Here is a 144,179-nt window from a genome sequence, read left to right on the forward strand (position 1 = left end):
AGCAAATAATCAGGCTATAGTGCCATAATGCGTCAGAGAGAAAATACATCATGAATAGGTCAAATTCAGTCTATGAGGTATTGAGGTATAGTAACATTTGAATTATGATCTCTAGCTTATTTAAATTAACCAATCATATGGTGTAAATTACATCATGATGATGTCATGATGAAATTATTACAATATGAATATACAGCACGGTGCAGGGTATGTATCACCCCTCTGATGCGTTGACAGCTGAAAATAGTTCACATCAAATGCACTGTTTAAAACAGTTTTCTACAGAGGTTGAGGATTCTTATCAAGTGTTTTTTTTATTTTATTATTATTATAAATAGTAGTAGTAGTGATAATAATTAATGTAGCAATATATCTATGACCTGGTTAAAAATACCTTCATAAGTTAACAATGGGAGTCACAGGCAGGGTAGGAAAAGTTGTAAAGTATTTAGAGACTGACTTACACACTGTTGGTATTTCCTCGGGGTTAATTGTCAATAAAAATATAGATTCTTACCAACCACCGAAGTGTCATGGAGGACGTGGGCATGAGAAGCTGTGGGAGCCTGTTCATTTTGATTACTCAGATTTTTCCAGCGTGGACTGAGGGGCTGGAAGGGGAACAGTTAAACCTAGTGGCCTAAATCTGGGGTGTCAATTAGGTGCCTTTGTGTGTGAGCAGCAGGGGTGTTGAAGCGAGTTGCTGGAGCTGAAGGAAACTCTGAACAATGATACACATTCATAACCTCACACACACACACACACACACACACACACACAGGTCCTGTGTTGTGTAGGGGCCTATGTTTTGTATCACACCTCCTTTTGTTTTCCCTGAACAGCTCGCTGGGGTGATGCCCCAGTGTCTCCTGTGTGCTCCACTGCCCTGGCTGAAATGGGCTCCCCGCTCCCCTCTGTCTCCTCCTCTGTCCCTCAACAACACTGCTCTGGGCTCTGCCCTCGCCTCCCCCTGACCGGTCCTGACCTGGAATTAGGGCCAGGCCGAGCTTCCATGGCTAGTCCAGCAAAAAAGCAGATCCCTGTGTGTGTGTGTGTGTGTGTGTTTGCATGTATGTGTGTGTGCGCACAACGTCCCTGAAAGACAGTCGGAGATTATCCCATTCTGTGTGTCCAGTCACCAGTGCAGTATTGACCACAGCGGGCCACCCAGGGAGCATCCAGCCAGCCGTGAGATGGCCTGATATACATGCTTACTCGCCATGCTAGATTCCCCCACTCTCACCGGGGAGAGGGCCAAACCCTGCAGGCTGGACGCTTTCTAAAGAGAGTTTGTACGCGGAGTGACCAGCTCCACACACACACCCACACACACACACACACACACACACACACATTTCAGTATACCCTCTGTACAGTGAAAGACTTTGCCATCAGGTCGTTTTCTGTGTCCTGTGAGGCGAGGCGGAGGTCATTGGGAAGGTGGAAAACCTCTTTAATGGTGGGAATGATACCATAACACCTATAGATAGAGTTACGGATCATGTCACATGCAGTCTGTATACAGTGTACGACTCTGACAGGAGGGCCTGCTCGCTGCTCATGGGGAAGACGAGCGTAAAAAAATGTAGCTTGTGTTAAAAAATAAAATTGCTTTTCCCTTTTTTGGCCTTTTACTCACCTATTTTTATTCTTCATAGTCTTATAAAATCCCTTCAATTACTCTTAAATTTATTTCAGGGAATTATAGACATTCATCTTGCACTTTTCTCTGTGTTGTAAGGGCCAAGACTGTAACACATTAATATCAGAATTTTTATAAATCTGTAAATTGAAACTTTCAACCTTTTCTTTTTTAATTAATAAAAGTCATTCTAACCCCTCCACTGCACTGATGTGTGACAGCTCATTGAGTTGTAAAAACAGCCTCTCACTGAGCTGCACAAAGCCTCGGGGGGGTCGGCTAATTGTCTTTTAATTGCTCACTTGTTTGTTTGTCGATGGAGAGTCTCTAACATCCTGTCTGTTAACAACACAAAGGCCTTCAACAGCAGGACCGAGCTGCCCACAGCTCATTAGACATGAAGACAACCGGGAGGATTTATGAGTTTTAGCAAAAAGAATTAACATCATGTTATTTATTCTTTCTATTTTAATTCTAGGGTGTTGAGATGTAATATTTTTTCCTCGTGTGCGTAAGATAAAAAAAAAAAAATCACCTTTCAGGACTTGCTGTTGTTTTTGTTATGACAAGCTAAATGTGTTGGAATAAACAGGCTGAATAGAATAAAACAACAGCCAAAACATTCTAAATTATAGCCTTTTTTTGTTTAAACCAATCCAAATAATTTATATAATTTTGCTGTCATAAACGTTGGCCTTTTGTTGTTCATTTACTTTACACTCACATCCTCTGATTGGTTCAATTTGCTCATGAGGGATATAACATAAACAGGAAGATGCACGAATCAAGACAGTTTTAATTTATTCTACAGCCGGAGAAGAAGAACTAAAGGAGCGGAGCACGTTATTATATCGTTCAATAATAACAGGGCAATTATGATACTGGTTCAGATGAGTAAAAACTATAGCGCTCAAATTATTAGCCATGATAATAAAGCCTATATTTTTTCTTCCTGACATCAGAAACTATGCTTTCATTATTGTTTTTAATTGAACAGTGGTTGTTATTACATCTTGTGACATATTAACATTAAAAATGAGAATCTGAGGGGTTTTATTTATTTACTATAATGTGTTCGGAGATACTGTAAATTCCAAATCGGCTTCATTAAATAATGTCTTAATTGTCCTTCGTGCGACAGAGTATTTCAGTATATTTATGATGTCATTCAGTGCTGATGTGTCCTTTATTTTTTATGAAGACAATTTCCGCGACAACATGGAATTGCTGTGTATCTATAAAACACCAATAAACACAATACAATCCGGTGTTTATTGTACTCATTTATTTAAAACGTGACGAAACAACAGAGATGTTCACAACGACTGGAGCCTGAGGATTTACACACAACATGACACAATGTGTGTGTTCCTCCCTGAATCAGCACGTACACGATCACGGGTGTAGGGTGTAAAATAATGAAGCCGAGCAGGAGCGTGTGTTTTTACATTGCAGACGGTACATGTATTTATGCAGCACGTGTGTGTAGTAGAAATGTGCTTCGGCCCAGTGATGTGCCCGTACAGCATAAATCATCACAAAATGAAACTTCCGATTTTTTATTTCATACCCTAACGACTGCTCTCATGCGGAATGAAACGTTGATTTTGGAATCGTGTGTGATGTTAGAGTGAAAAAGATTTAATATGAACTTAATGAGTCAAATTCATGTGGAGCTTAAAATTCTTTTTTGAACTCTTTGGTGAATTAAAAATGTAAGAATAACAGAGATAAATCCACCATTGTTGTTTTCTTTGTATATATATATATATATGCATGCATGTGTGTGTGTGTGTGTGTGTGTGTGTGTGCATGCAGGCCTCGTCTCCCCAGCTCCCCCTGAACTTGGTCGCCCTCCAGACACCTCACAAAAAGTGTAGGCTCAGCCCATAGTGCATACAGAGGAGCAAGTTGAGGATGGGGGGCGTGGGGGGGGGGTCTGCCAAAAAAAAAAGGGTTATAGTGGTGGAGTCAGGACACCGATAGGGGACGGGTGGGGGCCCAAGGGGTGGTGGGGCCAGGCTGCATTGAAATGTCCGAGAACTTGGAGCCTATAGTTTGTCATGCTAACTGCTGTGATGCCATTGAGTGTGGACACAGGGAGCAGAAGGTTCACAGGACCCCGGCCATTCTCATGCAAAACATACATGTTTATAAATGGGGTAGGGTCCCCCCCCTTTTCTCAATGCATGCTAAGTGTTCAGAAATGTGAAGTTGCGTGGAGAAAAAATTGAATAAAATCTTTAAAAAATACATGAAACACCTTCACATTGACTGACTGATATCAAAAATGAATACATAACAATGTTGTCTTTTATTTGTGAGATGAATATCAAAGTTATATCCTAAACATGAAGCAAAATGAACTAACACCTGGTCATAGATCTGAAAAAAGACAATGCATGCATTTCAGAGAGAAGCAGAGCGGCCCGGGGAAAAGGAAAATTAAGGCAGATGCATATTAATCATAAGGTCATTGTTGCTAAGTGTGAGAAAGGAACGCACAGTAACTCCCATTAACACTCATCTTTAGCTTCCTATGACCTTCACACGCAGTGGCATGAAAATGACCTGAATGGAAAATAATTTTGTTCTGCATGTTCCGGCAAACACAACAATTCTCTTTAAGTTTCCATTTTGGCAGCAGCTGGACCTGCTGCTGCTGTGGTCCTCACTGCTCAGCCCTCGTCCGTGTCACCTGCTCTGCAGATTCAAGCAGGAGTCCCTCAGGGTCAAATCTGCCCAAATGCCAAGTGGCCAGCTGCAGCACGAGAACGTGCACCTTTACATTTACTCTCTATAAATGCAAACACTCCATGCAAATTAATGTGTTACCCCCCCCCCCACACACACACACACACTCGTCCACCTCCAGTGAGGAGAGGTAGCACATACTGCATATATGTGTGTGTGTGTTCAGATTTATGTGCTCAGATTTATGCGTATACTATACTTTCACAACCAGGCGTTCAAGGAGTCTCCATTTGTGTGTGTGTGCATGTGTGTGTGTGTGCATGTGTGTGTTTGTGCCCCCTCATCTGCACTTGGAGCAGCCATTTGGAGCCTGCATTTGATTGAGTGAAGGCCGACGCAGCCTGAACACTCCCTCTAATGGAAGAGCGGAGCCCAGCAGCTCAGTAATGCACTGACCCCCAGAGCTTTTACAACGCTGCCAGCCGATAAGTGGCAATATGCTGGATCTTATAAAATTAACAAGACTCAGCTACGGGGGAGAGAGAGGGCTGGTGACAGGAGAGGATGACGTCCCTATAGCACCTGTAAATATCCCGCATGCGTCTGATATTACTGCAGCTCTTCAGTGGGTTTTATAGTCACGGCACCGTAGGTTTGATATTTTCTCACTCATTTCTGGGCTTTTTTAAAGGGTGGTTTACGGGGGAAACCTTTACAGGCCCGTTTCTGTTGGATAAAATGTCTCTCAAGGCGTTTTTTTAACGCTGCTGGATTTACGAGGGGCCAGGTGCTGCAGGAGCCGACTCTGATGCAGGCCTCTGGACCAGATTCTGGGTTTCAGCATGGAACCACAAAAGGGTGTGAACGTGTGTGTGTGTGTGTGTGTGTGTGTGTGTGTGTGTGTGTGTGTGTGTAAGTGTACCATATGTTCCCTCCTGCGCCTCCTGTACTATGACATCTACCATAAAGCTCAAAGTTAAACAGCCCCTATGCCTGGTTATGCACCATCTGTTGTGTTTTGGGGAGAGATGGCCTTGACCAACCAGAGCAGAGTGTTTTTTTCCTTTTACGCAATCTGAAATACACGCAAAGCGATATTACAGCCGCAGCCACTGTCTCAATGCATCTGGACCTGATTTAGCACTGAACAGGGCTTTATTCCTGTGTGTCTCCCAGTTTAACCTCCTCACCTTTCTCACACACGGATCAGGCGAGGTTTGTGCATGTGAAGGGCGTAATTGTGTGCATTTTTCGGCCATATACTATACGTCTGTATGTGTGTGTGAGCAGCTATTGTCTGCCCGCGCTCCAGCAGGGGCTTCAAAGTGAATTATTCATGCGAGATTTGAATACATGCAAATGGTTCACCACCCCTCCCCTGGCACAGATCCAGGTTACCTATGGCAACGCCGCCTTCAAGAAGCATCTTTCCATCCCTCCTCCTCCTCCTCCTGCTTCTTCTTCTCTCAGGCACCCGCCCTCCAACCATGTTATCCACCCATGTGGTATTGTTGCAATTGTTGCAATACCAGGCTGCGTGGCTGCACACTGTAGGGTGGCAGGATATCCCATAATTCACAGTCAAGGTCATTTGTAGGCAGGGAGGATGAGAGACGCAGGGATGGACAGATGGACGGAGGGAAGGTTCCCTCCATCCAGCCACTCGGATGTGAAGTTCAGGAGACGGCGTGGTGAGGGAGAAGAAGAGCTTTCAGGTGGTGAATGATATTTAACCAGTGCAACACACTGGGCACATACTACTCCCAGTTTGTCACAGCTCATGCACACGATCCAATGCAGCAGAACAGGATGAGGACAGAAAGAAATAACTGGCAGAACGCAGAATACCATATACTCTTATATATTGAATTTATCTTTTTTACCATACTCTTCTTATTTTAATAGATATGAAACAGAAATGATTGATTAGTTAAAAAATATAAGATATATTATCGATCTGTGTCAGTCACATTTAGGTCACATTTATTTTATGGAATTATAAACCATGCAATCTAAATCCTGTATGTACTGTATATATGTTGTGCGTGATGGAAACATTTCAATAAATGAAAAATATGTATTCTGGTTTTTTTTCATGTTTATCTACAATACAAAGGTAACTAAATTTATATATGTTTTTTTGTTGCATGCAAGAGTTTAAAAAGAGTTCAAATAAATGACAAGAAATTATAGACAATACTTAAAAGAGGGGTATGATTTGATTCTTAAAACATGTATATACAATTATTGTACTTTACTTTTAACTGCACTTCCGTCATAATTTTGTTATCGTAATACCTGTGTATAAAATATCATAAAAAAACAATACATCAATTGTAATATACTATCTATTAGTGAGTAATTTGTCTTGGTGGCATTTTGTAGTTTTCTGTTTCACATCATTTTGTTCAGCATTAAAGATAGATTAGTTAAAAAACAGTATCAGCACTATTGAAAAATGTGCAGTTCTTCGTTTACACAGGACGCTTGAATGAAAATGCAGGAGTGGAATGAGAGTAAGTGTCTCAGTGAGCAGAGGGCAGGTCAAGTTCAGGCCACGAGGTGATCAGAGCCTAACTAACCTCCATTACGGGCCAACACACAGGGAGAACCACAGCCACTCAATGCTGCCATCTCCTGCCGAAGAAAGGAAAGGCGGTGTCGCACCCATGTAGGTCAGAAGTTATCAATCGAATGGGTAGTGGTTGGACTTTTACCCAAACAGATATGATATATTAGAGATATTGTTCATTGATGGTTTTTTTTTTTTTTTTTAAATAAAGCATTATTTAGTTTCAACCTGAAAAGATGCAAAGCACTGATTCACTTTATGTTTGTGATATTGTTTTGTATGTTAACTGTTATTTTTCAGCTGAATTTGTAAAAGGAGCACATTTGAAGGCTGCAGTTCGTTGTGCGTCTCGTAGAAACCTACTGTAACTATACAACCTGGAATTTAGTATTTCACATTTAAGACCACTGTCACTAACGATGGGAACACTTTTGCTTATCCCACTGCTCCCCCAAGTGGACAAAAGGGCTCGCTGCTCAGTGTTGTGGATGGACACTTTATTGCACGGTCATTTAAGCTTGAGACAACTGTAAACATCTGTAGAAGTACTACGAGTACATTAGTAGTGATAGTATGATTAACCTTTACATAACATGAGATTCACGACTGTGTTATGTGCTTTGGTATATTTAGTTGCTTTAAGTAAATGGTGCCTAATAACAATCCAGTTAAAGCAATGATAGACCATGCACAACAGTGTGAGAACAGCACAAAAAGGAAATATTTATATTATTTATATAAATCAATTTCTGTGATATATAGATTTATTTTTCATATTTGATTAATCTCTTATAGACTTTATAATACTTTACCACACTCAGTGCTGGGTGGACAGTGGAACTGTGCAGCCCTGCTGACATGATCTCCCTACGACAATCATTTGTTCCATAAATCAATTCCACATAGGCACAATCATACAATTTTAACTTAAAAACAACAAAAAAAAACATTGTATAGTCACCCTTTTGTTACCAGGCACAGATCATAAACGCTGCATGGTCGGGTTATTGGAAAGGAAAAAGAATAATAAAATAATCAATGTTATAAAAAAAAGAACTGATTAAAAACAGTGTTCTCTCAGTTGATAGATTAGGCTGAAAGAACCATTCAGTTCTTATAAAGTGCGAGCGTAACTTATCAATGCGACACAAACAGTCCTCCTCATTTAGCCATCAAAAACAAAACAGCCGTTATCCACCCGTCAATCACTTTAGTAACCTCCATCGTACCACAATTCATAACAAGGTTGTGATTATGTGAATGAATATATGAAGACCGTCCTCACTCAGCTGACGTGTGCGTTTATCAAAGCTTGAGATGCCGTGTTTCGGTGCGCACTAGATCTCCTAACCCACACCCCACAACCCCCCCCCCCCCCCCCTGTGTGAAGCGGACAGGAGTGTGCAGCAGGACGGCCCTGCACTGGCTGCAGACACTTATTATTGCCACGTGACAGACTTGACAACCTCCGTCATACCAGTCTCGTCTGTGCTTGGTGCTTCCCCTCAGTCACTGTCAACTAATTCAGTGGGTGAAGTAGTCCGTCTGATGCAATTTGAGCAGAAGGCCGTGTGTGATGTCAAATGTGGTGAAGCTGATCCCCACGGCTATGGGCCCTTTAAGCCAGTTCATGCTCAGGCCTTTGTATAGTCCTCGTATAACTCCCTCCTGTGTTACGATCGCACGCATGGTCCCCAGAATTGTGCCGTAGGATGAGCCGGTAACGCCGGCTGTCTGCATGCGCCTGCGCACCACGTCCAGAGGGTACGAGGCCGACTGTCCAATCAGGCCTGCGCAGGCACCAAAGGCCAAGCGCTCATATGAGTACGGTTGGGATCGCTTAGTTCTTTCTACAAAGAAGGAAAAACACAAAGGAAGAATGAGCTAAACCCACTGAGCTACTGTAAATATTTAAAATTCAACTTCATGAACACAACGCAGAAAAAAAAATACTCCTGTTCGTTACCTGTGTGGAGCTTCTTGAGTGTCTCATATGTAAAGAATGTGATGCCTGCGTATGGGATGACGCCCAGAATAGTGGGGGTGAAACCTCTGTAAAGGGTCTTCACACCCTCCTCTTGGGAAATGCGCACAAAAACGTGCATGATGTTGCAGTACCTGTTGGAAAAAAGAGAAAAAACATTATTTAACAACTGTTTAATATGAATTTCATTTGTGTGTGACATCATTTGGTAAATGAATAACTAAGATCCAAATCTGAACATTAAATGCATCATATCAAAGAAAACTGCGACTTGTAAAAAACACATCATGTAGAATTTGCAGGAACCACAAAACAAACGTAAACACCAAACTGCACTGCAGATTCTATAGTTCAGGCTAACTCGAGTACAATCACAGCTAACTTTTGCTAAAGCTAATTTACCTACGTTTTCCCGTCTGCTTTCCTGTAATTGAAAAATGTATTTAGTTGCACAACATTTTAGTAACTGAGTTTGTTGGACCCACTAAATTAGCCTGTAGCTAAATATGTATGAGAGTACAGAATCTACGATGGGGAGAGATTCAGCATGGTGTTGTGAGACATTCAGAAACTACTTCAATGGACTCCATTCTGTTTCAACGCAAACGACAATAGGACTAGTGTGTGTTGTGGTACCAGGAGATATTAGCTTACATTTCTTTGGCTGTGACGGCCATCCTGGCTCGCACCATGTCCAGAGGGTAGGTGAGCATGGCCGCAGTCGTGCCGGCCAGAGAGCCAGCCAGGAAACGTGGGAAAGGAGGCAGAGCCCTGAAACAAACAACACAACACAACTAATTAACATGAACTATTAACTATTTCATTAAATGTGTAATTAACTCACGTAACATAGCAGTTTAAAATACATGACTGAGCTATTAAACGCTTTCACTTAAATCTGATTGGGCATTTTTGCAGTGTACCAAATGCTAGCATGCTCATGATTATAATGACTGCAGATATAATATTGACCATTTTTTTCTCTTTGTTAGCTAGGCATGTTAGCCTGCTAGCATTCTGATGATGACAATGATATGCCATGTTCACCATAATAGCTTAGCATGTTAGCATGCTTGCCTTCTAATGATGACAATGATAGCAGTTATAATATTCACCACTTCACCGTATGAGCTAAGCGTGTTAGCATGCTAGAATTTTCTGATTAGCACCAAGTACAAAACATGCTGTGGCCAATGAGAATGTCGTTAGTTTTACAGGTTTTTGGTCACAAACTATAATATCAATTTTTGGAGCAAATGATATTTCAACCTGATGATGATGCTGCTGAAAAAACGAATTATCCTCCAGGGACCATGAATATCTTTAAGTTAATATCAATGCATTCCTTATTTTCAGATTATTTTATTCAACTGACAGACCTATACTGACATCTATAGCGCCACACCACCAGCAGGGCTAAAAAAAACAACTCTCCATGATGTTTTCATAAATACAAATAAATAACTGGATTAAGTCATTACTGCTGAGACGCATTTTCTCTACTCACTTTCCCTGGTAGCCGTAGTAGTTTCCCAGCTTTTTTTTGTACTGATCATGGGAGCAGAACTGGATGGCAGCGTAGGGCATGACCCGAACCATGGTGGCAGAGTTTCCCCTCCACAGACTGAGGAGCCCATCCTTCATGTATGAACAGTAAATGAGCCTGAAGGCCTCCTGGATACACAGTGAAAAAAAAAAATATATATATATATACACACACACACACACACACAGTATGTTGTTAGGAGCAGTAGATGCTGTAAAATTCTAATAATCATAACATAAAGTGTAGACCCACATATGAAGTTTGTTTGTCTGGGAAATAATACTACAGATATACTGTTCCTCCTTGGGTTGAAACCTAAAATGATTTACTTTACTTAACATTAACAATTATTTATCAATTCAATATACTTACAAATCAATTGTTTGGCACCAAATGTCAAAAATAATGACAAAATGTGTTAAATGTGTTGACAATAGCTAATTACCAGTGTATTTATATTGTTTACTGTATGTTTTTCTTGCTTTGTTGGTCAAAATATTGGGGATCTAAGGATATATAAGGAAAGTAAGTAAATACACAAATGTGTGAAGCAGTAATAATCAACTGTTTGATATTCATATTTGCTAAATGAAATCCAATCAATTGTTTATCTTTCATTGATAAATTATTTTATAATGAATACATTCTACCATTACAGCTTCATAATCAGTGAGTGATTTTCCGATAGACAGACAACTGAACTCACCTTAGCAGAGAATCTGTTTGAGGACACTGTGAAACAACAAGGAACAGAGTGACTCTCGTGGTTGAACAACATCCACCTACACACACTGTCCCATGTAGGCTAAACATCTACTAAGAGGATTAACAATTAGTTAAGAGCAGTTACAACAGTCAGAGAATTTTCTGGTACAAACAGGGAAAAACTGTGTTAGCATTTACTGTTCGAAGTATGACACAACAGCCTATAAATAGGTCACTGACACGTAGCCTATTTATTAATACACTATATATTTAGAAAGCTGTTCTTGCCTTGGAAAATGATCTTAGTCCGATCCAGCGGTGCAATGACGGTTTTGGCCACCGCTCCAGCGAACGCACCACACAGCAGTAGGTCCAGAGCTGTGAATCTGGGCCTCAGGTCCTGTTTGAACACACAGACACAATTTACAACACACAGGACAACTTGACCTGACCTTCCAGTGGTTACCTTATTAAAGTGTGGACAAAGACCAGTGTCTATCCTGTGTCTTATCACTCAGCAAAATTAACAACAGAACAGCAAAATCTGCATGTAGATTAACAGAAGAGTGACTCAACTGTTTGTGATGAAACCACAAGAGATAACACAACTGATGTAGAAACGTGTGTGTGTGTTTGTGTGTTTGTGCAGGTTTACACAGTCACATTATGGGGACTTGACTTGCTCATGGGGACGAAAAGCAAGTCTCCAAAATGTTAATCATTACATTTCAAGGTGAAGGCATATTTAAGGTTATAGGTTAAGGCAAGTAGTCACTATGGTTTATGTTATAATAAGTCTTCAGGAAATCCATATAAGTCAATGTAATGTGCTCAGAAGTCATGGAGACACGACTGTGTGTGTGTGTGTGTGTGTGTGTGTGTGTGTGTGTGTGTGTGTGTGTGTGTGTGCGCACACGTGAGCCTTCGTGCGGCTGGATGGGGAAGTTGAACCCGATAAACAATACCACTGACTGATAAGAGAAGCATCTGACAAACATCTGACACAAACATGTGTCACAAATTAAAACAGAGGAGGGAGGTGGACACGGTTTTGGATTTCATTCATTCGCATCCATAACCAGTTCAATGCGTCATAACTATTACAGCTCTGCATATAACCTGTTAATCTACCTACGTACAGTATCTGTCTAAGGTCACCTGTAGCTGTAACTTCATTGTAAAATCTGCTCTTATTCAGTCCCCAGCTCATATCTTGTATATTTATTAATACATTTATTCCCAAATAGAATTTTTTTCATCGACAGTGCAGAACTCAGCATTCAGGTTTTTAACCACAACAAACAGGCTGGAACACATCACCCTGGTTTCAGCCCCTTCACTCTGGCTTCCAGTATGTTTCAGAAAAGATTTAAGGCTCTTTTAAAACACTGACAAGTCACTTCATGGTCTGACTCCTCAGTATATTGTGGATCTTTTACCACTATATCACCTAAGTTACACCCTCTGGCAGGGGCCTTTTAACTTTTTTCCAGATTGTCAGCTGAAGACTGAGGGGAACAGAGCTTTTGTAATAAGAGCCTGAGGCCCCGGAACACCCTGCCCGAGGAAATACAGCAGGCGGAGTCAGTGGCTTCCTTTGAATCAGGTTATTCTGGCTAGTTCTTGTTTTATCATTTTTATGGGTGGTCATGCGTTTAAAAAGTTTAGTGTTGTTCTTTTATGACTATGTTTTTATTTGTTTAGTTTATTTTACTTCAGTTTTTTCTTTATTTGTGAAGCACTTTGTATCTTTATTTTGAGAAGTGTTGTATAAAAATGTATTGTTAATATTATTTATCGTAAAATAAGCTTCATTCATGAAAACTAGAATATCATCTGTAAGGATGCGTTTCATTCATTCATTCATTGCCACCATGCTACCTGCTGCGTCGCTTTGTAAACTAAGTGCATTCTGAGATTAGCAGGCACCTCCCTGCTATTTAAAGCTATGCACCGGGAGAGGCCTGTCCTTCAGAAGTATGTATAGTACCAGGACGGCTTTACTGCATGACACAACAACAGCCACATGGCCCTGAGCCAAGCTTGGGAGTCGCAGCAAGGAGTGTAAGGTGTGTAAGATTAAGGTGAAAGGTCTGATGACAGAAATTTTATATAAAACCATCCTTGTGACGTTTTCACGAGCGTGATTCATCTAAATTATACAAATTGTTTGTTTTATTTACAAACTAAACACCCTTTGAGTTTTTTTTATGAAAACTGAAGACTGCCACAGGTTCTCTCTCATGTTTGCAAGGGGAGGATGAGGTGAGGGCTGTTCAGCTAAACTCTACACACTCCCACTTTAACGGATAAGGAACAATATCGGAGAGGGTGACATTTAAAATGAATTGCTCTTTAAAGTATTACACAAAAGAATGATAATTGGCTGCAGGCCTGCTTTCCAGCTCTTTGGCCCATGACTATAATTTCCCCCAATTTCCCACTTGGGCTTGAATTAATAAGACCCTTACAATGCAGCCCATGCCCGGACTGCTCTTACATGAACAGATGCCACATGAGCTCCAGCAGCATAACGTGTGAGTGGGTCGTTGTGGTGTAGGAGCAGCACCCACCTTGGCCTGGCTGGAAGGGGGCAGAGCCAGCACCGTGGTCTGGGGCACGGGCAGGCGGCTCTGGTGCTCGTGCACACCGTGGGCCATGTGTGCGGCTCACAGCTTCTCAGACACCCAGCCACTCATTCAGGGCGACACGCTGCAGGTGAGAGAACATGAGGAGGGCTGTTAAAAAACACTGTGACAGCCCCCTGCCACGCACGGCCACGCACTGCCCGCGCATCCTCATCACAGTGCGTGGCTGCGCGCACCCAGCAGCCTGACTTGTAAACACGGTATTACATTTCAGGAAAACAACAACAACAACACATCCATTAAACAAAGAGACGGACACGTTGTTTGTAATAATAAATCAATCCCACTTGATCAAACTGTCGATGCCCTGAATGGGCGCAGTTAAATAACTTGGTGACCACACCTCACATAAATAAACTACACAGAATGAAGAGACAGGCCCGTGCATGGTTAGTGCAGTTAAATCCAGTGGTGCACTGGTTCTTTGTGTTACCTTGGGTCGTGTGGAAAAAGGCTGTCGTGTTGACAGAGCTCGGTTGTGTTGTGTTGTCACCAGTCTGCTGCTGCTGCTGCTGTTGTGTCCTGCGGATCCTTGCACACATTTCTTGTCTGCACTCGCTGTCGTCAACTTGCCCCAGGCTCCGATGTGTCGTCTTGTTGTGTGTTTCTGAGGAGACAGGTGTGGAGCCGCAGATCGCTGGGTTGTGTATTTATAGACGAAGGCCTCCAAGAAAACTCTGCAGCTCGTCGCCTCTCTCTCTCTCTCTCTCTCTCTCGCTCTCTCTCTGCGCACAGCGCTGTTTGTGCTGCTCAAGGTCTTGAAGGAATTAGGGCAGCGTACTCTGTGTTTTGGACTACAACTCCCACAGGCTAATCCCGTCGACGGCGTGAGATCTCGCGAGTTTATCCGGAACATTGGGTTGCCAGGTTGGCGTTATCATCAGCATACCAACTTTCCATTCTGTGAACATTTGTTGCAGAACTTTTGGACTCTTACAGAAGTTTCCCCACACAAAAATAAATAAATAAATAAACTAAATTATTTCTATTATTTCTATCCCCCCCCAAAAAACCTGACCTACAGTTCTCCTACAACTCAGCACATATTAGGTTATTGTATATTTTCCACAAAATATTATAAAGTGAGAGTATATAACACTAAATATGAATCACTCAAAGCAAAACTGTCTAATTACAAAATAGTGCTGGTCATTGAGAGAATATGTTCAAGAGTCCAGGACTTGGAATTTAGTGCAACCTTCCATTCCTTTGTTAACATTTCTTACAGAACTTTTAGACTCAGAGCAGGTTCCCAGTTAAATCACGGTTAATTTATTGTTTTTATTAACTAGAATGGCACTAAGTAGAGTGTACGGGCTCAAAATGCCCTTATGAAACCATATTTAAATCCACTAAATATATTTTATTTGGATCTTCACACAAACAGTTCCCTAAACATGTCTGATTTGTTTTCATCAAGATTTATGAATTTATCCTCTAACAAATCAATATAAAAATAAAAAATGCATTGTTGAAGACAGTGAAATACAATTCCTGGATCCTCACCAAAAATTGAATGGGTTCTTCCTCTCGTCATGCCTCAACCCTTCATTCAATTTCATGGAAATCTGTTGAGCTCTTAAACATTCCCCAGCACATTTTAGGTAATTGTATATTTGCCATTAATTATTATAAAGTGAGAGTATATTTGACAAAATATAAATCACTCATAGTACTGCTGTCTCTATGTTCATATGTACTTGACTTAAAAAATAAGTACGATAATAACTGAACACACTTCTAACAGGAGAATGATTCTTCTTTTGTGCTCAGTAAGTATGGAAGAAAATAAACCATTTATCTGACATATTTTCAGAGATGATCCCTGTCAATTAATTAACACAAATACAAAAATCTTTATTTAATGAATAACGACAGTCATAAGATTCATCAAAAACATCAGATAGTAGTGATTTAAAATCTCTAAGAGGAACACAAGACTGTAGTTTGAGGGAAGTTTGTAAATCATAGTAAGTGAATCCAGTTCTGACCAGATACTGGTGCGAACGATGTCTAAAGTTAAGCAGTTACTGGGTCTTGTGCTGTGTGTACTGGTTTTAAATGAGAGAGCTGAGGTCATTTGTAATTAGTGATTAGTTTGTTTACAAAAAGAAAACAATCCAACATAAGGTACGGACTTGGGTCTCTCGACGCTTTGACTGGGGTGGGTATGTACCGGAGCGAACCTGGCAACCCGGGGATCTGGCTATACCGCTGAAAAACTTGTTGTTGTCGGGTAAAATGGCGTCAAACGTCGAGGCCCCGGAGCGCTGGTACCTCGCCCTGCTCGGCTTCGCGGAGCATTTCCGAACCTCCAGTCCGCCCAAAATCCGGCTCTGCGTGCACTGTCTACAGGCCGTGTTCCAGTTCAAGCCGCCGCAGAGGATCGAGGCCCGGACACATCTGCAGCTGGGCTCGGTGCTCTACCACCACACGAAGAACAGCGAGCTGGCCCGCAGCCACCTGGAGAAAGCGGTGAGGGGCGCTCGCCGTAGGAAAGAGCGGGGATGCGGCGGAGGAGCGGCCGGCTGTAGGCCGCAGGCAGCGAGAGCAACTTGCGGCCGAAGCCGTTAAACAGCTCGGTCGCATTTGTAGAAAACATGAAAACCCCCCACACGTTTAGAGCCTTTTTTCATTCGGCCTGCTGAAATGTGGAGTGCTCGTCCAGCCTCGGCCCCTCTCGGTCCCTCTCTGGACTGTTGCTCCTGTGTTGGGATTCCCACTGCTCCATTGATGACATGTCTTCTCTTGTGTTCCGCAGTGGTTCATCTCGCAGCAGGTCCCGCAGTTTGAAGATGTTAAGTTTGAAGCAGCCAGTATTCTGTCAGAGCTCTTCTGCCAACAGGTAACTCGCATTCAGGGGGGGGAATTCATTCAGAGGGGGGGGGCATGTTAGCTTAGCTTCGCACATTCACCACCTCCTCGCATCAAGTGACACTTCAGGATCAGGAGAATTTGTTCCTAACTTCCTGGTGCGACGAGCAGAGAAGAGATGGAAGTCTTGTTCCACGACCACAGTGAACTAAATGATCGGTGCTATCGCGATGTTGTTTCAAATGTGATCAAAGTGTCCCAACAAGCACTGAAACACACCAAAGTAACCACCAACTTTTCTGTTTAAGAAATATATCCATACTAAATGTTAAATAGCACCATATTACACTTTGTCATAAGTGCAACATAATCAGTGACACCAATATTCTATCTCATTTAGAATAATACCTTTTATTTTGATGATGGTGTTTACATGAGTTGCTCATAGAACATTCCATTCATGTTCCTGTTCACATGATCCAGAGCATAGTCAGATTGTGACAAAGTTTGTACACAACTTTTAAACCCCATCCTGAAAACCTGAATACTTCAATGCATGACGCTACCTAGCGCTATTTTGGCTGCTGTCGTTCAAATCCTGCAGAAAGCTACAGCTCTTTTTTTTAATTATCTTTCCATCTTGTTTACACCCAGGAGATGTGTGGTCACGCAGTTGGTAATTGTTGTGTGTCAATGTCTCAAAATGCAGTGCAAACTCCAATAGGATGCTATAATGTGATTTAAGACGTGTACATGTTTACATAATGTCACGAAGGTCGGAATACTCCACATGTCTTCACTTGATTATTGCTTTTCTCAAGCATATGCTGTTTACATGGCAGTGTTTTTAAAAATTAAACCTTAAATAAGTCACTCAAATGTGCATATTATTACACAACCATTATGAACAAGGTACGTGCATGTATAAGAACAATACGACTACATGTAAACTAATCTGATGACAAATAAAGTAACAACTCTAAACAAGCACAGCCCCAGGAGAGACGGTTCTTAACTTGTTAAATGCAGATGTCGACCCCAAATGTCTGAGAGTGAGGACAAAATATCAGTGTCCATTAAACACAGAGTTTGGAAACAGTGGATGCTTGCAGTAGCCAGGAATTTTAACACCGTTTACTATGGAACCAGTAACCATTTCCTTCTTAAAGCAATGTGGGATAGACATTGGTATTTATTATTGACCCTTGTTATCAATTTTCAGAATTTGGTGGACTCTGCGAAGCCCCTACTGCGCAAGGCCATCCAGATTTCCCAGCAGACGCCATACTGGCACTGCAGATTGTTGTTCCAGTTGGCGGTATGTATGAGACCTCGATGTTCCCACTCAGCTCCTTTTCACATGCAGGTCACACAGTTGAAATGTGAGCAGGGTCACAACAGCTTTAATTAAAACGTGATATCTAATCTCACTCCAGTTTGCTGACACATGCACTTTGTGATTTTTTTGTTATATTCTGTATTTTAGGGTTTTGACTTTGTGTCCAAAATAGCAAACGTTGAGCTTCAGGTGATGACAGCAGTGTTTTGTATTGTCTCTTCCAGCAACTTCATACACTGGAGAAAGACCTGGTGTCAGCGTGCGACCTCCTGGGTGTTGGAGCGGAGTACGCCCGAGTGGTGGGCTCAGAATATACCAGGTAAAGGTCAAAGCTTTTTGTGGTTATTACAGCACACCTAAATAAATCAAACAACTCACACACTGCAGGGCTCCAATGTTCACTTATTTATAGCAGCAGTTTGGTGTTGGGATTTCAGTGCAATAAATAAGTGAAAATTGGAGTCTCACATTGTGCGAGCTGGTGATTTTTTTCCCCTTCATTTGCTTGTTTGGTACCTGTACCTACCCTTTTTAGGCTCAGATATGTGTGTACATCGCAGGTTTATTGTGTATGATGCCTCCAATTTCATCAAACCTAGTTATTAATCTGAGGCACACAAAAATAATTCATACCTTTGCTGATCCATTTAGCCTCAGTTTCTATGGTCATGTAGAATATTTGCTGTTTTAAATGTTATTGCAAATCAGATAACGGGGAAGTAGACTATGAAACTCGTGGAAAGCAAGTTTCGTTCACAGAAGAGTCCCAGAATACATGAAGCATCATATGCCTTTTTATTAAATTACATATTGTAAGTCAACACGCTGATTAGCTACACAGCAAATTCAAATTGACCTTTATGGTAAAAATAATTACATTTTCTCCACCAATTTCTTTTATCAGGGTTTCAGACAAATCACCTTCACACATCACAAAGTTCCCATTGTATAGAAAATAATCAGTTCTTTCTACCAACCATGTTAAATAATAAAGTGAATGTTAGAAGGTATGAGGGAGAAACACTGACTTGATGTTTGTTCTTTTTCAGGGCATTGTTTCTTCTCAGTAAAGGAATGGTGAGTCCTCTGTTATTTTATATGTGCCGTTACTACATAGCAGCATTAAAGCTCCGATGTGTTCCAACACAGGATTATTATATTTACTTAAGTTTTTTATGTGAATGTTTATGTGAAACACCAACATTTAACAATAATAGTGTCGTCATATAAATAATAAACAACACTCTTCTTCTTTTTTTAGTTGCTGCTAATGGAGAGGAAGCTCGGCGAAGTGCATCCTCTGCTCACACTGTGCGGAACTATTGTAGAAAACTGGCAGGGAAACCCGATCCAGAAGGAGTCCCTCAGGGTCTTCTTCCTGGTCCTACAGGTCACACACTACCTGGATGCTGGACAGGTAGGAAGCCTAGTTTGGAAGGTTCTGGGTTTTTCAAAGAAAAAAGCAGGTAAAAACAATTTTGTTTATCGTGTCCTCGTCTCTCCAGGTGAAGAGTGTGAAGCCGTGTCTGAAGCAGCTGCAGCAGTGTATCCAGACCATCTCTACACTCCACGACGATGAGATTCTTCCAAGCAACCCAGCCGACCTCTTCCACTGGCTGCCCAAGGAGCACATGTGTGTCCTCGTCTATTTGGTAATGCCACAACATCACTACACCAGAAATCATCAACTGCCAAAATAAGCATCAAAGCTGGTGTGACTGAGATTTTTCTCCAACTTAACACGTGTTAGCACTGTTATTTGTAATTAATATACAACTTATAATTAAGTGTTAATATATGAAACAGTTTTTCTTTATTCTCATGGGCAGCTTCACACCTGTGTATTAATTCAATTCAATGCCTATATTGTCATTGCACACTGTACAAAACACAGAAGTAGACACATGCCAATCCAATAAATATATTTAGAAAAACACAAGCAATAAATACATAAAATGTAAGGTATTGAAACAGATGGAAGGAGTATATGAACTCTTTAGTTATTTTGCACATAGTACCAGTGCACATTATAATATTGCACAGTTGGATATTACATTTAGTTAAGTTCTCTAGTGGCACTTGGATAAAAGCTTGCAAAGTGCCAGTTGTGTCGTGTGGCTTGAAGTTTTTTTTTATCAGGAATTGTTTTTTCATGGTTTAACACTTACTCCCTCTTGACATTTTACAGGTGACAGTCATGCACTCCATGCAAGCAGGTTATCTGGAGAAAGCCCAGAAGTACACAGACAAGGCTCTCATGCAACTAGAGAAACTAAAAAGTGAGTTTTATGTCATGTGTTCTTCACAACAAAATGTCATCTTGAATAACTAAATATTAACAAACTGTGCTTCTTTTGTCTTTGTGTGCGATTCAGTGTTGGACTGCAGCCCCATCCTCTCTACCTTTCAAGTCATTCTACTGGAACACATCATCATGTGTCGACTCGTCACGGGCCACAAGGCCACTGCGTTACAAGAGGTATATTGTTTCTTTTTCTATGGACACTTATCGGGTTTAGCTGCGTCTCATTTGCTGCAACGTGCCAAACATACAGTCCAGGAAAAGGCCAGCTGCGTCAGGAGCTCGATTTTATAGCATCTCACGAAAACAATTTGCATGCTTGAACCATCATGTGAAAGTGAACACTGGCTCTTGTGTCCGTCCAGATCTCACAGGTGTGTCAGCTGTGCCAACAGTCCCCCAGGCTATTCACCAACCACGCTGCTCAGCTCCACACGCTCCTAGTGAGTATTTTCAAACCTTAAACCCTCTTGGACATGTGCTTTTGTATTTGCAACTTTAAGTGCTTGCCAGAAATTGAAAACCGTGATATCGACTAAAATCAAATATAATTCAGAAAAGTGGTTACCGCTCTCTTTTACAGTGTTTCAGTGAGAATCAAAGCAATTGGTTTTATGACAAACTTTTTTAATTCTAAATACTCGCACCTTAAACCAACTGATATTTCAAAGGAAAAATTTTTTGGTCGACAAACAAATGATAAAAAACGAAAGCTAGCATGTCAGCAAAAGTAAGAATTAGACAAAACGTATGATGTAACCTGAAGTAACTGTTATCGGCCACTCAAAGAAACCAAACCATAACTAGAACTAAATATATTGAAATGCGTCTTTTAAATACTTGAAACACAGAACCCAACGTTTCTATTTGTCAGTCTAAAAGGTGTGTTTCTTCCTGCTCCTCTCATATCCCAGGGTCTGTACTGTATCTCAGTGAACTGTATGGATAATGCTGAGGCACAGTTCACTACAGCTTTGCGGGTGAGTACGTGGTGACTTTGCTGCATCCGAGACACTGTTACTCATATTTTTCTCCTCTCATTTATACTCCTCTTCTTATTGTCGCTGCTGTCGCTGATTTCTCCTTTTTGTCTCAAACACGTCGGTTTTTGTTTTTGTTTCAGCTCACCACACACCAGGAACTGTGGACATACATTGTAACTAATTTGGCCAGTGTCTACATAAGGGAAGGAAACAGACACCAGGAGGTCAGTTGACTAACAATGGGTTTGTGTCACTACTTAAACAGTGTAATGTTCAGTGAAGTAGTTCACTTCTGCAGGAAGTGCTCTGCTCAGACAAATAACAAAGGAACACATGATTAACATTAGGAAAATCTTTATTTTATTTCTTTGTACAGTCAGTGTTTCAATTACACAGTTTGTCCACCAGAGAGCACTTCTGTCAATTTTTCAATAAAATGTCTCTTACCCAACCAAGCTTTGATAACTAAATTCCAGTGACCCTTATCTCAGGTTTAAGAACACACACGGGTTATCCAGGTGACCTTGGTTATGCCTTCACTTTAAGTTTGAAATTAAAGGCAACATGATGAGTGGAGACAACCTTGTAAACTTAGCGACTAAAATCTGTTTTAACATTTTTCCATTGCATTTGATCTCCAGCTGTACAGCCTCCTAGAGAGAATAAATCCAGACCACAACTTCCCAGTAAGGTAAGATGCACAGGAGTTCTACAGAGTGTATCAATAGCACAAGATATTAGATTAAAACTATGCTTTTTGTTCAAACTTGTTCATGATATTAACTTGTCTTTGTTTTGTGATTCAGCTCCCACTGCCTCCGCGCTGCAGCCTTCTACATCAGGGGACTCCTGTCCTTCTTTCAAGGACGCTACAACGAGGCCAAGTATGACAGCATTCAAGTGGACTACAGTGAGCAAACTCACAGGTCCACCATGCACTGACGCTCATGTGTGTTTGTGTTGCAGACGTTTCCTGAGGGAAACCCTGAAGATGTCTAACGCTGAGGATCTGAACAGACTGACCGCCTGCTCTCTGGTTCTGCTCGGCCACATCTTCTACGTTCTGGGAAACCACAGGGTAAGACGACATGTACCACAAATGGGTCTAATGTCTGATTTTCACCTTACACTGTTTAGGCAATGAATTGGGTGTTTTACAAGCGGTTATAACAACCATGTCACCAGAGCAGAAGATTTTTTTTCCTTTTAGTCTTTACTTGATTGGGGACAAGGAAAGACAACATTTTCTACTCCATCAATCTGTTCTTGTTTACTCTCTTGACATGCCATGTACAGCTGGGGCCTTATTTATACATCTGTTTCTACATTCTGCCCCAAAATAGCAGCATTTAATTATTCTCTTTTGTAAAAACAGCCCATATGATCACTTTTGATAATATATCACTGTGAATTTGAACAGATCTGCATTTACATCGGCCGCATATCCCAGTAATTAGCTCCAACAATTAATTTACATTTGTTGGGGAAAACAGAAATGACTTAATTTAAACAAAAACAATAAATGGAAGTTGATTGGCAGCATGTCACAGCAGAGTTTTTGCAATAAACAACATAATAATGCGTACACATCCCCACCCACCCTCTCTCCTGTCCCAGCAGCAGAGGTACAAAACGAACCACCACAATAACGACACAAAGCAAAAATAACACGCAGAGAGAGACTAACAATGATCTTTAACACAAGGATCTTTGGTACGATCAGTTCAAATGGAATTTAATGTCGTCCGGCAAAAGCTGGAATAATTAAAGATGATCTGAGGCAGGTTCTTATGACATTGAGCCATAATGCAACAAGAGCACTGAGATGGGACAATAAAAGCACCAACAACAAGAAAGCTGAGACTAATAAATACCAAACAAACAAACAGAAAAATAAAATAATGGCGATAGAGAATTACACGTGTACGTGCATGTGTATGGGGAACATGATCTGTTATCCTTTCATCTGGGGTAAGTGTAGGCTAAGCCACAGCTTTTCAGTTTCTCATTGAGCTTTTAGGGTAAACTTATCTCTAACTTGATAGTGTCACACATCTGTGATCCATCTGCTATGGTTAGAGAAAATAAGTATAAGGTTTCAAAGTAGAAGAGAGGTAAATGATATGAATCTATTAAGTAACAGTGTGTTAGTGTTGGTCCTGGGGGGGAACACAGAAAAGAGCCGTAAGAGGATCAACACTTTTTAATTCTTACACTGTTTATAAAATGAGCACCTTCACCTGTGTGTTTGTCTTTTTGCGTCTTTAACAAGTTGTTGTGTCCCTCTAAAGGAAAGCAACAACATGGTTGTACCTGCCATGCAGCTGGCCAGCAAGATCCCTGACATGTCTGTCCAACTGTGGTCGTCAGCTTTGTTGAAAGGTACGTAATCGCCTCACGAACATTTTTAAATAAAAGCACAGGCTTTGCAGACCTTTGTAAGACTGTAAGAATACTTAACCAACACAAAATCTCTGTCCTCGAGATACAAGCTGTGGTCGAGGATAAATCTTGTTTGCGTGTTGTGCTTGCAGACTTGAACAAGGCTCTCGGGAACACTATCGATGCCCATGAAGCAGCTCAGATGCACCAGAACTTCTCCCAGCAGCTGCTGCAGGACCACATCGCTGCCTGCAGCCTCCCAGAGCATAACCTCATCAGTGTATGTCAAGGAGAATATATTCTTTTGATTTATTAAATACCATTTGTCTCAATTATCTGTATTAAGCTCTTTTCATACATGAAGTCCAGAAAATGTCACGCAATGGGGGTCCAGAGTTTGCCTGTCATATATGAGGAACGCAGCAGGCGAGTTCAGACTCGCTAAAAAAAACACAGACATCTCCAGACCGTTCAGGCGAGTGGTGACGCAGAAGGCAGGACGTGATTCATAAATTCTGCCCAGGAAATCGCTTGTGTGTTTACAGCACATCGACACATTTTTTTTTTTTTTTTAAATAGTTTTGCATCCATTGCATGTAAGAAACGTCATCAACGCGCCCACTACCTTGCGGTGAATCCTCTGGACAACCGCCTGCTGTTTTCTCACACGGGCTCACTCGGACATTATCCAGAGTTTTTCCTAGTGGCCGGGCAGGAGATACTCTGGAGAATGTCCACACCAACTGACTCGGACATTCCTGTTCTCACACACAGCCCCTCTGATTCATTTCAAGAGATTATCTGGAGTTCAGTTCATGTCTGAAAGCAGCTATATACTACCCTGTGATTGGTCTGTTTTCAGTGTCCGTACTGCAGTGCTGTAATCACAGTATTTCTCTCTGTTTTCCAGTGGACTGATGGCCCCCCTCCTGTCCAGATCCAAGCCCAGAACGGCCCCACCACCAGCCTTGCGAGCCTGCTATGAGGAGCCCTCTGTCTCTCATGTCACAGTAGCTGGTACACGATCACAAGCAACAGACTGATTCATAACAACCTGCTGTCAGACCATTGTAGCTGAGCTTTGAGAGGATTGGAACAGGTGACAAAAGTTTAAGCCTTCACTTTATTAGCCTCGCAAGATTGCTTCCTGATTGTCTGCCATTCCATTTCTAAAACTTTGTTCAACAATTACAGCCACTGTTAAATGTATTCCATCGTCTCTGATGGCTGACAGGACATAGGGGCAGGGTTGGACTCCTGATTAGAGCAGTGGAGGACACGCAGCGACTTGTAAAAGGGCTTCTTCACGTCTCTGACAGGTTTCTCTTCCATTGCTTGGAAAAAGAGGCAGTAGATGGGCGGGGCAGTAAAGAAATGTAGAAGAAATTAATTTATTCATGTTGATATTTTTATAATGTTGGTAAATATTTTACATCTTGCCTTTTTTTTTTTTGTATGAATGCAGTTTTTTTCTGGGTTTTTTTCATGCATGGAAGTTACTGATGTGGACCCTTTGTACAATATTTTCTGACCTGGGTTGCGTATAATAAATTCTTGGTAGATAATTTTTGTACAAAATCCATATTAGAAAAAAAATAGAGACCTCTTGTAATATATTTTCACAGATTAATCAGTTGGTGAGTTGGCAGTGTACATTGTTTGGGGACAGCGCACAGTTCATTGTGTGCAGTTCATGTTTGGACCAGAAGATGCCTCTGTTGAGTCTGTTAATGAGCAACGTTTCATTACTTCTGGATTTTATATCATTTGGTTGCAATGAGGGCTCCCTCATACCTTTTTTTTTTTTTTTTTTTTAACAACAAAAAAAACACATTCAACCTATGTATTTTTCGAGTTCCATAATATATGAATCCCCATTGATGTAATTTTTACAAATCACATTTAGACTTTTGGAGCTTACAATAATCTTCAGATATTCAAAAATTGAAATTATTTTATTTTGTTATATTTTAATTTGTCTGGATAGATCTACTAACTTGTTTCTTTACAGTATGTTTGTATAGACTCACCACTTGTTGAACCTTTATTGTACAGTGACTTTTTATAAAGTCAATTTAGTAAAGTGTGTATGTATTTTTAGCTATCCTATGTAGAAATCTCAACGCTTGGTATTTAAGGCACTCTGTAAGGACACAGTTTAAACTTGAGTACTAGCCATATTCTATCCAATGCCTACGTTTTTAATGCTTATGTTGTTTTCAATAATTTTCCAATAAAATATGATTGAAAATTTGTAATGTACTGATTTCCCTTTCATTTGTAGACAGGATAGTGAGTGTATTGAATGCGGTGTGTTTTTATTTTCGGCCGTATGCATTAGAGTAATGCTCAGTTAATTATGGTGATTTTACCTATATAAACATATACTTATATTACTGTCTAACTACAGTATATTCGGAAATCCTGCAGCAGGTTCTGTTCCGACCGGCCCTTTGCTGTTCGTCTTCCCCGCTCTCCCCTTTTCACAATTAAAAAGGTTGCTAACTACTGTGGTGTCTAAGGAAATAGTAACCATTAGGTTGAATTTCCAAAGGCATCCACACTTTAAGTCTATTTGGTCTAATCCTTTTTCATGACTCTTGTGTAATAAATCTCAAGAAGAAAATGTTTAATGTTTGAAGGCTATAAATATTTCTAACTAGAATATACCAATGTTTTTTAGTGGTTAATTAGAAATAACTTGTTCTTCCCAAAAGCAATTTCTAAAGGGCACAAATATGTCAAAATAAGCATAAAATATTAACAGCAGTGTTGTATTTTGGGTGATGTACTGTTTGACTCACTCTGATCTCATATTGTAAAACTTGTGTTCCATGTCTAACAGGTTTTAGATGTGACTCAAGAGCTGGATACTCGGTAAAGATGCTTAATTCTGTTTCAGGTGGAATGGAGAGGAATAAGACTTTGGTTCTGTAAAAAAAAACAACTGGCCCATTTTGTCAAGAGCCCCTCTTCTCCTCACTTTCCTCTTTTTTTCTTGTCATATTGGAACGGATGACGAGTGGTGCTCCATTCTCACTGGGAAAGCATTCACCTGCACCTGAAGGGCATTAAACAAGCTATTTAAGGAACAGTAAACTAAGCCGTTCTCCACACTCAGCCTTTTATGTATCCTCTGGGGTCAACGCTAGACAAATACAAAGCACGTCTGGGACTAGTGATCCAGTATGGAGCTAGTAGCAGAGACTTTTACTACACTTTCCTTTATGTACTTGTTGAATACGTTAGAGCAGAAAATTTAGGAGGGGGCTGCTGCTTCCATTCCTCCTTTACCACATGTTTCGGACCCTGCAGAGCAACATGAACTGAGAACATTTCCTCCATGTTAAAGTGAAGGATGCCTGAGTCATCTGCATTGTTATCTCCCTGGCTTGAACCCCTACAAGGTTGACTGACTCCTGGAGGTTCAGAGTTTAGAGTTATGACCAATCAAACATTGCAACTCTCCACAAGTGCCTCGCTGAAATAAAACACAGGATGGCAAACAACTTTCTATAACTAAACCTCTCCAAATCCAATGTAATTGTCTTTGGTCCCACCTCCAGCACATGGATGATGTCACAGCAATCCTTGGTGAACTAGCACAATTTACTAAGTCCTCAGCTAGAAATCTGGGTGTGGTCTTTGACCAAAACCTGAGCTTCGAACCCCACATTAAGAAGGTTGTCCAATTGCTTTTATCCTTTAAGAAACATAGCCACGGTTAAATCTTTTATCTCATATACAGACCTGGAAAAAATTATTCACATGCCCTTTTTTCTTCTCGACTCAACTACTGTAACTCCCGTTGTAGTTGTCTTACTCAGAAATCAATCCACCCTCTGCAGTTAGTCCAGAATGCTGCTGCTCGGCTTTTAACACAATACAAAATTGTTCCCATATCAAACCTGTTTTAGCATCCTTGCACTGGCTACATGTTTATTTTGGGGTTGATTTTTAAATTCTTTTAATTACCAATGAAGCCAGACATGGGCCTGTCCCTCCTTATATTTCAGACCTTTTATCTCCATATGAGCCAGGCGTAGCTAGCCATTCCTAAATCTAGGCTGAAAACCAAAGGAGATGAGCCTTTGCCGTGAGGGCCCCTACACTTTGGAACAATCTGCCAGAAGAGATAAGACTAGCAGAATCGGTTACTTTTTTTTATCTCCCTTCTGAAGACACATCTCTATAAAAATAACTTGTATCGCAAGATGTCTTTGACTTTTATCCTCGGTATCTTTGTTTTTATCATTTTTACTCTGAATCCTATATTGTTTGTTGTGAAGCACTTTGTTACTGAAAAGTGCTATACAATTAACGTTGTTATTATTATTATTATTATTATTATTATTATTATTATTATTATTATCTGGACATCTCTACAATTAGACAGGCAATATAAAGGTTTTCAGGCAGGATAACCAAAGGAACAGCAACACAAGATCATGAGTTGTGACCAGGCATTGTTTACCAAGTCATGTAGTCCAGTTATGTCACATGACGTGTTTGTGCAGGACTAAGTATTTCCTGAGGACAACAATGATCCTCAGAAATGGACAAAGGCTCTCAGGAAGGTGGCAGCCAGGGTTTAGTTTGTCATGGAGCTTATGGTGCATTGGAATCATAAACAAAAAAGTTAGGAACACCTGCTCCTACCAATTTTGCCAACAATCTGCTGTGGTGTCAGGGAGACTGTGGGAATGGCATTGGGTCAGATCCACTGTATTGTCTATGCTGCCAGTGATTCAGGAAAATACCCATATATGGAGCCGTCACTTGTTCTGATGTATGGTCTGAGGCCTGGTCCAAAACTACTCTTGTGTGTCAATGGATGCGGTGGAAGAGAAGGACAATTATGAAAGTAGCTGACTGTGCTGCACATGTACATGTGCACAAAGACCAATGCACATAAAGAAGCTTCAAGATACACAACATACTATATGTGATGCTCACGTGACACAGGCTGTGACACACTGCTGTGGTGAATAAAACATGCTAAATGTAAGTTTTGTCATTAAAACAGCCAATGAGGACCATATGGACAGCAAAGAAGACAATGTAGGGACCAATACAGCTGAAATATAAAGTAAAACATCTCAAATGAAAGGGTCAAGTGGATACACGACCTTTAATGTTTGATGTATGTAAAGACTGATGGAAGTGCATGATGATGATGATGCTTTTGATTATTCAGACTCAAGATAAAATATAACACAACACATATTGAAATACATACAAAAGCTGAGGTGATACATGAATAGGGGGAACCGTGACGTTTCTGTGACAAACAACCACATCATTATCCAATGCAGAATAGTCAGACTCATGTAAACAGACTGTCATGCAATGTACGTGTATGATTGACAATTTGAATTTGATTCGTGCAGGAGTCCAGCTGTTCTGCCCTTGTTTTGACTCCCTGTGTTCCCTGAAGTACTTCCGTCCAGTGGTTCCAAACGCATCATTTTATCTCTATGTCATCAGTCCGAAAGTTAACATTTCCGAGGTGTGTCTGAACGCAGCATGACGCCGCCTGTGGTGGCTCATTATCTGGCAGCCGGAGTGGCAGCGGACAGACGAGAGGGGATCCCCGGGATTTTTACGCCGAAGCCAGCGAAACACCGACCTCAAACACCCGAAAACCGCGGGGGGAAACTCTGCTTAGCTCCTCCTAGACTCCGTAAGTCCGCGTGTTCCACCACCGGTCCAACTAGTCCAATGTTTCGATTTCCAATTAAATTGTGACGACGAATGAAGTTTCTCTCTCGGCGTTAGCTCGGCTAACGTAAGTTGAGCTAGCTAGCATAGCCTCATCTGAGCTAACGTGCAAGGTAACAGTTTGCGTGTCGCGGAGCAGCACACACACACCTTCCGAACACACAGGAACCCAGAAAGTCCAGCAATAATACAACTAACTTCGCCGACAAACTTTGCGCAGGGATGCTCGCGCTACAATGTGAAATGTAAGTTGTTTTTGTTTACTTGTAGTGAGGCAACACGAATCCAAAAGAAAACATTTCTGTGCGCAATTAACGCTCGATTATTTGTGAATCCACTCTGCGGCTGTCTGTCTGGGCAGGGTGTCCAGGGAGGTAGCGTTAGCAGGCTAACTTAGCTCGCTAGCTAGCTCCCAGCCACTAGCGGCTCGGTGAGGCGGTGACGGGGTCGGTTTCATTGTCTGCGGTGTATCGCTATTTGCACGACCACCGTCACCCAGGCTAAATATCACAGTCCGCATCTTTATTTAACGCAGCACGTTCTCCGCTGTCTGGCGACTTTAAATGAATCCGTGAAACCCCCGAGAGCCGCACATTTGACTGTGAGCTCGCGTTGGTTAGCCGCTGGTTGTGTAGCCGGACAGATGGGCAGGTTGTTGTTGGCAAGCCAAGTTAACGCTAGCATCAGATAGCCTGTTGTTGTTGATGGGTTAGTTGGACGTAGGTAGCTGTTATTTTTAAGGCATCGTGGGGTCACTCACGTTGATCGACACCATAAACAGTATTGCCACCGGTTATTGCTGAGCTGCCTGCTCGTTTTAGCCGCGGATGGGTATGATTACGGCTTTATGAGCCACTGATCTCACAACTTTGTCAGATTAGCTCAACCGTGAAAAGCCTGTTTTATGGAGGCGTAATGGTGGACGGTTGCGCCTCCGTCGGAGTGTCTGTCTGTCCGTCCACCACGGATTAGCAGCCATCACCCACGTCACACCACAGACAACCAAATGCCTACTTTGTGTTTGTTCCAGATTATCAGTGTTTCCTAACCGAGATCACTTCATCATGTATGTAATGATCTGTCACGTCTGAATGTATTCTCTGTAACCAATATACCGATCAACCCTATACAACTGTGTTATTAGTCAGATGTTGTGGGATACATTATTTATATTTTGTTGCTCTGCGATCAGGGATTTGTGAGCAATCACCTCGATCTACAGCAAATCTATAAACCATGGTTCATGTTGCCTGAGCGGACACTTCAATTCAGTATTGTATTCACTTGGCTTTGAGGTGTTTGTAATCTGAACAGCAGTGTTTATATCTTTGCCTCTGCTGAACAAGTGCCCCCTTTCAGAGTGAATAGACAGTTGGCACCCTTGGCTAGTGATGGGGACACATGTCGCTTTGCATTTTATGATGGGCCCTCGGATTTGCCTGAGGAGGGGTGGCCCTTACCGAAAAAAAAGAAGCCCTCCTGAAAGTGATGTGAGTGGACAGGCATGATTCGAGATCCACTCTGGAACAGGACTCAAGCTTTTTTAAGATAAAACAGTGTTCTTCATCACCCATTGATTTTTTTTTTTTTTTATAATTTTTTTTTTTTATAACTTTACTCATAAATGAGGCTCAAAGGTATCATGCTTGCTGAGGTAGTTGTTCAGTTTCTTACGGTTGTATTAATGTTTATAGTTTCACGTCCAATCTTATGGAATTTAATCTTGCTGCAAGAGTTTTTCAGTGTTGAGTTTCAACATATTGTGTTAACCTTACTGCTGAGTTGGCGTCATGAAAGTAAAGGGTCAGAGTTTGAAAGTCGCTCTGCACACTTAAAGGTGGTAAGACTAGTTGTATCTGCTGTTGTTCCTTATTATGATAGACGTAATGGGTGTGAGTGATATTAAAATGGAGATCACACCTGTTTCACACAACCATGACCAAACACAGTGAATTTTGATTTGTCTAATTCTCAGGGAAATGTGACATCCCCCGAATTCTGCCTGTGCGTCCTACCCGTTTTAATGGTTAACAACAACAAGTATCCATAGCACTGGTGATAACTCTTATCAAGGTATTATGGTATAGCTCTTATTGTTGCCATCCATCCACATCTCAGTGTATTCCCTTCCACTACAAGATTTAGGTCCAACACTTGAGCATTTTAGCACATTACCTAAACCAAATGAATGGGGGAAAATGCTGAGAGGTCTGTACTTCTCTGGAAAGAGGGTACCATAATGCTGACGCTGAGTTCAATCCTTTTGTTTTTATTTGCTCCTGGGTGCAAATACTGAAGGTGGTGGTTCAAAAATAGCAACTTTAAAAGAGCAAATTACTCATGATATGACTAAAGGTTGAGTGGAGAGATGCAGCTTCTGAGAGTGCTATGGCATGAGACTCCAGGAATGTGATATCTCACTCTGTTGGGTTTGTTGGAACTGAAGAAACGGTTCCCTTATGGTGGTACACTGCTTTTGCAGAGTGGATCTTGTCTCGTAAACTATCTTTGATAGGTACTGACAGCTACATGCAGTCTCAACAGCAGCTAAGTTTAATTAGTGACAACTGATATGATGAACCACCAACAAAGTTTCTTAATTTAACTAATGACAGTGAAGCTCAGAACCAGATAAACATGAGAGGCTGCAGCTGAATGTTTTCTGCACTCTTTGTGTAATGATTTTCGGGGTTGAGCTAAGCGAATTTGTTTATCTTTCCGTGTTCAGTGTCTGAACTCAGGCTCTGACCACTGTAGCCAACTTTCAAACTAGTTTTCTCAGACTCAAAATGCTGCACTGTAGAGTATAAACAGTATGAACGCCTCTAATATGTCGTTCTTCTTAGTTCTAGATACTATAGAAAGTCTGTTTAGACACATAATGTCAGTGGTCCTGCAGCTTTTGAAAGAAGGTTGTCTGGTTGCTCTTGAGTTTAATTGTGGAAAATGTTTACTGTCAGAGAAAGGTGAGAAAGGTTGTGTGTGAACATAGCACTTACTGCGTTGTGTTTTTAAAATGTTGTAATGATAAACGTCCATAATGATAAAATTGTTAAATGTATATTTTCACAATAGTGACTAAATCTCCCATGAACTTTGAAAATGCTGCTTATTGGTTGAGGCAGTTATCATAACAGTATCTGTGACCTCACTGTGGTGCATAGTTCATCACAGCAGCCTGGTGGAGTCTGAGCTCAGTCATTATGAAAAGGTTAACAGGAAGTGCTTCTGAAACAGTCTCACCAAAGTATGGATAGAGATGTTGTTCTCTTTTACGATGATTTTCTTCGGAGTAGGCCTCAGTAGTGTTGACTGTAGGAGTCTTGGACTTATTTACACCATGTCAGTCACTTCTTTATCGTATTGGATGCAAAAGTTATGCATGCTTCTTTAAGTGGAAATTTACATCTTATTCAGTAGGAGTTTTTGACTTTGACATTGCTTTATCTCATATTAAGTTAAGTACCTTACACCAGATGTCATTGTTAAATCACTAACTTTTCCTGAAGGTTTGAAAGTGACTCAATGCTTTGACAAACTTGATCAAAGTGTGTTTTTACAGATTTACATAGGTTTTATGTCCCTTAAGAACTGTCTGTCTTTGTTATTTGTTGTCTTGCATACCAGAGAACAGGAGTAGTCCTACTGGCCACGGGGACCCACCCAAAGGCCTTAGGCAATTCTTGGAGCAGGAGGAGCCCTCCAATGTTTGACTGACGGAACTATTTCTTGTTTACCCCGTTAGACTTCATATTGACTCAAGCATGTGTGTGAACAGTGTGAACTCCCTGTCTCAGACAGTTACGGGTACATATGTGCAGTTATGAGTTGACTATTAGATTTATTGACACTAACCTCTTTTCTTTATTTTAGTTCAACTTAAAAGAAAACACTGAGTTGGGACATTTTTACAGCCTCACTCCACAATACACTTTGACCTTGACAGCACATTTTTTTCATTGCTTGTTATTTGTCTGGCCAATTTCCAATTATATGCTGCCTTTCGGTTTTAATTTGACGTGTATTATTGCAAAAACTTCTGGCATTCCTTCAATAAATTTACCCCTGTTGACCAAGTGGGCCATTTGACTTACAATGAACTGGCTCTTACTTACATAGTAAGAAGTAGTGTTTGTTAATGAGAGTTTATACCATAGAGACACTATTATATAGGTAGAGAAATTCATAAAGGTGAAGAAATGCAAAAATATCACATTAGTTCTTGCTGATCAAGTGTTTTCTTAACATTGATTACTATAGTAAATATAGACTTTGTCCTGTTTGATATTGATTTGTATTAAAAAAACGCATAATGTTTGACTGTGCAACTAAGAAATTGATAGATTGGAAGAAAAAGAAGATGACAAACTAAGCTGAAATGCAAACTGAGCTAATTTCACTATGGTTATTTTATTAAAGTAAAAAATACATGAGACAAAATGATGAGTCAGCAGGTACAAAGAAATGACACCTGGGCCATTTGTCACAGGTTTCCCTATCTGGAAATATTTATAAACACTCAAATGCATGAAAGCTATGCAGTATTGAAATGGAGTGTCAATTTCTGGTGTTTTCTTCATTGTGTAGTTGTATGGCACAGAAACATTACTTTAAAATGTCAAATTAATTAAGTATATACAGTAATACACATTCATCAGGCTACCCCAAGCTATTAATGCAGGTTAAGCATCTGCCTTCTTGCCTCTGTTTTACTGGGCATTTCTGGAACTAAGCATCTTTGAATATAAGGAGGAAGGGGAACTGGTCACATTCAGACCTGCTGCCATGCAAATCCTCACATTTTCCAATGTATAATCAGCTCAGCCCTTTAATGGTTATAAACATACTGCTGACATGTATATTTTAAAAGCCAATTGTGCGTCTGTTTTGTTCCTCTAGCATATTTACTCAACAGTGACAACCTGCATGACCGGAATTGCCTGAAATGGCATCCCATGCAATGTAAACAATAATACCACTTTAACACCATATGAGATACACATTTCTACTGTTTTTATCAGTCTGCCCCCAACAATTGCTTCCACTGTGTGGTCAGTGCGGACATGGCAACTCTCAAACATGCAGACCAGCAACTTGGATGCATGCAGTATCAAGGCATATATCCAAAAGGGGAAACACTCACCAGGCCGACTCCCTGCCACATGGCCATTTTGTACAGGTTCTATCTTTATGTATTTCCTAAGTGCACAGTCATGTTTGGCCTAACAAAACAAGGGTTACCCAAACTTCGGAAGTTTGAGCCCACTGTTCACTTACCCTATATATGGTCCATACAGTAGTTGGCAGAATATTTTCTTGAAATCAAAGCTGTGGGTGTGGGGCTGGGAGAAGACAGAATGAAGACACAGGTTAAATGTATAGTGTAATGCTAGATTAACAACGGTAGAAAATAGTTAAACACATTGGTTAAGTGTCTTGCACGACGTCACACAACTGATGATACCACTGATTATCATTCCTGAAGCTCTCTGTCATTCCCACTGCCTCAGTCATATCTGTTGGATCAGTCCATAATCAAATTTTAACATCACATAATAAGTCCAAAAACAATCTTAGTTCTCACATTTTAGGCACTGTATCATTGTTTTATACTTGCAAAAAATGCATTGCACACATAATTATGTGGTTTAATTACAAATATGGGGATTTAAGTGATACAGTGACCCAATCTATGTTTAGAATATCACATACCCCTCTGTAGAGTTGCACAAGTTGTTTCCTCATTGATGGAGAATTGCAGTTTAAATAAATTCTCAGACCACTCTTGCAACATCAACTGTATGAGGAGGTCAACAGTACAAAATACGTTGTAGCAGTCTGTTCCACCTCAATTTGATGCAGCCATAAATATTTGGATTTTTTACTTTCTATCATGACAGTTGGTCACCATTGTTACTGACAGATTTAATGTAAATGACTGCTGCTCTTCACGTAAGAGTAAATGATTAAAATCCATTCTTTCAGGAGCTTTGTGTTTGATACATAAAAAATACGACTGACTTTGACTGAGGATTGTTTAAAATGACACATTTGGTTTGCAAACTTGTGCATGTGAGATGGAAAATTATAACAATATGAATGTGATACAGTCTGAGGTTAAGCTTAAAAGTGCTGCTGTATTTAATGGCTTTTGATCAAAAGTATAACTAAATCTGCATGTGACCACTGTCATAGAGAAATCCACATTTTCACAGCATCCCAGCATCCTCCAGAGTTTCCCATAGAATAAGATCTATGACGATGAATTGATTCATGGGGAAAACATCACACAGTACGATGTCATGCACAGCGAGGTTTTCTTTTTCAAAGTGGAAACAAAAGATGTTATGCCTAAGTCAGTCTGACTGCAGATGATGATAAAAACTTTATGGATGTACATAAACACGAGACCGGGAGCAAGTTGGGCCATAGCACAACAGCTGCACATTTCCCTAAAATGAAGCAATTTCAAAAAAGATTTTATTTCACAATGTTGTTATGCGAAGTGTTCAAATGTTTAGATCATTATGGCAGTGGTGATATAATTTGGACTATGACAGGCTGCTACCGTCGAGGCAATTAATGGGAAATGCTGTTCTCAGCCATTATCTACCTTTTCACCTGCAAACGGTGCAGAGGCTGTAGAGAGAAGAATAAGTTAACAAGACTAAAATTCTGAACAAACATTTGGCTACACAACCTTTAAATATTTTAGGCATAATTATGGAACCCTCAAAAGTATTAAGGTTCAGCCTCTAGCCATGACATCACTGTTGGGTGTGGGAACAAATGCAACAGAAACAACTTACAGCCACACCCGGAGGTGATGTTAGGTGTGTTCATTTAAAAAAAGACTTCTCTTTTGCCAGACATTCAGTTGTGAACCCTTTTTTTTTTAACAGCGCTTTAGTTTCTTTAAAGAATGTGGGTGTCCTCCAATAGATTTACGCCAGTGCTCACATTCCGACAGGTCCAATGTTCAGGTCACGTCAGTCTGAGAACGTGCAAAATTTGGACAATGATCATCTGTTTGCACAATCATCATGAAAACTGACTTCACTTTGTGCTTGTGTACATGTACATTTTATTGATAGCAACACAGGCAGTAGTTCTTCCTTATATATAATGCTTGTGGCACTCATTGGATTGTAGATTCAAAACATCAGAACTCACTTCTTGTGTATCAGATAAGTTGTGTGTGTGATTTTACTTTAATCTCCATTGGTTGCCTAAACAAGCCTAACAAGTTGCAGTACATCATCCCACCTAACCAACCATCCATTGAATCTAATATAAGGAAATTTAACTATTGTGAGTCAATAACAATGAGGAGAATGTTGTAGGGATGTTTTCGTTTGTGAAGGTAAAATCAGATAATTAGGTTAACGTATCAATACGCAAGTAGTTAGTTTGTATGTTTTAAGTATTGTCTGAATGTGAGCACTTTTATTTGGTGGGCTAACGTGGATTAAGCGCTACTGAAGATCTTGTGAAACACTGACTTGACTCAGACTCAAAAGCTGACCTACTTTACCCAGTTCTGTGTTTTAACATTGTGTACTGATGGTGTGCTTAGCTCATAGATGTGTTGTCTGGAATACAGTTTTTTTTTCACCCGTTAAGCTCTGTTTTCCCCTTTTGCTCTGGTCACTTCCTGCTGCCATCCATTTCTGAGAAAAGTAATCTGATAGCAGTCTGCGTGTGTCCTGGCCCTTGGCTCTTTATGTGTGTATGGGCTTCTGGTTTTACAGGATTATGGAGTAACCATTTGGAAGCAATTTGGAGAAATTGGAGATTTTCCCTGTCTTGGATTGTTGAAAACATTTATCTTTCCCTTTTTATTATAGCTTGTAATGTATCCAGTGATTTTGTAATTAGAGGCTCAAGAGAGCTGAGGTGTTATAGAGCTACGTAACTGAGACGATCCCTCTGTCAGTCATTAAGTTATGTTCTTATAAGGTTATAAATCAATTACTCAAAATGCTACTGAAGGCTTTTATGCATTACACGTGCACGCTTGCCAGAATCGAGATGGATGTTGGCTGCAAGAAGGATTTTCTTTATTTGTTAGTTCTTTATGTAATAAGGATACATTCAAGTACATCAGTGTATCTGTGTTTTAAAAAACAAACCATTGTTGTATGTCTGTTAATGTGGCTATATGTTAATGCATTGTGTGATCATGCGCAAAAGTCAGGTTTGCACTGCCTGGACTTACTGCTGTTGTGGTTGTCACGTTGCTTAGGGAGAATCCAGGTGGAGACATGCGCACACACACAGATACACTGTGTGGCTCTGGCTCACTCACACACACACACACACACACACACACACACACACACACACTGACACACATGCAGACGCAGTCTGGCAGATTCAGGGTTAAAGGCTTCCATTTTGTTAGGTAACACCCTAATGGTCTGATCTGTCAGTGGCGTTAAAATGGCAGGGGCTTAACCCTTGGTGTTCGGGACCCAACCAGTAGGGGCACACACACACACACTTCTGGGCTGTCCAAGCCTACAACAGAACAACTGAGGAAGGGAGAGGTGGAGGAAAGGACGTAGAGTGAGCAATTGAGAGAAGACAAGGAAGAGTATTTTTCACATGGGTACAGTTAGATTATGGCTCAGCTAACCACATGCGCTCTGCACCCTTCTCCCTCCCCCAACCATGGCACCACCTCAGCTGGTCCCTGCCCCCACTCCTAGCCTGGTGAGCACATATTAGCCTTGGTATTCAGGTTTTTTCTATTTAGATTATGTTCTGAAGGAAAATGACTCTACTCTTTGATTGGCTGAAATGGGTTTCCTTATTGAAAAAGACATGACATGACATGTATGTAGCTTCGGGACTAACCTTTTATTGTCTTACTTACGCTGTAAGTAATCACCCTGAATTCAAGATGATCACCTCCTGGTCATATCTGCCAGTGAGATAATCTGCAGTTTTATTGATTCATTCGATATTATAAGCCCCATAGCCACACAAGAGAGAGTTGCCATTCTGTTTTCTTTTATTGGGCAGTTATAATCCATACTTGTATTGCTTTTATTGAACGGTGTAATTCTTTATTCTCCTTATATTGAACCTCAAGGACACAGTTGAAAAACTTCAGTAAAAAAAAAAAGGCTGTTAATGTGTTGGCTGGCTGCGTCCAGTCCCAGTGGGAAGATCATTACTGTGCTGGAGATGAGAGGCTAGCACGCTACCTTAGGGGGTGAGCATTTGCCATTGATCAGCTCTCTATGAACCAATGGACACAATAGGAGAATTATTGAGAATAAAACCCGTAGTATCAGTCCAGGTCACAAAATGTATTTTTTCTTTCAGACAACTCCCTCGTATCCTTCTGCTCTATACACAGGGATGCTTGATTTACTTAATGATGTTGTTGTACATAGTCTTCTAAGATGAATGTAAATTTTATTTAATGTTTTGGATTTGACCAAGCCTTTGTAGTAAATCAAAGAGGTTGCTTCATCTCTTTTCATACACGTGTGTTCTTAGGTTAATTTCAATGGGCGGTGGCGATGTGTCGTTTCACTTGCGGCTCTCAACTACCTCATCCTTTGTTATTTCTCTATCTTAATCTCCTGAGAGGAACAGACACAGATCACTAATCGCTGGCTGCGGCCCTCTCCTCTCTTTCACATCCTCTGGTTGTTTTCATGTCGAAGGGATGCACAGTATCACAAGTTTGACGTTACACTGACATACAATATGCTTTATAATGTAGATAATTATGCAAAAACTGAACAGAAAAAAATTCTTGTTACGGCTGTTGCAGATTCTGCTAAATTCATGTTTTGGTATGAACCACATCTATGGACTTGGTTTTTAGTGTCGTGAGTAAAATGTCTCTCTGTATTTTGTAAAAGTCCACAGCAAACAGTGGGTTGTTCCTCATATTTGTAATGGTAAAAATGTATTAATTAATTTGTAGTCAAGAAAACGTATTATGTGTAAATGTGTGAACACAATATGTCGTTATCAGTATTGGCTGCAAAAATGAGTGTTAGTGGGTCTCTACTGTCAAGCTCAGGTACAGTAATACATTGTTTATTGGATTATATTACATTCATATGGTTGTGAGCTTTTATGACATTAATGTGCTCATCAGCTGCATGCATCATGATATATTTTGCCAGCAATCACAATGGACATCTTGAAGATAAAATTGTGTGTCGACATAACCGGTCTGCCCTCTCAGTCTAATGTTGTATTGCAAACTTGCAATGACACTAATGGTATTCTGTTTTATTCTATTTAATAAAGAGAGGGGCACAGCAATGACTCCTAACCTGATAACAAAAGCTGCTTTCAGACATGCACTGAACTCCACAGATCCTCTGTCTTTTCCCCGGAGGAGGTGCATGTGTCAACGCAAATGTCCGAGTGAGAGGCTCAGCAGTTTCTGCTGACTTTATCCACCTGGTCTCCTAGTATAAAGTCTGTAGAAATTCAGGAGAATCTGATGTGTGAACACGACAGGGGATCCCCTGCTGGATTCACCACGAGTGCTAATACGCGATAGATGCAAATATGGAAAGAAAGAAAACAAATATATCCCGGTGTAGCCATACACATAGACAACACCCACGAAGATGTCAAGAAAGTTTGTGGTGATAAGAACTGACAACGGTGTCTGTGTTGTCAAGAAAATCACAGGATCTCCGCAATGGAGTTAATACGGTACTTCCTGACTCTGCCTGCTGCAGCCGGCTGCTCCACCACTCGCCTGAATAATGTGATTTGTTGCGAACGCGTCTGTGCAGAGAATCTCCCGCTGCATTGTTCATGTGTGAAAGGCAAACGGTTGGTAAACTCCGTAGCCATTTCTCCGGACTTTGCACGCAGATCACGTCTGAAAGCAGCTAAAGTGGTGTTGTTAACAATGGGGGGCATTTGGTGTGTGTGTGGTGCCAGACAGTCACCTGTGCTGTTAACGAATGCCTAAAGACGAGTTCACACTACACGACTTCAAAGTCGGCAGGTCACGGCACAGTTCACACTAAATGATCTTGTGATTGGGAGTCGTTGTGAGTTGTGCAGTTGTGAGTTCAAACTACACGAGACTGGCGACGTAGGGTCACACACTACATGATCTTTCACCAGGAGAAACCCTGACTAGTATTTCTCTTGCTCTTCTGTGTCCTCTTGCTCACAGAATGACACATCACACTGGAGGAGAGAGAAATACTTAAGTGGACAGCACAGTTGTAAAGTATAGAGATCGTTTCTGTCCAGTCCCCTCCAAGCCTGAGAGAAAACTAGCCAAACATTCTGTTTCTTCAGTCCCAGCCAGACACGAGCATGATGCAGTTAATGTAAGCGGCACCGATTTTGTGTTGCCCTGTCTCTCACACAGATGGTTATTGCTTGATTTCCCCAAATCACTACAGATATGTGTAATGTAAAAACTCAGGGGGAATCTTACCACTACGTGTATCTTCAACACCATCACCCCATTCTGTGCTCTGGTTGGCTGGAGTTGTTGCAGATTTCCAGCAGGCTGCAACTCGTAGTTACTGATCTGGGAGCAGATAATTTTAAAACCTGATTTCAAGATAAGTCATAATTTTATAGGTTCCTGTAATCGGAGCCTATCCTTCATAGTGAGAGGGCTTTGTGTGTAGTAGAAGTCAAACGGCTGTAATGTGAGCAGGCATGGCAGGGTTGATGGATACTTGAGTGGTGTACTTATCAAGGGTCGCGGACAATGGGCAAAGCTGATCCTTGAACTGAAGGCCACTCTAAGACGCAGAGACCCAGGCTGAGCAATATGGGGTACCACTTCCCTGTAGGCATCTCTTGCTGCACTTGATGTCCAACTTGTTTTCGAGATACTAGTGTCAGTTTCACTTGGTTTTACACATTGGATGGTGCTGGGAGCACATTGAAACTGCCAGGAAGGCCACTGACACTGATTTATTCAGGATCTTTTGGCAGTTGATTGTCTGGCCATGAAATACAAATTCCTGAGGTCCTCATTCTAATCAAATTAGTTTTTAGTAAAGGATGATGGATAACGCATCCTAGTTTTCAAAACCAGAGATCCAGATATCTGATATGACTTAAATTTGACTGACTCAACTAAGACAGAGAGATTAGCTTTTTCCTCATGAATTTTCCTTGACGCTTTTAGGTTTGTTTTTCTTGCTTGTTCCCATGCCTCCTCCTCTCATCACCAATCCTCTCAACAACAGTATCTGAGTGCAATACTATCTCAGCTTCTGGTCGCTTGAAGTATTAATGCTAAGTTTCTTCTGCCCTGTAACCTTCTCAGGTCTCGCACTTAATAGCATAGACTCCTTTGTTTGATGGTTAGGTACAGATAAACTCTCATATAATGAAGGTGCCCTCTTGTGTGAGTGGTGTGGCTTCACTAATGGTGATGACGTTTCAAGAAGAAAACTAGCAACCACAGCCGTCCTAGTGACGTGCACATCTGACACTGCGCTGTCTCAAAGGGATTAGTCATTTTATTCATGACACGGTTCACCACCACGCTGTTGCAGTTAAGCAATATGCAGCCACTTTTTTGTACAGTTTCACAGGGTAAAGTATGGTTTCTCAAGCACTGTGTGTGGTATATGGGCATGCATGCAGTCACCCACGCACAGACTGTCATTTCTGGCAGATAGATAGCCTTTGTTTCCAGGGATGGTACAGCAGGGCACATCTGGCCTTGTGTACCAGAGCAGGGTGAATCTTTTCCTCCACTAACACAGAATTCAGTGTTTTTAGCTGTGTTGTTGTAGTTGTTTAGGGTGTGGTTGGTTGAGTTATTGCAAGCATCTCAGCTTAACATCTTGTAAAATGTCAAGGATGCTTGTGTCTTATCCACATTTTACACATAATTGTAAAAAGTGTCAAACTAAAGGTGGGCTCTGGATGACAGACTCGTTATGTTTGTCAGTGACTTGAGAACCACAGAAGTCAACATGTCATTGATATGTCTGCCCCCCTGTTGCCTGGTAGACATGTTTTGGAATGTTCTGTGGCCGTCACTGTCCTTCTCTCCCTCCCTTCTGCCACTCTGTCTCTCCAGGGGTTAAACCTCTACCTTTACTTACTGAATCTTGGGATAGGGTAATGTGGAGCTGTCATTATGTCATGTTGGACTACAATGACTTTGAGTCAGCTTTCTGAATTCAGAAATGTGTGTGTGTGTGTGTGTGTGTGTGTGTGTGTGTAATCATGCACTCTTTATAAGACAGGCTGTTGCAATCTTTAAAAACACACGTGTTCATATTTGTGCAAATTCTTTTTGTGAGACTCATATTTCATAAAATGTCCAGTCAAGACTTATTTTCTGCTCTAAAATGAGTGCACGCCTTCATTCGGCTGGATCTTGCACAGTGCAAATTTTCTGCTGTGTAAAGGTTTTTCCCAGAAAGTTAAGTGGGTCTCTCCACCCTGTGCTGTTACTATACTGAGTGAGATTTGGGTCAGCATCTGGGGCTCTGGCATTAGGACGGGAGACGTCCATAAACCTCTGAGTTGTCCCTTTTTTGTACATCTGGAAATATCAGCTAAATCGAACTAGAGCTGCAACGATAAGTTGAAAGAAAATGAATCAGCAACTATTTTGATTATCAGTCATTTCATCGGTTTTTCTAACACAAATATGAGATGGGTTTTAGCGCTTTCCTTTGTCATAGGTGACAATAAATTCAATGTCTTTTTGTTTTGGACTGTTGAGCAGACAAAACAAGCACTTTGTATTGCTGTGTAGTGATGGACATTTTCACAATTGTATCAATTAATGCTTCAATACAAAAGTTAACTGTTTATAATATTTATTATCAATCAAACAGGTTGGGGTTCTGCATTTTTGTTCTGTAGACCATCACTACTAAATTTCTCATGTAAATACAAGTGCAGGATTTGAATGCACAATCTTTCCTAGTCCCTGGTTTAATATATCAGCAGTACGTGGAACCAAATGTGATTAAAAGTTCCTAAAAATTTGAAAGAAAAAATGTAGATAATGGGTATTTTTTTTAAGTATCAAATTCCGTCTTAACCTGTGTAATATTGTAAATTCATATTAGATGTGGCTTAGAAATCAGTCACTCTGTCCACCTCCGTATTATTCAGGAGAGAGGTAGTGCCGGGTGCACCGGGTGCAGCCGACAGAGACCCAAAGTGACATATTAACTCTGCTGCTGAGATCACGTGATCCTGACAGTGTTTTCAGTTCTTATCAGCACAAACTCTCTTGACATCTTTGTGGGTGTCTTCTACATGTATGACTTGGCTATTTCACAAGGAGATATTTGTTTTATTTTATTTCTTTTCATTTTGGTGTCCTTCAGCCCCCCAACTTGCTACGGTGAATCCACTGCTGGGTTCACACATTGAATTGTCCTGAATTTCTATGGACTTTATACTAGGAGGACAGGTGGAGAAAGGAGGCTGAAACTGCGGAGCCTCTCACTCGTTCACACCACCGGAGTGCATGTCTGAAAGCAACTTAAGACAAGGGCAGCTTCTCAACTCAGTTATCACTGCAGGGCTTACACCTGCTGTTGTCAACTTCTATCATCTCAATTTTGAATTGCATTGGGACTGTCGCAAGCTTTTGTATTCTCTGCTCCACCATGTTAACTTCAGACACCTGATCGTACCTCAGCCAACGCAACTTAACGAAATGGTTTATTTCACACCGGTGGTCAAGGACTTCTACTCTCTCATTGGACGTCATTTCCACATCATATTTCAGGACATCCTCTGTTAGTTAGGTACTGGTAATGGAAAATATGTTTCTTAATTAACATGATTTGGCCACTTTATGTTAAAAATGAACTACATGTGCTGCCCTCCAGAAATTTTGCAACATTAATTATGTAGTTGTTATGGTTACCTCATAGGCAATAGAGAGGCAGGTTTGCAAGTGAATAAGTTGCTCAAAGGAACCTGCACAGTAGTGTAAAGCAGAGATGTGGGCTACAGTATGATGAAACAGATAAAAAATATATTTCAGTTTGAACATTTCTTTGTGTATGCTCACAGATGTAGAACATCTACCGTTGATAATAATTCTATGTTGCCCTGGAGACCTTTTGCACCTATGTGATATGTCTTGTAACTGTATGTAGGCAGTTTGTAACTGTTTGTCCTCTGTCTCCCCAGGGTGAGAGCAGCCATGTCAGAGGAGGCAGTGCGTCTAACACGCAGCCAGAAGCGGGCTCTGGAGAAGGACAGTGCAACCCCTACTGGGCCCCTCGGGGACATGGACGGCAAAAGAGTGAAGCTGGATGGGGAAGACTCAGCTGGATCTCCCCCGGACCTGGTGGGATCTGGAGCCGAAGGTGTCAAGCTAAAGAGTGATCAGGCTGCAAAGGTAGCAACCAGTATCCTGAAGGCTGGAGAAGTGAAGGCCACCATCAAGGTGGAGGTGCAGACCAGAGACGAGCCCGTCGACATGAGTACATCCAAAAGGTTAGAGAAGGAAAAGCTTAGAGTTTGGTTTGGCTACTGAATGTTTTTGTGTGTTGAACTCCTGAAGTAATATGAACGGTGCTTCATGAACAGGGGCTGAGAGGTTCATCATAAGGAATATATTGTTCAGTTTACATGATACTGTCAAACCTATTAGTCTATGAGAAACATTGAAAGGAATACTATAAACATTTAGCCTTAAACCGTCTATTCCTGTACACTGGAAAGGCTCCAGAGTGCGACCAAAAATCGGTGAAATGCTGACATTTTCAGCCAACTTTGCCCACATTAAACCATTTAATATTTCCAGCTGAACAAAATGCACTATAAGTTGTTTACAAACATGTTTGTGTCTGTGAGGGAAGAAGATGTAGAGGTTTACTTCTGGAATGGTTGTGCCTCATTGATGTTGAATAATCATCTGAGTTTAAGGGACGTGATGTGTGATCTAGTGTGTGAGTTTGTTTGAGAACTTGTTGAGGATTGTTTTATGTACTGCAGGCCTTGGATTTAGTAAACGCTTGCACAGTTTGCGGTTATGCACAGAGATCTGTCTATTGGAGTTTCTGGTTTCTCACAAACTTTGCACCAGCAAATGGCCTGACAGGAAGTCGCTTGTGTGGTTTTCAGCAGCCTGCCCCCATTTTAAAAAGTTTGAGGCTCCTGAGGCCTGGGCTCCATTTTCTCCCACAGCAGCACCTGAACTCTGCCTCTCACTTCACACAAAATGAAGGCTATGTGTCACAAACTGGTTCCAACTGGCCGTTGCCATGGTTTCCACATTGGAAGGAGCTGTTGGAGGAAGGAGGGGCCAGGAGGGGTTGTGGGTGTGTCACATGACCACACAGAGAAATGCCTGATGTCATGTGACGTGTTTGGTAGAGCGATAAACACACACAGTGATGTGATGGCAGTTAAAGTGGAGACGAGAGGTGATTCAGCTGAAGCTGGAGTGTGTTGGCTCTGCCTTCGGTTCGGTATATAAGAAGTTCACTGAAGTTTCACCTTTGGCCCCTGTTTAACCCTCAGCATGTGTTGGTGTGCTTACTCACTGCAAGGTGACAACCTTATTGATAAGACTGGGTCTGTGTCGGCCAACTTTGTATAAATATACAAAGAACCTGAAATTCAAGCAACATTTCCCACCTGACATGGCAGTAAATTAACAGAACTGAGCAGACGGAACGTCTTCAATGGGAGCATGTATAAAATAAGTGGTATTCACTTTTATCCTTTAATAGTTTTCACATGCTGTGTGGTAGGGCTAGTTGAGGGAATGATGACACTAACTATCACAATATAATTGTATTAAAAAGCTATATCAATATGCCTGTGCAACCACAGACAGGAACAACACACAGAATTGTTTAGAATGTTCTGCCTCAGAACACTCAAAACTTAAAGACTCAAATTCAATATTTAAACTTGAAAGAAATAAAGATCAGAAATTGATTGTGATAATAACCGATATGAATATTTTTGGCCACAACGCCCAGCCCTGCTATGTACATATTTTTTAGTAAACATTGAAACCGATCTTTGCCAGGTCTATTTATAGTCCATGTATTTCCTTAGTTTTAAGAGCCTTAAATAGCTTAAAGTGGCCCCTTCCTGGGTTGCATTTTTAACAGTCACCCACTGCACCTAAAAACATCTGATTCAGTAAGTCCCATTGTGGGGTCAGTGTGAAGCCATGATCGGGGGAAGCCAAGGCATGCAGAAACACTGGACCTTACATAACCAAGCTGGTGTGTGTTGCGATGCTTGTGTAAGCTGTTCTCAATAGACTAGTAGCAACCACCACAAGGTAGTCTGTCATGCCATCAGAGGCCAAGTCAAAGCACGGGGTCCCCATTGCACTTTTGTGAGAGATACTGAAGCTTTCAATTCCCCTCGAATGCTCGTGGTGTCTGGCGTGGTTTATGATATATATGGTGAATGTAAACAGTGCTGTGGAGGAAGACTGCCTGAGTGTTCTCAGAATAGCAGTGTTCTGAAAGTATCAGGATGTAAAAACATTTTTTTTTTTTTATTTGGATGGAAATGTACCAGAATCATCTTACATTCCAGGATGCAGCAGTATAATGTGTATACGTGGTTTAATTCATTTCTTGATAGCTGGACAAAGTTATGTTATGACACACTGTTTGTTGTGGTTCGTGTTGAGAACGTTTAGGCTGCTGAAAATCTTATCTTATAAATGCAAGTATAAATGACATGGTTATTGTTACATAGATGACCTTGTTGAACTGAGCGAGCAGTGTCTGTTCGACAGCTGTTGTGTGAAAGTCGATAGCAGGGAAACGTGTCTGAAGACCGGAGCGTGCAAGAGGAAGAGTGAAAAGAACTGAGTCAGTGAGTTGGAGTATAAGAGATGAACAAGTAAGGATGGGGGTGGGGTGTGTGAAGTAGTTACTGAGTGAGTGACTGAGTGAGAGAGAGTGTACACAATAGGTTGGCTCCTGGCCATGTATTCCCCTCCCCCCTCACTGTCACCCGCTCGAGTGTCTCCAGCGGACCTCCGCTTCTCTCAGCTTGTGACTCTGGTGTCGGCAGCTGGGAGGGAGGAGAGAGCCGAGGCCCAGGCTGTGCCGATCCGGCTAGGCCTCAGGCCTCGCCACAGAGGTAGGGGAGGGGTGAGGCCCTGTCTGTGTGGTACACTGGGCCTGATCTCGAAGATGTGAAGCCGCTCACACGGCAAGGCCCGAACAATTATATAACTTCCCTGGATGTGTGCATGCATAACCCCAGGTTATGATACAAACCCCTTATATATCACGACCACTGCCTTACATCAGCCTCTACCAGTTCTTGCTATCTCTTCGGCTTCTATTTTCAAATGCATCAACTCTCAAGACCGGACAGGATTCCTGCTGTGATAGAGGCAGATTTTATTTTCCGACATTGTCCCCACGCTGCAAATTTGCCACCAACCCCGACTTCTTATCTCCACCCCTTTCCAGGTTGATTCATATTTAGCACACGGCTAGTGGTCTTTGTTCTCACTAGTCCTCAGAAAAAGCAGCGGCTCGTTTTTTCAAAGGCCCTAAACCATTTCCTACTGTAAAAAAAAAAAAAAAGACAATGCAGTTAAAATGAAATTTGTTTGCATGTTGTTTGTGGCTGATTCTGCTGTGTGTTTTTTGGGAGCGAGCAGGAGATCTGTCGATGTTACCTTTCTCTAGAGATAATGGCTTGTTGTGATCTCCCTCAGTCGCCATTACACCCTTATTGATCTCTTGGTTCTTGTCTTGTGTCCCAAATGTGCTCTAGGACACAAGATAAAATCGTTATTGTATATCGCCATCTATTGGACGCTAGACACAACTACAGTTGGTTGCAGCTGATAGTGAACACAGTGTTCTAGACTGAAATGTAATAGAATCTTCATTCTTTCAATCAATCAAATTTTATTTGTATTGCCTATATGCACAAATCACAATTTGTCTCATAGGGCTTATCAAGGTGCAACATCCTCTGCCTTTAACCCTCAACATTCTTTGCTGAAATATAATTTATCATTCATCCACAAATAATCAATATTATCTTCTGTCATCTCCCCTCAGTGACATAAAGAAAGAGCGGCAGCCACCATCACCAGATGATGTGATTGTGTTATCGGACAACGAGCCATCCAGTCCTCTCATGAACGGACACTGCTTCACAAAGACTGACACAGATAAACTGATGGTGGGGAAACAGAATTTAATCTTCGTACAAAACTCTTGTTTTGTCCACCGGCTTCAACATCTTTATCACTTCATTATCAAAAGAAGGGAGCATCTATTCCCACACAAACATTTGTTGATGGTTTCAATAGTAAACTTGAAAGCATATTTTTGTATTAGTTGTATTATTACTACTTATACTGACATTTTTTTTTATTGATTCTTTTAAATATACTGACTTAATCTGTTATAAACCACCTTAGTCATCCTTGTTATCCCTGTCTGAGAAATAGTTACTTAAAACCTGAAAATAACTACAATAAACTTCCCCTGTTTGTCCCCTAAGAATTTTATTTCTGTTATGGTCTATGTAGAAGAGTTCTCCAGAAGAGAGGGAGCGCATCATCAAAACGCTGAAGGAAGAACTGAGACTCCAAGAGGCCAAACTAGTGCTGCTTAAGAAACTACGACAGAGCCAGATCCAGAAGGAGAGCAATGTGCAGAAGGTAAAGAATGTGTTGTGTTGTTTTTCTTCTTTCTTTTATTGTATCTCGCTAGAGTCAATAGATTGTACCCTGATGCATTTGTTAGGTTTTTTTTTAGGTTATATTAAACCACACACCTCTTATTCTCCATCAAACATTTCAGCTTATTTGTATCTTTAAACACAAACAGCTTTAAACACAAACTCTATACCCTGTTACTTCTAGGCGACTGGCTCAGTAGCCACTCCTCCTCCTTTGGTTAGAGGAAGCATCACATCAAGCAAAGGACCCCTCCAGGTAGTTATAACACTTAGAGCCCCCTGCCACCACTAGTGTTTTAGAGACGTATGTTGTGAATTCACATGGCCTTGTGGTACATTATACAGCGGAGAGGAGCTGACTGTTTATAAATTCATTTAAATTCAGCTTTAAAGAATGTTTTAAAAAAGTACAATTTTTGTTATTTTCTTCTTGTATTATCAGATGATAGGTCGCAGCTCAGGCACGGTGATCCCTCCTCCATTAGTGAGGGGTGGGCAACATGTCCCGTCCAAACACAACTCTCAGATTGTCATGCCACCTCTGGTCAGAGGAGCCCAGGTTAGTGTGTAACACCATATTCTCACCTTTTTGAAACAAACCTTATTAAGTTCTGTCAGTTGTTCACGTTCCTTTCAGCTGTTGGGTCTCATGTCTAATGACTTCTTCTGTTTGTCTGCTGTTATCAGCCTATTGCAGTTACTCCTCAACAGATAGCCAGTCTACGTCAGCATCAGCATCAGCACAGCGGCTCAGGCCCCCCTCCACTCTTGCTGGCACCGAGGGCTTCTGTGCCCAATGTCCAGGTCCAGGGCCAGAGGATCATTCAGCAGGGACTCATACGGGTGGCTAATGTGGCCAACAGTAATATCATGGTCAACATCCCTCAGGTTAGGACACTATAATAATTATTATATGTAAAGCTATTATAGAAATGCTGGACCCTTTTTTCATTGCTAGACTACACTGCAATGCTGTCTTTCTTTTGGTCAGCCATAAGAAGAACATCCCAGTGTGTCATTCCTGACTTTGACTTTATTGTTTGTATCCAGGCCTCTCCAACCAGCCTCAAGGGCTCTTCGATGTCACCTAACTCGAACATCAATGACTCACCAGCCAGCCGACAGGCGGCTGCCAAGCTCGCTCTGCGTAAACAGTTGGAGAAGACTCTACTGGAGATTCCTCCACCCAAACCTCCTGCCCCAGAGTTCAACTTCCTGCCTTCGGCAGCGAATAATGAGTTCATCTACTTATTGGGGTTAGAAGAGGTGGTGCAAAAACTTCTGGAGATGCACGGCAGGGGTGAGTAGATCGTCACACTCTGGCTACTTTGGGGATGTTGTAGTGCAGGGGTGGGTGTATTTGTATTTGAGTGTCATAGTGTACATAAAGTCTAAAAAAAAGCTCTTTCTTACACAGGCAATCTGGGCCCTGCTGCTGCTATGGCCAGCTCCATTCCCAAAGAGCCATACACCTGTGCCCAGTGTAAGACAGACTTTACCTCCCGCTGGAGAAAAGAGAAGGCTGGGACCATCCTGTGTGACCAATGCATGTCATCTAATCAGAAGAAGGCCTTAAAGGCTGAGCACACCACTCGTCTGAAGGCAGCCTTTGTTAAAGCACTCCAACAGGAGCAGGAGATTGAACAGCGCATCCTGCAGCAGGCAGCCTCTTCTTCTTCCTCCTCTCACTCTAAAAACACCTCATCCTCCTCTTCTATGTCCAAGAGTGAGGTGCTGATTTCCCAGCAGTACAAGCAGGTCAGGGCTGCCATGCAGCACAGACCAGTGTCTGCCCACCACTCCACCATTAAGCAGGTTAGCATGGACTTTCACTCTCATGGACCAACACTGTGGTTTGTTATTTTTTTCCACATTCAATCACAGTGCTTCTCTTTGTCTCTCTGTACAGAGTCAGCTGTCACACAGCATCCAGTCTGCGGTGAGGTCTCGTGGTGTGGTCCACTCATTCACCTCCTCTCAGCTGCACAACTCGGTGTCAGCAGCGCTGGGAAGCAGGCCAGGTAAGCATGCTGCAGCACGTCTGCTGCAGCAGGGGGCAAAGGTCAGCGCCGGCAGCAGCAGCAGCAGTCACCAGGCCAACGTGGCTGCCTGGAGGAAGCAGAACATTGGCAACGCAGGTATATACACGATGAGAGGAGGTTAGACCGGTTGGATCTCATTTTCTGCTCCTCTTTGGGGTAATCACTCTTCTGAGGTGGATGTCTTTCTGATGCTCTTACTCCTCCTTCTTTCTTTCCATGTTCCCAGGATAAGCCTTTTTGTTTAGTATTCCTTTAGAGTTTTTGACTTGTTTGTGTACTAAGTAATTCAATCCTAAAAAATGCAGTTTTACTGGTAGGGGGTATAATGCTTTTCCTTTTTCACTCATCTCACATTATGCCGTTTTTTCCTTTCTCTCTGCCTTCTTCTTACCTGGGTCAAAATATTATGATCAGTTACATCATCCAGAGTTTTTACTGGGGTCCTGGCAGAGGAACATCCACAGCAACTGATTCAGACATTTGCGTTCTCCCATACAGCCCTTCCTTATAGTTTCAGGAGAAAATCTGGAGTTCAGTGCATGTCTGAAAGCAGCTGGTAATATCTTGCTGTCACTAATATCCTGTACATTAACAACTGATGTGTTTGTTTCCTTACAGGTGTGTCCATGGCCTATGTGAACCCCAGCTTGTCTGCTCATAAGACCACCTCTGCTGTGGAGCGCCAGCGAGAGTACCTGCTGGACATGATTCCCTCCCGTTCTATCTCCCAAGCAGCCAACACATGGAAATAATGCAATCTTACTCTTTTTCTGACATAACTATTATCTTTTTAATATCAATAACAGCCATTCTCATTATCATTCTAATCCTTTCTATGGACTTCTATGCCTCTGGCCAAATGGTGCAGCGGATAAACAGCCTCTTTTTTGTGGGATGGAGGTGTTTCCTCAATCTCCTCAGATCTTTCTGCCACCATCTTTCATACCTGAGTCCTGCTTCCCAAATTGGAGTTGTGCTGCAACAGCTCAGGATTCTGGGATACAAGGAGATTGTCAAACAGAATTTTGGATACCTTCCTGAGGGCTGGATGAAACACTGGCGTGTACAATTTTCCAAACTTCTCGGGTGATGTCGCCTCTCCCTCCTTGTATATCGGTTGACCCTCATGGTTGTACCAAGTGGAAGTTGCCACACAATCCCTGAGCTGCCCTGCCTCTGGATTAGGCAGGGAAAGAATAACAATCCCTCTCATACTCAATAAAATATCCGCCTTAGGTCCTGCCCCTCCAGTCTGAGCCCGTCAGACTCAGGCCCATGTGGTGGTCAAACTGAACTTCACCGAAGACCTCATCACAGGGATTGTGGTTGAGCTTCAAGGATCATTCACAGAATAACTGCTTCAGCTTTGCAAAAATGAATAAAACAAAAAAGGACTGTAAAAAATAATCTATCTGCACACAGACTGCCTCTTCTCTCTAACCTACGCCATGTATAGTAGAGAAGTTGATGCGTGTTGGATTATTTTGTATGGCTGAATATTAGGATTTTGTCTTTTTCTTCTGTGAGTCATATACTGTGTTTGGAATATTGAATATTGTGCTCCCTGATACTTTGGAAAGTGGCCTATTGTCGAGGTCTGAATTTACAGGCTAATGTTACTGTAGAGGTGGTTTTACATCTGCTGGGTTCCATGTTGTGGCCTACTTTTAAATACTTTGTTTTTTCTAAGACGAGGAAGAATAATGTTTAAGGTTTCACTGACTCATGTAAAAACGGGGAGCATATGTTAGGAGGACTATTCTTCTTGAATATTGTTAAACAGAAAAAAAAAAACCTTCCAAAGAACTAGTGGAGCCCAAATGGAATCCCTTCTGCTAGAAGGTCTCTAGTTTATCTGAACCCTCTCTAGATATAAACATGAAATCATGCTAAACTGAGGGGGTGTAAGGAATGTCGTATTTTTGACATTGTTTTTGCTTTTAGTCATAGGTTGTGGTGCATTATTTTTTTCTTCTATAGACAAACTGTCTCTGGGTTTATTTATAGGGTCATGTTAGTAAAGATATATGCCCTAAGTTTGAATGGATCTCCACATAAAACCATTTGTTTTCTGTGTCCATTGGCTCCCACTCGCCCTACGATTGGTTCAGGAGGAGCTGGACAGCTTTCAGAATGTAGTATGCAAAAACCCCTATAGCAACACATGACATGAACGTCTCTTTAGTCTTTAACATTAAGGTGTGTATGATTTATGTCCGGTCCTAAGGTTGAATTGAGCTAACTATGCCTTTCACATGAGCTATAGTGCGTTTTTATCAGGTTGCAGCAGCACAGGATAAGCTAGTGATGTACAACATGTCCCCACAGCGCTCATGGAGTTCAGTTCTTTCACAATCATGTGCTGTCATCATTAATTGCATTGAGCCGGGGTCAGGGTGGTCCAGTTTCCTTAATCCATGGCGCTGTGTTCATGTGTCCCCTATTGCAAAGTGTCACTAAATTAAAAATAGTAAAGTAAAATATTGATATATTTAATTTAAGCAGTGAAAAAAGGGTCAAATATAAATCTGGATGTTTGGTAAGCGCTATGTTAAAAAAAAAAAACAGCTGACCACCCTTCAATACCCTGTAGCTGTCTTTTATCCTCTTCACATTGACAGAGTGCTCATTATTATCATCACTGTGTAATTACAGAGCTGGAGTCCTGCTGCCCTGTTGATTTCCTTACTGATCCATTTTGTGACAGTCTAATGTGACATTGTAAGAGTATGTGTCATTAGGCAAATGAGCATCAGTGGAAGTTTATCATCACTGCACACATGGGTTTCATTTAGGACGGTGCAACTCACAATAAACATGCGTCGCTGATGGAAACTAGCAAACAAAGATGAAATTGCTTCAAAAAAAAACCGTAGCATTTGAAATCTTCCAGGTCGTCTGTACATTCCTGACAGGCAGAAGGTAGCAGCCAGCGTCCTCCGGATGCAAGACAAGCAAAATGGTATGAGCCCGTCATTTTGTGCCCTGCTAAGTGTAACCCTGTGCTGTCCTGACTACTGCCTGCTGCTGCTGCTGCTGCTGCTGCTGCTTGACGACAATATCACCATTCCGTATGTTTGGGTCGAGATACTGCTAAAAGGCAGTGCAGCCCAAATGGAAATGAAAACAATGTATGAGAATGTGTTTTTTTAAATTTTTTTTTCCTGCTCTATCAAATAATAATAAAACTAATTTTAACCCCTCTTTCGGGACTGTTTTGCCTGATTATTGTGTTGTAACATTTCATTGGTATCTGACACGTTATAAGAGAATCCCTTTGTCCTGCAATGTGTGTGTTCACTGTGTTAAAGCAGAAAGAATAAGAAGCATCAATACAAAAGAAGTAACTAGAATGACACTAAGTGAGCGCAGGAAATTGCAGATGCCGATATATTTTGAGTCTTTACCTCTTAATATCATTTTCATTATAACAACCAGTCTGACGGAGCTTTAATAAGATGGCTACACGGCTGCTCCTGCGCTCAAAATTTAATGGAATTTAAATACTTTATAGTTTTTTTTGCCATGTAATTTCTGAAGCACTTTGTAACCTTGTTTGGATAAGTGCTATACAAATAAAGTTGTTAAACTTTTGAAGATTAACTAAATCTGCATATCTCTTAATCAGCATCACCTGAACTACTCGCCTCATTAAACATTTAGTGCCGGCTGAGAACAGACCATTTGTATGAAAACATCTGTTTAAAATCTGGATTATTCTTCTGATATGTATTACACATATTACACAGTCATAGAGACCTGTCTCTGAAATATGCCGGATTTTTCTCATCAAAATCCACAAATTATTCCCTGAGAAATTTAAGAAAATGCTGAAAAACCGCTCTGTATCGCAGGGTGACGAGACATATTCCAGGACCTTCCCCTTTGAACGGATCTGCACCAACATTTAATGGGTTCTTCCCAGACCCATGTCCCATCGTTTCCCCAACTTTAGTGGGAATCCTTTCAGTAGTTTTCTGTTGCTTACCACCCAACAACAAAACAAACCAAAAACCATGCAAGAACAGCTAATAGGAGCAATTTAAAAACAAGGGATACATTAAAATAGCAGTTGTATCTACAATGCAATCAGGATTGCACATTGAAAGATATTCACAGTAACTTGCAACAACCAGTAGTGTGGTTTTACTGTGTGATGACAATAAAACATCAGTGTTATTCAGTAGGAGGAGATGAGTTCTGCTTACCTTTTATTGTTTGATGTGATAAGAATCATGTTCCTTTCTGCAGGTTACATTACTTACTTCTCCAATATTTAGTCTTTTATTCTCCTGGATCGAGACCTGAGCTCTTCAGTCGATCCAAACCCTCAGAGCCTCTGTAGATTCTGTACAAAACTCATAGGTTGTTTTCAAGTCGGTCTTAAATCAACACTCACACAACACACAGCTCTTACAGTGAGTTCCGTCCCATATCTCTGCCATTTACTCTCAGGGATTCTCTCAATTCTTTGAATTTATAATTCTTCCAAATTTTTATAATTCTTGGTTTTGTATTGGAGTCAACATCTTCGTCAGGCCGCTGTTCTAAAACCAATTTCCCTGATTGTCTCATTTTGTTAATGGCTTTTTTACAGCCTCTCGGCAATGACTGCCTGTAAACTGTAATAGCAGTCTCTAATTCCTAGGTGGCAGAGTGTACCAACAGTACATTGCACCTGTGTTTTTCTGCTGTTGTCCTCGCAGGAATTCCATCTTCCCACCAGGTTAAGTTGTGTAACCTGGTAGAAAGACAATAACTGACCCTCCAACGTGCGATACAAAACTACGTCTGTTGGTGGAGCTGTAACGAGTTGTCATGGTTCCTTTCTTTTTCATTTTCTATTTATGTAACAGTGTCTTGTGATCCTGTTGAAGCTGCGTAGTGTGCATGAGGCAATAATTCAAACCAATCCAGTCGAATCACGGTGATCCTGTTTCCTTTGTGTGGACCCTTTCACATCATCCATCATTTGTGCTGCAGCTTTAAAGGGTTGCTGGGCACCCACTCAGGTGCTATGGTGTTGTTATCATGTCAAGGTAATGGGCTTCACATATACCTCCCACCACCGTATGAGGTGATGGTGATTTCACCGAGGAGTCAAGTGTTTCCTCACTCTGATGCCTGCTCTACTTTCTACATCAAGGGATCCTTCTAACACCGAGGAATGTGTGTGTTTGTGTGAATTGGAGGGAAGGGAGGTGGGTGGTATAGGGTGGGTGGGTGGGTGGGGGGTTGCACCCTGGATGACTGAACGGCTGAGATTCGCGGCAGCCTGAGCCAATCGGCCGGCGTGCACGGTGCCTCCTGATTCTTAATTGGCTGTCTTTCCCCGGCGAGCTCAGCTGATCCAGAGATCCAGCTGGTTTTATCAGAGAAAGAGCTGGGGCCACAGGGGAGAAGAGAGGTAGAGAGGCAGAGAGACAGAGAGGCAGAGAGACAGAGAGACAGAGAGGCAGAGAGGCAGTGACACAGAGGCAAGATTCAGTGTGGAGCAGCCAGTAATTATCTTCCTGTGTCTGGACCAATCAAAAGCCACAGCCCATTTACATTCTCAGTGTATTCCCAGGAAAAGAAAAAGGAGAGGCAGAGGCAGAGAGGAGAGCAACGGAAGTGTTTTCTCTGAAGCGACACAGCTCTTCCCTTCTCACATTTGCTCAGACGGTGCTGGCTTGAACACACATGGACAAGATGAACCACAGCTCAGCCGAGGCAGAGGCTGAGACCATAGAACCGCTGCGTTACCTCAGGTAGGCACCTGCCCACGTCTGCTGCATCTCTCCCATCCTCTCACCGCTCATCTGCTCCACTGCTCCTCACTCCAACTCCATGCTGTTTGTGTCCCACGCAGTTTGAGCATATTGCTTCCAAATCAATGCACTTGTGCGGAAAGAGTGAAAATAGTGGCGGGCAGAATTAGAGAGGAGGGACATCCAGGTCGAGTTGTGCAGCACCCGACAGAACTCTTAATTTGAGCAGACTGCTGGAGTCAGAGCAAACTTTAAATGGTGATGTCAGAGGGAATAACGAGAGACTTCACTAATACGTGTGGTGATAATGAAGATGATTGTAATGATGCCTGCAGAAATATGTCGGTCCACACCAGGAACATCTCATCTGCTTTGCCGGTCTTGGATTTTCTTAATTATTCCCCTTCCACTCCACTGAAGCCTCAAATTGCATTACACTTATGAGCTGTTATTGAGTTAGGAGCTCGTGTTCAATTTAGCAATATCAGGCCACATATGACCGGCCAAGAGATTCAGTGTCTCTGTGGAGGAATAATTAGTTTTGTTATGCAACTGAAGGTTATTGTGTTTGTGCCCCCCGGGCTGCGTCTGTAGGGCCAGGTTTACCTTCACAGTCAAATCTTTGAATATGAGAGAGAAAAAGAGGGATGTATTTATAATGTGACTGTGTGCTGCTGTACATTCAATGTACCCAAACACAGGGAAATTGTTTTATTTTATTCCTTTGACACACAAACTGCACATCCACAAACTAACTGAACAGTCGTCACTGTCAAACTTTTGACAAAATACAGCTCAAGTAACAATGTGTTCTACAGACATTCAAGAAAGATGCACAAAAAAGGTTTTTGGTCATTTTTGTATGGATAATAATAACAAACTTTATTAACAGTAACAGATTTACATATTCAAAATGAGAAAGTGTAGCCAAACAATAGGAAGAAAGTAAATAGGGAAACAATAGGACAGCGTTAAAGCACAAATACAAAATAATAATAACTAAACAGTAGCTAATTTCTTTTTTCAGTTTTTACCACAGTCGGAATTTGCTGATGCATTTGCTGCATCACCCCTGATGTTATGACAAAACAACCTTTGACGTTAATGAAAAAGTAATATGTATAACCAAACAAATATAATTTATATAATTTATATATAAATATATCGCTCAAAACTAAATGTAAATAAATAGCCTCAAGTGATGTCAATGGTTGCAGTGACCGGTTTAAAGACTAAAAGTTTGAAAAATTAAAAAAGAATAATCTGCAGGTGATGAAGGTGTGAGTTAACGTGACCTCAGTGGATCGCTCTGCGTCTTAAAGCTTAAAGCTTAAAGCCAAATTATCCGCCAGTAGCATCACTCACTCCAATCTGTGAACACATTGTCAGTAACGTTTATATATAGGTACCAGGTTTTGACAAGGAGAGAGGGGAATATAAACACAGAATATGTATAAATGAATCTGTAACCATGGTGACATTTGTGGCTGTCTCCCAGATAGGTAATGGTGTGATAGCCTATGAAACGGCACAGGACAGCGGTGCATACCAAACCCAGTTAATAGTGTTATTCTGCAGTGTGGTGACAGGATTAGAGTGTGAAGGCCTGGATGCTTTGTGGCCTTGGTGTTTTTGACTCTGCCGACTCTGCTGGTAATTGGGTGTGTTGTCAATCAGGAGGAAAGAACTCAACTCCAAATAGGAGGATAGTTATCTTCCCGTTCGGTTGATCACTATATAGAAAATCACTGTGTGAGCACCAGGTTTATTTTACAGTGTGTGTGTGTGTGTGTGTGTGTGTGTGTGTGTGTGTGTGTGTGTGTGTGTGTGTGTGTGTGTGTGTGTGTGTGTGTATGTGTGTGTGTGTGTGCACGCTGCCTAAAGCAACTTCATACAGAAAACACAGAACCTCCACAGTGTGTGACGTAGCTCTTCACACTCACTGATTTTACTGCTCTCAGCTCCTGACATCTGTCTATTTCACTTGTACCGTGTTATTGCCATGTCAGTCAATGTGTGTACCTATGTGTTAAATCTATAATCAATAATCTCAATCAATCAGTAATCACACCCTTTGTGTTGCCTGCATTTACATCCCCCTCCATGTGTGTCAGCATCAGGATCTATGCATGCAAACGGGTGAACTTGTATATCCTTCACACATGCAATTAATCCTGTTTTAAATTATTACTAAATGTTGTATAGATACAGTAGCCTGTACAATCTGCTGTCATAGCAACCTGTTGAGGCAAACACTTGGTGAGGAGTTTAAGAACAAAGGGGAAAAAGGATGTAATTAGTGTCTGGGACTTGAAGCTCTATCACTTCTGTAAAACAGAGGACAACATGAGCCCTGATAGAGCTTTATATTGATCTGTTATAATTGTATAGACAATGTAAGTAATGTCTTCGCCACAAGCGACGGAAACCTGTCAATCTAATGCACGAAAATGTCAATATGTGACGATCCTGCTGTTTTAAAGTGGCTTTTAAAGATTCAAATTTCACCACTCATCTTCCACACCGCTGTGGAGTTACAGATTAAACACGCACATGCCTGATATCACTCAGACAAAGAGAAAATAAATTGAATTCACTCCTGGAATGAAAATGAATTTCCCCACACTGCATATACTCTTTTACACCCCAGGTTAAAATGCAGGTGAGACGAGGCACCACTTGTTCTGAGCTGGTGAGGACTTGGCCTTGGCCTTGGAACAGTCTTTGCCTGTGCACTGTCTGAAAGTTAGGATGAGTAAAATGCAGAGGGGAAACTGTATGAATTATTCAGGTAAATAAAGTGCCTCTACCTCTGTTTCCAAAAGGGTAACCCCCCCCCCCCCCCCCCCCCCCTGTCTACATCTCACCACTGCAAGTTGTTTGGTTGTATCTGTGTTTTCTTCCTCCTTCTGTCGAATAACAGAAAAATATTGCCGTCCTAACAGCGGGGGAACACCTGAAAACGTCTGACTACAAAAGCCTGAATGTTTTCCGAGCCACTCTGGGTGTAGAAACTCAGAGGCATCTTTTTCTTTCGGAGTGACTCAACAAATGGTTTCACATCTGCCGGCACAATACGCCGCATTTGTTCAAACCTAAGCATAAACTGGGTGGTGTGATGCTCTTTTCCCTCTCCTCTGCTCTCTGCTCTGACAGTGACGAATGTTCTGGCTCTGTGGTCCACATTTCCCCCTTTAGCCCACCACACCTGAGGTCTGAGATATGTTCCTCTGACTCGATCTGATTTGCCTTCACGTCTCTCCCCTAGACATTGCATATTGGCATTATTGTTATTTCTTTGGCTTGCATCCCTCGTCTCAGATCCCCGCCACCCATTCCCATGTTGGCAGCTCCATTTGCTTGTGTGACAGCTCAGCCATTTATGGGCCTAAATGTAATGACTGGGATGGATGCAGAGAGGGAGAACAGAGGCGAGCGGTGCTTTGCTGCCAGTGCACTGTGTGTCCATAATTTCCCTCCTCCATGTAAATCAGATTAGCTGTTAAGAATTCTCCATTACAGTGTTTGAGAGTGGAGCACGAGGAGGAGAGGGAGGTTGAAAGGGAGGCAGGACGACGACTGATGCCTGCTTCCATGGGAATTATAGCGTCTACAATTTGTCTGCCATTTCTAACCTTTGCCTCGTAAGCAGCACTGTGAGAAGGTAAAGTGTGCGATAACGTGATCAAAGATGTAACCAGACAGCTTAAGTGCATTCACACAAAATGATTAAATTACTGCGAGAACCTAACTTAAGGTATGGGGGTTAGATTATAACATTTTATATGGTTTACAGCCTCAGTCGTTCTCTGGTAATAAGAGCTAAGAGTCTTCAGTGAGGCTGAGGCTCATTCACTAACCCCTACTTAATACTGGGACCTTTATGTGGACCAGTATATTTCAATCAGGAGAGACTTGATTCTCAATTTAACGATGTTTATTTGGACAAACGCACAGAAGTAATGTGAATGTTTACAGTCTTTGGCATTTCAGACCCCTGTGAGATGTCATCAGGATTAGAAGGGGGTGGAGCAAAGCATCGAACAGGAATACCCCCCCCGGGGTCTAGACACTGGTGGTGGTCCATCAGTCAATCGATTGTTTTGGATGGCCCATATTCGTGAGAATTGTCCTATTGCACTTCGCCAATTGTGACATGCTCTGCCCTTAACCCTCAACAAGAGTAAGGAAAAACTACAAAAACCTTTTTGACAGGAAAAAACGTAGAAACCTCAGGAAGAGCCGCATGCGAGGGATCCCTCTTCCAGGACGGACAGAAGTACAATGGATGCCACGAGTAATAGGTATATTGTCAAGCAGTCTTGATGATTTTTTAGTCCGCGATCAGCTGCCACCATGATCGGGTGCCGCCGTAATCCACGATCCATTGTCATGATCCACTGATACTATTGGGATCCATCATCAAGGTCCATGATCGCTGCCGACACAATACGATCAGTTGAGGTCGGGATCCAGTAGAGGTGATGAATGTTCTGCTGGAGACTGGAGGAGATCGGGGTGGAGGAGGGGTTATGCGCGTCACTGAAAGACGGCTGACTGCGGAAGAGAGGAGAAGGGATTTTTAAAGTTTGACAGGTGCTGAATGATTGGCTGAAAGAGACCGCGGCCGACCTGATTAGACATTTAGGAACGCCCACAATCAGCTGATTAATATGCAGGTTAGGTCTTCATTACTGAACTTACGCTAGCTTCATAATGAGCTCATCGGCAAAAGAAGAAAACTGTTTGATACACTTCTCATTTTCTCTGCGCCTGTGAAACGAAATGTAATGTAATGCATGTCATTTGTTGAAGCCATGTTCAATTTTAGACACAACCCTATAGAGATTCACACACACACACACCAAGACATACAGATGTTGTTTCTCTATTTGCAAACTTCCATACTTACACTTGCTACTTGCTATTTTTAGTGCATACGCGCATTCACAGTGACAAGAATGATGATATGGTATATATAAAAAAATATAAGAACGATAATATGCAGTGCACCCAAATACATGGTGCACTCTAAACAGTGAAACATAAAACTACGGACTGGCTTCGTAGAGGAAGAGGAGGGACCACCAGATATTCTTAAATGTGTGAAGATGGCAGTTGAGGTAGGATGACACAGAGTCAAGTAAGCAACTATAACAAAATTCAACAATCCATGTGGAGGCTCTTGAATTTCCAGCTTCCTGGAGGCTCTGAAGGAAAAGTGGATCACCAAATTAGAGGAGTCTTCCCCAGGGAGTCGTGAATGACATATTTCTGTCAAATCGGGGGAATTGACTCACCGACAACGTTCCCACAGTGTGGCTTCAAAGAGCCTGTATACGTTCTTTAATGTGGAAGCTATGCAGCAGGTTTGCAGCAGCAGATGATTGGATGCTTCTACTGCTCACTTCAGCCCTTTAACCTGTTATACTGCACAACATCTATTGCATTCTTCAGCACACACACACACACACATAAAAAAGACATAAACTCCCCAGCTCTGCAGCGCATTCCTGTTTGCTGACACTCTTAAATGTGTCGTGGTGTGACTGGGCCGTTGTTTTCCTTCAGATCCCAGTCTCTTTCCAAAGGTATGAAAGTCCTCAAAACGCTCAGCGCGGAAAGGGGCTTTCATTTGTCTCAGTGAGACAGAGCACGGCGTTATTATTAGGAACACACCATTATTCCATTTGGCAGGCCCAAACTGTGCTTTAATTAACTCCTGCGGATCAAACTCATGTTATTTAAATGTGATCTTTTCATATTCTAATAATGTTTCCAGAGATACTTTCTGGCTCTCCTTGCTCTGTTAAATTTGTTTTGCTCTTCATGGTATTTGTTCATAAAATATCGGCAAGGAACTTAGTGAGGAAAACAAGGAACAATGCCAAAGCCTTTTTTCCTCGAAGCAGCCTTCTGGAAGTTGAACGTTCAGTGAGACATATTAAATCGGATTCACTAAATCGTAGCATGTGTAAATGTGTGAGCTTCTGTGCATGTGTGGGACGAGCGTGTGTGTGTTTGTTTACATCCTGAGATGATAAAATGTGTGCGACCGAATGTGCGTAGACCGGACGCATTGTCATTGTGTGAGGGCTTTTGTTGAAGTATTTTGTTTACCGCGCTGCGCTTGGACGGCTGACAGGAAACAGAGACCAAAGGAAAGAAGACAGAGAGAGGGATTATAGGAGGGTGTGTGTGTGTGTGTGTGTGTGTGTGTGTGTGTGTGTGTGTGTGTGTGTGTGTGTGTGTGTGTGTGTGTGTGTGTGTGTGTGTGTGTGTGTGTGTGTGTGTAGATGAGGGTGGTGGTTGCTAGTAGAGGTTTTTTTTTTTAATTATGTTGTGAATTGCAGCCCTGTCGCATTTGTGCTTCTCTTTCCATTACAATAATAAAGAGGAGATTTGAAGAAGAACACTTGAGGTGGCTCCACGGCGATTGCTTTAAACCTTAGCAGTGTAAAACACAGGCTCCTCCAGAATAAGAGAGAGTGTGTGTGTGTGTGTGTGTGTGTGTGTGTGTGTGTGTGTGTGTGTGTGTGTGTGTGTGTGTGTGTGTGTGTGTGTGTGTGTGTGTGTGTGTGTGTACAGCTGATCATACGAAATCAGCTGTACACAGTAATATGTATATATTAATGATAATGATGTCACACCTCTGAGTTAAATTAGTTTCCCTACGAGCTCTGGCCTTGTTTTGAATTATTGATTGAAACTGTGGCATGATTTGAGGAATTGATTCCGTTGATTGGCTACTGGCTTCGTTCCCAAACCGTGGCTGTGCACTGTGCACGTGCACGGGCATTTGCGTCGCAGTGGCTTTAGCAGTGACAGGATTGATTCATCACGTCCCGTCTGGAGCACAGTGACAGAAAATTCAACGGTGATGGCGGCTTTAAAATTCATTTATTCTAAGAATTAAGTGACAGGCAGGCCTTCAATCTTTCAAATGGACCATGAGCAGACTTTGTATTAAGAGATATCCAGGAATTTAGTCTCCATCAAACCAATCCATCGCCACATTCTTTCAGAATGCCTTTCATTTTTCCATTCCCCAATAACCCTTCCAGTATATCTCGCTGGCAACATGATGAACTGATATTGTGAGCAGGCGCAGGTTTTATAACCACCGCTGTTCTATAGTTTTTTGGTAACCTTGCTTGTTTGTCTGTAATATAGTGGAGCGTAAAGAAGTAACAAAGTAAGAAACATGTTGCACAACTTGTAGAAAGTTAATGAATCACTGTCCGGGAAACAGTGAAATAAAACCTTTCCCATTTCTTCTTCACCTCTTAGTTTGGACAAATTGTGAGGAAAACATTTACATGGAACAAGCCAATGTTCTTCCAAAATATGACATCTCAATTATGAATATTTATGTGACATTAATTAGCCGTTAATTGTGTTTTAAAATCCTCAACACACAAAGCACATTAAAGCAGGTTCATCGTTTTTTGAAATGAATTAAAATAGTTAAACGGACAGATAGTCTGCTCTATTAGATACCGGTCCATTTTAATATTTGTGCAGTTTATTGTTATCAACAGCCTGCTATTAGCAGGAAGTGCTCATTAGCTCCTCAGTGGAAGCACAGCTTAAAAAATGTCACTCCAAACTTTTTACAGTGAATGGTTTAGTGTTAGTCAAACCCCTGTTCTTTTTCAACACATTGTTCCAAATGGTAAAAGTAAACACAATAACATACGATAAAGAGAAACACTTGGCTATAGTCTCATAAGTCAATCTCCTCCTACGTTCTTCACTTTTTTCTCATGTCTGAAAACAGCTTGGACTTCATGTAAGTATGTGCGTGGATGTTTCAGAAGTTGAAATCGCCCCTGGGGGCTCCTCCCACTCCATCGTGACGACATCTCGAGAGCAAGGTGGAAAGGGGAGACTCTTGAACACTGTCCACTTCTAATCTCAGTATTTCCAGTGGTGTCAGATTTTCGTTCTTCACATGGATTCTTCAGTGACACAAATATTTCCACTGTAGTATGACACAGTAGACATCATTTTTCTCACATGATGGACATTGCGTCTCCTTTTTACACCAAAAACTCTCCGCCTTTAATTCCCTCCCTTTAAACTGACAGGGGTCAGGGCTGTTCCGAGGATTGTGAATAAAAGGAGAAATGTTCTCATGGCGACAGAATGGAAGCGATGCCGACGAGCATCTGGCCGTATGTGGCCCCTGCTGGAAAAATCCATTTGGAGAGAGGGAGAGGAAGATGCTGAGAGACCAAAATAGAGAGTTGAGAGGAGGAAGAAAAAACTGTCAGTGGGTGAGGACCAGTAACCTGATAATAAGATCCGGGGGGGGTGTCTTAGCACTAGTTCACTCTTCTGTCAGCCGTCGCCACTTGTCCCTTTTGCAGCAGCTGCCATAGAAACCAACCTCTGCCATAACCCAGCGAGAGATGCTGCCTGTGCGACTGAGACGCACACAGGTGATGGGGACGCAGGTTGAATCTGGGTTCGCTGCATAGGTTTTCATCACAATATTTTTTTGTGTGAGAGAGTGTGTTAGTGATAAAATTGCTTCAGTCCCAGTAGAACATGATTGAAAATGAAATTGAATTGGTAGAAAGAGAGGGAGAGACACAATAAACAGCAAGGATTGGACTCTTAATATAAATTCTAATGCGCCTTTTTCCCCCTGTGTCTTTGTGTCTCCGCTTGTATACGTCCTTCCTGTGTGTGTGTGTGTGTGTGTGTGTGTGTGTGTGTGTGTGTGTGGGTGTGTGTGTGTCAGTTGTGTCGCTGTGTGCTTGCAGGCAGCAATGCTCTCCCACTTTTCAGTAATTGGGTTCACGTGTCTTGCTCTGTTGAGTCCTGATTGTGGTTCTGTTTTGTTTCTCCTCGGAGGAACACCGTCGCAGAATTCTGATTATGCAAATGCCTCATCTTTTCTTTCATATAGCTGCGTTGTTGTTGTTTACCATGTCCAGCCTGCTTTCTGGTGGATTATATAAAGGTAATTAAAGATGCCCTTTTGAAACTCAACAAAATACTGGGAGAACAATGATGTGCAAAATGAATTAGCTTCATGCACGTTTTATGTATTGATTATATAACGTGCTCACAGGAAACCATTATTTTTTTTATTTGCAAAGGCTGATTATGACTAAGGACAGAAGAACACCCCATAATTACACGCTGCAATTATTTAGGCCTTTAATGACAAAAAGATTTGTTGAGACATTTGGGGTTTATCCTTGCCTAGCAACGCCTCTCAGCCCAGGTCTGTTTTTTTTCAGTCCTATTTCTGGCACCTGTAATGAGACATCCAGTCGAAATGCTGGGCAATTCTTTTCTCCTGGATGCAATGATGGATAGCTGCTGAGGCTAGACTCCCCGGTGGCCTGCGAGCCAGCGGGTTAATGGTGATGCTGGGAGAGGCATGTGGTGAGAAAGACAGCAACCTGGAGAGCCAGACAGATGAATCAACAGACAATCAACTAAATGTTTACGTGGAGAGAGCAGATCAAGACCCCGGGGAGAAGAGGAATATGGGCAGGAGAGAAATTGAGAGAAGCAGAGACACTGAAAGACTGACAGGAGTTCGGCTTTTATTTTTATATAACTCTACTGCTCTATGAGGTCAAATCAATTTATGTTTACTTTGTGTTCCTCCGACAACAGAAAATTTGATTTCTATGCTCCCACTATTTGATAATTATTAATGATAACAAGTTTCTGCAGTTTTTCTGGATTCATGTCGGCTCCACTGTCATTAGTAAATGTTTGCCATAATTATAAGACACAGAGTGGGTGGCACTAAAATTGGCAACACGCTTCTCAGGAAGCTTTTCATGCAACACAACCAAGACATAATTATTGTCGGGCTTTAGAAAACGACTGAGGAGGAAGAGAACATGACAAAAAAAAGGAAAACATTCATCTATGAGCAGGAAGTAAAGACATAAGGTTTCACTTCACACCAGGTTGCCTGAGTACTGCCTGTATATGGTTGTCATACCGAGCATCCGGTAATTCAACGTGAAGTTTGGAGGATTGAGCTTGTACTCATAGAACCTGGGTTACAATGTGTAACCTTCTCCCCAGGTCTAATCACAAGTGCTTGTTAAATAGAAGAATAGTTTTCCTCCCACATCTTTCTGAAATTGAAGGACGGTCTGTGGACAAGATTTTGGGGCTGGAAGCTTTCTGGTTTCCTCTTTCTAGTTTGAGCAGGATTTGGCTGCCCGCAGGAAAACAGCCCTTGTGGAGAGCAAAAGAGGCGAAACACATTGACTGAAATTCATTGATCTGCATACATATGCAAATAGCAGTTAATGGAGATTAGCCAAAATGACGTCTGGACCTGAAACCTTTACAAAAAGTATCACTGTTTGTGTTAAGTAAGGATAAACATGTTCGTCCTTCCTGTGCATTGATGTTGGTTAGTCCACAAGGCAATGAAAACTCCTGCAAGGACGACACTGGGGCTTACACGATGTGTGTGCACTCATCAACTGCTGTGGTTTGCATTCCCCAGCAGAGGAGGTTGTGTGGGTTGTAGCACGGACCACGCTGAGAGCTTTACAGCTTCTAGTGGCTTCAATAGAGCAAAAACAGTGGAGCCACACTGCTGTTGACCCAGCACAACACCAGGCTGTGACTCTTGGTAGGATGCAGCACTCTTGGGAAATGGCCAAACTGTTCAAATCAATTGGACCACCCACAGTACCACAAGCAGGCCCTGCGTCAATCTCTCAAACACACTGTGAGGATGGATGGGTATATTAGGTAATGGGTCAAACTCTCAATGACCAGCCATCACATACTTCTACTACTATTACTGTGCTACTCACATCCACCAGCAGGGAGGTGGAGGCTGTCGGATAATTCAGTGAGACCATGCACTAACCCTATCCCTAACCCTAACCCTAACCCTAACCCTAACATAAACCTTAATCACACCCTAATTCAAGTCTTAACCCTCAAGCACCCCTTTGAAAAAGTGAAGAAGAGCAAATATGTCTTCACTTTCCCAAAATGTCCTCATCACAGGACTATGCTCAAAAATGGTCCTGACACACACGCACATACACACACACACACACACACACACACACACACACACACACACACACACACACACACACACACGATAACATATTAATGCAAAGATCTCCACCCGCTCTCACACTGATTTACCAGCCTGCGGACATAGTCTTTACTGTGACAAATTCAAACTGTGTTTGCACCTGAATCAACACTCATTGCAACACACACAGTAGATGGAATGTGGCACGCATTGAGGCACACCTGAGAGAGAGAGAGAGAGAGAGAGAGAGAGAGAGAGAGAGAGAGAGAGAGAGAGAGAGAGAGAGAGAGAGAGAGATGAGGCCTGAGGCCTGCTTTTGTTTGTTTGCTTATGTTTAGAATCATGACTTTAATAGTGAAGCTGTTGATAGTGAAATGTATCATTCAGCAAATTGCATCAAGCAAAATTATTTGTTGGATAATTATTAAAAGTGTGCTTTGTCAGATTCTTGATGTTTGTTGAGGAACTAAATCTAACTTTATACTCAACATAATGAAAATGCTATTAAATTGTAGCCCCTATTAACATGGCTGTTTATAAATAGCAGCCAGTCAGCTACATGTCTCCTACTGAGTGAAATTACTTCCAGTTTTGGAAGGAGCAATATTTATTTTCACATTTTTTTGTAAAACGTTTTTCCTGAATATTAATGTGCTTCTGTTATTAGATGAGCCAAGCACTGTTTTTCCTGATCCAATTCTTTGACATTGTTGTGTGTGTAGTGGTAGTTTAGTCATAATGTGGCAACATATTTTGTGACCATTTCACCTTTTTGTTTTAGTCAACGCCAGCCTTCTCTAAAGTGCAACCTGTTTCATTTTGGGGGTTGAGTTGGGCAATTTGCCCCCCATCATTAGTGTGGCCTATATTTAGGCCTCTTTTACTGCGATCTAGTTGAATAGAGACAATTCTTTTATATCATGCATTGTAAATAAAATCTTTATATTTTGGTAGAACACGCTCTGGTTCCAGTTTATTCGGGCTTTAGCTCATTGAGTATCACCTGGTAGATAGAAGAATGCAAGGGTTTAGATTTGTTTTTTATCTTTGGTGGAGGTATTTTTTGTCAGATGTCTAAAATAATCTGTGAACTTGTTTTCCATCTCTTTCCTTGAGAAATATATATATATATATATATATATGCACCAAACTGAAACTTGACTTCAGTTGACTGTGTTTGCTGAAATGTCTAAACTGACTAAAACTGGGCTTTTATCACAGTTCTCCGCTCTGATGAACCATCTGCTGTGAGCCACTTTGACTTCTCACTGGAGATTCTTTTGATCTGTCCTTCTCTCATTTGTGCAACACAACTCCAGAGGATAGAACCCGAGAGACGGCGGCTCACCTGTCTGTATTGCTCAGGATTTTCAGAATAAAATGTTGCCTTAACAAACAGATCAGTAGGAGGAGCTGATGTTAATTCACTTAATAATGTTCATGTCTTAATAACCCAGATGCAGAAAGAACTCTACTCTTGATCCACTCATTAAAAATTGAGGGATTCATTAATTAGTAAATACTTCTCATGCAGCTAAATTCTAACTGGAGAGATGTTTGTATTGATTTAATTCTTTTGCTGAGCTCAGCTACACGTCTCTACTTCACAAAGGATCTGATGTCTTCATTTACTTTAGAAGCATTTTATCCTAAATTAACCAAGCTCACACTCGCCCACTTGAATTTATGCCTAATATAAACTGATATTGATTTTGTCCAAAAGTTTAAATAATAAATACTCTCTGGTTCAATTTCAGGACCGCGTATCACAGACTCCACCACTGCTGCTGCCAGGCTGCAGCTGTTGAGCAAAGCTTCATGCAGGTGGAAGTTGAGGGTTGCCAGATCACAATCGAGTATCCCTCATCTCTCGGTCCTTCATTCTCTACCATAATCAACATTTTGCACAAAAAGCTGAAATCTGGCATCTCACAGTTGCTGCATTGATCATTTAATCATTTATTCAAAAGCATTTAAAAACAGAACAAAACAGCCCAGGACTCAAGGGTTAGGATGGATAAGGACAATTGAGCAACACCTAGACATAAGTAGTCCAAACCTAAACATGTGCCCATGGAAGAATGATAAGTCAACATGCAGAGTGTAGTTTTTTTAAGTGGTGACAGTTGAATTAAGTTCCTGTTGATTTATCTTTCTTCCATGGGACGCTCGAGATTAGATACCAGAGATAATGGTTTCCATTGTTATCCATTAGCTACACCGACTGCATATAGTCCAAGTGGACTAATAAAGCTAGTGTTATACTGTCTCTTTTTATGAGTAACCAGAGTCTAATATCTGCCAGATGGTTCTAGTGATACAAACCAGTGTGAGTTGATGAGGGTGATTGCAGCCGTGACAGAAGCTGGCTTTGCATGAAGGTTCCTCCTCAATGTCTCATCTGTACCTCCCTCCCCCCCCCCCCCCCCCCCCCCTCCACACCCTGCTGTTGCTCTTTAAAGAGGGAGGTGATGAAGATTGATTCAACTCACTTCCGTATAAACCTGAGCACCTTGTTTATGGACTCACACAGACACATGCGCACAGGCACACAGAAAATCCACCAAATCTCGGCCCAGTACACCCCGCTGGGCTCCCCGGGCTGCACAGCTTGTATGACATTCTGTTCCTAATGTATGGGAAATGCCACATGTGCATACATTACAGCCGAGCCTGTCAGCCTTAAAAGCCGTCGGTTGCCCAAGGTTACAGCTGCACATGCAGACCTTTAAAAGACAAGCTCGCCTTTTAGCGAGGGACGACGCCAACGGCCAGTCTGGAGCCGGGACAAAGTTGGAGTGGCAGCTAGAATTGAATATGCGTTGGAGTCGTGAAGCTGTTGCATGCGTTAGGTGAATACGTGTCAATAACACAACACCATGCCACTAATTGCTCATGTGAAATGCCACCAGAGGAGAGGTTCATGTTTGAGCGACTGACTCACATCCCTCTGATCCTCTGAGGCTGGTCTCTCCTGTTTTGTTCAGGTTTATTGCTGCTGCTCCGTTCTCATTAGAGACGACTCCTGTCTCACGTCTCAGCATTATTTTCATCTCTCCCATCATCATTGTTGTTTTCGTTCAAAGGATCCCCGAAGAATACTCTCTTCATCATCTCTGCCATTACCCTCCGTGTCTTCACAGCTCTCAAACATCCCCCCCTGCCACCTATGGGTCGTAAACACTCCCACACACAAGTGCCCACGCACACACTCATATGCATGCATACACACACGGCGGCATGGCTGCGAAAGGTCGGCCGAATGCCAATTTCAATGTGATAGCTCTCTGGTCCTCTCATGATTCCCCCTACCGCTGTGCTCATCAATTATACACAGCCTGTGCATTGTGCGTGTCTGTGTGTGTGGGTGCAGGTGCATTTGTGTTGGTCTGCCGTTGTGTCAGAAATCAATTCTTGCATGGTGCGAAGGCTTTTGGCTGAACACGAGGGTGGCAGAAATTGAGAGATGGCAGTATTGAGGGATTGAATCTTTGAAAGCTCACGAAGGTGCTCTCGAATGTTTCCGACCTGAGTGTTTTCTGTTTCCATCATTGGATGATTGGGCAGGAAGAGATTGAGCAATTTATAAGTAGGGAGTTCAAAGAAAAGTGAAGAGTTTTTCAGCCGCAGCAGATGCATTGTGTTCCTTTTGTCCTCCCCTGGCTTTGTTTGGGGATTCTCTCGTCTTGCTTTTTTATTGGCGATGCTACAAAATAATAATACAATCCGTAAAAAGTGCAAGCAGGAAGAGGAGATTAGTTGGATCAGTCGTCTTTTGTATCCAAAGATGAAACAAGGCTACATGCTTTACTGGAGGAGCTTCAATCCGCAACAGAGACATTTCATTTAAAAAAATGTATGAAATTATGATTCGGTTTCATCGGCTGTATTGCTCAAATTGGGGGCCCATAGTTTGAGTTGGTAAGCAATAATTGTATGTTTTTTCTGTCTTGAGCATTAAATAGAACAGAATAAAAATGCAATCCTCACTCTGAAATCACTGTCAGAGCTGACAGAATAATGTGAGACCTGCAGGCCTCTTTGTGAATCCTTAGTTTTTCAGCTGAACCTGCCCTGATGCCCCTCCCCGAAGGAGGAACTGGCAGTGTAGGTGCAAGAGTGGCATCAACTCAAGGTTCAGCCTCTGTTTGAAAGAGGTCAAATAAACCAATAAAGAAAAATAAAGGTCACAGTCACATTTTAGTGAAACTAGTCAAGTAAAGGTCAGATTAATGCAGCTGGTACAGATGATATACTTGAGTTGTGAGTAGCACTGCAAACAAATGTTTCTCCGACAGACTTCCTAAGTCTAAATCTCGCTGATCTTGCAGTCAGACCTGCAAAACTCTTCAAGTGCCCCAAAGAAATCTCTAAAGCCTTATTTTCTTTCTACCTTTTTGTATCTAGATTTCTATGGTTTTTAACCTGATAGCATTTACACCTGGTATATATGTGTGTCTCCACACTGAGGTTTAACCTTGATCGCTCTGTCCAGTACACGTCACATCCTGCTTTTGGTCTCATTTGAAGGAGCCTTTGAAATCATAGTGTCTATACAACGTTTTAAACCGTTTTCATCGCATCAATTAACAAATTAAAACCAAACTGATTGAAACATTATCACTTGAACAAACTTCAGTGTAATAAGAACTACCTAAAATGATAGAAACACTCTTTGAGGAAAAACTTGTTGTGTAGTTTTACTTTTTAGTTTGGTCCATGTCCCACCCACTAACATGGAGGAGGCAGGGTTTATGGCCTATCCTGCAATCATATAGTCCATATTTACAAGCAGTGTATTTTCAAAATGCAGCTCTGGTGCATTTACATGCAGCCTCCAAAGTTGCAGCCCTTTGATTGGGACACTAGTCTTCTTTTTATAGCACAAATGATTTCTTCTCGAAAAATCGTGTGCCTACATTACCCAAAATGCAACACCCTTACCAACAAGTTTTGAGTTGGATTCCAGATTCCAGATCTCTATTGTCGTCATACTTGGGTGCAAAGAAATCGTGAGAGGCTTTGCTAAGATATATTTATATAAAGGTGTAAACATATAAATATAGTGTGAATGGAAGGATGCAGCATGTTAGAATTCAATGATTTGATTTTAGCTGCACTGCACATTATTAAATATCAATATTGAGAATTTCACTGCTTTTACCTTTAAAAATGGGTCAGATTACTTTTGTGCACAAGCAGTTATTAACATAAATTCTGCAATAGTCCTCATATCTCCATCTGTAGCAGTATATGTACATATGTGTAAATGTGTGGACTCGTGTCCTCCTCTGTTTTGCTATATCCTTTCCTCCTCCATATTTGTCCTCCTGCTGTGCTTCCCCCACTCTGCAGTTGCACTGTGTCCTGCAGCTAACCAGCCGTGACATCTGGAGCCAAATGGGTGTAAATGCTGCAGACAGAGGCCTCATGAGATTATAGACCCATCTGAAAAACCACAAACAGAATGTTGTTCACCACTGGTGGGTTTCAGTGGTTCTATCAATTTGATGTCAACATTAGCCACATAATGATAAGATCACTGACACTGATTAAACATTGTCTCATGCTGCCACATTAAAGCATTATGCTCTGTGAGTAAAGTATCTATTTAGCCACATCCAGCGGAGAGGGCTGGAGGAAGAGCGTCCTGGTCGTGGCAGGGTTTTATTAGTCTTCCTCCCTTTCCTCAGTCATGCCGGTGGCAGCAGATCTAATTATGCCCTGTCACTTTCTCCGCTGCTCCCTTGTCCTCTGCCGCTCCACCTTCCCTGTCTATCCTTCACTTGCTTTCATTATGGTGTCATAATAGACCTCGCTGTCTCTGCCTCTGCTTTGCCAAATTTTTCATTTTCATTGCAATCTCATAGAATGATAAGGGAGTTTTCTTTTTTCAATCCAAGTCTACGCTGCATCTCAGTCTTCCAAAAAAAAAATTCAAGACCCATTATTCAATCATGTAGGTGAACGCTTTCGAACATACTGAAAATACCATTTGATTGTTGGCTAGAACAGCCAGTACTCATGATGATCGCTGCATGGTGAGGACTGCTTCCTCGACACCACCATGCCTCTCTCAGCTCCAGCTGGCACAGCAACCGTGGCTCTGTGCGTTTCCTATTTTAGTGTATTAACATCTGATTGCATTTGGCCAGATTTATGTTGCTGGGTACCTTGATCGTGCTCAGTGGTTAAAATGAAACTTTAACCACTGAGAATTTGTGTTTTAAATATAGACGTTGTGGAACTTGTAGAGAATAAGAGAACGGTGCACGGGCTGGTGCCTGTAACAAACACATCTGGCAATATTTGTGGGTGGTACTTGAGGGACTGTGTTCTTGTACCTGTGCTTGAATGCTTTAACACATGAAGTCAGCACTATTGGGTGAAAAAAAATGTCCTCCCTGGTTCAAGGCGTGCTGTGAAATTGATGGGTGTGTAGGGAAAGTAGGCAATAGAAAAAAAAATTTCAGCTGTAATAACAGTTTTTCTTAGGGACTTAGGGACATTCTTAAATGTTGTATTAACAGCTGTTGAGTTGATGTGGTGAATTTGTTGTCCAGCCGATATGATGCAAAATCAGCTGCAATAGTTATTTAGGTATATGTAAAAAAAAGAAATTCCAACTATATCTTTATTTTTTGCTCTTTTTTGTTCTCCACGTGCTCCTGAGAGAAATATCGGTCTCTTTGGCTACTTAATCTTCCACTATGTTCACCAGCTAGCCATAAACTTAACAGTAAGAAGACTGAGCTCATGCTTGGAAGGCTGGAGATCTCCTCCTCGTCACTGACTGCTGCTCCATCCCCCGAGGTCCCCAACCTGGGTGTCATTCCTGACTCTTTCCAATCCCACATCAAATCCTGTCACCAAATCCGCCTTCTTTCATCTAAAAAACATCTCCAGACTCCGGCCTTCACTCCCCGACTCCGTGGCAGAAACCCTCATTCATGCCTTCATTACCTGCCGCCTGGAAAACTGTAATGGAGACAGACTTCAGTATGTGCAGAACTCTGCCGCCAGGGTTCTCACCTGCACTAAACCCTGGCAGCAAATCACCACGACCCTCATTCATCTCACTGGCTCCCAATCAAGGCCTGCATCCACTATAAATCCCTCCACGCCCTAGCCCCACTTTATCTAACTGACCTCCTCCATCCCCAACACCAAGCTGTAATCCTTTGGAGACAGAGCCTTCTGTGTCGCAGACCCCCCCCCCCCTCTGGAACTCTCTCCCCGCCAAAATATGCAACGCTGCATCTCTGGACATCTTTAAAAAACTGTTCAAACACCACCTGTTCACTAAGGCTTTTGGCCTCAGTTAATGCTCCACCCTGCCAGTAGTGCTGTTTGTTTCTGTCCTGTTCTGTGCAAATTACTTTCTTTTCTTTTCTCTTTTTGTCCCCACTGACACATGTAAAGCATCCGTGGGTCTCTTGAGAGGTGTTATATAAATTCAAGCTGTTATTATTATTATCATTAACTATCTGTCTGGACTTTAGTGCTAAGCTGTTAGCACAAAGAAACACACTGAAATACCCTGTAGAGCTGAGAGGAACTAGAGAATCTGATAATATTTATCTGCAGTTTCATCAAAACGAGAACTTTCTCTTCACACGTTGTCATTCAACATATTGATTATACTTTATACTTTCATGATAGGGAAGATTACAAAAATAATTGAAGGAAAGAAGTCAAAGGCCTTGTTCAGACATGGGACAACAATCTCATTTTGAAACTAAATGAATTGATTTAAAAAGCACTGCAAATCCAATCCCCAAACTACATCCAGTAGTGTCTCAGCATGTGTCCATATTGACGGAGGAATTGTCTGTGAAAATGTGACTGCTGATCTGCTGGATGTTGAAATGTATTTTGGGTGAGCTACTGAATGCAAGTCTCCTTTTCCTTTGACATAAATGGGCCTAGTGAACAATTTTTTGATGATGATGATTATGGCAACTTTGTTGCTATGGCACCAGGGATCTGCATAAGGGACACACTAGTGAGAGAAATGAGGTCAACCTTTTCCCATCTAAACTGAATAAAATAAACAGTATGGAATTGAAGCTATAATGAAAAGAAATGATTGAAAGGATTTGGGTAGTTGTTGATGCTGTGTGTGTGAAGTCAGTCTGATACATAGGGTCAGTTCCTGATCAGGGAGATAGAGATTTATAAATATAATTATAGCCGAGCCAAGTCCCTCACCAGAGACAAGCTGCTCCTCCTAAAGAGCAGGGCAACTGATAAATTGTCGTTATTAAAGTTCAGGTCACTTAGTAACACACGTGACCGGTCTGCTGTGTTCTGGTCAGCGGGCTTAGAAATTGTGTTAGCCACTGTGCTCCATCTCCAGTACCTAGAGGACGAGACCCAGCGACAGTGAAAATGAATCGGATGTGACAACATGCAATTTGTGATGCTGATGGCCCCTGGCCTCAGAGCGGGGGGTGCAGGGTTTAAAGCCGAGGCAGAGGTGGATATTCTGGACAAAGTGAAAGGATTAAGGAGCACTCAGGAGGCCACAGGGTGTTGCAACCTGTGGTCAAGTGGGGGTGTGTATGTTTTTGTGCTCGAATGCATCTGCGTGTGCTTTATATGTATGTGTGTGTGTGTGTGTGTGTGTGTGTGTGTGTGTGTGTGTGTGTGTGTGTGTGTGTGTGTGTGTGTGTGTGTGTGTGTGTGTGTGTGTCTGTGGATGGGTGCTCCTCCATCTAGATAACAGCCATGCACATGACATCTAAATATGAGGGATAAGTAGACCTGATCCACGGATGGACATTAGCATCTTGAGGACACTCACACAGAGGAAATAAAGCACTTACGTGAGCCTGCCAGCACCTGTGGCTTCGGGTAAACATAATCCATCCATGTTTTATGTCCACAGGTGCATGGCTGCTCTGCGACACCATGAGTTATGAGAGCAAAACGCAGGAGCCACTGATTGAGATCATCTAAAGAATGTCCGTCTCATTGTACCGGATATGAGGAACATGAGCAGACAGATAAACTGATTAAGCCGGATTTGAAAGAATGATGCTGGTGGAGACGTCGTATGGATGTGATTGTGTCCCTCTGTGTCTCACACACACACACACACACATCACATATAGCCAGGGCTAAATTATTACCAAAGGAGACTTGAAACTAAGTGAATCATGCATCCTGATTGGATAAGAATTGAGCAGTATGAAGGGGTTCATGCTGGGCAGTTAGAAAGGGACCATATGGAGGAGCAGGGCGAGCTCCTATCTGCCAGCTGAGGCTGTTTATGACACACTGCTGCAGCCCCTGGTCCTCCGTAAAAACACTATCTATCTTATGGCTTCTAAAAATCTAAACAAGTGACTTTGAGTAACAGTGATTCATATTTTGAGCTTGTGTGTCCACAGATAATTTCACAGCCTGCAGTTCTATACCACCTTTTTTTGCACGTAAAAAATATCTGAATGCATGTTTTAAATATTTGCCACTAAAGAAATATTTTGTGCATGTGTACGAAAAAATTGTGCAGGGATATTTTTAAATGGTAAATGGTAAATGGTTTTGTATTTATATAGCGCTTTTCTAGTCTTGATGACCACTCAAAGCACTTTAACAGTGTATTTACACCTGAGCTGACTAACCAATCAACACGTTGCTCACTCATTAAGAAAAATTGAACAAAATCGGCAAATACAAACAAGTCATAATAACAGACAAAGACATTTATAAGATAGAGTAGGATGCATGTTTAGATGTTAAAGCAGTATAACAAATGAAACATAGTATAGTAGAAAAAGTATGTAATATAAGAGTAATATAGTTTAAAGCTAGATGTATATAATTATTAATAAAAGCCTATAAATATAAAAGTGTGTATGAGAATTATATTTTAGTATCATAATTACAATCATAACAATAAAAACATAGATAACTGACAATTTGCTTGATCAAATATGGCGGCGGCGTCAATGGTTGGTCCAGTGTCTCGTGCAGTCGTCTCTTTGTCTGTGGTCAGAAAAGAACTTGATAAAATAAAATAAAAAACTTGAATTTGTGAGATTTAGTTTTCTGTTACAATTTCACAAATTCTAATTTGCTCACTCAAGGTGATACCGCATACAACTGCAAGCTGTGAAAACATTTATGAACATTTTCCCAAGGCCATAATGTTAATGATCCTTATTTGACTCCATAGCAGTTGTAATGAGCCCCACTCACTTATGTCGACTCTATTTCAAATGACACAACGCACATTAATGCACGTCAAGTACCAGGGTCAATCATGTGAATGTGCCATAAAGGGCACATTTTAATCTGCAGTCCATGATTTGTGTTTTGGGTTTGCAAATATTTAACTTTAAATAAAAAATGTCTCATTTAGCCAGGTACCTCAAAAACCCATCATATATCTAACTATACACTCAGATAGTCTAGACAGATACACTCAGACATAAATCTCTGTGGGTCATTGATTTTTCAATTGAGCTAAGTTTATGTAACCACCTGTTTCTTATTTGTTGTGTTTGAGTTATTGTACTTTTTCCTTTCAGAGACAAAAATAGTGCCTTTTCATGTTATTGCGAGTAATTGGTTTCAGAAAATCCTCCCCCGATGCACCCCTCTTTTATGGTGTTCCCACTGATGCCTTTATAGAAGTCATTTTCTATTTTACTCTCATTTTACTGAACAAGGACGAAGCATCCAGCGTCTCCCTGCCCCCCCATTATTCCCTGTTACATGGTCTCTTAGCTGGAGGCTGCAGGACTTCCTGGAGGCCCCCTCCAGGAGGCTTGCCTGATGATGAAAGGTGTCCTGAGATGACACTATTACACACAATTAGATGCACACCCACACCTGGGAAAACCCACAGATAATCTGGTTAAGATAGCAGGGGATCCATTCTGCCAGCAACATAGCGCATGCTGTAATGCCGCGGAGAACATAACCACGACTGTCCATCAGCATGATGCCAAAATTACGACCAAAACCTTTTAGCTGGAACGAGGCTGCGTGCTTATAATGAGATTATTGCAGGGCAGCGATGACAGGTCTGCAGCCTCACCTCTGTAGTTGCATTCTGCGTTTTTCCTCTAAAGGCATTCTTCAGGTATTGATATAAAACCCACAAAACAAATTACATCAGCCAGGGTGAGTCATCTCCCATGTTCTCTCTCGGTCTCTGTTCTCTCTCTCTCTCTCTGCACGCATCTTTTACTGTCAGCCCTCCATCTGCCGTCACCCTGGCTCAGTGAAGTGTAAAGCAGAGCAGAGGCAGAGGATGGAGAAATACGAGGTCGAGAGAGGCAGAGGAAGACGGAGAACGAACATGAATAAGGGTAAACTAGGGAGAAAGAGTTGGGGATCAAATGAGAACCAAGTGACCGACTGAAAGGAAAAATCAGCGTGGAGATCACTGCAGGGTCTTCTGCTGCACTTCGGTTCCTCAGAATGTGATGCACATTCAGGTCAAGGTATTTCAGCATCAGGGCGCAGAAGCATCTTTTGATATTTACCAAGGTTAAATGAGATGTCCTATTTGTCATCATGAGAATCGTATCCAATTTTGAAATGTTATTATTAGCCTGAATTGAGAGCAGATGTATACATATAGTTGTGACATATATACGGCGATAGACAGCACGCGTGTAGTTTTCAAAAGAGATATTATTCTGTTTCTAGTTTCGAGAGGTTGAGTCATGTCGAGGATGTTTCAGTTTCCACTGATGCTTGTGGCTATTCAGTAGAACAGCAGCTGTAGCAAACACAAAACATTTCATGTAGATATATATATATATATATATATATATATATGTGCATGGGAAGATATATTTAGGCCCCACTTTCACTTAACTGTGATAGACAGCAACAAAGAAGACGTTAAATTCTATGGAAATGTCACAGTTTCCCTGTTATCAAGATGCCCTTTGTTGCGGTGCTTAATTAGTGTTTAAAAAGGCCTGAAGTATCATCAGAGGTAGTTGAGAGCTACATAAATGCGGCAGGAGGTGGACAGATAGTGGAGGAGAGGAGGGACTAAGAAGAGGGAACCTAATAACAGTGTTTTCATTCTTTCTGTCCTCTCCACAGCAGCAGTCTGACTAATTATTACCTGCTCTTAAATACACCACGACAGTTCCCATTGCACCTGGCCTCTTACTGTGGTGGGTAAAATTCTGTTAATTATCCAACAGAATATCTGGAATAGGTAGATAAGGCAGGGCTGCACCATGGATAAATCGGACTAGAACATTTAAAGAACATTGAAAGAACGTCACTAATGAAGTAAAAGTGTCATAGAATTGTTTTCCGTTAAAACTTGTAGGAAAGAGAGCCAAAAATAAAGTGAGTTTAATTTACTTGTGATTTTCACTGCATTTAAATCTGGATTGTAATAGACATGGAAGTTATTTTAGTCCTGCTCCATTTCTCACCAGCAGATCATCCTGGAAAGGTGGAAATTAGGCAAACAGCGAGGGAGGGGGTGGTGAAATGTGGCTATTTCAGTCTTTCAGAGCTAGAAAAACAGAAGCACTACTGATGCCCAGTGGAGTTCTCATCTCTCACGATACAAGGACACTTCACAGCTTCAGAATGCATACAGTAACGTGTTATTATAGGTTGGCATTACATGGGTGAGTTGTACTGGATGTTGTACTGGATTGTGTAATATGTCGTATTCTCCATTTACAGCTCTATAGCTCGATTTTTGAATTATAGTTTTTCGTAACCACTAATATGCTTAGATTTTGCAGAAACAATAAGAATGTATTATTACTCTGCGATTGCTCGACATAATTTTTTCATTTCGGTGTTTTTATGACCCCTCAACTACTCGATCATTTCTAAAATCATTATTATTTTTGCCGTATATATGCTTCGGTCTTGTACTGCTGCAGTGTGGCAATTTCCCCACAGGGGCCATTAAAGTTTCATTTTACCTTATCTCATGTGTAAAGTAAACAGACTCATTAAGCAGCTTGTGATCACAGTTAAGCAGTGCTACAATGAATATGACATATTGCAGAGGGCACATCACACCCCAGCGTTCAGGGAAATCATCTCTCCCAGTGGGGAGAGGCCGCAGGCTGCTGCATGACTGCTGCAACAGAAGCAACTACTCATAAGAGCTCATTACCTCCACCAGGGAGATTATGTTTTCACCCGTCCTTTCATTTGTTGGTTTGTGAGCAAGATTATGCAAAAATGACTGCATTACTATGAAACTTGGTGGAAAGAAGCGATATGGAGAAGAACCGGTTAAATGGCATCTTCAAACCAAAACACCTCTGTCCACATGTTTTGGGTCTGTTATCAGTTTTAATCCCTGTCCACACTAACATGCCTGGCAACGCATATCACGTGACCACTCATGCACACTGGGCATGCCACTGAGTATTAACTCTTCCCCCACGCATGTAAGCAGTTACATCATCGTAAGATAGCTGTTAGCAAAGACAACGGGGTCAACATTTGCAATATATTATCCATGTTGAGCTCCACACCGGTGACCAAAAAGACCCAATCAGCAAGCAGTTATCTACAGCATCGTTTTCAAACGTCTCTGTTTCTGCATGTCCGGAAAACAAATTATGCACCTGACTTTCAAACTAAAATGGGGTCAGCAGCATCTCCAGTGTGTGTGTGTGTGTGTGTGTGTGTGTGTGTGTGTGTGTGTGTGTGTGTGTGTGTGTGTGTGTGTGTGTGTGTGTGTGTGTGTGTGTGTGTGTGTGTGTGTGTGTGTGTGTGAGAGAGAAAGAGAGAAAACAGCCAGAGTGCTATTCTAGTTTTCTTAAATCCAGGTCTGGGTGACATATATCTGCCTGCCCACTTTCCTTTAGCCTCAGAAGCTACTTGCACATTTAAATGGAATAATAGGTTATGCTAAGGTATTCAGTGTCCTTCAGTAGCTTCAAGTAAATAAATGCCTGGTCAAAGGTTGTAATCAGCAGGATGAGAGATGGTAAACGGTGAAAAAAAAAACACATGCAGTGTGTGTCAGCCATCTGCCATCCTGAACACTGTGCTGCTCCCTTGTGGCAGCACCTCCTGGCTAAAGCCGGAACACCCACAGCACTTTATTCGGTCAGCAAGGTTAAGGATCAATAGTAGCGGCCTGTTCAAGCAGCAGCACTGTTCCTAGGTTCTCCACCCAAAAATAACAACACATCGAATGGGGGCTTTTCTCCCCCCCCCCCCCCGACCCTTAAAGGCAGACAAATTAAATTCACAGTCCTGTTGTAGAATCAATTCAGCTCAGGGAAAGCGGCAAGAGGCTCTGGTGCTAATGGGTGCAGCGGAACATAGAGCGAACCCTGTGGACCGAGGTGAACTTTCCAAAGATCAACTTGTCACACCGACTCAGGAAACTTCCCTGAGGTGAGCTGTGGGTGACAGCTGCTGTCGCTCCACTGGCTCAGGTAAATGCCAGGAGCCCCACATAGAAACACTGGCTTGCCTGCACACGCACACCCGCGCGCGCACACACACACACACACACACACACACACACACACACGAGCAAGGACACATAATATAGAGATTCAGATACAGTCCTTCACTGTAATTGTTATGCACAAACAGAACAGTAACAGTGATTTGTCTTCCTGGAAAATGGATGAAGCGGCACAATAGTTATGACGCAACAGCCCTGGCCAGCGTTATTATTATTGCACTGCATGAAAGCTGAAATTATTTTATTACAGTTAGAAGGATGGCTGTGTACATAAATATGCTGCAAGTGCTGACCTCACTAAAATTCTGCAAACCCATTTAAAACAAATCTGCTGTGGAGCTAATCTGTGCTCTGATTATGTACATGTTTGACTATGGAATATTATGAATCCTCTGTTTGTGGAGGTTCAATTTACCATCAGGATCATTGTTGCTGATGTGGATTGGACATTTAGCGTCACACACACACATACACACACACACACACACACACGCACGCACGCACGCACGCACGCACGCACGCACACACACACACACACAGATCTTGAACGTCGTTGAGAGGTAGTGGAGTGACCCTGTTGAGTCGGTGCTGATTAAAAGCACAATATTGCTTTTGTCCATTGATCCTCCTGCCATGTGCTCTTATTGGCCGGCAGCACTCTGATAAATGATTTTTAATAAGTTTGACACAAATGTCTAATCTCACTTGAATGACTCTGTGGTAATTAAGCAGCACAGTTCAGTCAATTGAAAACATTAATGAAGACAATTGAAAGGGACCGCTTCGGGGCTCAGGTCATGCAGTACAGAGAACGACCACCAGGTGTCTGTAGAGTAATAGGGATATTACAGAATGTTAAAAGATGATGGGACACAGGGTGGATTTTCCCCTCAGCCTCTTCCTGCTCTTTACATTCTGAATAACAGGCGTCAGCACTGTGCAATGTCTCCTGCCCACTGCTCTGTGAGCCGAACTGCATCCATCACACACATTCACACGGACACGCACCTCTGGGGATCGGTTCAGAAGGAATATTTGAACACACATATAAACTGTGTGTAAAGAATGTAAAAACTTATACATAAACTTTATGTTGTGTCCTTAAACTGTACAGCACACACACACAAATGTTAAGTTGTAGTTGTGAGTTTCATGGCCACATTTCCCAGACGCTGTTAAGGTTTGTTATGAGAAGACCTTGACTCATGCATACTGTATATCTCTTAAAAACCTTCCGGCCACACTTGTAGCTTCAGCCGATCATATATAATGACCATTTGACACCGTATGTAAACAGACAAATTATGTGTCACGTTAAAAACTGAAAGTCCCCTTGTAAATGCCCGTGGTAGTGTTGGCCTGCTGCTTTACAGATGTACAGTGGAGTTCTGTTAGAGACCAAGCAGAGAAACACAGGAATCAGGGTTTTGGAATTTGAAAACAGTTTTTCATTTACTCCCAAAATGAGAAGAAACAATACACAAAGTGATTATCAACCAAACTAGGTCCTAAAATGAATCAACAAATGGAACAAAAGTGAAAATAGATAAAAATAAACGGCAACAGAGGAGCTTAGACCTCAACACAGAACTGACCTTACTAATGACAAACAGTTGGAAAATATATATTGGCAGGACAAACCAATTAAACAGACGAGAGGTGGAAAAACAACTGAAACTACAAGTCATTAATACTATAAAACTACAGTTTCATCATTGACAATTTATAAAAAAAATTAAGTATAAATGTTAACAGTAAACTTCATTAACTTAACAAAACTAACCCAAATAGACAAATAAAAAGAATATCTTGCTAAACAAAAGACATGTAACACTGCTCATTGCATTAGGAATATTTTCAATATGCATAAGGCAACTGTGGCTCAGGAGGTCGTCCACGAACCAGAGGGTCGGTGGTTCGATCCCTGGCTCCTCCAGTCCGCTTGTCGGTGTCCACAGTGTCGTCGGGCAAGACACTCACCCCCAAAGTGATGGCTTTGTGTGAATGTTGTGTGATAGAAAGGTGTAGCATACAGCGGTGCTACATGGATGGATGGATAGAGGGAAATTCCTCTATCACAGCAGCAAGGTATCAGGCACATGACAAACCAGATAATACATTGTAACAATATACTCAAACAAAACTATATACGAAAAAAAATAGGGAATAAAAAAATTAATAAAAATGTACATAATATAATCCAATCACAATTTATACACATAGAGAGTGTGTGTGTTTGTTATATGACATTGTTATAACAGTGGTGGTTGATATGGAAGTTACTGCATGTAAACCAAAAAGAGTGAAAAGATCAAATGAAAGGAAAGTACATAGACATTGCAGATAATGAATCGTGCACGAGGCTCAGAGCGTTTGGTTTGGATGCTAACGATGAACAAACATGTTGCGTCTCTTTCTCACCCTGCTGCTCTGTGTCCCACAGTAAAGGGGAGGCGGCAGCTATCGAGACAGAGCTGGTGAGGGACTACAGGTTTGGACAACAGCAGCTGATAGAGATCTGGGGACAAGCGTGCGCCATCGCCATCACCAAGGTCAGTGCACAGCTTCCACATCTCCAGAGAGTTTCAGTCCATCTGTCTTTGCTTCGTATTTTCCATTTTACCCTCGTTTCATTTCCCTGATGTAAGTGAAGGAGAAGACGGCTCAAGCCAAAGTACTTTTTTTCCTTCTATTTTTGAGTCATTCATAATTTCCATCCATCCCTAGTGATGTGTTCATGGGCTGATCCAATCACGTACTATCCCTATAAATGAAGGTTGATAAAGCTTTCAGGTTTATATAGGCCGAGCAGTTTGGTTTCATTGTGAAATGAACCAATGCTTTGAATGTGCTGTTGTGCTTTTAAAGCTATTATCTTTGGGCCATTAAACCAGCAGCACTAACTACTGAACAGCGGCTGCTATTTACTCTGATGTGCGTGTGTTTTTGTGTATTTTGGTGTGTGTTTATCTGACCACTACTGTCACACCAGCACTTCCAATTTATTTTTCATATTTTATCATATGTTCTGGTAAATATTAAAGGCCTTTCCTAGTCCTGTTGACCACTCAAAGAGCTTTACAGTACAGTTTTACATTCACACACACACACATTCATACAGTGCATCTATGTGCAGCACTTTCTCTATGAGAAGGGGCCATTTGTGGTTCAGTACCTTGCCCAAGGACACTTCAGCATGCCGACCTTTTGGTTTGAGGACAGCTGCTCTAACCCCTGAGCCACAGCAGTTTCCCATGTGAACAGTTTTACCCTGACGTCTGTGTTGCTCTGTCTTCGTATTTGCAAATTAGAGCAAAGCCCAGAACTACACACAGTTTTTATTATTTTCCTTTCCCTTATTGTGAAATTTATAACCAAATAAAACCATCCAATACAGATGCACTGTCGAGGCCTCAGCCAACCAAATCGGTTAAATAGCCTTAACTGTGTCAGCAAACTGTTTCATAGAAGTCGCAAATTTTCTCCGATTTTTTTTATTGTTTTATAGAAAAGCCGCTGCACAGTCTGTGTCAGTGATAATGTGAAAAACAACAGTGATCCTGTTTTGACTGTTGGATTGTTAGAGGGGGGCAAGAAGTCACAGCTGCTGCCACTTACACTTTTCCCCAATTTGCATGAACTTCCATCCAAAGTGTCGGATTATTATGTGGAGGAAATGTTCTTATTTTCTGTGACATTTACCTCCAAATATTTGAGCGGCTCTCCTCGGGGCAGAACACCTGAGCTCAGTCTGCGCTCGCAGTCCAGAACCACACCGAGAACCAGAACCGCAGCTCCATCTTCACTGGTGTGGACGCAGTTTATATTCTGCTGCTGCGATCTGGACTGTGTTGAGCCAAGAAAGAGAGAGAGGGAGGGAGGGAGGGAGGGTGTGTGTGTGAGTGTGTGTGTGTCTGCCTGTCTGTGGAGGGCTGTTGGGAACACATGTGGTTCCCTTTGACCAGACCACTGGCTTGGTTTCATGCCACACTGGTTTCCTTAGTGGACTCTTCAGCGGGCTGTGATGAATAAGAGTCTGAGCTGCAAGACACATGAAACCTGGCGTTGCTGTCAGGAAGAGGGATGAAGAGAAAAAGAAAAAGGGGGAAGGAGACAAAGACACAGAGAAACACACAGAAGCAGAAACACACGTGTTGCAGAAACCACTGAACTAAGTGGTAACAACCGTTAGATGAGACACCTTTAACGGTTTTAGAAAGAGAAAAGCCATAAAGAGACATTGTTTAAATAAATATAAGAATGTTGGTTTTTACCATGTACGTTATTATAATAATATTTCCAACACTAGAGGCAAACATCAATGTAAAATCAAATAAGATTCTGAAGAGTAGACTGAGGAAATTCTCATTGATTTGTGTCATAATCGATTGACCGGCTCTTTTTAAAGCTACATTAATCAATATTTTTAATTAACAATTGACCAGTTGAGTATGTGTCATGTGAAAGTTCCCATTTGTATTTACAAACGCACATTAAATCATTACCCAACTCTTCTGATCCACTTAGATACGTGAGCTTTTTAAGTGAGGACACTCGAATAACCCACTCTGCGCTACCTGTAGCGAAAAAGCCAGATATTTCCCCCAGGGTTTGGTGGAGACCAAAACGGAGCCAAAAGGGAGAAACTATTGCAGTATAAATAGATCTTTTGCACATGCATCATATAAATCTGAGGCATAGAGACATAGAAGTAAACCTAAGATGATTGTTTGTTTTTTTAATGCAGATTATAATTATATAATAATAATTATAATTTCAACACTATCCTCAAACGTTCACAGGAAATCAGACAATTTTAGATTTCTCAAGAATAGGAACAAGGAAACTTTTGTTGATTTGTGTCATACCTGATTGAGTAATACAATAATGACCTGCTCTCTTTAAAGCTGTATTTATCAATACCAAATGTTTATTGTGAAAGGTGCTGCTGGCAATCACAAACCCACATTGAATTGTCACCCAACTCTATGTGAGTATTTTAACTTCTTTTAGCTCGTTGTTTTGTTTTTTGTCAACCCTCACAAAACTCCAGCTGTAGCAGGCGACTGCTCAGCAAAACAGACAAAGTCAGGGATTAGCTAAATTGAACATTTAGTGGCTAAAAAGCCAGATTGTTGGTGGAGACCAAAACAGAACCGAAAAGTAACTGTTGCTCTAAATATAAATATCAAACCAAATATGTCATTGTCATGGTTACACTAGTTTGACATAGTCATTATTGTATTAATGCTTGATGGAGCTGATTTAGTTTTTTCTGCTTTCAATTGTTTTGGTTTGAATTATTTCACCATTGGTGATTAGGTTTATAAATGTTTAATAAAACAACACATTGTTCAACCAAAGAAAGTAATTACACTGTTGGGCTGCGACAGACACACACACAACAGATACCGTTAAACGATAGTGACAGGAAAAATGAGGAACATGAAAAAGAAACAAAGAGAGGTAAAAGCTTAGACGGGCAGTGTGCAGCAGCAGCAGCATCAGTCAGAAGCAGAGACTTTGTGTGTGAGTATGTGATTAAACCCACCACATCCACTTCCCCTCTATTATCATCAGCCCCTGCTGGCCCCATGCCGGGCCCTCCACCATGCAGCCCCAACAGCGTAGCCTTACTAGACAAACACGGCCCTGGACGCTGTGGATCTCTGCTGCCCACAGCCGCCAGCAGCACGCTACCGCTTACATGACATCACTGCTATTTAAGGAAAATTACAGTAGAAGGAGATGCAGACAGTCTGATTTCATTGATTTCACTACAGGCCTGCTGCTGCTGGCCTCCGAGTACACCACACAAACGACCATGTGCTCACTCACGCACACTCACCTACACCTCGGGTTGCCAGATTGGTTTTAGGTTTTCTGTAAGTAATCCCTTTACTGTTCCAGCAGCCACAGCCATCAGGCCCAGACTGTGTGTGTGTTTCTGTATCAGTCTGAGGCTTTTCATCACCTTAGTGGAGACAGAAGAAGTTTTTGTTACCACACAGCAATAAATTAGCCAATAGTTTACAGGAGCCCCCGGACTTCAGGTTGGTCTCCTAGTGTCCTATTAAAGGCCCTGTTTCTCTGCATATGGAAGTATATTTGTGTTTTTAGGGCCCTGATAATGTTTTCTCAGGATCAGTGTGTGTTTCAGGTTGATTGGAAGTGAATGCACATGTGTCTTTACCATTTACATCAAAGCGGAGCTCCCTGAGAGACCGTATTGCAATCAAGCGAACTATATTTTTCAGGCGTGTGTGTGTGTGTGTGGTTGCAGTTGTGGTGGGTCCCAGCACTGCTCTGCCCTTGACCCTACCCTCCTGGTTCCTCTCTTCTAGTTAGATTAGGTTTAACAGTATTGTTCCTGATGCATTTATGCAATGTTTTATAATTATATATATATATATACTGAACCAAGATGTACAAAGTTCTACAGGAGAGCAGACGAAAAGTAGCAAGCACATCACAAACCTGCTCAACAGATGGAACACACCATCTGGCTGCACTTGTAGAGATCGCAGACACATCAGAAATATCATAAATATCTCAAACACTGGAAACCATCTGAGCAACATCGAAACAGAGTGTGGAAACATCGTTTTTATTAAACAATACTGTGGTTACATTTGCTGTCTATGCAGTTTGAACTAGATTTTAAAAAAGTCACACAATTTTGGATTCAAGTGTATCATAGACTTGTTTACTCCTGTGTGTGTGTGGGGGTTTTCTCTGGGTACTTCGGCTTCCTCCCACAGTCTAAAGACATGTAGATTGGGGTTGGGTTAAGAAGCTACTCTGAATTGACTGTAGAGTGAATGGTTGTTTGTCTGTACATGTTGGTCCTGTTATGCGCTGTCGACCTCTCCAGGATGTATCGCCCGGCTCCGGCTCCCAGCGTGACCCTCAACGGCCAAGCAGTCTAGATAATGGATGGATAGACTTCTATTAAGATAGTTACTTGATATAAGAAAGAGATTTAGTGATCTGCACAAATCCAGACGACCAGCTCACCTGGTAGCGATGGCACCCTGCATATGGAGGCTTGAGTCCTCAGTGGCTGCAGGTTTGGTTCTGACCTTTGCTGCATATCTTCCCCACTCTCTCTCCCCATCTCATGGTTACTATCCCATCAGTAAAGGTGAAATGCCCGAAAAAATATATAAAAATATATAAATAAATCCATACAACTGTCTTTTGTTTTGGCCATGCTGTCAGCATTAGTGTGTAAAACATCCAAAAGCACCGGGCATCAGGTCAAACTTGGAAGTTGTTTTTAAAATGGTGATTAAAGTAGTCGTGAAATTCATTATTTGTGTGAAGATTGACCCTGCAGTCCTTCTGCCAGTATTTCCCATTACAAAACAAACCCAGCAGCACCTTCAGCAACACAGACACCATAGACAGGCAATAATTAATCCTAGGGGTAATGTGAGTTATTGTATGCTGATGCACATGAACGTACCCAGCAGACTTGGAGCAGCAGGAAAACTCATCAGGAGTTGTATTTCTGTCCACCAGATGATGTAAAGTCTAATATTTACTCTACTTTTAGCTCCCATTTGGTTTCCTCCACCTCCTGAGGAAAACCACTTCCATTGGACTAACTCATGGTTGGTTTATTGGAGGAAATTAGATGGAAATAGCTTCTTGCTATTGCATGTTGAACAATAGTTAGAGGTCTGAATAGACCCTTTCTCACTACACAGTTATTTGGTCCCTTGTTAACATAAATAAATAGATCTGTGCTGCTCAGGTCTGCTACCTCTGTTTATTTAACCTCCTGATATTTTGTTCTAGTCGATAAAACACATACTGAATATGGATGAGTTAGCATTTCCCTCTAAGTACATATTTGCAGTGAGTGCCACTGAGAGGTTATATCATTAAGATCAGGTTACACAGTGTGAAACTCACAAAAGCCTCTGTCTCATCAGATATGAAAATTAACAACTGTCCTGATTTACTGTTGCACACTTTTAGTTTCTATACCTCCTGTCTCTTGTTCCCTCTCGATCGCTCCCTGCTCCTCTTTCCTGATATTACCATCAGCCCCGTGGCCCATTGAGTCCGTGTGATGATTTCTCAGCTGAGCTGTTATGATGGGAGATAACAGCCGCTGTCTCTCCTCCTGGATCCATCGCTCTGGTTAATGCAGTCTTGTTATATCCAATTATCTGAAGTGGAGAATGGCCTATTTCTCCATGTGAACTTTCTCCTGCCGTGAATACATTAGTGGAAGAGGAAGTTAATGGGCTTTATGTGCAGTGGAGGAATTTTGGGCCTAATTCAGGCTCAGGGGGCCGAGAATTAACACCAGAGAATGAAGCAGCTCAATTTGAATTATGTAAAAGTTGCCTGACAGCCTGCAACCTATAATGTAAAACAATTGCAATATATTAGTTAAAGGGGAGGACAAGTCTTGTAATAACAGGGCCAAGACCTCATACATGTACTTTGTTACGATACTGTTAATTACCCTTTAAAATACAGGATACTTAGAAAATGAAGTATTTAGTTGTGTTTAGTTCCATCATATCTCAAAACCCACTTTTACCAAATGGCTTTTACTTGTTTTTAGCTATTATGTTTCTTTTATCCTTTTCTTTTCCCAATCATTTGAAATGATGTTGTATTAAATTGCTTGTTGCCTTTTATGTTTTATTTGTCCTCTTTGTGAAGCACTTTGTAATGACTGTTTTGAAAAGGAACTATACAAATAAAATTATTATTATTATTATTATAATAATAATAATTATTACTACTAGCCTAAATAATTACAGAGATGTACAAAAATAAGCCTTTAAAATGCATACAAAACAAAATTTGTTAACCATATGTATATATTCAAAGGTGCATCACATTATATTCTTTGGATCAACCACAACTACATTGTTATGTAAGTGAATATAAACACTCCTAATAAACAAACAGTATGCTATTTTTAAACTTCTTGTTTTGTTCTTAAAATATCCTTTTTTACATACTTAGAAAATAGTGTCACTTTAATTTGTGGGCTGTAATCTTAAGTGTTACTGTAAACTGCCGTTCTGACAAACATTTATTGGGCTCTAATTGGACAGGTTTTCCTGACGTCAGCGTAAATTGTTCTTTTTCTGGTTTAGGAAATTATGCTATGACCTTTAAAAAAACGTAACACATACAGACACAGACACACACACACACACACACTTCTGTTTGGGTCTTCTCAGGTTGACAGTTGCGCAGGCCTATATATACCGGCCTTGTTTCCGAAGGCCCAGGGTGATTTACAAGGAAACGTGTGGCCAGTAGACGAGGCGGATGCCAGCAATCCGCTGCAGCCAGGGCAGAGACGGAAAGTGTGGCGTATAAATGGAAGCGTCCCATGGCAAAGGACACTGGTATTTTCTCCCCTACTGCCAGGGTTATTTTAATAAGATTGGGCTTTTTCTCATAGACAATGGCCCTGGTTCCATTTCCACCCTTGTCTGGCATGTGTGGCATGCTGCAGGAAGGGACTCTGAGTACGATGCAGAGGCCAATCACAGATAGGATGACCTGCCCTGAATAAGAAGCCCGAAGTCCGAGGGATCACACTGAACACTGATGACCATCGATCTTCCTCTTGTTTTTGTCTCACTAACCCTTTCTATTTTCTCCTCAGTAAATCTCTTCTATCTCTCTGTCTCACATCTTTCCGTCCGCCCAGTCATCAGCTCGTCTCTAACCCTTTATTTGCCTCTCGTGTCTTCTCTCCACCAGGCCTACCCCCTCAGCTCTCTAGCAAAGAAGCAGCCAACAGTGCTGGTGATCTGTGGTCCCGATCAGAACGGCTCCATTGGGCTGGTGTGCGCCCGACACCTGCGCATATTTGTAAGTAAACAACTGTACAGACATGCATTAGTGTGGCTGATAACACAAAAGCAGATTTCCAGCAGAGTAAATGGATTTAATAACACAACAAATGATCCATTACAGTCCGGTGCTCGCACAGTCATTATATGGATTAAATCACAGTGGAATAAACAGTCTCACATCAGGACCAACACAGGATCCCCCAGACAGGTTTTACACAGTTTCATTTCTGCTCCTGTAGATTGCTCAGAGACGTTATCCCATTACCCTCACTGCGAGGGCACTCAGACAGCCATGACATCATGCCATTGTTACTCTCGTTAAAGCCGTCTGCGTCTTACGCTCGGCGGCCACGATCTGATGTCATGACCACGATGTTTCCCTCGCAGGCCACACACTGACTGACAAACCCAAGACAAATTGTTTTTGGAGGCAGGGACCCATCCTCTCCGAACACACCACAGCCAGAAGAGTGTCTTTTTTTTACACGGTGCAGTTCATTTGAGTGCACGTCTGCCTGCCCCCGCAGTCCACGACTTTATTGGAAAGGAAATAATGGATATGTGTTTTTGGGGTCTTTGGTTTGTAGAGGAATGCATCCATACTCTTTTCTATATATGTCTGACATGCTGGATTTACAGAGCATTTACAGCTCCGATTAAAACCATGTTAGACAGATTTTGTTTAGGCAGGCTGATGGCTCTCTGTGGAGTCTATCCCCCACTCTGTCTGTTTCCCTCTTAAGGCCCGAGGATGAGGTCAGAGGACTATGAGAGTGATATATTTTAATCTGCCATTTGAGAAATGACTAAGGGGCTTCTCAGTAACTTGGCGTGAAAAACTTTAAGAAGCTGGGCGCTGATTCCCTCTTTTAAAAGGTATCATTTATGCGTTTTGTCTGCTATTTTATTACTTTGTACTTTGTTATAATGTTTGACCAAACACTGCAATTGGCCGACTGGGACCTCACAAGTCTGAAACTGCTCCTATTTTAAGAAACTCGAGCACTCACTTTGGACTGTGGAGCTGGTGTAACGGTTTATGTTTTTCATGGTGCGACGTGATCCCTGTCAGCAAGGAGACATGCATGCGTACACGCGAGACACAAACATTCGCACACACACACTTGCAAACACATATACACACACATGGCGTTGAGCCCCTGATGCGGAGCTGTGAATGTGATCAGACAGAGCATATGATCACTTGCAGGCGACCGGGCCAACTCGCTTCTCACGTCACTACAAGATGTTCGTGTTCACAAAGTCAGGTCGTGTCGGAGTCTGTCATAACTCTGTGATTATTTCCAGGGTTCGGTATATACGGAAAAACTAAATGGAGCATTTACCGGACAACTCAGATACTCTTTGATCAAAGCTAAAGTTGGATCACTACAACAATCTAAGTCCAGTGCACATTGGTCCCGCTGTAACTTCACAGCTTGTTGTATATCATTACAATCTGTCTCTGGAGGCAGCAGACAGTAAAACAACCACATTTAAAGGATGCTAAATTAGCATAGGATAAGATAATCCTTTGTTAGTCCCATAATGGAGACATGTGCTGTGCTGCAGCAGCAAAGAGTCGAATAAAAATAATGTCAGTAAAAGTAATAAATAGGTAAACATGCGTTATAAATGCAAGGAATTATACAAATCTGTATAGAATAGAAGTTGAACAGTGTCACCAGAATATAAACAGTGTGCCCAGTTTACACATTAACATTAAGATGCTGTATTGAAAGTTTTTCATTAGTCAAAGACTTAATTGTCCTGCAGACCTCATCCCTTCGTTCCTAATAAGCTGTGTGCGACATCAGGATCCGACAAAACACCACGGCCGTCCCTCAGAGAGAGGAGGTGTGACCCTGTCGTCTGTGAGCATTAACTGGAGAAAGACCCCGTCTGTGCCCTCTGCTTGTTTGTGTCTCACGGCTCATTTCTGTTCGGGCTCGGTGACACTGACAGGCATGGGGAGCTCTTAGTTTCACACAGCTTGATGGTTTTGCTGCTGATGAGGTCAAGGGCAAACCCTGAGGGACAGTGACACACACATATACACACACACACACATCCACACACACACACAGTAGATTGTTTTTCGCTCTGCCAGCTCGATGATGTCAGGGGATCCTCGCTGTGGAGGTTTGATTGGTTTGGGATACCAAAGGAGCTCCGTTTGATCTGACAGATACTTTTTTGTAGCAGCTCACAGATCACCTACATTTAAAACGATCCCTTTTTATTATTCCATATTTGTTAGTTGGCTACAGCTAAAGAATCATACATTGGCCAGATGTTAATACAAAATATTGGATCCCTTTTGATTTAGATATAACCATATTACCACATATAACATATTATATGTACAATAAAGGTTTTGGATCTCATGAACACGAAGAAGCTTTCAAATACTCTACTTGAAGAAAAGTACAGATACAAGATCAAACTTGTTTCATTACAAGTACAAGTACCTCACTTAAAGTTACAGTGTTATAATTTAATGTCTAATAAATGTAGTTGAGTATAAAGAATTTGCATCTGAAATGTAGCATGCTTGAAGTATAATGATGGATACCTTATAGGGCCGTATAAAAGAAAAGGATAAATCTGATATTTCAAGAATAAAGTTGAAATTGAATTAGAAAGAAAGTCATAGTATTACGAGAATAAAGATGGAAACATTTTTTGAATCTTGAACCAATCTCATTGTTTGAGAAACAATGAAACCCCTGTAAATATCCTGCAGACGTAACTAGCGAAATACAGTCGACTATGACCAAGCATTTCCTCCTCTCCTCATGTGGTTCTTTCTTCAGAATAAACAGTTTCTCACGGAGTCTTTTCACAGTTCTGATACTTATGATGATGTGATGCTGATGTACTGATGTGTGTATTTTATTACTTGTGAAACGTATACTCAAGTATAACTTCTAAAGATACTCCACAATCCTCATTGTAACTGAAACAGACTTCTTTAAAATGACACTTTGCTTAAAATGATTACTTCATTCTCGAAATATCCGATTTTTTCTCCCCTTCAAGTGGCTCTAATACTACGTTGTGAAGTATAAAGTACCTATGTTTTTTTTATTCAAGTACAGTAGGCCTACTCCAGTAAATCTACTTGGTTACTGTCCACTTGCAGTTCAACAGAAATGTGACTTTCCACAAATAATGAGCTGGAGTTACTCTGCTTGTCGTCAATAGCAACATGTTGTGCATTGTTTAGAGCCAAAGCATTTGTATTAAAAGAAATGAGCACAACAGACATGATTCAATTCGTCTTCAGTGTATTGTGATGGACGGACTTTTAAACATGCAAACACACACACACACACACACACACACACACACACACACACACACACACACACACACACACACACACACACACACACACACACACACACACACACACACTGACAGTGACACTGGACCCTTTTTATGAGTGAGGTCACAGCTGCTTCCTGCTGAGCATCACAGACTCTTCAGACTGCAGGTGTCTGGATTTCCACTCTTCTCGGTTTATAAAGGAAGTATTCATTCAGGGAACAGACTGTAGAAAAAACCACAACTGCTGATCACTTGTTAACAGTATTTTCACTTGTCGTGAACCACATGTAATAAATGTCCGTCGATGCATCATCCACACTTAATTACGTCGACGATTCCTAATATCATTGGCTGTGTAGATATTGTGCTAACTTTTTTCGTTTTTTCCTCCTTTGTGCCCCCCCCCCCCCCTTATTCCCTGTGGCCTCGTCTCATGTAGGAGTATGAGCCCACCATCTACCACCCCAAACGCTCCTCTCACAGTCTACACCAGGATTTCACGGTTCAGTGTGAAAAGATGGACATCCCGTTCCTCTCCTACCTCCCCACAGAGGTCAGCAGCACTCTTACACGATAACTGATTTCAACGCATTTCATAAGCATGGACCTCAGTGGTGTCTGTACATGAAGTGCAGTTTTATTGTGATACTGAAAACTACTTTTCAAGTGTGTGTTGTTGAGCAATTTGTTGCTTTTGACTAAATTGTTGAATCTTGTTCAGACCAGTTGCTCCTAAATGTCTCAGGTTGTGGCCCATGAAAATTTGGAAATTGATATTTGGGTAGTTCATCCAAATTTCATATGATTTAAATTTGAATCAATAATTATAGGCCTGTAATCTCACCAGTATTTAATAAAGCCAACTTTGGGGAAAAGTCTGGAAAAATACTGTTTTCTTTTCTGTGCCGTTAAAGGGTAGCTTCACTTAAAAAAAAGAAGAAGCTTAAAACAGTAAAACAATGAAAGAGTTAGTGGTCCCTGTAAAAAGTCTTCCTCTCCATAGTGGCTGTGAAAACAGATCCTAATGTGATTCCAGTAAAACATATCGGAAACAATCCAAATCCTCTTTCTCTGCAAAAACTATCAGCCACAGTTAATACAAAGATTTAGTAGTTTGCAGTGACAGTGAAAGAAAGTGGGAATTTTCCAATGTTACAGTGTGTTTAGTCTTTGTGTTGCTATGACTCGACATAGCAACACAAAGAAAGCTTGCACAGGAGAAAGTATAACTTTGGAACTTGACCATTAGATTTGCTAAACTCAGCTGGAGACAATTGAGTTTTATTGACATAATATATGATAGAAAAGTGAAGCACAACCTGGAGTTCAAGATCAGTCTCTTCAGAATTGTGTGATTCTTGTCCACCCATTGGTTTCACCTTGTAACGCTCATTGCAGCCCCTTGATCCAAACTCATTTATGAGTAAAGAACAACGTGACTTTGGGATGTGAACGCCCTCTCTGTGACCCGTGACAGATTTGCTAGATCAGCGAATCCTGTTGTGCTTCATTGGTTGTTCAAGGAGCTCGAACATCTGGCGGGAACAGCAGGGAAGCTGGTTTAGCTTCATGCTCCTGGTTAGCAAAGTTCACATCACAAAAAGCTGTTTCCTCAGCTCTCCTGAGTCGGGGGGGGGGGGGTCCACTGTTCAGTTTGAGCTTTAGTCTTCATCGCCATCAACTATATTACCCTGCGAACTGCCGTCAGTGATGCTATACGAAGGATCGCCTGTTCAGCTTAAGTCTCTGAACCGCTACAGTTTAATATTGAATCAAACATATTATTCATTATATTGAACATTTATTGATTTATATTGATATGAGATTGCTTGTTGCCACCTCCACAATAGCAACACTGATCACCACATTATGTTCGATTATTTTCTTAAATTGGTCGAATCTTTCTTCACAGCAGAACTGTCCAAGATTCATTCAGCCCCACCAGACACCTCTCTCTCTTGCTTGCTCACTCACTAACGCTGACACACACGCACACACACACACACACTATACACCAACACAAACACAAACACAGTGACATTGGCAGATCTGTTAACTCAGGCATTAAAAAAACAACATAATTTGGCAAATAGAACGGGGAAGTGAGATCCGATCCAAGTGATCACAGAAGACACTTGTGTGATTTTAATATCAGGTGTGAACAGATGAACTCAGAGCTGACCACTTGTGATCAGATCTCTCAAGACGGATGTTAACACCAGGTGTGAACAGGGGCTTTGACGGGGCAGAGGACATCAACCACTTACTGTAATGCTCCATGCTTGCAGTGACAGAGGCTTGTAGATTTGCACGCTGCACCAACTAAATAAGAAAAATATGATAAATGGCAAAAGACACAATTGTAGGAACAATAAAGATACTTTCGTTAAGTAGACCATATCGGTGAGGCCATGCTTTCCTCAGTCTCTGAGAAAGGCAAACTGGAATAAACTGTTCATACTGAGGTGTGTTGTGTTCAGGTGCAGCTCATAAACGATGCCTACAACCTAGTGATTGATGCCATGCTGGGCCCAGAGTCAGACTGGACCAACATTAAGGAGCCTTACTCTGGTATTCTGGTCACCCTGAAGCAAGTGAAGATCCCCATTGCCAGTGTGGATGTGCCTTCAGGTAGGTGTTCATGCAAATGTTCGATTTCAGGCTGGAAACACATGATAAATGAGCCTTCAGGCAGCTGCCCAGGAGCGTTGGCTCCCAGACTGGAGGTTGGAGTTACACAGGGAGATAAATTCTACATTCTGCTCAGTGTGAGCTTATCATATCCCTGAATACACTACCTGCTGATTCTGAGCAGGCAGAAAATGACCACTAAGCTCTTTTTCTCCAACGTCTCTTTTCGTCCTGTCTCTCTCAGGTTGGGATATAGAGGAACCGAGTCAGGACGGGATTAACCCGGACGTTCTCATCTCGCTTACAGCACCAAAGAAGTGTGCCATGAATTTCACGGGGAAGCATTTCTTGGCCGGACGCTTCCTGCCCTATGACATCCAGAAAAAATACGAGCTAAACCTCCCAGACTACCCCGGCACAGACTGTCTCATAGAGTTGTAACACATGGGATCCAGTGGGGCCACAGCTAAAACAAAAAAAAAAGATAAAAGTACAGTTAATCAATTCTCTTGTTTTGTATTTTATAGATTAATGTTGCCATCTCAGTTGTGTGACACAGGCTACATGTGCTGTTGAGCTACAGTAGAGGGATACTGTTTAGAACCTGTGGTTTGAGTCATGTCTTTTTAGGGGAATGGCACGAGGAGTTTTTTGTGTGAACTTGTAAAAGCTGTAGCATTACACTGTTTTATGATTACTTTGCAAAAGACAGACACAGTCTCAGCAAGCAAAGATTATGTTTTTTTAAGACGCCAAGAAATGGAACTTTATTTTCAGCACTTTCTTTTTGACTGTTCATGTTCTGATGCTTTTCTGTTCTTACGTGTAACTTTCTACTGAGACGTGCTGCTGAGCGGAGTCGGTGTACGTCGGAGAATCCAAATGTTCTGTTCACGTGTTATTGTTTGAGTTGGTCCACCTGCACATTACTATTGTTTCAGTTACTTCAATTTGCTGGTACACAAGGTCCAGTTCTCGTTGTCCAATAAAAAAAACAGTTAAACTTAAAGAAAACTTAAGTTCTGTGTATTTTGTTTTCTTTCAATTAAAGCTGCAATAATCAATCTACTGTATTTTAGGTTAACACAACCTTACCAATATGGCCACACTTCCTGGTGGTTGGCTTCAATATAGTCATAAACTCCTCCTCCTCCATGTTAGCAGGTGGGACATGGACCAAACAAAAAAGTACACGTCAAAATACATTTTTGACAAAGATGGTTATCATTTTCGATCATTTTAAGTGGTTCTTATCACACTGCTCATTTATCCAGGATTTTTTTTTTTTATCCGTTATTTGATGATTTGATGACGAACGTGGTGATACCTCCTGATTGACGGCTGAGACTGACACATGATTATGACTATGAAAAATACAGTCTATATGTTACCTTTATTATCTAAATTCAGATGACAGGTATAATACAGCCGTTGAATAGGACTAACCGTCTGTCATGTTTATCAAATTATGTTTTAAGTTTGTGTTACTGCACAACACTGGAGTACAGATTATCCTAAAAACTAGCCCAGTTTGCTGTTTTTAAATGGCGGCCACTGGCCAACAGGCGACCAGGCTGCGTTGTGTGCACATCATCTGCGATTAAAGTTGTATTTGTCAGATGGGTGCACAGTTATGTTTGTTTATTGCTTCCCATTTGGACTTGATTTGGTAATGAAAGCCATAACCAGGTGACCGGCTGTCGAGGACGGTCTCTCATTATTGAGCTCAGAGTTTCAGGCTCCAATGAGAATGACTAAGAGAGGCTGCTGGGCTGTTTATGAATGAGGTCATTTAAATGATACACAGGAGCTTCTTCTGGATACTGATGCAGTAATGCCTGGTGAGTGCGTGCGTGCGTGCGTGTGTGTGTGTGTGCACACGTGAGAGTGGGCGTAGAAAGTCAGTGAAAAGGAATGTCAATCCCCTCTTTCGCTCGGCGGCATTAAATCTTCCAGAGGAGAGCTGACGAGGGTTGTAGAAATATGTCTGAGCGCTCAGTGGGCCTGTCTTTCATGCCTGTCCAATCCCCCGTCAGGAAACAACGGCTTGTCACCACTCTGTCACTTGTGCTTCTCGTGAGAGCGGCTGAGAAATGAGCTCCGGAGTCGTCGGTAGCCCGAAGAATAGAACAATCATAACTGTCAGCTGCACTTGTTTTAATATCCAGTGACAGATATTCTTACACGGAGGAGAAATGCGGTGAAAGGATTTAGTGTGAATAGAAGTAAGGCAGGAGGATTTATCCACTGCTTTGATTGAGCAACGCACAAAAGCTCAAGGTTGAGTGATTTTCAGGGCACTGTCTCTCAGTGTAACTCAAAGGATTCCAGGGCTTTTGATCGTGAGAGATACAGATTTTAAAACAATAATCATTTCATGTTTCATATTGGACATCTTTCATCAAACACATCTATGGTTATTTACTTTCCGTGTTTCCAGCTTACTCATATAGCAGCCTGGTTATGTGGGCATTTAAGTCTATTATCAGTTGGTTATTATTAGACATTTTAATAAAATTAGACTTATTTAGGTTCTTTAAGAACAAAGCAGGTCTTATAGTTTTCTTATTTTATGCATCAAAATACTGATTGCATGATTCTGTATCATCTTCAGTAGCTTTCATTTTGTTGAAGCTGCTTGCGATCTTTAATTATGACAGAGGTGAAGAAGTACTCAGATACAATGATGCAAAAGTACTTCATATGTACAAGCACCACATCCTACTTAAGTAAAAGTACAGAAATATTATAAGCAAAACGTACTTAAAGTGTCAAAATGAAAAATTATTTGACAGATTATTTAACATTATTAGATACTGATGCATCAATGTGTGAGCAGCGTTTTGCTATTGTAGCTGGTTGGAGATTGGTTCAGGACTAAGGTGAAGACCAGAGGTTTTGTGAGGTGATTAACTCAACAATACCTCAAATCTGTAATAATAAATAAGTCTAATTTTGTGATGCCCTTTTAGTGAAATATTTTTTTTAAATGTACTTAAATGGAACCATATGAGAGGCTCGCAGTAAAGCTCCCTCTTTGGTGTAAGTGATAGCAACAACAAGAGATGTGAAACTTAACAAAGGGAACAGATGTGATTGTTTTGTAGGAGTTAACAAGTCAATGAGGCAGAAACGTCTTGTGTTGTATTGTAGCTTATGTAAGTTTAAATAATGTAAAATCCTTATCTGAAATATAACCACAAAAGAATTGCTGTCGTAGAAATGTATTGGTGTAAAAATGACAATATTTAACTAGGAGGTTGTGTTTTTATCCGTGTTTGTTGGTCGATTTGTTTATTTGTTCGTAAGCAAGATAACACAAAAACAACTGAATGGATTTCCATGAAACCTGGTGGTAGGATGCAGTATGGATCCAGGATCCAGGATCCAGGATTTTTTTCCCACTTTCTTTAACATTGGAAGATAGGGCGTTTTCCCAACATTTTCACAGTTTTCCTAGGGAATAATTCAAGGATCTTGACGAAAAATATCAGGCACATTTAGGCAACTGACAGCTTTAAGTGTGGGACATTTGTTGCAGCCTGATTTAATTTGAGGGGACTGTTTTAGGGGACTGTTTGGCCTTGGTGGAGGTATGCGCTCTACTGAGTGCCACTCTACTACTACTTCTATATATAATGGATATCACTTTAAATGGGAATACTCAAGTAAAGTAGAGGTACCTAAAGATGGTACTTAAATACTGTCCGGTAATGAAGAAATAAATCTTTTCCAAGACGTTAATTCATTTTAAAGATAAATTCCTTGATAAGTTGCTGTTTAACACATTTTTTTATTTCCAGTCTGGAGGGATTTATAAAAGAGTTGGATACACATACAACTTTCTTTCAATTACCAAGGAATTTACAAGCCTCTTTACTAAATAGCAACAATTTGCATGTTGCAAATAAACCTGAGTACCATACACTTCATAAGTGCGTCTCGTGTCTGCCTTCGGAGGAGTTTTTACTGAATGGCATGCCATATGACGCCACTTCCACTCTTTGGCAGCGCACCGGCTTGCAATCAGAGACTGTTGGAGAGTTACAAAACTGAACCAGAAGTTGAAACCAGGGAGAGAGCAGCATCTGGCACTGTGCTGTGTTTGTTAGAGAGTCCGATACAGAGCGGGAGACAGACGGGGGCAGTGAAGGACACAACATTTTACAGGGGACCATTAGAAGGGTCTTCCTTTATTTGATATAGAATCAAGAGCTGAAATCATGACTGACGAAGAAAAAACCTTGTTTCAAACTAGTTTCCTATAATTTGAATGGTTTAAAAACAGGAGAAGTAAGGTAATAAAACATAGAAATTAAATGGGCTACACACACACACACACCTGTGAATGAATATAATATATATACACTTTAAAGAAAAGTCAAAATATAATTACACAAGAGACTGAACTTGTGAAACCTTGGCTGGAAAAAGAGGAAAACACCTTCTTATTTTGAGCAACAACACACACCCTCTCATACACACACACACACACACACACACACACACACACACACACACACACACACACACACACACACACACACACACACACACACACACACACACACACACACACACACACACACCACACATTCCCTCCCTCTGCCTCTGTGTGAGTGTCTCTCTCCCTCCCTACCCCCACCATACCCTCACCTTTTTTGGGAAGATGATATGGGGGACCCAGATGTTACATTTCACTGGCCAATGGTGAGCGCAGAGGGGCTGGATTGGTGCATGCTCCCGATTGCCCCTTCTTTTTAAAAACGCCTGAGCTCCAACTCAGCAACTCAACTCACAGGAGGAGGATCGGCGGCGACCGGCAGCATCACTCACACCTGAGACGCTCACTGGAGAATCAACAAGTTGTTTCTTTTCTCTCTTTTTTTTTGAGTTTATGTCAGTGGTGTAGAAAAACAAAAAGAAGTCACCTGTAGCTGAGAGTGGGGCACCATGATGGAATTGAATAAGGTGGCGCTCCTGCTGTCCGTCCTGGCTTCTGCGGCTCTGGGCCAAGGTAAGCCTGATTGTTTCTTTTATCAATTTTCAAATGTGAGAGTCAGAACAGCAAAATCGCAGGAAAGTGCTGTAAAATGGTATGTTGAGTTGCACAGAGTTTCCATCTTTCTTGTCACTCTCGGTGATCACAGAGGGTCAGTGTATGACGTAACAGACCGGCAGAGTTGACGGCATTTCCACAGGGACAGGGGTGATAGCAGGACCGGTGGTGAGCTCACAAGGGAGGTTTGTGTGTGTTATGTTATAGACCGCCTCCGTGGTTCCTAATCTCTGATGTTAAGTCACCAGCACGTTTCACCACCGGGTTAATCAGCAGCACGTGGTGATGATGAGGTGAAGAGGAGGTTAACAGGAGTGAACACACACACACACACACACACACACACACACACACACACTGAAAACTCTGCTCTCTCTCTCTCTCCATGTGGTGCAGTTTAATCAGAGAAAAAGCTCTGCTGATGACAGAACAAGAAAAAGGTGTCTCACACTTTGTTTCCATAATGTCAAGCTGCAGTAGAGACGCTGCTGTTATCAGAAAACAGCCTGCTTTTGCAGCTATAGAAAATAATTGATTTTTATGATCTGGACGATTCAATGATTTTTATATGTAATTCCCTGTTTTTACTCTCAGCTTCGTCCACACATGAGCCCGCGTTCCTGTCTGTTACAAATTCCAAAGTCCTCCCGCCAATCACTCCTATCATCCTTTGAAAGCTCGTGAGCTGAACGCCACCGGTAGCACCACTTCTTTTCCCCCAAACCTGTCACTTTCTGTCTGCCATGCAGCTGCTCCCCATTAAAAGAGAAGGAGCTGGCAGTTCATAAAAGAAAAAGAGTGTGAACTCACATTAATGGTCTCCATATCTTGTTGGGGTCTGAGGCCTCAGAGTCGTAAATGTCTTGCAGAGGGTTTTTCTTTGTGCGAGTTGCAGATCACTATATTATTTGGTGAGGAAAGACGGTAAATGTGCAAAATGGTGATTCAGATTGACTCTCGCTAAAAGAGAACACTGTGCTCCAGTCACGAGGGAACGCCAACCTCGGAGTTGGTTGTAAAAGGTTATGCTTTAAGCTTCGCTCCTTCTGCAGTACGTTCACGTCTTGCAGTGAGGTGTTCCATTTTGTCCCGGTTTCACCCTTCGACGCAGCAACAGTGGCCGGTACAGATATAAACCCAGTCGCCTTGGCAACAACAGGCAATAGCTACAAAACAAGTGACTCATTTTGTCACCTGTTGTGTTTGGATGAATGAGAAAATGGAATAAAAAGAGGGATAAAAGGCGCAGGTAAAATGATTTAGCCTGACCAGTTCGTCACTCTCCCCCCCCGTCCTCACTGCGTCCCCTCCACCACTAACGTAATGAGTGTACATCTCCATCCGTCCATTTGTCCTCATCTGCTCGCCTTTTGTTTCTAATCTTGATCTCCCTCAGGTATTTCTCCAAAAAATACTTTCCCCACCTTTCTCCCGTCTGTCTCAGCCTCGCTCCATCAAACTCCCTCCTTCACATCCCTCCACCTATTTCTCTTTGCCCCACTCCATCAAACGTTCTCTCCTCGCCTTGTTTTCTGTCACTCTCTGCACACACCTCAGCGCTCGCAGATTTACGAGCCGTTTTCCTACGTGAGGGCGGCAGCTGCTGCTGAATACCCACTGTAACACTGCAGCTTTACCACATTCAGCTATAGATCCACGTCGGTTTTTAAAGTTACTGTAACAGGACTGTTTAACCCAACCCAACCCTGTTTAACCTTTCCACTGATTTACAATTGTCTCTCGTTGCGTACATTTCAGACAAAGCTAGGTGGTGTGTGTGAGCAGCTGGTGGACTGTTGTGATCGAGACATAGAAGCTACTTCTCCAGATGTTGACCACTGTCTGCTACAAAACACAGAGCTGTCTGGCCAGCTAAGTTTAATGACCGAGACTGGGATCACAATGGATCAACGGAAAAAAGGCGTAAATTCCCATCAATTACAACCTCCAAGCACTTCTTTACTACTCTCTGTGTATTTATTTGTACAAGCATATGTTTTTATTTTCATTGCTGGACTAATCAGCTGATTTCATATTAACGATTTCAAGCTTCTGGCTCCGTACTTGTGCACAGGTGCAGACTTTAAGTTCCACATATATTTAATGGGAAAACTCAATGCCGGCCAATTGTGTTTTTAGGGAGAAAATACCCCCAAAACACAAATCCTTTGTTACGACTCTGTAAATCTCTAAATCATGAGGTTGATTTGCATCGTTAGTTAATGTCGGGGACAAATTTTGCTGATTTTAATGTGCCGCAGATGTTTCGTGATTCAGACTTGGATTTTTGACAATAAGAACTTTTGAGGAAAAAACGGAGATGGATTCGGAGAAAAAGAGCAGACTACTCTGTAACCACAAACACCTTAGAGAAGAGAGGTGGCCAAACAGATCAACAGCTTCCATGTGACATGGCAAAAAGAGGATCACATACCCAGCAGGCCCTCAAACACAAATACATACACTGGCATCCATGAATCCTCCGGTTGAGCTAAATTTAAACAGGTCTAGACGACCGTGACATCAGCACCCACTACTGATCTTGGTCTTAAGTAGATGCGTATATAGCACAGCCTCTGAGCTTGACTTCGTTCAACAGGTTACATAAAAGGGTCGTTGGTGTTTTCACGTATTCGCCTTCACCTTAAGATTCTGCAATATAATAAACAGGATCCAGACCTTTTTTTTCAAAGCCCGGTCCCTCTGCCAACATGAATCTGGCACAACCATACCTCTGAGCTAACTGAAACCATTCTGGGTGCAACGTCATAAAGTTTCGCATTTTCCTCCCTCTTCCTCGCTTTGGGCAGCTTTTTCATTCGATTCTGGCAAAGATGGAAATTTCCCACTAAGAAAGTGAAAGAGAGAGAGGCTGTACTTTGCAACGACACTGTTGAGTATTTATAGAAAGTTTTGGCCTTGGGTGTCCTGGCTATAAGTACGCTGGCTGAATTGCAGAACGAACCACAGTGACGTAAATCGTTAAAGTCAAAGCGATAGTCCTCCAAAGTAAGACTTGCAGTTGTCACGAAACAAGTTGAGGGTGCGTGGAGATAACAATGCCGGATGAGAAGTAATCCAGTTGCTATGTGTCAGGCATGTAATTTACATAGTGTGGAGAGTAGGTGCTTAAAGTGTGTCTATATGTGGAACTAGATGTTAACCAGCCGGCAGGTGCAAGACTTCCCTAATATCCTGGTGCCACTGTGATGCATCTATGTTGCCTGGTTGTCCAAGCCCAATAATTACAGGAGGAAAGAGGAAACCTAGAGAATAGATCGAAGAGAGAAGGTCGGGGGGGGGGGTTGGGTCAACAAGAATTTGGACTTTAACAGAAGACTACTGTTTCTTTCCCATTTTAAAACAACAGTTGGTTTTTCCAATGTCTCGTTGATATTTCCCTAACGTTTTGCAGCCATGTTGATTGTCTTGTTCACAGAGTTGTAATTTTGATCCAAAAAATCTTTCAAAACTTGTCCATGCCCACGATGACGTAATTTTCCCCTTCCTTCCAAAGTAGTCACACATAACTATCAAAAAAAGATGTTTTATGATGTGACAGTGCTTTCAATTTGGTTATGTTTAGATTGACTTGGCCGTGTGCGTAATGTGTTTTGGGCAGTATCTTTGACCAGAGGACCCATTGGGGGGGTGAGATGTAACAGTTGTAAATTTTTTAAGTGTAGCCAGCTCATGCTTTTTCAGGATTACCAACCCTAACTTTAAGGGTTTTGAAAGGCACAAATAATGACCATCTTGTCGATAGGTACGTCAGTTTAGGAAACGTTCCATGTTTTTTTTTCTACAGGGTGAGGGCCAGTGATTTATTTTGTTGTTTCTTGCTTCTATTACTTTCGCTGTAAAAAGTAAAAAAAGATTTCTGTGAGCAAAGCAAACAACCCAACCCACACAGAGCAAATGAGCAGATATATTGTTCCAGTGGGAAAATTCAGAGTGGACTTTTCAACACTGAAGAGGAAATCACAAGTTCTAACCTGGCTCCCTCTGGCTTGAACAACTCGATGAGGTAGTTCCACTCACATACCAGCCACATGAAGCAGCTGACCCCAACAAAATCCTGGCTTTTAAAATTCATAAAGTGTTAACATGCCGCTCATACGCACAATAAGCTCATGAGAGATGTTGCCGCCGGAGTTGGGCCATGCAGTTCAGACCTGCCACAAACAAGGTCCCTACCCCAGCATTCGCCTCCTGCTGCAGCTAATCTGGGTTTCCTCCTTCTAACTTTATAAACCATTAGTCACCTCATAAAACCCCTAAGAATCGTGTACTATTTCGGTTTCATTATCGGACATCTTGAAATGATAATCACGAGCGAAATTTGCTCTGCAGTGAATTCCCTTTGTTTTGGTGTGAGTGATGATGAGGAAATGTAGAGCATTATGATTCCATTGAAAATAAGGGATGGCACTTGTAGGGATGTAATTGATTAACCACAGTTTTGGAACTCAGTGTTAATTAACAGAAACAAAAAGCTTGGCTATTTCCCTTCCCTGTGCACATGCTCTAAGATAAGATAAGTCTCTACACTATGCTCAGACTAATCTAGACCATAAACTGAAATCACCGAATTAGTGTCACATTAACAGATATATTTTTCCAGTTGTACAGAAATCCCTCTTTCAATTGGATTTAACATGTAATCAGCGCAGACAGAATTCAGCAGACAAAAGGAAAGTCGTAGAATAACAGGTTGATTGATTTACTAAAGTAAACCTGCACGTGGAGCCACATCTGCTCTGCAGATCAGTATGAAAGTGTTTGCTTCTGTTTATCCAGCCAATCTGTGGTATCAGCAAGACCCAGTCAATATGGAAGCAGACCAGTGGTTCTTTAACGCCAGGTGCATACAAAACCACAACAACCATGAGGGTGAGCTGACTGTCCACATTATGTAATATCTTTTTGGACAGTAGACCTTTTGTTCCATTGAGCTACCGTGCTTCGTTTCTAAATCTATCAAAAACCATTTGGGGTTGAAAAGAAATGTGCTGGCATGACAATAAAGCCTTAAAGTGAGCCATAAAACCAGTGTGGACTGGGATTGATACTGGCCCTCTGCGCTGGGTGCCTCCGCCTCATATGAACTCACCAGTGTCTCTCCGAAAGTGCTGGGGTTTGCATTTATTACTCATGCACATGCCCACAAAGACACACACACACACACACACACACACGCGCACTGAGGCTGCATCGGCTACTTCACATTTATTTCTTTCCCCCTCGCAGCCCAAGTGAAACTAAAATGTCAAGCAAACAACTGACGTTTTTGAAAGCATAAAAAATTAGCACTGTTGGAAAATGAATCATGACTCCTCAGCGCACGAGGGGAGAACATGTCACGGTGTGTCTTTAATAAATCAAACGGCCAAATTTATAATCGATGCCAGATTGAGTATCACTCTCTTTCCAATAAGGCGACGTTTCCTTTCATCTTACTCTCCCTGTTATGTTGTTGTGTGAGCAGCACATGTATGTAACAAACAGGCATATGTGTGTGTGTGTGCATGTAATGTGTATATGGTATAATTATACCATTAAAAAAAATTTGCTAAAACTGCACATGTGTGAGGGTGTGGGGTGTGTGTGTGTGGTCCAGTTATTACTCATGTTGTGGGGACATAAATCTGTTTATGTAGTTACGTTAGTGGAACTTACCTTTCCTATGGGGACAAAAATCAAGTCCCCATTACGTACATTGTAGGTGAAGATACTTTTTAAGGTTGGGTTTATGTTTAGGTAGTTTAGGCTACGGTTAAGTTTAGGTTAAGGTTGGGTTTGGGTTAAGGTTATGGATAGGCATGTAGTAACTGGGGTTAAGATTAAAGGAAGGGAAATCTATGTAAGTCAATGCAATGTCCTCTGAAGTCATGGGAACATGACCGTGTGTGTTAGTGTGTGTGTGCACAGGATGTGTATCTTATAATCATACCATAACGTTTCAAAAGGAAACAGAAAAAGAGAGAGATATAGAGAGAGAGTGTGTGTGTGTGTGTGTGTGTGTGTGTGTGTGTGTTTGTGGCGTGGCCACCGTGTAACAGATGACTCTGCATGCACTGATTTGTCTCAGCTGGCGTTTGATTAGCATCCTCAGCAGCAGCTGCTTGTTGATGGATCAAGAGGAGAAGGGAGGACGGGAGGGAGACGGGGGAGGAGGAGAGGAGGACAAGGAGGCGACAACAAGCTGAAGGATGAATGAGAAGATTCGTGACAAACAGGCACGGCGGAGATAATGGATGGAGAAGATGTTCTTGAGGTTTAATGAAGAGGGGGGTGCGCTGCTGAGGCAGGAGGAGCAGTGAGACCAATCTACAGCGAGAGATGGATGAGGAGCAGACAGAGGAGGTTGAGTGAGGGGGGGAATAAAGGGAGAAGGAAGAGGAGATATAAACAGGGGAGTGAGAGGAAAGAAGAAGTCACAATCTACTTTTTGTCTCACACCAGAAGTTAAGATGCTCTCAGCTCACAAAAAGGACAGAAGACCTGTTTCTAAAATGAAAAATGGACAGAATACAAAGTAAAAAGTGGAGTAAAAGTATATGATTAGAAGAGCTTTTCTGTCTGTGAAGCAAAACTTGCTCAGACTGCATCTCTGAATGTGTGTGTGATGAATACAAATACTCGATTCATTAGCTTTTTAGCATTTAGAATTCTGTCTCTCTGTCCCTCTCTCTCTAACTTACAGACACACACACACACACACACACACACACACACACACACACACACACACACACACACACACACACACACACACACACACACACACTGTAAAGCATATCATTCAGTTAAAGTTAAATTAGACCTAAGTATGTGACATGGAGGTAGGATTGATCACAGGACTATTAGACTGCAGTAGCTTGGTGTACCTAACAAAGTGGATAATAATGTTTTTTTTGGTACTGAAACACTGTAGAGCCTCTGAGAGCATGACGGGAGAAATGAATAAATTCATGGATGGAAACACAGCGACTTCTTCCTGTTTGCAGGAGCTGTGAGGAGCAGGAGTCAGTCGGACGGGAGCCGGAGAGTGGCCCTCAACCCATTCACTGATCCACAGACAGCAGGTACTGCATCCAGCTGTGATGTTGCACAGCTTCTTGTGTGGCAGAGGATTTTAGACCGAGAGCTGACAGGAAAAACAGGGTGGAGGAGACTAGAGGCACAGATTCTGCATGATGTCTATGGCAGTGTTCTCAGAACACCATCATTTGACCTGTGTATAAACATGTGGTGGTGGTGGTGCAGCAGAGCTCGTGGAGGCAGTTAAAACACTTAAAACAAGCATCCAATTGCTTAGCATCAAGAATTGTCCTTTTCTTTGGAGTCATAACTCAAAAGAACCACACAGACAAGATACTTTTAGATTCAATGTGTTGGACATTTCCCATTTCCAGATGTGGCAACTCTGATGTCCACTGCAAATAATCATCCAGATTTCGTAAAAATGTTGTTTCCGGCATCCGTGTCCAGTCCACAATCATCGTCTGACATCCATTGGCACATCGAAGACAAAGCAAATTCAGTGAACTTAAAAAAATGCCAATAAATATCGACCAAACAAACAGAGATCAAGTTGTGGAACACAGCTGTGGCCATGACAACACAATACTGCCTGTTTACATTATTCCCCGAAGTCCCCAGCTTTGTCTTTTTAAGACCAAAATGATGATATTAATCAATATGTCGATGAGAGGTGTTGTGGGGGACATTTGTGTCTCAGTTTTGTCTGAGTAAGTATATTATTTATTATGGTTCTGAGATTTAACTGCAGATTTTTCTGTGTCTGGGTGATCCTCTTGTTACATCCACAGGAAAAAACTAAATAAGAATTAAGTGTCTTGTCTTGAAAAGCATAAGGTTTTGATGACTTAACCATTATTTTTAATTGAACAAAAAGCCGTCTGCAGCACATGACCCCCCCCTCACCTCCCGCGGCTCACCGAAGGACTTTATTCATTAGAGTGAAGTAATGCATTACCCTGTGAAAGAAAAATAATCCCTCTGTACATTGTGAAAGCCTTCCTTTTATTTTTAATTACTCATATTTCTCCTGAGGAAATACTCAGGTTTCAGAACATGAGGCAGTTTAGAAAACTAGACGTTATGCCTCATCAGTCAAGCCAGGAGGTTTGGAAAGAACCTGGACAATGCAAAGCTCTCGGGGGTATTTAAAGTCAAATTCAAATGGCAGTAGCAGACCTCCTCTTAAAGTTCATAACCCATCCCCGCTGTTTTTCTCCTGCTCCCTTTCTATTTGGTTCTGACCCATGTCTCCCCTCCATGTAAACCCGCCTCACACACACCTTCAATATTCCTGGATCATGAGCTCAATTGTTTTCTGTCCGATTTTTTCTTTTTTGCATTCTACACTTTTGGTTTGGATCCATGCCTGCCTTCCGTGTGTCTCCAGGAGTGACAGAGTGGACGTCTTGGTTCAACATCGACCATCCTGGAGGAAATGGAGACTACGAGCGTCTGGAGGCGATCCGTTTCTACTACAGAGAGAGGGTCTGTGCACGGCCCGTGGCCATGGAGGCTCGCACCACAGACTGGGTGGCAGCGGCAGAAACCGGGGAGGTGGTGCACTCCAGTCTGGAGAAGGGCTTCTGGTGCATCAACAAAGAACAGCCACAGGGCCGCATCTGCTCCAACTACCATGTCCGCTTTCAGTGCCCCCCAGGTAGCTGGGATTACAGCAGCTCAGGGCTGCACAACATGTCACCTTACACACATTAATACACACTTCCAAAGCTTGAAAGGGAGAAATCAACAGTGATAAACGTTTTAAAGCTGTTTTTACTCCCTGCCATGTTGAATAACTTGCTTATTTATATCCTCTTCCTGATTCTGGTTGCCAACAGCAACTCATGATGTCAGGTTTGCTCAGGGTGTCACACTCTTGTTCTTTCATGTTTGTGTTCAGTGCAGAGCTATTGGACTAACTGGAGTGAGTGGGGTCCCTGTTCCACTATGGCTTGTAATGATGTAGGAATCCAGGTCCGCCAGAGGAAATGTATCAGTGCTCAGCCCATGCCTCTCCTGTTGGTGCCGGCGTGTCAGGGGTATCATTCAGAGAGGCGGGAGTGCTCCACCCCTCCATGTACAGGTGAGAGGATTTACCGGAACCGTATTCATCATAGTTTTGTATAGGTTACATGATGCAGAGTGCATACCTCTGCTCTGGCCTAAAGTCCCCTTATGAAACCACATTCAAATTCACTAGATCTGGATTTTTAAGTTAAACACATTTATGAATATCAGTCCTGTAAACATTTCCAGATCCACGATTTATTCTCAGAGAAATCTGGGAAAATATCAAAGAACCCCTTATCTTACAATGTTAAAGAAAGTGAAATAAAATTCCTGGATCGGCCCCGTGTCTTAGATCTGTGACAAAATTGAATGGGTTCTTTCCCGACCTACAACGCCTCCTTCCACCAGGTTTCATGGTAAACTGCCCAACAGTTTTTCAAACAAACAGACAAAACATAAGCTCCATGGAGGAGAGAACTAGCAACTGGGTGCCATAGTTAGGGGAGCCTTACAAAGAATGAAGGTTCAAGCTCCCACATCTGTGAGTGTCTTTGCAGCTTTGTGACATTAAAGCACAAAATCTTCAAACTGAACTGACAACAAACTTTGGCTTTTAGCTGGAGCTCTTCTCAGTAATCACTAAATAATGAGAGTCAGCCAGAACATTCAGTGTGTTAGTTCTTTATTAAAAGTTAATTAAAAGACTGCAAAATAATCTGAAACAAGCCACAGGATTGAATCAAACAACTCTGCTGCAGACAGTTGGTTTCTGAGCCAGAGTTTGTTGCATCAAACCAAATATAACAGCTTGAGACTAAATGAGACTAAATGAACTCCCGAACTGATGGTGATGTGTTTACAAAACCATGGTCTAGTTAAATGGTGATGTGATTTCATCTTTGAATTGGACAAAACATTTGAAAGGAACAAGTGATTTGAATTTACCGTCTCAAATGTTAAACTCCTCACAGGTCACTGTTCTGTACACGACCTCTGACCTCCCATATGAGGGATTCATTTAGAGGCAAATATTTCCTTATAGAGCTGTATATAACAAATCTAGTACACATTTTTGAATTAAACATCCTTACTTGTATAAAATACAGAGCTGAATTTAAACTGGAAGCTTTTAAACCTTTTTTTCTGTCATTGTAACATCTCGGACTGTTCCATGAAAATCTGTACTTGATTCTGACAAAAAGCATATGAACCATTTTCCACAGAGCAAAACTTCTCCCACTAACGAGACTTTGTAACCATTAGTTCAAGTGTTCTTGATTGAGCTATTTGTAATCAACAGTCTTTCTTATATATCAAATTACTTTTTCAATGTTTTTATGCCAAAATACTGTATAATTGCAGCATTTGATAACTCGTGTATTGTCTTGTCTACCCGGTTGGCCCATGCACCAGAGACAACCCTGAAAACTCTTTGTAAAGTTTGATTGAACTAATGAAAAAGACGCATCAGAAGTGCAACAGACATTTCTAGTTTGAATTACGTTTTTCATTTCAAAATGGCTCCACTTCTCTGTGTGATCAGCCAAGTGGAGTCCTTGGGGCCGGTGGGGGACGTGTTCCGTTACCTGTGGTGGAGGTCGCAGGATCAGGAGGAGGACCTGTGCAAGGAGCTCGGTGACGGTGCAGTGTACTGGACGGCCTGTTGATGCACAGAAATGTGGGAAGAGTCCATGCCCAGGTTGGATGTAATGTATTATACAAATGTGTTATTTTTTTTAATTGGTGTGTTTATCAGCTTATGCTCACATCTGATTTTCTACCAACAGCCAGATGTCAGCTTGTGTGCACCGATGGTCGACCCAGCGAAGACTGCAGCCGCTGTGTGTGCGTCGGCCATGTGCTACATGGAGAAGTCCACAGTGTGACAGGTGCCCCTGTGGCAGGAGTGTATGTGGCGCTTGCCAGCGAGCCCAAGGTCGTCCTGGCTCGCACTGACGCCAAAGGTCAGTTCAAGCTGGAAGGAGTCTGCTCCTCCAGCTCCACCTCGATCGCCATCAGGAAGGAGAAGTTTGTTCCGATCACCGTCTCCACCTTCAGCAACGCCACAGGGTTGTCTCAGGTTCGGGTTGTCCTCAAATCAGCTGGTAAGTAGGTTTATTATTGGATGAGCTATTATGGTATGAAAGTGATTTGATTCTGATTCTGATTCCTGATTCTTATTATTAGGATTCCAGACAGCTGGTAATTATCATCTTAGACTGTATAAATTGATAAAACTATAATATAAACATTTTGGCCTATTTTAAGACTTCACCCTGTCTGGGGCACATGGCACGTTGCATGGAAACCAAATAAATATAGACCTGTGCTGCTTTTAAAATCATTTTTTGGTAAGCAGAGACCATGTGACAATAAAGTGTAATGTTTGACTGAGTTTTACGAGGCCCCATTCCTCTGGAGCAGTCACAATGAGGTCTTGAGGGTTCGCTCCGTTTCTGCTTTCCACAGAGAAGCCGTACATTGTGAAGCACCCAGAGGACAAAGTGCGTTACGAGGGAGGACGGGTGATGTTCTGCTGCAAGGCAACAGGATCCCCAGTACCTGACAAATACTACTGGTGAGATGGATACCTTTGCCGGCACATTATTCATCACAGCTCAGACTTAGCTAGAATCAGAGAGATCGCTTCACCATATGGTGGAATTTATATGAGGAAAAATATAAAATAAAGCTCCCTCATTCAGACACTATTTTCTTTTTTATTATTAAAGCAGTTACTTGAAACTCTGTTTTGGTGTCCAGGAGGTCCAGGAAAGCAGCTGTCTCTCTAGCTGCTCTGAATATTTGACTTCCCTTTACTACTTTGCTTTAGTAGCTTACTCCCTTTGGCCACTTCGATTTATCAAAGCCTTTTCCTGAAAGTTGCCTGGTGTGACTGGAAATACATTTTATACATTGAAGTTTTATTTATTTTTAATGTTTGTTCAATTCATTTTATCATTGGTCTTATTCATTAAATAATTGGCTTCAGGATTTATCATTTTATTGTTTCTAAGGGAGCAGAATTTACTATGTGTTTCATATGTATTTACGAGGGTGAGCTCACAAGACAAATTCAAATTTACTCTTTTGATATGGCAATAAAATATATTGCTAAAATGATGAAGAGATGTGCTATATTTATACTATGATTGCTCTGTAAAGGAAAGGAGAACAGCTGATAGAGTAACCCCCTTTCACATTAAATGTAGTTATTTGGTTTATCGGTAATAAATATGAAACTGCAGCTTACAATATAAAACATATTTGAATATATCACATTTCAAAATACAGGTTGTGTGAAATACATACATTTCTTCATTCTTTGAATATATCGATGTACATATCTACGAATTCTATAACATATTGTTTTTCTTTACTGTCAATGATGTTCAAGGTACCACAACGGGACTCTGCTGGACAGGAAGGTGTACAAGTACGAGGAGGACCTTGTGCTGCGAGACCTGAGGATGGAGCAGTCGGGACATTATTACTGTAAAACCAGCAGCTCTGCAGGCAGCATCAAGTCCACTCCAGCCTCCCTCACTGTGATTGGTATGTCAAATCTAGCACTTCTTCTTTGGAGACCAACACATAAAGTTAAAGGTGCAATGTGCAGGAAAGGATCTACCACAATAATCTGCTGGTTTTGCGGTGGCTGAGACGTCATATGCTCTGAACTAAGTTCTCGGTCAAAAATATACAAAAACACCCTTGTAGTAAATGTCACTGTGATGTAATTCATCATAGTCAGCCAAGAGAGAAAATAATTTACTATGATGACAGCGAGCAGCACAAAGGGATTATAGATTCGGATGGCTGCTTTCCCCGTGGATTTGACAATGACGTATTGAGTCAAAGTTCTACACAGATTCAAGTGAAACCGCTGACAAATAGCTAGCGACCGCAATTTATTTCACTGTATAAAGAGCAGCTACCTCTGAGATTGAAAACAGTCTTGAAGAGGAATGTCAGCGCTGAGCTCCAACTAAGTCAACCATGAACCATGTCCATGCATTAAGAGGATTCAGACAAAACCACAGTGTCCCACAACTGAGGCAGAGAGAAAAGTCAGTTAATAGATTGGGGAAAAGAAAACACATTACACGCAAAGAAAATTGGAAAAGAAAAACATCAGGCAGGACACGGAGGAGAATGTTTTCATGCTGTTTACAATGGCTGAAGCCATGGTCTGTCCAAACAGGGATCCTAAATTGTGCAAGATTGATCTGGACACTGGGAAACCGTACACCCATTTTCTCCAGTGCTGAGGTGTATTCTAAGAATTCGAATTATAAAAAAAATGTTTTCCACATGATTTCCACATCCGTGTGGAAAGGTTGCACGTTGCATATAGCCTCCAGGTGCTGGTTGGCTGTGACACCAAATAACAAATTGTGTTTTTCTGTAGGAATGTTAGAGTAATCAACTCTGCACTCAAAATATAGTGTCTGCTGCCACTGCGGGACAACACCTGTGTCTCAGGATTACAAACATGTCTCACCTCTTCACCACATATGCGTTCCTTTCAGTTTACATTAAGCAGAAGAGAAATTTGTCTTGAATCACACAATTTATTCATCAAAAGAAGGAAAACGTCATTGGTAAAGCCATCAGCATTGTAATGATATTTCATATGCACAGAACTGCTCCATGTGACCATTATCGATCTACTGGGAAGATGGGGGGCTTAATAGGAAAAGTAAAGCTTTGTCTTCAACACAGCTTGTCTGTTTTTATCAGCAAACCTGTGGCAAAGTGACCCCTCACAACAGTCATTTGTGCCCTTTTCATGTATATCGGATAACCAATCTATATTTTCTATGTGTCATATTAACACTAACCTGATGTTATGTATCATCTAATTCACAGAAAAAGGAACGCCGGCATGCAATTCCACCCCTGAGATGCACCTCATTAGACTGCCAGTGGACTGTGTTCAACCTGGGACGGACTCCAGGTTCTACAATGCCGGCCGCTGCCCTCACAACAAATGTGCTGGCTCTCTAGACTTTGATACACGCTGCAGAGATGCTGCTGGATTCTGCTGCGGGGCTCAAAATATGGACAGTCGAATCATTGACTGTGGGAGCTACAGCCTCCCTATCCGGGCTGTGACACAGTGTGGCTGTCAGAAGTGCTTGCAGCCAACTGTGCTGGTTCGAGGCAGAGTGGTCACAGCAGACAATGATGAGCCTCTGCGCTTTGGGCACATCTATATCGGCAAAGAGAGGGTGGGCACCACGGGATTTCAAGGAGGCTTCACACTACAAATTACTCCTGATACACAGAGATTAGTGGTCAATTTTGTTGACCCCAGTGAGACGTTTCTTGACACCCCTAAGGTGTTCATCTTGGACAAGAAAGGTGGATCAATCTACCATGATGTAAAGGTAATGAGAAAGAAGATACCGATTGATATCAATGCAGGGGAGACCAACTCTATAAGCCTAGGAGAAATTCAAGGGGAAGACCCCATAGGACAGCTGGTGATTCCTCCCAATTCCTTCCATAAGGACAATGGAGACATCTATGAGGGGACTGTAAAAGCCAGCGTCACATTCATCGACCCTCGAAACATCACTACTGCTGCTGCGGCACCCGGCGATCTCAACTTTGTGGACGATGAGGGTGACATGCTCCCTTTGAGGACCTATGGCATGTTCTCTGTAGACTTCAGAGATGAAACCAACAAGGAAGTACTCGGAGCTGGAGCAGTTCAAGTCCTCCTTGACACACAGCACGTCAAAATGCAGGAGCATATTTCCAAAATGAAACTGTGGTCTTTAAACCCGGACACGGGAGTCTGGGAGGAGGAGAGCGACTTTTCGTACACCAAAACTACTGGTGGTCACGGGCGCAGCAAACGAGAGGAGCGCACATTCCTGATAGGCAACATGGAGATCCGAGAACGTAGACTCTTCAACTTAGATGTGCCTGAAAACAGACGCTGCTATGTCAAAGTGCGGGCCTACATGAGTGATAAGTTCCTTCCGAGTGAACAGCTGGATGGTGTTGTGATTACTTTGATAAACCTAGAGCCTAAGCCTGGATATTCATCTAATCCTAGGGCATGGGGCCGCTTTGACAGTGTCATAACTGGATCTAACGGGGCCTGTTTACCAGCTTTCTGTGATGCCCAGAGGCCTGATGCTTACACAGCACATGTTACTGCAATGATGGGTGGGGAAGAACTCGAGGCAGCTCCCTCCTCCCCCAAGATGAATCCAAACATCATCGGGGTGTCTCAGCCATATCTGGATAAACTAGACTACCAGCGTTCAGACCACGAGGATCCAGCTCTGAAGAAAACATCATTCAAAATCAACTTGGCAAAGCCGAATCAAAACAATTTTGATGAGACCAATGGGCCAATATATCCATACCAGAATTTATTAGGTTGTGAAAATGCCCCCGTCGACGCGAATCATTTCCGATTCTTCAGAGTGGAAAAGGACAAGTACGAATACAACGTTGTTCCTTTTGAAGAGAATGATTTGACAACCTGGACTGGAGACTACCTTTCCTGGTGGCCAAATCCCCAGGAGTTCAGAGCTTGCTACATCAAGGTTAAGATCCATGGACAGAAGGAAGTGATGGTCAGGTCACGGAACCTGGGAGGGACGCACAGAGAAACCAAAGGCCAACTTTACGGTATTAGAGACATTCGCAGCACCCGGGACATGCGAGAGGCCAACACCTCTGCAGCCTGTGTGGAGTTCAAATGCAGTGGCATGTTGTTTGATCAAGCTGAGGTGGACAGATCCCTCATATCACTCCTTCCACAAGGTAACTGTCGCAGGATTGGCACCAACAGCCTCATACAAGAGTATCTCATCAAACATCCACCGGTCGCTCAAAACAACGACTCCCATGCTTTCACCATGCTAGCTCCTGTTGATCCTCTGGGACACAACTATGGGATCTACACAGTCACAGACCAGAATCCAAGGGTGGCCAAGGAGATCGCTATTGGGCGTTGCTTTGATGGCACCTCAGATGGTTTCTCCAGGGAGATGAAGACGGACTCTGGAGTGGCGCTGACCTTCAGCTGTCCTGAGAGGAAAATTAACAGAGAAAGCCTCTTCCAGCGCCTGCAGACCAATCCGGGTCAGACACTGTCTCAAATGGCAAGGGACATGAGGGAGTCGGAGGGTCTACAGGTGCAGAGATCATCCACCCAGGTGGTGGCCTATCCTTCAGAGCAGCGGACGGGAACCCAGGGACGCAGATTTAGCCCTACAAGCAGGAGGAGAATGTTGATGCGCGCACAGCAGCGCCAGTAGAGGTGCCAAGAGGTCGGTTTTGATCAAATAATTTGATGGATATTTACAGTGACAGTAATATCAGAAATTCATGTGTTCTCTCTGTAATCGGATTCATATAACATCAGCATTTTTTCAGCATAAACACATCTTTTTATGCTGAAAAAAACAAACAACTGATGATATGTAAATCGGGATATTGAACTTCCTTCTCATTTATAGGTATTCAGCTGAGACTGATATGATGGCATCAAGTCAAGGAAGTAATAGTTGTTGAGTATGAAACTCCCTCTTGATTAAAAAATTCAAGATAGCAAGAGAGACAGTAATTCAGCAAAATCATCAAGAATGATTGAAGATATTCTTTAGTCTTATACTTGAAGGGATCGATATATTCATTTCTTACTTTTGTTCTAAAAGACACACATCATTTGTGTATATGTAACACGGTGACTGACATTTATTTAATTGGCTTTGGTCTAATTCTATGAATGAATAGACCAAACTGACAGTCAAGAATGTAACTTTTCTAGCCCTAATTTGTGGCCTTCCACTTTTCCCATGGTGGGTGTTTTTGCTGATGTCTCTTAATACTCTGGTTTAAACCAAACCTTCAGAAACTGTAAGTACTATGCCAGGCCCCAAACACTTCATAGTTGGCCAGTACTTTCCATTGAACACATACTTTTTGTTAAGATCAGAATGTAAAAACCATGAGGTCCCGTTGTCTGCACCAGACACTTTTTCCTTCCTCTTTAAACTGGGTCACTCTCTCCACCAAATGAGAGAGCGTACTCGAAAGAGACAGAGGAGCAAGGCTTGCCACCCTGGGAACAGAGGAGTTTTTCAGACATGCTTCTTTATGTTTTTCATTAGCATGTTATATTGCCAACTGTGATTCAGCCAAATGTCCTTCCACACCTACTTAGAATGTGCAAGACCAAGGCCTCGGCCAAAACAAGCATGGATCTCACTAGTAGCAGTATAAAATCAGGATAATTAACTGCAAAGGTATGACCTATTTTCCCTTTGTCCTCTGCACATTCCAAATTAGCACATCACTAAACAACATGTTTCTTAAAGCAATATATTTCCCAGTGTTTAATTTTCTCAGACACTGTTACTGAGGCTCATTCAGGGTCTAACTTGACTTTTTTTGTTGTTGGGTAAAGTGTCTGTGAGCTGCATTTATATCACGAAGTGCAATAACTATGTAGTATAATTTTTAAAAATCAGCATGTAACAAACTAGCACAGTGCATGACAAATGCTGCTGGTGAATGAAACAGCTCCTTCAGTACATGCAGCAGGTATAGTGTGGGTAAGATGTTTGTAAGAGATCTTGCACAGGACTCACTTTGAGTGATTTTCTTTCAGCAAATAGAATTAACTGCTATGTAATCATTCTTCCATTTTCTGAGCTGCATAGAATCTATTAACCTTTTCATGCTTTGCTGCATGAGTCAGTTGTTTGTACAGTTTGTACGCCGCAGTAACCTTTTCAACTTCAGAGGGCAATCTTGTTATTGGGAGCTAAAACTCTCAGTGGAGCCTTCATCTCATTAACACAACCCACTGTCACACTTGAAAGTGATAATTAATAAGTGCTGTGCTAAAGAAGTTCATGGAAAAGACAGTGTAAGCAACAATATCAATAAATCCAAAGCTTAACGTTTTTGAAGATATGTTATTTGACTTGAAGAATAACTGGGTATTTAAATCAAAGTCAGTAATAGGAAGAAACTTCACTCAGTGATAAAAAGGCTCCAAACTTGTTTATCTGCAAAACGGGCTCCTGCAGACCCATGGGAGAGGCTCTTCAAGCTGAACTAATCCAGAGCCAAATAAGAGGGCGCACGGTTCACAGAGAAGCCAGAGAGGCTGACGAGTAAATATAAGCCTACTGTTAATTAGAAAATGAATTACATATTCTCTTGGGAACTCATGTAACAGTTCGCCCCTGACTTCCACAAACAGCCAAACATGTTAAATTCAAGGAAACAAAGGATGAAGTAAAGTAATCAACAACATGGAGGGCCTGGGAGGATTATGGTCAAACATATTTACCAATCAAACTGGCATCCAGTACAGTTTGTGTTTCCAGCCTCATCATTTAAGCTTGAATGAATATGTATGCATAGTAGGCAACCGCTTTTTTACGTGCTAAAATTTGCAAATGTGAGGTAATCTAATTGAAAACCAACCAGGACAATAAACAGAAAAATACTGAGTGACAGCTTGTGATACCTTGACGATTATCACTGACCCTCTCATCATAGGCCCGTGGGCCGTCCGCAGGCTGAACAGTTCCTTTCATCCAAAATAAAGACGATGATGAAATCCAGGTGTGGGAAGAGATAAGTCCAATAAAAAATGCAATGGCGTGTGAGGTCAGCTGGGAAGGCCGAACAGCTGTAGAGCAACTGAAGGAAATGTTAGACCAAAGACATCAAGAGAAAGAGGAGCGAGATTATCTTGGGATGGATTTAATCATTTTCAGGGGTAGTGTCGTATTTAAGGAAGAAAGGAAGGGAACAATATTAGTCGTTATTTGGCCTCCGAGTCCATCACATACAGAATCTCAGGCTTCCAAAGTGGTTGCACATGGAAGAATGCAGGTTTTCGGAGGTGAATGCTTTGACAGGAGAACTGGCTTATTCATGAGGAGAAGTTATCAGGGGAGTTTGAAGGACAAGGTAACAATAATAGGCTGTGTAAACCATTATGTGAGGCTTTGCATGGGAAAGTCAGCAGGACTCTCCAAACGGTTACTTTGTCTTCTGGAGAACTTCAAAGGAAGATTAAAGAACCTCGCCGATGTTTGCTTTAATGATTTAAGAAAAAAAAAAGTTTCCAAAGTCTTCAAATGTCAATAAAAGAGGTTTCATCCTGAATCCAGTGAATAAAACACGCTGCACAGATTCCTTTTTTTAATGGAAAGAAAAATGTTTATCTCATCAAACCTCCGTGGGAATATTAATCATAACATTTTATATTTCATTTCGCTTTCTCGCAAATAGGCATATTTCAAAAATGTTGAAAGTTAGATGAGATCAGTGACCGATCTCATGCTTGTACGGGAAATTTGAAGCTACAGTCAACAGATGGTTGGCTTAGCCTAACATGAAGACTGGAGACGTGTGCAGACATGAGAGCACTATCAATCTTCTCATCTAATACTTTGGAAGGAAGTGAATGAGGGTTTAATTTGAATGAATATATTATACACAGGGCTATGGTGTTGCTTGACAATTGGCATTTTTTCTGAAGTTGATTTCTCCCTAAAAATACAGAATCTCAGTGGGTGCACACGATGGTAACAGCACTCTTCCTCTCAAGTGCAGAAAAGCACAAATCTCTCCATCCACATCATCATGAACAGGTTCATCCATTTTCTCCTCTGCACAGCCCAGCAGGTCTCAGGGAGATCCTAATTTATTCTGTAGGTCAGTCCTTGAACTTTTCCTCCACTTTCTGGAGTATAAGAAGAGAGTTGTATATTTACCACGTTGCTCCAGTTAAAGAATGACATCAACACACACTTGATAATCCTCTGTAAACACTTTACTATTGCATGGTGATGCTGAACTCTTGGTTTCTTTCTCTGCATTCAGTTTTAAAATGTAAATTGTGTATTGTATGAAATCTACTATAATGGTACAAGAAAGTGTAAATAAATGATTTTGTGTAAAGCTTAGATTCATGTTCTTTCTCTTTGTGTATTATGTATTCAGGAAACACTGAAAACTCATCAAATTTTCAGTTTCACTTGGCTGAAGAAGAAATAATAAAAGTCTTTTTTTTAAATAAATACATTACAATGTTGATAACAGAATAATTTAATTTGTGATTTTAAATAATACATAAAAACTGAATTTTCATAAACCACAATGAACACAGTCTTCAACAAATGAAACAATGCCAACTGATAAAATGTGCCACAGTTGTTAGTGTGTGTAGTCTGCAGATATTTTTTAACATAGAGGCCAGATACATAGTTCACACAAGTAACAAGGAAGAAACATATCAAAATGATCTGGACATGTGAAAATAATTATGGAAACATTTAGTAAAAGTGTGACATGAATGCTGGTTTCCTCAGTGACAATTATGGATTGTTATGTCAAAATGTATATATATAATTCTCCTGGCTTTTGCAGTATCCTGCACAATATTTACTTTGTCCTTCCCACTGATAATGAAAATAGTTGCATCTCCAGCGTGTATTCCCTTCACACTCCAGGTGATGAGTTATTATGCACACTGAGACCTCTGCAGCACATTTTTAGGCAGCTGAGTTATTATTGTAATAAAAATGCACAGCAGGGAACATGACAGGGAGGAAAACGAGTGTCGAGCCACACTGACACCTCCTCGACTGGGCTCAGTGTTTCTGACAAAATAAGTAGTGAGTGACTGTTCTCACCGCGGAGGAATAAAGAAAACACACTCGCATCAGTGCACACACAGACACACATCACGCTAGAAAAACACATTTCTCTTGAGGCAATGGTGCATTTCAGGTCATGAACCTTCCTCCGGCGCCTCGCTAACCATTTCTTCTAAATCCCATTGCGTCAGTAACAGACAAACCTGTCTGTGAACGGGCCAGAAGTGGGGAGAAATGGCTGATGGAGACATCTTAACACCGGAGCTGCTACCAGGCATAATTGCTGTGCCCTTCATGTGTGTCTGACTTGCTGGAACTCTATTTAGGTTAAACAACTCGAATTCTGAAAGAGTTGCTGTTGCAAGGCATGAGTGGAATAAATTTCTAAATGTATCCAAAGGCCACAGCTCAGCCAGTGGGACTGTGTCTGGGAGGTTTGACGCGACCAAACCGCGTCTGAACCAGTGACGGTTGAGTTTGGTAGAAGTTGAAAGAAAATGTCGTTATATTATTTCACGGTTACATAAAAATTCCTCCATTGCAAATTATGTTTTGCTTATTCCAATATGTACTGGGTCTAATTTTGTAACACATAACAAAGTGATAATTTGCATCTGCACATCTTTTTAAGACATCAAGACAGCATTCATCAGATTTTATTGCTCTACTATGTATTTCGTTCATATTTTTATTTTCAATTGCATTTACATATCAACAGATTGTATTTTGCATACTGTGTATTGTACTGATTCCCATTGCATCTAATAACACAGATAAAAGAAAATACTTCATTTCTGGCTGCATGGAAATGTTTCACTTTGCAAGTATGATTTTGCAAAGACTTTGGACAAGTGGGTTTCAACTAAACATGTGATTGCTCATACAAATGTGACATATAACATATAAATATATTTATACTGTAATATTTGCATCGGTGAAATAATATATTTGTCAAAAAGCCTTAAAAAATGTAGGAAATAATTAAGTGAGACAAATCGTTTTTTTATTCAGCCATTTATAGTATATGGTGGTTCAATAACATCTGCTGAGAAAAGTCAAATGTTGTGTTTTTATGTTTCATTTTGGTGACTGTGTGTTTTCAAGGTGAGCAGTGAGGTCACTGCCCTCCACGCTCAGTGTCTGTGATGAGACTCTACCCGGAAAATCCAGCAACAAAAACTCTTGAGACTATTGAATGAAGTCATGTCCTCTTCAGACAGTCTCGCCGATAGCGTCCTGAGTTCACGGCAATCAAAGCAGAAGCGGTTCTGAGAAAATGACAGATAAGGCTTAGGAATGTTTCGGATGGCTTGGGTTTGTGGAACAAGTCTTTAAAAATAGCAGCGGTCTTACCGATGGTCTGAAGGATGAAGCAGCTGCGGCTGAGGTTGTTTAGCTTTTGGGATCTGCGGGGAAAGGCAACAGGGAGAGACGACTGGCGTGTTTCACGTACACGTTGCCGTCCTCCAGTTTGACTTCATACACTTGTTGCTGTAACAGTCAAAACAAAGACAGAGGAGCTGGGAGCTGGAAAAGAAATGCACCACCTCGAGCTTCTGTGGAAGCATGACAGCACCTTCACGTGTCAGAGTACAAGTCAACTTGTGTTGCATCTAAGTTTAAGAAAAAGAGTAAATCCTCTAGTGAAAACTTTGACATCAGAATATTTGTTTTAAAATTTCATCTTAGACGTGCGCAAAAGACACAACAGATCCTGAAAATGATTAATGGAAAAGAGGAGGAGATGTTTATGGAAAGAAAAGCTCTTGTTTGGGTTGTTCATTGATTCACTCATCAGAAGAGGGGAGGAGAAGAAAACACGTTTGACAGAGTGAAGGGGGGAGAACATAATCTTTACTCCGAATGATTTCAATCAGTAGATCTTCCAACAGTTGATAAAAGTGGACGATGCGGCTGATTGTTCACATGAACTCCAGCTGCAGTAACCGAAGCCTCGTGGGTACACACTTCGCTTTTTATCTTAAAGGTTTGACACATATTTAAGCACAGTTATTTAAGTCTTATTCAAGTTTTTCACTAATATATATAAAAATGTACACTATATGAACACTTTACCAGTTAATCAGTAACACAGTGTCAGTGATGTATGTATATATATACACTTATTCACCATCTAAAAGTGCAGTCTTTATCATGTACAAACCATCATCAGTCACTCTCAATAGAATATTCTGTAACAAGTAAAAGTGAATAACACTCAAATATACATGTGTGCACATCACACGGTAAAAACGTATTACTCTACTTGTTGCACTACTTTTACAGTGTAAAAATACAGAGCAGCGGACTTGTTCATACTAGAGTCAGGGTGTATTCATTTCTCATTCATCAAACTTTGTATATATCGTCTATTTTTCCCCCCACTAATCTTATCCATCCTTTTTTACATAATGTCTATTGCTTATTTTTGTATCTATCTTTTACCTAATGTTCACTGAATGTTAATTTACTATGTAAGTACCTTTAGAGCAATAGTAAACTGGAATTAAATTCCCTGTATATGTGCACACACACTTGGCCAATAAAGCTGATTCGGATCCTGTATGTGATAGATGTACTTTATTGATCCCAATTTGAGAAATTATTGTATATAAATATTTTTTTTCTTTTTGTTTTTTCCCCCACCACCATAATATATAATGAACAGCAGGAAGCATGAAGGACTGGTTTCATCACTGACCTGTAATGAGGTCCCTGACTTGCCAGTCCTGAGGTCAAAGTCGTAGTCGTGCCACGGACAGAAAACCTGCAGGACCCCGTCAGCCTCCTCAATGTCCCCCTCACACAGAGGACCACCTGGTGGGAGACAGGAAGTCACAGGGTTTTTCATAATAAATGACTTCTGCTGTCTGTCCCCCCTATAGGGACAAAATGTGATTATGAGGCTTGCATATCACATGTTGTGAAACAGATGCTCCTGTTTTTTTATTTTCCATTCTTGGTGAAGAGGATCAAAAAACAGAGTCACATTTACATGTAGGTACAGCTGCTGTCATGTAGTTGGCGCTGTTTCCTCTCAGGCTGCACATTAAAAAAATCTTTCATATTTACAGAGCTGGTTTAGGCTGTAATTCACCTAAAGGGTTAATGCGGGCGAGTGTCGTGTGTTGTCTCTTTACCGGAGTGTGAGCAGCGAGCATCCATGGCGAAGAACTCCCCCTTCACACAGAACAGGGCCACGTCAGAGTCGTGGCCGAGGGGGGAGTACATGAGACGGCAGCGCTTCTTGGAGAGCTCCGAGGCCGGGCCGATGAGTCTCCATGAGACGGCCTCCGCGGTCCCCTCTTCGTCCCCGCAGCCGGAAGCCATACAGAAAGAAGGACCGAGCTGCTTTTTCTAGTTCTCTCCTCTTTTTTTCCGCCGGTGCAGACACACGTGGCAGATCGCTCGGTGCAGATATCCCATATTAACCAGCGGGCCGCCCGGGACCACCGTCAGCTGAGCGGACTGTCCGCCTCCATCCAGCCGCTGCAGCCTCACCGATCCGCGGCATCGTCACACTGAGGCAGCGGCGCGCTAGCGGCTGCTCTGCTCCAGCTGCTGCACATGTGGATGTTTGTTTGTCACTGATCAGAAACCAGCAGCACAGATATACGACTCACATAACAAATGATAGCAGAGGTTTATTGTCTGCACATGCAAATATGCAGCTTGTATGAAAAAAATAAATAATAATCAGCAACCTACTGTTTGTGATCAGTGACCGACACTTGTTAAACTTGAGTAAAGAGCTTAATGTGGAGACCAGACCAATGCAAAGAAGTTAAGCAAAGGCTAATAATATATTATTGTAAATGTACATGGTTATTAAACACATGCAGGCAGCGAGTGAGAAGTACACACACAGTACAATACAATACAGTTTATTATTATTATTTACTAATCCCAAAGGCTTTTTAGTTTAGGGCAATTAAAAGGCCGAACAACAAGATACAGACATGCACTGACAAACATCCACTAAAACAACAAAACACAATAAAAGAGCTGTTCAGTTGTGTCTTTAAAAATAATAAAGGTTTTGACAAATAAACAAATTACATGGCGGATAGGCATTTAAAAGTGAGTGTGTTTTCTATGTGCCATTCTTTAGATGAAGCACAGAATTGTCCTCTAAGCCCTTGTTCACCTGGTAAATGGCTGTGAATGATGCCCTGCACCTGGGGAGGCAAAGATGCCCCCCAAGAGGGAGCATCTGGAACTGAGTGTGGAGAACATAGGTTGTGTTCCATTTTAAGCTGCTTTCAGCATGCACCAAACTCAGAAGATCCTCCGGACATTCTCCGGAGGGGCTTATGTCCGAGTGACAGCCTCTGGACTTTCTGCGAACTTTCTCTGGCCAGCCCCCAGGTAAAAACTCTGGAGAATGTTAAGCTCATGTGAGAACACAGCACGACATCCTCTGGAGCATTCACCAAGAGCAAGTGGGTGTATTGATGATGCTCCTAACGTGCAACAGACACAAGTATAATTTAAAAAAGGAATACAAATATCTCAGGATGAAATCGTGGTGCCATGATGGTGATGATAAGGGCCGATGCTGGTGTAGCTTTTGTCGTAAACAAAAACATGTGATCTCTGCAGCAGACTTTATACGTTATGTCCCGTCTCGTGCATGCTGCACCACTCCGGAGATGTCTGTGCTGTTGTGAACACGTCTGAGCAGAGATTCTCTGGTTCATGTGTGAAAGACAAACTCCAGAGAAAGACCGGAACCCAATTCTGCAGGAATCCTCCAGAGTTCATTTCTGAAAACGGCTACTGTGTGTAGCATGTGTGTTTATTAATTGCCTAATGGGTTGGGTTGTGGCTCATTTGTTAAGCGTTCCAGGCGGCTCTAGATATGACTCGGAGATTATTCCAGATAATGGGTCCATGCAAAAATGGTCCTGTGCTTGACTCTGGTGTGGACTCTGCCCATCATAAATACACATTTAAGTATAAATGGACCCAGACTTCCTGTTCTTTGATCAGAGTCAACCTGCGACATTAACTAATGGTTTTATTTTATAACAATGCAGCCTTTGCAAACAAACCCACTCTCTGCAGGCCATCTGGGTGGCCTGCTGCGTTTATTGAAAACACTTAAATATGCAGAGTACTAGACTTGTTCCCAAACTGTGTGGTAAATGGGGAAGATTACTTTTTTATGGGCTGTGAAAATAGTTCAAAGCCATTTCTCAATTATCAGTTATAAAGCCTGTTATTGTTCTCTCATGGCAAACTCCATCCTGCTCCGTGCTCCAGACAAGTATTTGGCTGCATGTCGTCAGCCTGCAGGTTTTTTTCCACCGTGCAGTTTCTCAGCATTGTTACAAATTGTTTGTGAACTCTACGTCTCTGCCAGTGTTTAAGATGTCGAGCCGGCAAGTCAACCGTGTGATGTTGTCTCTCACTGCAAAAAACTAAATCCAAGGTTGAAAGAATAAAACCAAACCTCCGAAAGATCTATCATCAATCAGCATCTCCAACTTCTCCCACTGTCAGTTTAGCTTGAACAAGATATTTACCGTGCGAACCAGAGTATTATTTTCACCAGTGTCTTTCTCCATCTCTGACTCAATAGACAGATTATAAACAAAGTTGTCTGTATTATTCCTTGGGAAGGTATCTTCACATTTTTTGCATTTGAGATGATTGGTCAAAGGTCAAAGTAACAACAAAACAACAAACAACAAAAACATGGTTGGAAAAAAAACATTTTTCATAGGGCTAGACAAACAATTTCAAGTTTGTATTTACTTGTAGAGCCAAATAGCAAAATTGTTTTGGCCCAGATTTGGCCCACTTCCCATATCCGGCCCACATACTGCGTGGAAAGATGGTACTTGGGCAGTCCGCTTCTGTTTGCCACATCTAGTCCACAAGTAGGCCAGAGCAATACTACAGGCCAACCAACGATGCCAAAGGTGGCCTGAATTTGTTTTGTGTTATTTGGGCCATATTTACCATTTACCCCACAGGCCACTTTAGGTTCACATCCAGATTACACCTCGACTGAAGGACCGCATGTTTGCCAAAAAAGGCCCACATTTGTTGGGGCATATTCGGCTTTTGAATTTTTACTAATTCTTCTCCTTAAAGGATGGTGATTTATAAATAAGCCCATTTATAAAGTTTATATTAGTCAGAAAATGATTCCACATTGTATTAATAGAATAGAACAGAAAGCCTTTATTGTCACTGTACAGAAGAAAATCCCCTCCTACTTCCCCTCCTTTCCTTTTCTGGCCTACTACTTCCTCCTGTGGCTCCACCCACAGAAGCTACATAGGAAGCTAGCTCACCTGGCTCACTCTGAACAAACACAGCTGGCTGGCCGCATGGTGCACGCCTCATCCTGTCAATTTCGGACTCTGTAAATGATCAATGTGAGTTTTCCTTGTTTGATGGTCCCATAGTGAACAGTTTTGATTTGTATTCATGATAATTGTGTTGATGTGTATTCAGGCTTTCATTGTTTGCTAGCTCATTTCATGGAGGATGAATGTAGAGTATATTGTTTGATATTATATTCAGTGATTTGTCCTTTTGTTAGAAACCATTCCAAATGAATCCAAAGTAAAATAATGGATTGAAAATCTTAAATCTGTCTGTCCTAACCGACACAGGCACCACTGAGATAATATAAAAGGATGACAGTACTTCTCTGAAACTATACTAACACATCCAAAACTGACCTAAACCTACTAATAAATACAATATAACCTTAATGTTGCATTGATTGAAGAATAATTAATAATCATGTGGTAAAAATGACAATGATGTCATTAGTAAGTAAGAAAAATGGGTCATGTTGTGTAGTTCTAACTTAACTTTACAACCATTAACATTAACGACATGATCTACAGCTTATTTAGATAAACCAATCATTAATCATCATAGGGCGTGATAAAACAATTTAATATAAATCAAATTGATATAAATATAGATATAAATCTGTCTATCTTCAACTAAGATTAACACCACAAAATAATCACCAGTGTATAAAACTGTCCTGTTGAAGTTGAGCTGTGTGCCACCTACAAATTTGTCCAATTGGCAAATTTCAAAAAAACAAAAGACATGCACAATGATCTGTGTTCCCTCAGCTTTTATTCACTTTGTCTCCAAGGCTTTATTGTGCCAGTAATGATGCTGCTGGCAGTTTATCCTGTAAGTAATGTGAGTTACTGTCTAGACTGGAGTGATGCATAACAGGGGCCATTTGTTCTGATTCCTGACTGTGAGAAACGGACTCATGTAAAGCTGCAGCGTGAGCGCAGATCAGAGCGGTAATGCTGTGAAAATGTGTCATGGGCAGGAAGCGAGCGCGCTACTGCGTCTTGTCAGAATTTGGATTCCATAAAAAGTGAATGTGAAGTGAAATCACTGAAGAGCAGGCAAAGCCAGTGTAAAGAAACATGAGCTAAGTGACTGCGATCTCAGATATGTTGTGCACTAAGCTAACAGCTTAAACAGACTGACAGAGAGGTTATAACTCATTCTGCACAAGTTTCCACTTATGACCTTTAAAACCTTGATATGTAGATGTATTAAGTGTGAATGCTGACGAGGCATGTGTTGTACTTGTGCAGAACATGCCAACACTTTGGGATGAAATCTAAGCATTTTATGTAACAGTGTTGTGGTCATTTTTTTGTGCTGTGTCTTATTCGTTTTTCAGTATTACTTTACATACTGGAACATTGTTTTTTTTTTTTCAGTCAGTCTATGTGAAATCAGGTAGACAACCAATTTAATTAAAGTGTGGCTGATTAGCCTCTGCCAAATAACTGAACATGGAAAATTAAATAAATTACCTTTGGCTAGGACTTTTTTTTTATCTGCATTTTAATTTAATTAACATTGTGAAATAGGGACGTACTTTGGAGGTTGGTTTTGATGAGTGTCTGCACCATCATGTGGAATCCCTTTCTGTGGAAATACCCACACTGAAAAAAAGAACATTGTTGAACCAACTTGAAAAAAATACCAACTTAAATTGGTAACACAGAAATAAATAAAGTTTGTCCAAATTCAAGTTAACAAGTTATATTCACACAATCGATGAGTTTAATTTGAAAAACTTAGTCTATTTGTGTGTTACCAAGTATTTTTTTAAGTTGCTAACCTTTTTCCTTTTTCAGTGCAAATTAAAACCCAAATAACCAGTAGTGAAACACAGCTGGGGATATCTTGGCCTGCTGAATATCACAGGTAGGCATGAATCACGCAGCCCCCTCTCACACAGCTGGGTTTAACTGGAAAATCACCAGTGGTGTTTATTTTCAACAGCGCTGCCAAGTATTACTTAGTACAGGGTGAGGTCCCGAGCTTATGAAATGGATCACAGAGACCTTCAGCCAAAAAGCTTTGGAGTGAGGTGGACGGCCTGTGGGTTCGAGGTGGCACTGACAAACTTGACAGTCATCACCTTCAGGTCCGCTGTGACACGCTGAGAGGTGAGAAAAACGTGCTGTGCACACACTGTGAATCTAATTAAATGAGCTCCAAGTGATCTGAGTCATTAGAGGAAAAAAGAGAAATACAGAAATCTAAATGATGTATTGTGGAAAATTTGAATCAACAGGCTGGATGGGATTAATAAACAAAGCTGCAGACAGTTAGGAAGGTGCCAAAATGATCACAGGAGGATTGCACTGTCCATAAATTTCTTTCAGCCTTCTCAATGCAGTACCGGACAGTGTAGCTATTTGCATGGGGTAGAGTTTGATGCAGAGAAAATCTGGCTCCGAGGAGATTTTGGACTGAGAGTGGAGCCCAAACTCATCCATCATTGGTCTCGCCTTGTCTACAACCCAGCAGCCACCCTCAAAAGTGTCTTGACTCATCGGCCAAGGATGGATGGAAGATCAGCTCTCCAGCCAGTGTGGTTTTCATTAGCTTAGCAAATGTCTCAGCCAAACTCAAAACACTTCTACCTGCTTGCTTCGCTGCTTGTTATTAGAGATATTGTCATTCCAGTGCTTCTTGTGAATTTACCAATATGGTGACAGCATGATTTAAAGCTTAGGAGGAGCTCATACGATAACACTGTTTGTTTGGTACTTGATGGCCTCTACGGCCGTGGAGCATGAAAAGCCATAATGTCATTTTGTCACTTCAAATGCAAATCCAGACTGAACTTTGATGTTTGATGACAGGAAACTGAAGCCACAACTGGCTCCTGGGCTCAGTCCCAATGTCTACCCTCACAGACCTGCAATACCAATAAGCCCCGAGGTTCAGCACTGTCCCGCTGTGAAAACGATAAGTGGTTCGGCGCCCTTTCATTACCTTTTTTGAGCTCCTCATGCTCACATTAAGTCTGCAAGGCTGCTGACTCTGCTTAGGGAAATAAACCCGCAACTCCTGGCCTTCTAATGTTAAAACAGAGGGTGACGGGTCTTCTGAAATGATCAAAAGTAAGTTTATATTTAGCAGTAAGCGCTCTCTCTTAATTCTTACAGTACTTAAATCTATTATTACCAATAAATATTGTATCTTTTATATCTAGAAAGTGAGCAAAAGATGCTGAATCCAATTGTCCATGATCTGCATTTGCAGACTGAGCCCTCACAGACTTCACTCATACATTTCCTATGTGTTCATCAGATGGTGGCTATGCACAGAAAGGTTTTCCATTTACATGAGTTGCACTGCTTATGTTGCGTTCAAGCCAGAGCTCTGAGCTTCATGTAGCTGAGCATGCGCCACTAGTGCACCTCCAAAATCTTTATTCTGCAATTTCTATACTTTCATGATTTGAAAGTCTCTGTAACCTACATTGATAACATCCCTCATCTACATAGGGAAGTCATTGGATTGAGGCATACGACCAACATATGACGTGACCACATTTTTAAGTCACAACGTAGATCAAAACAGACAAAACCCAAATTATTCAGCAAATGCATTTGTTGTGTGCCCTGTTAAATGTTCCTACATCAACAAATGTATACATCCAAAGTGAAGTGTGTTGGAATTTACATGTGGCTGTTATTATCATAGCTTTGTTTCTATAATCAAATCCATAGTCCTGTAAACTTAATCTGAGGTTGCCAGACGTGAGCAGATTGTCTGGAAGTCTGCAACAGGTTCACTCGAGGACTTTTATCGACTTCATGAATGGTGGATGCAGACAGTCCTCAGCTTGTTGGTGAGTCTGCAAGTGTAGGGCAGTCCACTCAATTTGGATTTAGCCAAACTCTAGTCAAAATAACTACATGGGTCTCAACCATCGGCGCAGTTTCTACTTAAAGGTTGGGAAAAATGGCATGTAATGTAACTTACATGAAAATCAATAAACAGGATAGCACCAGGTGTATTTTCATTTCCACACTAATATGCCAGAATGACAGATAAGACTGCAGTCTCCCTGCCTGCTGAGAACTGTAAGCTCATCACAAGAACATGCACACTTACAGCTGAAGCAATGACGTCTGAGGACTGGCTGTCTGTGAGGAAGGTAAATTATTTCTGGATGTTTTAACAGAATAACGAAGAGGCCAGACTTCTCCCTGTGCGACTGATGTAGTGAGGGACAGAGTGATCGAGGCAAAGAGCTGCACATAGTTCTACAATTAAGCAACAATGCAAAGAGAGACCGGAATTTGTTATTATGCGTGTTTAAATTAGTTTTGTTTCATTGTCAAACTGCAGTCGGACAAATTAGACTATGATGGGCCACCACAGTAATGATGGGAATCACTGGTGTTATGAAAAACACATATACCCCCACATTTATTTTGGCTATGGCCACAATGTGCTGTCTCATGAAACATTAAGGGCCCTTGCACACTGAAGAATGTATACTAAAACCGGTTGGGAAGGAGCGTGGAGCATTAGATTACCTGGTTTTACATCAAGGGGTGGACAGTATTCTAAAAACAAGCAACGATAAGAAAATTGGTTTATTTCTCCTCGGAAGGAAGCCACACAAATCCTTGAATCAGTTCAGTGGGATAATTTAACATTCGTCAAGGGGTAAATCTTCCACTTTTGTGAGGAATGGAACTGACATATCTCCACACTCCCTGCTCCTGATCACGTAAAGGTTCAGAAATGTTAAAACCTGGTTAACGGTGAGGCCACAGAGTGTCTCTGCAGTCTTTGCACAAATGTCTCTGCAAACAGGATCATGTTTAGGAAACAGTATTTGCACCACCCGGACCTGTAAACCCGTAGAAACCTGTCTTATTCTCTGACTGTTATATGACCATGCAGGGCAATAACCAGATCTAATGACACGAGGAGATCCACAGTAATAAACTTTGGCCTCTTCAAACATGAAGCCTGTCTGAGTGAAGGAGAAAAGGGTTGAATGATTGTGATGCAACTACTTCAAGGTTTGTACTTTATTTGTGTTGTTGTGGTTATTGCCCATGCTTATATAATTCGATATTGCTTGTGTATCAAAAAGAAAAAAGCAAAGTTTGATATATTGATTAATGATCTTGTTTACTTTCCTTCAAGTTGTGAGTTCAATATATTAGTGTGATCGATGGTGTTGAAATGTAAGTGAACGCATTTCCTTCTCTTCTCTGTCAGTCTGTTTTCTCGACTTGTCCACATACGTCTCACTTTGACATTCTTAATGTTACCCACCAGTGTCATTTCTCATTCGTGAAGGTTGCTGTTGACATTTAGACACAGCGAGCTGTTTTCCTGGAGAAGGTAATCCGACTGGATGAATGTGATCTGAAGTGATTCTTTGAAGCTTAATCATCTTAGTTGTGGTATTAACGACCAAGCAGACAATATGGGGGACAAAGAGCAACACTGAGACCAGTTTTCCAAATGGCACCGCTCAGTAAGATGCACCATTTGACCTGCAGGCATCTTAAACCTTACAATGTTTTTCTCTAACCAGTTTTCAGAGGGAAGACATTTAACTGTGCCTGTGAGACACCGAGGGCATGACATTAGGCTGCTGAGTCACTTGCAGTAAAGTCATCCACCGTCTCCTCACCTCAACAGCGTACACGTCTGCAGGAGAGATCAGATCATGCTACATTCCTCCGCTCATGTCCTCAGTCCTGATCATATCCAGACACAATGCGTCTTGTTCTTCCAGTTCGCTGCTTAGCAGACGGACTGTTTGGGGAGGTGGGGTCTGCGAGGAAGGATCTCACCATCTGACCATGCAGATGTGGAGCTGTCATGACGTGCACGTGATGATGGTTTTACAGTGTGCCATATGGTCCATGCTGTACTGTCCTGATACATCATGTTGATTAGAGGAAAAATGCTGCAAGGTATGTTGTTGATGAGGCACTGTGTAATCTTTAGTAAGCCCGGAAATGACCATACTTTATAGTGATTTCAATAATTTTAGGTATCTGCAGCTTGTAAATTATGTTTTTGTCATTTTTATTTTTCTACAGTGTTGTCATTTCATGCTGCAACATAGCCAACTGTGTTTATCAAACGTAAACAACAGTATGAGCAACATGTTCATGCATGTACCTTTTACTGTGGCATATTGATGATTTTCAGCTTAATGCTAATGTTGGAATGCTAACATGCTCACAATGATAATGTGAACAGAATGAGAAATACTTAAACGATCCCCGTGGGGAAATTGGGTTTTCATCAAAGCATCATTCAGGCAAAGAGTAGACTAAGAAAATGACAATAAATATAAAGAAAAAATGTAAATAATAGTATAAAATGAAAGTCTCTAAATATATGTGCATAACATAATAAGTCTGTGAGAGGCGCCTCACGCACTTGACGATTTCACAGGGGGACATGCAGCCCTAAGCCCTCACTAACTTACCGGTGAATTGCCTTGAAGTCCGTCCTCACTTGTTGACATTGGGACATGGCCTGTGTCATGGAACCCATACTCAGGAAATGACTTCACACACTCAGTAGCAGATTGTAGAGACAGACAGGAGTCTGTCAACACAACACTGATGAGAATAAAAAAGAACACACACTACACATAAAACATTGCAGGACACAGTGTTTCAGGACATTTTTGCTCCCTCAGTCTGCAGATGTCTACACACCAGCCCCTCTGAAAAACACCCAGATCCCTCATATCAATGTGTTATTCATATTCAGACCTGGAACCTGTACTACATAGCCAATTTAACGTACCCCTTTAAAAATATATATCTTTTCATTATTGACCAGTATAATCTGCGAAGCTGGTTATCAAATGTCCCTGTTCACTCAGTTTCCCCTTTCAGCCACAAGTGCATTTATGTGGAAGACACAGAGTCTGTAATAACAAGAAACATAATCAGAACCATGTATAAAGTTTTTAATATAATATGAGACAATGCTGATATCTGCAGATAAATTCTGTTTTAGTGACATTCAACAAAGGTAATTTCATCAAATAACTAACATAGAAAGAAAGCACTCAAAATATGTTTGAGTCAACCTGAAAAAATAAGCACCAGGAGTTTATTGTTGCCGGAGTATTTTTGTCTTTTTGTCTGATTGTGAAATGACTATTTAAAGCAGAGAGAACAAGTTTAAGTCATGAGAAATAATTAAAAGATAATTAAAGTATGGATATTTTTTGAAATAGAAGACATCATAGGTTTTAGCTTTTGTCATCACACAATCTACCCACTTTATTCTGAGCGGCAGGGACAGAATAAGATGGTAAAAGCATCAACACTGTCAGGAATTCTGTCAGAATCAAAGAATCTTTGATGAATTAAAATAAAGTGATAATATTTATTAGCCTTTGTATTTATTCAGTGTGATACACTCTCCCTTCAGTTGTTGAAAACTGTTTGGAAACCATGGCGGACACATTAAAAGTCTAAAACAGCAAAAAGATTCCACAAAAATCTTAAAATATGTATTGCTCTTGATTATTTCTCACTTTATTGTGGCCTAAATCCTGTTGCCCCTGTCAGGGTCCTGTAGATTGATGACTATAGTTTTACTGTGATCTGATTGGTCAGTAGTTGGACTGTTGCTAGGTTTTTTCATCTGTTATTTAAAGCAGCTTAGAGGTGCAGTGTAAGTTACCATGGTGATATACCCCGATATGAAGTGACCCAGCTTAGTAACCCTGAGACACCAATGTTAAAGCTGGGGTCGGTAATCCTGGCAAAGCTACCAAGCGCAGGCTATAATAAAAGCAACTGATCTCACCCACTCCCACCGGCGCTCTCGTGAAAGCTACGCCCACATGAACGCGCATTGTCTGACAAATGTTAGGAGCTGACCTTTCTCGTCTCTGCTGCGTGTCTCCCCGGCTGAATACTCCAGCCATGCACAGTGAGAGGCCGGCAGGTCGGCTAGTGACAGACCGGTACGCCAGCCAAAGGCCAATGTCCAATTTCATCAGAAGAAAGAAGGAAAAATTAAACAAAATTTCTGCTTTTGCAAATAAGGGAGAAGATAAAAATTGTTGTTGGCACGTTACATTTGAAAGTGGCCCATGGAGACATAAAACCTGTTCCCCTGTGTTGCTGCTGCATATTCCATCCCAGACTCAGACTAATTCTTAGTTTCCCTCTCATGGATACTTCAAGCCTCGCTGATTTACATGTGTCCCATTACAGCACTCTTAAAGGGACATACTGTACACCCTGGCCCCCCCCCGAAAAAAAGACATAAGACGCTTTATGAAAGAATATTATCGTCTGGAACAAGACAGATCAGAGACTGGATAATGGAGGCGAATGGCTGTATCACAAAGTAAACCAAGCTTTAATTAATGTGTGTGTATGTCCTGTGTTACACTACAGACACATAATCTTGATTCAGCAGAAGCAAAGAAATTCTGCTTTAATTACATCCCAGCATCAAAAGCTCTAACATGTTCCCCAGGTTCCTACAGAGAGGACGCTGTAACTGCCTGAGGAGACGTAAAAGGTCACTGCAACGACACACACCTGGACGAGTCTATCAATCTTATGTAAGGATTTTAGAAATGAAAGGTCAGCTCTTACAAAAAAAAGGCCATTTGATGGACGATGAAAGGAAAGACATTGGCCAAAAGCTTTTAACCACATCACAGTGATGAGGCTAACAGCCTCCCCAGCCAGAGTGCACTGGACTTACAGTATGAGGAGGGAGGGATTGCTTTGTAAGGGGAACCCATGTGTCTGGGAAAGTGAATATGCAGAAACAAAGGCCTCATGGAGCGAAACTCAACATGTTTGCGGTTTTTGTTGCATCTTTAAGGAGACGTGAGTAATGTTCACAAGAATGTAGACAAGTTAGAAAATGCTCTTTTCAGCTTTTCAAATCCTAATGTGAATACATCCACATGAGGGTGAATTTCTGATCATAGAAATAAAACAAAACAATACACTAACTAGAATTGCTCTAGCAAAACCAGAGCACACACCTCAGCCAAGGCCTGACACTCACTTCAAATTTAAACCAAGCCTTAAAGCTAAGGCCACATTGTGTTTGTAGCCCAATTTGTTAACATACAGTGGTGGAAAAAACCTATAACCCTATGGAACCAGATTTAAATCCACTAGATCCACAAGTTTATTTGGATCCGCACCAAATTGCAGACACTCATCGATTCCAACTATGTTAACGTGTCTGAAGTTTTTCTAATATTCACACATGAAATCATGGAAAATTGAAAATTCTGGATCTGCCACCCTATCCGGATCAAAATGTAATACCACATTCTTCCGCCAAGTTTCGAGGTGATCTGTTTCAGTAGCTGTATTCATAATCCGCAGCTTTGGTTCCTTTTGATTAAATCGTTATTTCATATTTGCATCTAACAGCATTAACGTGATGAAAAGACTCTCCTCTTTTTTAGATGGGTCCAAAACAGAGTGGAAGATTACGTTTTCTACATGAATGTGTAGAAAAAACAGCAACATCACGTCACAGTATTGTTATATCTCTGTAACACACCAGTCGCTCTGCATTCAACCAGTGGTCAAGCTCATGCTTTCCATCACAAAATGCCTCTGCAACTCCTCAAAGTCAAATCTGTCTACAAAGGCATGTTCTGTTTGCAAAATCCACAAATCACTCATCAACTTCCTGGTGAGGTGGTGTTGAAATACGAAGTTGCATGTCACTGCAGATCATAGACAGACATGCATCTCTATTAACTGTGGGGTCTCACTGAGAAAGATTGGTTACATTAGATAACTTGCTATTATCAACAGCAACTTCAGTCTGTCTGTCATCTTCCTGATTAATCAATATAATCCAATCTCCTAAGCCAATGACAAAAATAGCACATATACACTACCGTTCAAAAGTTTGGGGTCACTTAGAAATTTCCTTATTTTTCAAAGAAAAGCACTGTTTTTTTCAATGAAGATAACATTAAATTAATCAGAAATACACTCTATACATTCTTAATGTGGTAAATGACTATTCTAGGTGGAAACGTCTGGTTTTTAATGAAATATCTACATAGGTGTATAAGAGGCCCATTTCCAGCAACTATCACTCCAGTGTTCTAATGGTACATTGTGTTTGCTAATCGCCTTAGAAGACTAATGGATGATTAGAAAACCCTTGAAAACCCTTGTGCAATTATGTTAGCACAGCTGAAAACTGTTTTGCTGGTGAGAGAAGCTATAAAACTGGCCTTCCTTTGAGCTCGTTGAGTATCTGGAGCATCACATTTGTGGGTTCGATTATACTCTCAAAATGGCCAGAAAAAGAGAACTTTCATGTGAAACTCGCCAGTCTATTCTTGTTCTTAGAAATGAAGGCTATTTCATGCGAGAAATTGCGAAGAAACTGAAAATTTCCTACAACGGTGTGTACTACTCCCTTCAGAGAACAGCACAAACGGGCTCTAACCAGAGTAGAAAGAGAAGTGGGAGGCCCCGGTGCACAACTCAGCAAGAAGACAAGTATATTAGAGTCTCTAGTTTGAGAAATAGACGCCTCACAGGTCCTCAACTGGCAGCTTCTTTAAATGGTACCCGCAAAACGCCAGTGTCAACGTCTACAGTGAAGAGGCGACTCCGGGATGCTGGCCTTCTAGGCAGAGTGGCAAAGAAAAAGCCATATCTGAGACTGGCCAATAAAAAGAAAAGATTGATATGGGCAAAAGAACACAGACATTGGACAGAGGAAGATTGGAAAAAAGTGTTATGGACAGACGAATCAAAGTTTGAGGTGTTTGGATCACACAGAAGAACATTTGTGAGACGCAGAACAGGTGAAAAGATGCTGGAAGAGTGCCTGACGCCATCTGTCAAGCATGGTGGAGGTAATGTGATGGTCTGGGGCTGCTTTGGTGCTGGTAAAGTGGGAGATTTGTACAAGGTAAAAGGGATTTTAAATAAGGAAGGCTATCACTCCATTTTGCAACGCCATGCCATACCCTGTGGACAGCGCTTGATTGGAGCCAATTTCCTCCTACAACAGGACAATGACCCAAAGCACACCTCCAAATTATGCAAGAACTATTTAGGGAAGAAGCAGGCAGCTGGTATGCTGTCTGTAATGGAGTGGCCAGCGCAGTCACCAGATCTCAACCCCATTGAGCTGTTGTGAGAGCAGCTTGACCGTATGGTACGCAAGAAGTGCCCATCAAGCCAATCCAACTTGTGGGAGGGGCTTCAGGAAGCGTGGGGTGAAATTTCTACAGATTACCTCAACAAATTAACAGCTAGAATGCCAAAGGTCTGCAATGCTGTAATTGCTGCAAATGGAGCATTCTTTGACGAAAGCAAAGTTTGAAGAACAAAATTAATATTTCAAATAAAAATCATTATTTCTAACCTTGTCAATGTCTTGACTATATTTTCTATTCATTTTGCAACTCATTTGATAAATAAAAGTGTGAGTTTTCATGGAAAACACGAAATTGTCTGGGTGACCCCAAACTTTTGAACGGTAGTGTATGTTTGAACATGGCTGAATTAACGCATTACACCCACTTCAATTAAAAGTAACAGCCATCAAATGCTAATCCTGAACAGTGCACACCGTGGACAACACATGACAGCCACAGCCTTGATTTCAACTGGGCAGCAAAAACAATAGCTGATCAACCAGATGCAAAATCATATCTGACAGTAAACAAACCTGATTCAACTCCCTAATGCACTGCTGAACTATTGTACTCAGAGTTCATACCTCTGCCAAGGCCCAACAGTCCCTCTATGAAACCGCCCGGATTGCATTTTGGATGTGCACCACACTTCCCTGTGAAATCAAAGAACGTGTTGAAAATAATAATAATTTTTTTTAAATCCTGGATTTGGCTGCGGATCTGGATCAGCCCAAAAATGTATTAAATACTCCCTTGACCTCCACCAGATCCTTCCACTAAGTTTTGTCATAATGCAACTTAAAAACAATGATGAAAACAGAACTTCCTTGGTGGAGGTCATAAGGGTGTATCCAGAATGAATTGTTAAATTAGCATAATTTGTTCCCTTAAAAATAATGAAACACTGCAGATTTCTTTTGCTTTACTAAAGATCTGGGACAGCAAAATGTTCCCCGATGTCAGAGACGTCTTTTCTTCTTCGTGGTCCCTCATTTCACTTCACTTCTGGCTACCGTAATTAGTTGCACTCGCTAAAAACTGGGTCAGGGCAGGAGCTACCTGGTTGGAATTACCTGTGCGTTGCCCAGGGAATCCTCCATGTCGCCCTGACTTTCCTTTGAGTCTCAGCTCGGAGCATTAGGGTCACAGTGGAACAGACTTAACGAGGTGCTGAGTGTCTTTCCAGTCTCGCATGTGGAGGGCCAAAGGTCCTGTGACTGTTACTGAAGGGAATGACGGCCAGTGTTTCTGGCCCCTGATCATCATACAGTAATTGAAAATAAGCCTTTAAAGATTGAGAGAGATATAAGGTGTGATATTTCTGCTTCTCAAAAACTCAAACAGAGGAAGTGGTTCGTGATATTAATCTGTGCTTCCTGCAGAGTACACAGTAGATACGAGAGCATTTGAGGTCACCAGCTCAGGTTTTCATGAACCAGACTTGGTTTTTCAGATCAAATCATAGATAATTGCAGCAGCTGCTCCGACACTTGTGAGACTAGGCCCTTGATTCATGGCATCACACGTACTCATCTTTTGCTTTTTCACTTTCACTTGTCTGACGGGTTTGGAAGGGTGAAATGCGGAGGAATGGCAAAGAAAAACAAATCAGCAAAACACCGAAATGACTTCAACAAATGTGGATATTTGGATAAGATGACATTTCCATTTCATCCAAGTTAAAAGTTGAATTCCTGCATGGGCTTTGCTGAATCTGTACCGATTGTTTGACATTGCAGGTATGCATATTTTTAAAAGAGTTGAATTCAAGCAGTCTCCACAGACCATCCTTCAATTCTGACTGCTGACTCTGCTTTTCCACAGAAAATACTGCTGCTGCAGCTAAAATGCCCGCGTACAGTAAATGGTGGTGAATGAACTTATTTAGTCAACTTTTTAATCTTGTAATTCTTTGTTGAATATACAAAAACTGTGGAGCAGCACATGTGATCATAATGACATAATGACCATCGCTTCAAATGTTCTAAAAGGAGTTCAGAATGATATATTCATGATTACTGATGATTCTCATAACACTGCTGCATCTGACCCTCGGTGCTACCCTGCTTCATTTCACAGTTTGTGTTTTTGCCAGATCACAAGATGCCTGTAACACGAAAGCCTTGAAAGGAATATCACCCTGGGACTGCTTCTGAATGCCAGACATTTGAGACATGAATCATTGTGGCAAAACAAGTTATTGTTCATCCTTTAAGCATGTGAAACTGAAGACGTTCAGGGGAAAACCATGTTTCTTTCCAGAAGTTATAGTTCTTTTATCGTGTGCATCAATCTTTTCTGCATTTGGGGAAAAACGGCACGTGCAGCTGTATGTGCATTAGAACAAAGTCGTTTGACTGAGTATGTGCTGTGTTACGTATGAATTAAAAAGCTACTTTAAGTACATCATCTTATCAAAAAAAATTCTGATATGCAAGTTCTTTATATCTGAGTTAATTAATTTCATAGAGGTCACAACTAATGGCTAGTTGCCATGGTAGCCAAACTGTTTACAGATATAAACTGGGGATATTTGTTGCACACAATACTTTTGTCTCTCCCCTTTTTACCTGTTTCTCACTACACCATCAGCCTGTCCCAGTCTGCTGCCCAGACTATCAGGTGTCCACCAGATGTCCCCAGACTTGTTCTCCATTATTGTGTCCGCACGCGTGTTGCCACTTCCCCAATCAGCCCAGCAGTCACCTGATCTCTCTTTACCTGTTCCCCATTCCTTGTCAGCCTTTCACTACTGATACCAACCCTTTGTTTCCAATCTTTGTCAGATTGTCCGCTTGTGTTCTCGGTAAGAGTGCTTCTCGTGTTAGGACTCCTGTCGTCTGTTTCTGGATGCTCACCTGGCTGCAATTCAATT

The 144,179-nt window shown here is 41.6% G+C and overlaps 6 protein-coding genes across 10 annotated transcripts; 4 read left to right on the forward strand and 2 right to left on the reverse strand.

The window, feature by feature from the left end:
• Positions 1–7,390: 7,390 nt before the first annotated feature.
• Positions 7,391–14,581, reverse strand: LOC117760464 (mitochondrial coenzyme A transporter SLC25A42-like). The gene is made up of 8 exons (XM_034583508.1): positions 14,225–14,581; positions 13,717–13,855; positions 11,432–11,543; positions 11,145–11,170; positions 10,400–10,566; positions 9,547–9,663; positions 8,875–9,026; positions 7,391–8,758 (listed from the first exon to the last, which is right to left on the reverse strand). The coding sequence occupies exons 2-8, from the start codon at positions 13,801–13,803 to the stop codon at positions 8,433–8,435; spliced, it is 987 nt and encodes a 328-aa protein (XP_034439399.1). The 5' UTR covers positions 13,804–13,855; positions 14,225–14,581; the 3' UTR covers positions 7,391–8,432.
• Positions 14,582–15,999: 1,418 nt separating this feature from the next.
• LOC117760361 (MAU2 chromatid cohesion factor homolog) lies at positions 16,000–25,869 on the forward strand. Its single transcript, XM_034583325.1, has 18 exons — positions 16,000–16,266; positions 16,553–16,636; positions 17,828–17,923; positions 18,169–18,263; positions 18,994–19,021; positions 19,206–19,361; positions 19,450–19,596; positions 20,133–20,223; positions 20,320–20,423; positions 20,612–20,689; positions 21,161–21,226; positions 21,370–21,453; positions 21,871–21,920; positions 22,036–22,113; positions 22,196–22,307; positions 23,521–23,611; positions 23,764–23,891; positions 24,522–25,869. Exons 1-18 carry the CDS (start codon positions 16,033–16,035, stop codon positions 24,594–24,596), a joined length of 1,797 nt encoding a protein of 598 aa, XP_034439216.1. The 5' UTR covers positions 16,000–16,032; the 3' UTR covers positions 24,597–25,869.
• Positions 25,870–29,053: 3,184 nt separating this feature from the next.
• Positions 29,054–54,222, forward strand: gatad2ab (GATA zinc finger domain containing 2Ab). Of its 5 annotated transcripts, none has more exons than XM_034582507.1 (11): positions 29,054–29,294; positions 44,474–44,782; positions 48,349–48,472; positions 48,825–48,956; positions 49,161–49,232; positions 49,419–49,535; positions 49,664–49,864; positions 50,027–50,276; positions 50,394–50,791; positions 50,886–51,114; positions 51,637–54,222. In XM_034582507.1, exons 2-11 carry the CDS (start codon positions 44,487–44,489, stop codon positions 51,768–51,770), a joined length of 1,953 nt encoding a protein of 650 aa, XP_034438398.1. In that variant the 5' UTR covers positions 29,054–29,294; positions 44,474–44,486; the 3' UTR covers positions 51,771–54,222. The 5 variants fall into 5 exon arrangements, with proteins under 5 accessions (XP_034438398.1, XP_034438401.1, XP_034438396.1 ...); XM_034582505.1 differs by having other exon boundaries at positions 29,154–29,577; XM_034582506.1 differs by lacking the exon at positions 29,054–29,294 and adding an exon at positions 29,311–29,577 and having other exon boundaries at positions 49,664–49,849.
• Positions 54,223–56,304: 2,082 nt separating this feature from the next.
• On the forward strand, positions 56,305–99,075 carry yjefn3 (YjeF N-terminal domain containing 3). The gene is made up of 6 exons (XM_034582511.1): positions 56,305–56,768; positions 84,699–84,807; positions 92,003–92,113; positions 95,870–95,983; positions 97,911–98,061; positions 98,306–99,075. Exons 1-6 carry the CDS (start codon positions 56,701–56,703, stop codon positions 98,500–98,502), a joined length of 750 nt encoding a protein of 249 aa, XP_034438402.1. The 5' UTR covers positions 56,305–56,700; the 3' UTR covers positions 98,503–99,075.
• Positions 99,076–102,773: 3,698 nt separating this feature from the next.
• Positions 102,774–123,138, forward strand: cilp2 (cartilage intermediate layer protein 2). The gene is made up of 9 exons (XM_034583492.1): positions 102,774–103,078; positions 110,131–110,208; positions 111,555–111,824; positions 112,068–112,250; positions 113,721–113,876; positions 113,965–114,282; positions 114,647–114,755; positions 115,575–115,732; positions 117,050–123,138. Exons 1-9 carry the CDS (start codon positions 103,015–103,017, stop codon positions 119,461–119,463), a joined length of 3,750 nt encoding a protein of 1,249 aa, XP_034439383.1. The 5' UTR covers positions 102,774–103,014; the 3' UTR covers positions 119,464–123,138.
• A 108-nt stretch (positions 123,139–123,246) lies between these two features.
• On the reverse strand, positions 123,247–127,401 carry si:ch211-212d10.2 (uncharacterized protein LOC557710 homolog). The gene is made up of 4 exons (XM_034583759.1): positions 126,972–127,401; positions 126,533–126,648; positions 125,185–125,322; positions 123,247–125,099 (listed from the first exon to the last, which is right to left on the reverse strand). The coding sequence occupies exons 1-3, from the start codon at positions 127,159–127,161 to the stop codon at positions 125,224–125,226; spliced, it is 405 nt and encodes a 134-aa protein (XP_034439650.1). The 5' UTR covers positions 127,162–127,401; the 3' UTR covers positions 123,247–125,099; positions 125,185–125,223.
• Positions 127,402–144,179: the final 16,778 nt, after the last annotated feature.

The sequence above is a fragment of the Hippoglossus hippoglossus genome, chromosome 4 (genome assembly GCF_009819705.1).
Source record: "Hippoglossus hippoglossus isolate fHipHip1 chromosome 4, fHipHip1.pri, whole genome shotgun sequence".
Classification (NCBI taxonomy): Eukaryota; Metazoa; Chordata; class Actinopteri; order Pleuronectiformes; family Pleuronectidae; genus Hippoglossus; species Hippoglossus hippoglossus.

Coding starts and splice junctions, on each gene's coding strand:
- LOC117760464 (XM_034583508.1), bottom strand. CDS start 13,803: ATGGCCCACGGTGTGCACGAGCACCAGAGCCGCCTGCCCGTGCCCCAG. Junction 11,544..13,716: donor CCCCTTCCAGCCAGGCCAAG/GTGGGTGCTGCT, acceptor GTGTTCAAACAG/GACCTGAGGCCCAGATTCAC. Junction 10,567..11,144: donor CAAACAGATTCTCTGCTAAG/GTGAGTTCAGTT, acceptor CTGTGTATCCAG/GAGGCCTTCAGGCTCATTTA.
- LOC117760361 (XM_034583325.1), top strand. CDS start 16,033: ATGGCGTCAAACGTCGAGGCCCCGGAGCGCTGGTACCTCGCCCTGCTC. Junction 16,267..16,552: donor GCAGCCACCTGGAGAAAGCG/GTGAGGGGCGCT, acceptor TGTGTTCCGCAG/TGGTTCATCTCGCAGCAGGT. Junction 21,227..21,369: donor AGTTCACTACAGCTTTGCGG/GTGAGTACGTGG, acceptor TTTTTGTTTCAG/CTCACCACACACCAGGAACT.
- gatad2ab (XM_034582505.1), top strand. CDS start 29,555: ATGCTCGCGCTACAATGTGAAAT. Junction 49,233..49,418: donor CAAGCAAAGGACCCCTCCAG/GTAGTTATAACA, acceptor TTGTATTATCAG/ATGATAGGTCGCAGCTCAGG. Junction 50,277..50,393: donor TCTGGAGATGCACGGCAGGG/GTGAGTAGATCG, acceptor TTTCTTACACAG/GCAATCTGGGCCCTGCTGCT.
- yjefn3 (XM_034582511.1), top strand. CDS start 56,701: ATGGACAAGATGAACCACAGCTCAGCCGAGGCAGAGGCTGAGACCATA. Junction 84,808..92,002: donor GCGCCATCGCCATCACCAAG/GTCAGTGCACAG, acceptor TCTCTCCACCAG/GCCTACCCCCTCAGCTCTCT. Junction 92,114..95,869: donor CCCGACACCTGCGCATATTT/GTAAGTAAACAA, acceptor CGTCTCATGTAG/GAGTATGAGCCCACCATCTA.
- cilp2 (XM_034583492.1), top strand. CDS start 103,015: ATGATGGAATTGAATAAGGTGGCGCTCCTGCTGTCCGTCCTGGCTTCT. Junction 103,079..110,130: donor TTCTGCGGCTCTGGGCCAAG/GTAAGCCTGATT, acceptor TCCTGTTTGCAG/GAGCTGTGAGGAGCAGGAGT. Junction 110,209..111,554: donor CACTGATCCACAGACAGCAG/GTACTGCATCCA, acceptor GTGTGTCTCCAG/GAGTGACAGAGTGGACGTCT.
- si:ch211-212d10.2 (XM_034583759.1), bottom strand. CDS start 127,161: ATGGCTTCCGGCTGCGGGGACGAAGAGGGGACCGCGGAGGCCGTCTCA. Junction 126,649..126,971: donor TGCTCGCTGCTCACACTCCG/GTAAAGAGACAA, acceptor GTCTCCCACCAG/GTGGTCCTCTGTGTGAGGGG. Junction 125,323..126,532: donor AGTCAGGGACCTCATTACAG/GTCAGTGATGAA, acceptor TGACTGTTACAG/CAACAAGTGTATGAAGTCAA.